The sequence below is a fragment of the Marmota flaviventris genome, chromosome 3, assembly GCF_047511675.1.
Source record: "Marmota flaviventris isolate mMarFla1 chromosome 3, mMarFla1.hap1, whole genome shotgun sequence".
NCBI classification, from domain to species: Eukaryota; Metazoa; Chordata; class Mammalia; order Rodentia; family Sciuridae; genus Marmota; species Marmota flaviventris.
In genome coordinates this window covers 127,978,842-128,123,020 of record NC_092500.1, presented here as the reverse complement: position 1 = coordinate 128,123,020, position 144,179 = coordinate 127,978,842, and the positions used below count along the sequence as shown (strand labels likewise).

Sequence of the window (144,179 nt, the reverse complement as noted above, 5' to 3'; positions counted from 1 at the left end):
ACTTTTTTTGTAGAGTTATAAAAATCACCTCTTTTATTGCCTTTTTTTTGTTTTTGTTTTTGTACTGGGGATTGAACTCAGGGTCACTCAGCCACTGAGCCACATCCATAGCCCTTTTTGTATTTTATTTAGAGACAGGGTCTCACTGAGTTGCTTAGTGCTTCACTTTTGCTGAGGCTGGCTTTGAACTTATGATCCTCTTGCTTCAGCCTCCTCAGCTACGGGGATTATAGGCAGGTGCCACTGTGTCTGGTTCTTTAATTGATTTTTTTTTTTTAAAGAGAGAGTGAGAGAGGAGAGAGAGAGAGAGAGAGAGAGAGAGAGAGAGAGAGAGAGAGAGAGAGAGAGAGAGAATTTAGAGAATTTTTTAATATTTATTTTTTAGTTATCGGCGGATACAACATGTTTGTTTTGTATGTGGTGCTGAGGATCGAACCCGGGCCGCACGCATGCCAGGCGAGCGCTCTACCGCTTGAGCCACATCCCCAGCCCCTTTAATTGCTTTTTAATTGTACATAAATATATACACATAGCTTGTGTTTAACTTATACTCAGAAGCTTTCTATCAATCACATAGTTCTCTTAAAAAGAAAGAAAGAAAGAAAGAAAAAAGGAGAACCTTATTTACTTGTGAGTCCCTATGCCTGAGGATGTTTGTGATGGTTTTCACAGAAATTTTATGATCTGGCATTTATTTCAAAATTTTTCCAGGATTGTCATTTTCAGTTACCCTTTAAAAGATATGATATGTGTATAGCATGTATTTTTTAAAAAGGTCTAGTGCACTTGTATTGCCAGCATCTGAGTCAATAGTAAAATTATTGTCTTTTATGTTCTCATAATTTGCCCCATGAATTTAGCAATAGTAGTATATCCTCAGTTAAACAAAACAGTGTATTAATATCTATTTTGCCAATCCAGCTTTATTAAAAATACTTTTTGGCTGAGCACAGTGGCACACGCCTGTAAGCCCAGTGGCTCTGAAGGCCGAGGTAGGAGGATCTCGAGTTCAAAATCAGCCTGTGCAAAAATGAGGTGCTAAGCAACTCAGTGAGACCCTGTCTCTAAATAAAATACAAAATAGGGCTGGGTTTGTGGCTTAATGGTTGAGTGCCCCTGAATATTCCTCGGTAGCACCCCCTCCAATACTGTTCATAAATAATCATGCATTTCACCCAGGACATGGGCAGACAATCATCAACAGTATACAGCAGCTTCTAAACTCCCTTTCTGAACTACCAGAGCAAAAACTACTATAAAACTCAATGGTATCTTCATTTGATGCTCTGTACAGGGTAAGTTTCACATTTAGCATGTTGTTTAACAATTTTTCATGAGCCAACCCTAACTTTAAGATTTATCAGTCAGAAAATCCAGAATTTAGGAAAGGAACTGCTGCTCCTTTGAGGGACACTGGAAAGTATGTATTAGTAAAACCAACTTCCGGGTGGGGGATCCGGTCTCAATCCATCTCTGGGTTTAGGGGAGTTAAGTCCATGCTGATTGCAGAGAGGAAGGAGGACATAAAGATGAAGGTTTTTTTGGCCAAGGTGGCTCCTGGGAGTTGAGAGTAAGTCTTTCAAAACTAGCAGGGAAAGGTGTCCCAGGCAATGCCCCAGCAATCCAGCTTCGGAGTCATTCTATTAGTGACATATTCTCCTTCCCCCCCAAATAAAAACGAAATGCTAACAACATAGCTTTAAAAAAAAAAAAAGTAAAACAAAATTCTGTATTTTTATAAACTTGACTAAAAAATAGTATTCCAAACCGTACAGTCAGCAGAAGTTCACAATTATTGAAAATGCACACACTTCACTTGGCATCTCCAGCACCTTCAGCTTTCTGTGTCGTCTGTTCTAAATGAAAATCTTCATTTTCTGCAGGGTTATTCCCATCCTTACCAGTGTCAGTTTCTCCCTCTTTCCCTTTGGATACCTTCTTTTCCTTCTTTGCAGGGGTCTTTTTAGGCTTGGGCTCTGGCTTCGGAGGAGCAGGTTTAGCAGACAACCTTGCAGATCTTCTCTCTAGTTGGTCCTTCACCTTGGCTTTACCTTCAGCGTACTCTTCAGCCTTTCTCTTGGGCTTGGTGGAAACTATGGCGGCGGGATTTAGACTCTGGGATACAACCACGAGGCTTTGCTCGGTCTGGGGATCGTTCTCGCCTCTTCATTCTGCTCAGAGATCTACTACTGACGTTTTGATTTGCTCTTCAATATTTTCTCTATTCGCATGTGGGTTCTGCCACTGCCTCTTCAGTAAGAAAGAAATGTCACTGGAACTCTAGTGGCGGTTGCATCTGGCTGCCTGATAGCATTGGACCACTAGATCGCATGCTTCCTCTAGCAACTCTTGCACAATTGTAGGAAATATTGCTCAGACTTCATGATGGAAAGGAAGCGTTTAAAAAGAAAGACTGTGTTGGAGCCATTTTATTTACGGAGTCTATTGATTTCGTTGTTTGATTTCAATATTTTCTTTGTTATCATGTATTTCCTGCCCTGGCACATTAGGAAAGAAAGATCTGTGATTATTGTACGTACATTATTATTGCATTTGACTGCAAGGTAGCGTGGAACCACTAGAGGGCATGCTCTCTCTAGTAACTCTCCATAGTAGGAAGGGAAACGTTTAAAAAGAAAGAAAGAAATGAAGACTCTCGGGGTGAATTTTGCCTATGGGGTCTGAGCGAGTATGTATTCCAGAGGTTGTTAAGAATGTAGGAAAGTAGCTGTTTGAGCAGGGAGAAAGTGAAGTACAAAATGATACTTTCTTCAGACCTTAATCTTAACTAAATATTTGAAAAGCAAAAACATTTATTAGTGACATCCCCTCTGTCCCATCTCCACCCATAATAGATTATTATGTGGACAATAAAGAGTAGTGATCAGGGCCACGGATCTGGTAGGAGACAACCTCTGGTCAAAATTTTGCTCTGTTACTTACTGGGTTTTAGACTTTAGTTTCCTCATATGCAAAACAAGGGGAACAGTACCTACTTCATAGAGTTATTGTGACAATAAAATAAGTTAAACAATTAAAATATAATTTTTTTCTTGAGGCAATCAGCTTCATGATGGGTTTCCTCATTAACTGAAAACTAAAAGTGTTTGGAATAGGACCTGGTACATGGTAAGTTCCATGTAAATATCTGCTACTACTACTTCCTTTGCTACTACTAATGCTGCTTTGTGTGACTCACTCATTCCTGCTGTCAGGGTGTTTAATGGGATGGTGTTAGGGCAAAGTGATGTTGTAGTAGAACTGAGGTATGTGTCCCAGAGTTGGGAATGAGGTAGGAGGAACCAGCTGATAGGGAGGAATGGAGTAAGGGATGATGGGAGACATGCTTTGGAGAGCTAGCTCCCTGGACCGGACTGAATGTATAAGTGAGTGCTGAAGACTTCATCCTCTCTTGTAATTCTGCACAGTCCCCTTTATAACTTTATATTATATAGCTTTTTGTAGAATTAAGAAACCCAAACCAACTGCCTCTTCACCCTGTATGTTTTGAGCAGTGGTCATTTGCTAGGCACTAGCTAAATCCTTTGTATGAATTGTCTCATTAAATCTTCATACAACCCTCCAAGGTAGGTAATATGGTTTTCTATATCTTACAGATGAGGAACACAGACATAGGGAGGGTAAATTCAACTTTATCTACTATTTATAAAGTGTCACTATGTTAGAATAAAAGATAATGACTAATGAACTCACTGTAGCCTACCTCTGCACCTTCATTACAAAAAGAGGGACTCTCCATATTCATCTTAATATTCCAGACATTCAGATATAATCATAATGCTGCATTATTTCATGCATTAGTGCCTTTGCACACTCTGATCTTTCTGCCTCAAATAACTACAAGACTTAAATATTCCTTATATGCTTTGTCAGTGTTGCAGAAAATCTCATTTCTGTGCTCCAGAATTTTTTCATAGGTCCTTCTTCCTCTACTATAGAACTTCTCCTGAGAAGCTCAAGTGGAAACAGTCTCTTCCTTCTCTTTTTTTGCCACACCTGCATAGAGTACAGTGTGATATTATGCCTCTTCCACTGTACTGAAATTATTCACATTCATGTCTATTGGACTTTATCCCTTTACAATAGGCATTGTATTGCTTTCTTCCCCCGACTCCCAATAATGTTTGAACACAATAAAGACAAATAAAAGGGAATAAGGGATAAAAGAAATGTAAGAATGACTGGTATTACAACCAAGTTTTAATAGTTAAAGCTTATATTGGGAGATAGTTATGATAAGATTCACTTAATGAATACTAAATAAATCTAGATTTCAACATTTTTGAAGGTAATTATATATTTACGTCTAATTTTAGTATTATGTTTGTGAAAACAGTGTGGAAAACCATTTTTGTGAACATATCTGAGTTTTAGGTATATACCCTAAAAATTCAAGAAATTACATTTTATTCACACAATATTATACCTTGATATTACAGAACTCACTGTTAAAAAGTTATTAAATAAGAAGTAACAAAAATTCAGACAGAATAAATAGAAAGGACTAGAAATTAAATTAATTTTTTTAAATTATATCAAATATAACTAGGGTTTCAAAAATATTTTCCTTATTGAAGTTTTGTGTCATATTGGGAACAACAGTGTCTTTCATTTAATTATTTTTCTTTGATGTATTTTTTTCTTCTTTATTTGCTACTGCCACCAAAATCTGCACCTGTGGTGACTCCACATGGGCCAGTGATGTAGGCTTCTTGGTCCACTGCAGCCTCCTACTCAATGTGGCTTAGAGTTTGTGGGTCACCCCTGTCCCAATCTGACTGCTGGCAATGACAGGTGTGGGCCAGATGCTCCAGAGCTGTCCGTTTGCAGGGCTAGTTGATTCTGTAGGTGAGTTGTTACATACTCCTTAGCAGATTCCAATTTCCATGGCCACTGTCCTGCTTTAAGTATCTTTTAATACTCTTTTCAGGAATATTTTACTAGAATGAACCACAGAGCTTGGATTGTATCATACTTATGATTACAGTTTTATTGTATTAAATGAATACAGATCAGAATTAAAGGGATGGTCACATGGGGTAAAGTCTAGAAGGGTCCCAAATATGAAAATTCCATTGACCCCATGTATTTGTCACCTTTCCAGCACTTAATATATGGAAATGCAGAGAGTATTGCCAACCAGAGGAACACTCTGAGTTTTGATGATCAGAGATTTTTTTTGGATTCATTATATCGGCATGATTGCTCAAATAGTGAGTTTGAATCCTATCTCCAGTATTTCCTCCTTGCCAGGCCTGGTATCTCATGGCTCAGAGCCCCAACACTCTAATCACATGGTTAGTCTTTGAGCATGGGCAGCCCCAACCTGAATCATCTTGTTAGCCTAAATTATCTAGGGCCCCCCATGAAGAGACATCAATAGCATACAGTATCAGGGTCCACTATGGACAGCAAAGACACTCCAATTCCTCAGGAAATTCCTAAGAGTTGAAGGTTATCTCCCAGCAACTGGAATAAAGCCCAGACAAATTTCCTTCTTTCACAGATCAGCTGCAATGTTATGCAACATTCTGAGAATAAATCAACAAGTAAAGGCATTCTATCAGCTTCTCAGGAACTTCCACTCCTCCCTCAGGATAGGTCCCATAGCATATATGACATGCAAATAATATTAAATCCATAAGATATCATTAAGGACTTTTATCCTTAAAATTATAAATAAATGGAGGAGATCCAACATGGCGGCTGGCACGGAGAGATCAAGTCTCTGACCTCTTCAGCTGCGCGGGCATAGGGAGTCGTAAACCGTCTAAATGCTGTTTGCTCAGGATCACTAGGCAATGCTGAGCTGACGTGGATCTGGGGCGAACAGTCTGGGCCTCTCAGAACACACACCGAGCCTGAATTGGCTGAATTAAAGCTCCCGTTCGCCTGCTTCTCGCAGACAAACTGCTGTGACTCAGCACTAAACAATCCCGCTGAAACAACTGGTCCGCCCTTCTGCACCTACGGAGGTAAATGCCAACCGAGCCTTCATAGGCAGTGGCCACAGGATTGAGACGGGGCTTGGGAGAGCCAGTCAGGACCCACCCGTTGCATTGGTCACCCAGCAAAGGGAAACGAACTGTCATCATTTGCATGGGATACCACCATGGCAGAGAACTGACGTCACCAGGATGCGGCGGAGGAGATAACTTCATTGAAACCAGCGGCAACAGGTGTGTAACCCCCTAGCCTTCCCTCTCCACACAGCGGGGAAACCTTAAGGGCCCCTCCCAGCTCTCCCATGAGCGCGATAGCCAGACCCAGGGAATCAGGAGTGGCGCGGGACCCACGGTGCGGAACTCCCGGCTACCGCTCTCACCAGTGCTGACAACTGAAGTCTCTTGCACCAGCTATCGGGGGCGTGGCTACTGGAGGGCAAGCAAATTTCGCTGAGCATTCTCAACCCCAAGCTCTACAAACTTAGGGTCTAAGGGAATGGCAAATAGGGAGAGTGTGTCCAGTCGTTCATGAAAACAGGGCTCCCGGGAGCAGCAGACCTGGCGTGTAGCCAGTATTTTGGTGAGTGTCACCGGTGAGCGGAGCCTGGCTTGAGGAAAAGTGGGGAAGTGACTAGACACAAGAGAAGGCCCTAGGCACTCAGGATTGGAGACCCGCCCAGTCTGGGAGGAGGAGCTGCTGCACAGTGATTGGTTCCCGCGTATTGAGAGGAGAAGCTTGGCCCGGTGGGCACAGCTCCACCTCCTGGAAGAGAAGTTAATCAAACTCTAAGACTGCATTTATTATTTTTTTTTAATTTGGGTTTTTTTTTCATTTTAATTTTTTTTCTTGTGGTTTTAAAATTTTTTTTAAATTTAAAAATTTTTTTTTAATTTTAATTTTAATTTTTTTATTTTTTTAAAATGTTTTTTCTTTTCTATTTTTTCTTTTGTTTTTTCATTTCTTTTCAATTTTCTTATTCCCCCTTCCTTGAATTATACCTGCTTACTCTCATTCTCTTTAGTGACGTCTTCCCTTCCCTTCTAATACCTTTCCTCCCAAGCATCAAATAAATTTATAAGAGTAAACAGTAACTCAGCAGTCAAACAGAACAAGAAGTAACATGAGAAGCATGAAAAAGCAAGGAAGAAAAGGAGTACAAACAATGCAGGACAGCCTAAATATTCAGGAGGACCTAGAGTCATCAGAAAAATGGTCAAATAAAGAACTCAAGGAATACCTTAGACAGATGGAATGGAACCTTAAAGAGGATATGAGACAGCAAATTCAAACAGTGAAAGAACACATTGAAAATGAATTACATAAACAGATAAAAGAAGAAGTTAAGCATCTTTATCAGGAGATAGAGATTATAAAGAACAATCAAACAATAATTCTAGAAATGAAGGAAACTATAAACCAAATTAAAAACTCAAATGAGAGTATCACTAACAGAGTGGAGAAAGTAGAAGCCAGAACATCAGATAATGAAGACAAAATACATCATCTTGAAAACAGTCTAGCCAACTCAGAAAGGCTGGTAAAAAATCACGAGAAAAACATCCAAGATATATGGGATAACATAAAAAAGCCAAACTCAAGAGTCATCGGAATAGATGAAGGTATAGAGGTTCAAACCAAGGGAATGAGCAACCTGATGAATGAAATAATTATAGAAAACTTTCCAGATATAAAAAAGGAAATGGATGTACAAATTGTAGATGCATACAGGACACCGAGCATACAAAATCACAGTAGACCAATACCAAGACACATTGTTATGAAGATATCCAATATACAGAACAAAGAGAAAATATTAAAAGCTACAAGAGAAAGGAGGCAAATTACATTCAGGGGTAAACCAATAAGGTTAACAATGGATTTTTCACCACAGAAGCTGAAAGCGAGAAGATCCTGGAACAACGTATTTCAAACACTGAAAGACAATGGATGCCAACCAAGAATTTTGTATCCAGCAAAATTAAGCTTCAGGTACGACAATGAAATAAAAATCTTTCATGATAAACAAAAGTTAAAAGAATTTGCAGCCAGAAAACCAGCATTGCAAAGCATCTTGAGCAAAACACTACATGAGGAAGAAATGAAAAACAATAACCAAAACCATCAGTGGGAAGTGCCTCAGTAAAGACAGAGGGCGGGGGGGGGGGAAGCTAATCATGGAGAAACAAACTAAATTAAAAAAAAAGATAGATAATCAAACATGGCTGGAAGTACAAACCATATATCAATAATAACTCTAAATGTTAATGGCTTAAACTCTCCAATAAAGCCACATAGGCTGGTAACATGGATTAAAAAAACAAATCCAACAATATGCTGCCTCCAGGAGACACATCTGATTGGAAAAGACATACACAGGCTGAAGGTGAAAGTATGGGAAAAAATATACCAAGCACACGGTCCTCGTAAGCAAGCAGGTGTGGCCATCCTCATATCGAATAAAATTGACTTCAAGACTAAGTTAATCAAAAGGGATAAGGGAGGACATTATATACTGTTAAAAGGAACCATTCACCAACAAGACATAACAATTATCAATATTTATGCACCAAATAATGGTGCTGCGACGTTCATAAAACAAATTCTCCTCAAGTTCAAGAATCAAATAAACACAATAATTATGGGTGACTTCAACACACCTCTCTCACCATTGGACAGATCCTCCAAACAAGAGTTGAATAAAGAAATTATAGAACTCAATATCACAATCAATAACCTAGACTTAACTGACATAAATAGAATATATCAACCATCATCAAGTGGATATACTTTTTTCTCAGCAGCACATGGATCCTTCTCAAAAATATACCATATATTATGCCATAGGGCAACCCTCAGTAAATATAAAGGGGTGGAGATAATACCATGCATTTTATCTGATCATAATGGAATGAAACTGGAAATCAATGATAAAAGAAGGAAGGAAAAATCCTACATCACATGGAAAATGAACAATATGTTACTGAATGATCAATGGGTTACAGAAGACATAAAGGAGGAAATCAAAAAATTCTTAGAGATAAATGAAAATACAGACACAACATATTGGAATCTATGGGACACAATGAAAGCAGTTTTAAGAGGGAAATTTATTGCCTGGAGGTCATTCCTCAAAAAAAGAAAAAACCAACAAATAAATGAGCTCACACTTCATCTCAAAGCCCTAGAAAAGGAAGAGCAAAACAACAGCAAATGTAGCAGAAGGCAAGAAATAATTAAAATCAGAGCGGAAATTAATGAAATTGAAACAAAAGAAACTATTGAAAAAATTAACAAAACTAAAAGTTGGTTCTTCGAAAAAATAAATAAGATCGACAGACACTTAGCCATGCTAACGAAGAGAAGAAGAGAGAGAACTCAAATTACTAACATACAGGATGAAAAAGGCAATATCACAACAGATGCTACAGAAATACAGAAGACAATTAGAAATTATTTTGAAAACCTATATTCCAATGAAATAGAAGATAGTGAAGACATCGATAAATTTCTTAAGTCATATGATTTGCCCAGACTGAGTCAGGAGGATACACACAATTTGAACAGACCAATATCAATGGATGAAATAGAAGAAGCAATCAAAAGACTACCAACCAAGAAAAGCCCAGGACAGGATGGGTACACAGCAGAGTTTTACAAAACCTTTAAAGAAGAATTAATACCAATACTTTTCAAGTTATTTCAGGAAATAGAAAGAGGGAGCTCTTCCAAATTCATTCTGAGGCCAACATCACCCTGATTCCGAAACCAGACAAAGACACCTCAAAGAAAGAAAACTATAGACCAATATCTCTAATGAACCTAGATGCAAAAATCCTCAATAAAATTCTGGCGAATCGGATACAAAAGCACATCAAAAAAATTGTGCACCATGATCGAGTAGGATTCATCCCTGGGATGCAAGGATGGTTCAATATACGGAAATCAATAAATGTTATTCACCACATCAATAGACTCAAAGATAAGAACCATATGATCATCTCAATAGACGCAGAAAAAGCATTCGACAAAGTACAGCATCCCTTTATATTCAAAACATTAGAAAAACTAGGGATAACAGGAACTTACCTCAACATTGTAAAAACTATCTATGCTAAGCCTCAGGCTAGCATCATTCTGAATGGAGAAAAATTGAAGGCATTCCCTCTAAAATCTGGAACAAGACAGGGATGCCCTCTATCACCACTTCTATTCAATATAGTTCTCAAAACACTGGCCAGAGAAATTAGACAGACAAAAGAAATTAAAGGCATAAAAATAGGAAAAGAAGAACTTAAATTATCACTATTTGCTGATGACATGATAATATATTTAACAGACCCAAAAGGGTCTACAAAGAAACTGCTAGAGTTAATAAATGAATTCAGCAAAGTGGCAGGATATAAAATCAACATGCATAAATCAAAGGCATTTCTGTATATCAGCGACAAAACTTCTGAAACGGAAATGAGGAAAAACACTCCATTCACAATATCCTCACAAAAATAAAATACTTGGGAATCAACCTAACAAAAGAGGTGAAAGATTTATACAATGAAAACTACAGAACCCTAAAGAGAGAGATAGAAGAAGATCTTAGAAGATGGAAAAATATACCCTGTTCATGGATAGGCAGAACTAACATCATTAAAATGGCGATATTACCAAAAGTTCTCTATAGGTTTAATGCAATGCCAATCAAAATCCCAACGGAATTTCTTGTAGAAATAGATAAAGCAATCATGAAATTCATATGGAAAAATAAAAGACCCAGAATAGCAAAAGCAACTCTAAGCAGGAACTGTGAATCAGGCGGTATAGCGATACCAGATTTCAAACTATATTACAGAGCAATAGTAACAAAAACAGCATGGTACTGGTACAAAAACAGGCGGGTGGACCAATGGTACAGAATAGAGGACACAGAGACTAATCCACAAAGTTACAACTATCTATATTTGATAAAGGGGCTAAAAGCATGCTACGGAGGAAGGATAGCATCTTCAACAAATGGTGTTGGGAAAACTGGAAATCCATATGCAACAAAATGAAACTGAATCCCCTCCTCTTGCCATGCACAAAAGTTAACTCAAAATGGATCAAGGAGCTTGATATCAAATCAGAGACTCTGCGTCTGATAGAAGAAAAAGTTGGCTCCAATCTACATATTGTGGGGTCGGGCTCCAAATTCCTTAATAGGACACCCATAGCACAAGAGTTAATAACAAGAATCAACAAATGGGAGTTACTTAAACTAAAAAGTTTTTTCTCAGCAAGAGAAACAATAAGAGAGGTAAATAGGGAGCCTACATCCTGGGAACAAATCTTTACTCCTCACACTTCAGATAGAGCCCTAATATCCAGAGTATACAAAGAACTCAAAAAATTAGACAATAAGTTAACAGATAACCCAATCAACAAATGGGCCAAGGACCTGAACAGACACTTCTCAGAGGAGGACATACAATCAATCAACAAGTACATGAAAAAATGCTCACCATCTCTAGCAGTCAGAGAAATGCAAATCAAAACCACCCTAAGATACCATCTCACTCCAATAAGATTGGCAGCCATTCTGAAGTCAAACAACAACAAGTGCTGGCGAGGATGTGGGGAAAAGGGTACACTTTTACATTGCTGGTGGGACTGCAAATTGGTGCGGCCAATTTGGAAAGCAGTATGGAGATTCCTGGGAAAGCTGGGAATGGAACCACCATTTGACCCAGCTATTGCCCTTCTCGGACTATTTTCTGAAGACCTTAAAAGAGCGTACTACAGAGATACTTCCACATCGATGTTCATAGCAGCACAATTCACAATTGCTAGACTGTGGAACTAACCCAGATGCCCTTCAATAGATGAATGGATAAAAAAAAATGTGGCATTTATACACCATGGAGTATTACGCAGCACTAAAAAATGACAAAATCATGGAACTTGCAGGGAAATGGATGGCACTAGAGCAGATTATGCTAAGTGAAGCTAGCCAATCCCTAAAAAACAAATGCCAAATGTCTTCTTTGATATAATGAGAGCAACTAAGAACAGAGCAGGGAGGAAGAGCAGGAGGAAAAGATTAACATTAAACAGAGACATGAGGTGGGAGGGAAAGGGAGAGAAAAGGGAAATTGCATGGAAATGGAAGGAGACCCTCATTGTTATACAAAATTACATATAAGAGGTTGTGAGGGGAATGGAAAAAAAAAACAAGGAGAGAAATGAATTACAGTAGATGGGGTAGAGAGAGAAGATGGGAGGGGAGGGGAGGGGGGATAGGAGAGAATAGGAAAGGTAGCAGAATACAACAGTCATTAATATGACATTATGTAAAAATGTGGATGTGTAACCGATGTGATTCTGAAATCTGTATTTGGGGTAAAAATGGGAGTTTATAACCCACTTGAATCTAATGTATGAAATATGATATGTCAAGAGCTCTGCAATGTTTTGAACAACCAATAAAAAAATAAAATAAAATAAATTATAAATAAATGTAAATAGAAGTTCTAGTATCTTATCTTTGTGTTCCAGTGATTCCTCTTTTATACCACCTGGGGTACTTTTGCCCCATTTTGGAGATTACTGCCTGAGATCTATTGGCTAAGTAATTTAAAGGGTTTGGGTATAGATTGTGTTATTGTTACCCAATAACTTATATAATCTTATGTGAAAGGATTAAATTTTGACCTCCTTGACATATCTTCCTGTAGGTAGAGTATATTTTCTGCCCCATTTGCAGGTTAGTCCAGGTGGTCTCTTTTGACCAATAGCATCAGAATGAATATAATGCACATTTAATCCAAATTGAGGATTCTACTGAAAGTTTCATTGTACTCTGTGATCCTGGGTTCCAGAATGAGAAAACAATTGTAGAGAAACTAAACAGAGCTACAGTCAAGTCTATCTATGTAGACTCTGAGCCAGATGTAATGTGAATGAGAAACAGCTATTAGTGTTGTAAGCTATTGTTATGGTTTAGGTATGAGGTGTCCTCCAAAACTCATGTGTTAGACAATGCAAGAAAATTTAGAGGTAAAAATGACCTAATCAGTGCATTAATCCTGTTGAATGGGTTAGGTGGGTTGTAACCATAGGCAGATAGGGTTGTGGCTGGAGGAGACAGGTCACTGGGGGCATATTTTGTCCTTGTTAAGAGGAGCTCTTGCTCTTTTGCTCTCTGTTACCTGGTGCCATGTCCTGAACTGCTTTCCTTCACCATACTTTTCTGCCATGATATTCTGCTTCATCTAGCAATGGAACTGGCTGGCTGTGGACTGAGATCTCTGAAACTATGAATACCAAATAACTGTTCCTCCTCTAAAATTGTTCTTGTTAGGACTTTTGGTCACAGCAACAAAAATGCTGACTAAAACAACCACTCAGAGTTTGATTGTTTATGACTCAATTTAATCCATTTATAATATGACTTATTCTAAGGAGAGAGAGGTAACTTTAAAAATAGATATTGCTTAAGGAGCTTAGATGGTAAAGCCTCTGAAAATCAGCAATTATTATTGGGAGGAGAGAGTATGCATGCACACATCTTCATAGGCAACTACTTGTTAAGTTCAATAATTGCAGAGAGCTTATAACTCCTTTATTCATTGTCATAATTTTTTCCTTATTACATAATTCATAAGGGACAGGAAAGGTAGGTGTTTGTGGTAGGGTGAGGTGAGTGTTACCAAAAGCCCGGTCCTTGACCCTGATGTCAATCTAATAATGAGGACATGGTTTTGAGAAAAAGGAAAAAGAAATTTTATTGCTTTGTTAGCAAAGGGGAAGCACTGGTGACTCCTGTCTCAGAGGCTGTGATTCTGCTAATCTGGGGGAGAAGGGGGGGTTTAAGGAGATAATTCAAAGGCTATGTTCCATGTGTTCTGTCTGAAGTTGTAATTCACTTGTGAAATTAGGTGAGTCATTTCTGAAAGCTTCTGGTGCCATCCACAAATCTGAATTACTTGGTTCCTGTGGTAGGTAGGTGCTCAAGGACAGTTAACTCTGCCTAGGATGGGGAAGAAAATTAATCCTGTTTCCCCTGATATAGAGATGGGAGAGATTAGGGAGGAGCAGGGACAGAGAAAGAGAAAGAAACACATTCCTTTAAAAAATAAGCTTCAGTGGCAGAGCAGCAGGGGCTATATTCAAAGCACAGAGTGGACCACTGTTAAAGGAGTTCAGCGGTGGTTTGGCACTGGGTGTCAGAGCTCATGTAGTGTTAGAAGGGTGGCTATGCAGGGGGTTTACTTAACAATAATATCAGAGCCTAAGCAGTGTAAGGAAAATATCACCGTTGGTATGGGAATGTCATGTGGCATAGAGAATCAGAGTCTGAACATGGCAAGGAGAGTGGTCACACACGATATTGGCCAAGTGTAGAGTAGCACAGATAAAGGATTGAGGAAGTGTCCAAAATAGGGGAAATCCAGTGTGGGATGATAAGAGTCTGAGAGAGAACAAGCTCACTGCAAAAACACTCTACCACTAAACTATACCCCCAGCCCCCAAAATGGTTTCCATCCATGAGATGGCAAATGAAAAGACTTAACTTTATCCTAAAAACGGGAAGTAGGCTTATAAAGATTTATCTGCTGTTGCATATTTTAATTTTCAGTTTGGGAATCCGAGTTCAAGCAGTGTGAGGAGAGCATGCATGCATGAGGTGGAGGGGCAACCTGGTGTGGGATATTGGCCTCGGGGAGAGGTGAGGGGGTATGCATGCATAGTATTGGCTCCAATGTGGGTTGAGATTCAGAGCCTAAGAGGGCTAAGGAGTATATCCTTGCAGAGGGTAGATCTGATGGGGTTTCAAAGACCAGGCCAGATAAGGAGGGTATCTATGTAGTGGAGAGATCAGTGTGGGAACTCACTGCCTAAGCAAGGTAAGGAAGGCATTTTTGTTGAGGGTGTAGGACATGATATTGGGTGTCAAATACCAAGCAGGATGAGGCAAATGTCTAGGCAGAAGGTAGACCTGGTGTGGATTTCAGAGTCTGAACAAGATGAGGAGGTTGTCCATGTGATGGCATAGCCCAGTGTGGGGGAGTCGGAGCCTTACATGGCAAGGAGGGCTTCTACATATGGAGGTAACCTTGTGTGCATTGCTAAGAGCTTCAAGGAGCAGAGCAAAGAGGGTTTTTCTATGAAGGGCTAGCTCAACACAGGATTTCAGAACCTCAGCAAGGTGAGGAGAATGTTCTCAGTGAGGGAGGCATTGACTGGTAGGATGTGAGAATATACAAGCATTATACACATGGCATCAGTTCTGGGGACAGTGGCTTAGACTGTGGAAGAAAAGCTGGAGAGTGAGAAAAGGATGTTTTAGTGGGGGAGAGCTGGCACCAAAGATGGGAGATTGGTAACATCCAGAAGGTTAACTAAATATGTGAATAAGTTAAAGAAAATGAACTTAGTTTTCTAACTGTCACAAAATAAGAAATATAGAAACCAAAATAAAAACCTATGGCATTGGATTAGATTTAGAGGTATTATTGTAACCTCATGATTTTCAGTACATTTTGATAGACATAAATATAGAAATGCAATGGAAATATAGAGGTTAATGTGTGTATATGTGTGTGTGCATTCATGCTTATGTATATGTGTGAGTTATTTAGGACAAGGAAGGGTCAGGTGATGGATGTTAAAAGAAGGCAAATAATTTGGAGAGAGCTGAGGGCACAGAATGTGGGCACAAGTTGAGATCAGTTCTGTTGAAAGGTCCTATACGAAAGATTTAATTTTTGGAGTGTTTTCCTCTTGGCCTTTGGAAAAAATAATATTTGGCATTCAGTTTAAGTTTATTCTCTTTACATATAATTCTATTTAATCATTTCAACTGTTCAAAATAGTTGTGTGTACCTTCTAGAGCTGTTTGTTGAGATGACGTGGGGAGTAAAGGGAGAGAGAAGTGTGGAATAAAAGATGGCTTCTCCTCTATCACCTAATAAAGAGAGCTGCCTTCAGGAGTTCGGGAGGTGACCAGTAACAAAATGAACAGAGATTCGTGATGGAGCTAATTATGAACAGCAGAGGATAACAGAGAGCACAGAGGAGTCTCTTCAAAATCAGTAAGTTTTGAACTTTGCCTTTCCCACCATGCTAAAGGAAGCTGATTCTTGAATGTGGGGAGGCTGTCACCTGAGCTTGGTGCAAGTATTATTAGAATGTGATACCAAGAAGCTGCCTGATTAGCCAGAAATGAGGAATGAATGCAGCATGAACAAGTGTTTGCTCAGGTTCATTGGAACTCAAGATAGGGCAGAGGGGTGGGAGGGTAAGGGTGGGGGCAGGGGATTAGCAATGATGGTGGAATGTGATGGACATCATTATCCAAAGTACATGTATGAAGACCATGAATTGGTGTGAACATACTTTATATACAAACAGATATATGAAAAATTGTGTTCTATCTGTGTAATAAGAATTGTGATGCATTCCACTGTCATGTATTTAAAAAATAAATGCAATTTAAAAAAAAGAAGTTATGCTTGCATGTGGAAGCACACAAATTTTACTTGGGTTGGCATATCTAGAGAACACAGTTTTTAGAAAAGAACAACTTGCTTGGTTCCTCTTTTCCTTTCCTTCCTATTTCTTTCCCTCACCACTTGAGTTCCTGCTTTTCTTATATATATATTTTTAGTTATGTTTAGTATGTTTAAAGGCTATTATTCACACTGTGCTGGTCTTGGGGATTGCACTTCTGTGGACCAAGTGGCTTCATATGTTTTTTAATTCTTGCATGATACCTCTCAGTGGTAAGTGCTTATTTATTGCTTCTGCTCTCATCTAGTTGAGTGATAGGACATTTGACCACCATTCTGGCAACTCATGTATAAGATTTTATTTTACTTTTTGGTACAGGGGATTGAACCCAAGGGTGCTCTGCTACTGAGCTACATCCCCAGTCATTTTTATTTTATCTTGAGACAGGGTCTTGCTAAATTGCCCAGGCTTGCCTCCATCATGTATAAGATGCTTTGAGGAAGGGATGACTCTGATTTTCTGAAGAAAGCAGAAGGTCTCTTCTGAATATGGCTTTGGAAAATACTCATATGGAAATGAGACTCAAAAATAAACCAAAGTCCTCAGTCACAAACTCAAATTCTCCTGCAGTTTCAATTTTCACAAAGAGGTGGGAGGGAAAAGGAGAGGGAATGAGGGTAAAAAAGATGGTGGAATGAGGTGGATATCATTACCCTAAGTACATGTATGAAGACACGAATTGTGTGAATATACTTTATATACAACCAGAGATATGAAAAATTGTGCTCTATATGTGTAATATGAATTGTAATACCTTCTCCTGTCATATATAACAAATTAGAATTTAAAAAAATCATTTTCCAGGGGCTGGGGGTTGTAGCTCAGTGGTAGAGCGCTTGCCTTGCATGCATGAGGCCCTGGGTTTGGTCCCCAGCACCATATAAAAATAAACAAATAAAAATAAATATATTATGTCCATCTATAACTAAAAATATTTAAAAAATCATTTAAAAATATTTAAAAAATCATTTTCCAGTGGTCAAAGTTAATGGTCAAGTTTAGGAGGAAGGGAATGTTTATAAGCAGGTGATGCTATTTGCTGGTTCTCTAGAGTGGATGTATTCGGGAAACCCAGCAGTTCTGTAGACAGGCATTAAGGGGTCATAAAGTGGGAAATAAAAGATTCATGATACTGTGTTATTTATGATACTTTCTATTTATAGAAAACCATACTTTGCATTTTATTGTGTATTCTTACACATATATAAAAAATCATATAATATGTAAAATATTTTTTCCAAAGCAGAAATCTGAAGTTTTTCTTTTTTTGCCTTGAAATTGACAATATATCCTAATATGAAGAAAATTGTTTCATTGATTTTATCTTGATGGAAGGTGTCCCCATGGATCACTCCCTCCCTTGGCAGTGACTGAACTCAGGGCTTTGCACATCCTAGGCAAACCCACTCTACCACTAAACTATCTCCCCAGCCCAGAAAATGGTTTCCAACTGTGAGATGGCTTACTGAAAAGACTTACTTTATCCTAAAAATGTGAACTAGGATTATAAAGATTTACCAGCTGTCACATATTTTAAGTTGCAATTGAAAAAAATATTTAAACATATAATGGAATAATATGAAATCATAATAAAGAATGTTACAAAAGAAAATAGGGGGGCTGAGGCTGTGGCTTAGTGGCAGGGCACTTGCCTAGCATGTGTGAGGCACTGGGTTTGATCCTTAGCACCACATAAAAGAAAAAAAAAGGCATAATAAAAAAGAAAATAAAGACAATGTGCATATATGTATATACTCTTCAAAAATCACTGAAAGGATGGCCCTTCTTCTCTCTGACAGAAATCACTCTCCCTTGAGAGTGGTCCCCATTTCCTTTTCCCTATCTTTTCTAATAAACTCATGTCTGTTATTCTGAGCAACATATCTGTTATCTTTTTGGCATGATGGCAAGAACTGGTGAGAAAAAAATTGCTGAAAGTATATATAGCAAAATATTAACAATGTTATTCTCAATGGTTGGGATTTGTGTTTTTATGTATTTTTCAAAATTTCTATAATGAGCATCATTATTTTTTCTGTTCCTATTACTATATTATTTCAACTGTCATTATACTAATAATGCTATTAGTCATTGTGTGTCATGGAAGAAAAGGGAGAATAAGAGAAGGGAAAAGAGGAAATAATGACAATTTTTTACTGATGAAATTATTTTGATTTTTTCTTCAGCTCACAAAAGTAATCCACATGTTCCAAAGTTGCTTCTTTTCTCATCACTGATAGTTTTCCTGCTAAAGACAGTCTTATTATCTGTTGCTTTTATTGATAAGTATGTTATGAACAATAAACAATGAACAATATCTGCTTTATGTGAAGAGAAGATGCCCATTCGAAATTGACATTTCACAATGAGTTTAACCACACATTTAAATTTTTTTTTCCTGAGGAGATATGATTCACAAGAATCCATTGGGAATTTTGCTCTTTAATTGAATTTAGTTACTCTTCTGCAAAAATAATGAAATCCATTCTTATTAGAAAATTTGAAAAGTGTATGTGTATGTATGTGTTGATGTTATTGAGTGAAATCTATGGGGAACATCATCTTTATATTACACTCTGTGTGAGGAAAAATCTATACTTCCTTAGTAAAATTTATAAGGCCAGCCCTCTTTGAGAGTACAAACACATTTTGGGGTCATCAGGTGGACAAGGAGATGGGAAGAAATATTCTGAGAAGAATTCTTCAATGAATTTCTTTGTAATTATTTTTTGTCCTGCACAAGACTGTATGAGATCTAAAAGCCAATTTAGGAAATAGTTGGGTTACTGCATGTCCAGATTTTTAGAATTTATCAAAAATTTAGAAGCCATAAAGCTTAGTATATTTTTGTATAGATATTTTACTCATTATTTGGCCATTCAATAAGTAGCAATGGCAATTTGTCAGGCACTGTGTTAGAGACACAGAAAAAGCCAGCCACAAAGCCCTGGTCTTACGAGATTAAGAGAATAGTCAAGTAGACCAGTGCTTACAGTATTACAACAGGAAGTGTTGTGCAGGGAAGAAGTGAGCATGGGAGTCTGGATAGACTTCCTCAGGAGGCGACATCTAGAGCTATGTGTACCAAGAATGGCATCATGTGACATCAGGGAATAATTTTGGGGAAATGTAAGTGTATATGACTGAAACCTAAAGAGCTAAATGAAGAAATTTGAAAGGAAGTTGGCAGACATGAGCAGGGCTCAGATTACCAAGAGTGTAGTGTACTATTAGAAAGAATTTGGATTTTTTTTCCTAAAGATTATTTTACAAAGAGTCTTTTGCTGCTTAATAAACCAATCTAAAATTTATAGTCTAAAACTATATATTTACCTTCCACTTCTGAGGTTTGGCAACTTAGACTGGTCTCAGCTGAAAGGTTCCTCTTCCTAGCTGACCTCACTCATGCATATGATGTCAGATACCAGTAACAGGCAACTTGGCTTCTGAGAAAGAGGATGTCAAGGAATGATAGGGACAGTTTCACCACATTTCTGGCATCATTCATCAATCTAGGCTGGGTTTGTTCACATTGCCCCTTGTAGACTTCCAGGGCTGCGTGTGGAATGAAGTCATATTGAAGTTTTAATTTGGAACAATCACAGTTTCTTTTGCACATTCTATTGGCCAAAGAAAGATTTAAAAGCAGCTCAGACTCAAGTGGTGGAGAAATAGACCTCACTTCTTGATTGGAAAAGCTGCAAAGTCACATTGCAAAGGTGTGTGAATTCATACAGGGAGGGTTAAACATTGAGGCCATTTTAACAATGTGTTAACAGTCATGGTGAGCCATTGAGGAATTTTGAGCAAGGAATTGATATGATCAAATTTGACTTATAGAAAGTTTGTTTTTACAAAGCTGTGACAATGGGTTTATGAGCACAATGTTGGTGTTAAAGAAAGGTTAGAAGGCTAATGGATAATCCTGTTGAGGCACATTGAGAACCTGATTCAAGGATACTATTACTGAAGAAAGAGAAGAGAAGGTAGCTCTGAATGACAATGAAGATATAATGAAAGAGGCTTGATGAATATTTAGATCTGGTGATTAACAGACCCAGAGAAGTTAAGTGTGACTCTAATATTCTGACCTGGTAAACTCAGCAATGATGAAGCCATTCAAAAAGATAGACAAGATAGCATGAGTAGCAGGTTTAGTTGGAAGATGATGATTTAACTTTTGGGTACATTGGATGTGCCCATGTTTAGTGGGAAGAACATTTGTCTGGGTTTTAGGAGTTAGGTCTAAGTTCTGGAAGTTATTCACATAATGGCACCAGGTGAGACCAGGGAATATATGATATTACTCAGGAAGAGGACTTAGTATGAGAAGAAATGATAAGGGTGGAATTCTGGGGAATGTTAATAGTTTAGAAGAGATGGATGGAGGGGCAAGAGCTCATAAAAAAGAACAAGAAGCAATAGCAAGAAAGGTTAGGCGAAAATAGAAAGTAGTGTCTGAAGAGTTAAGGGGGCAGAGAACTGGAGTCAAATATTGCAAGAAGTTCATTAGGAAGATGACTAGTAAGTGGTCTTAGGTGATCTCTTTGAAGGGTGGCTTAAGTGAAATGGTAGAAATCAAAGCCAGAATGAGGTGAGTCAAGAAATAAATAGAAGGTTAGGAAGAAAGAGAACAAATCTAATAGAGAGAGCGGGGTGGAGGGAGAGAGGAGAGTTAGTTTTAAATAGGGAGTGACATGAGAGTGTTGGTACCCTGAGGAATAAGAGGCAGTTGGGATGAAGAGAAAGGAAAAGAAAGAATAGGAGAAAAAGCATGCCCTCTTGATCAATGCTGTGTTCTTTTAAAAATTTCTATTCTCTAAGATATCTCAGAACTCCTCAGAATTAGCTAATTCCTCCCTCCCACAAAGTCCCAGGCTGTGTACACAATTAAATGCAAGTGTTTTCTAACTTTTACTCCCTTTCACTGAGATTTAATCTTTATATGAATTTTTGTATGTGTTTATGGATAACATGGATAAGTTCCTTTAGACCATTATGATGGAACTTTCACGTCCTCTTTTAATCTCTATATAAATATACTTTATACATTATATATGTGTAGTGTGTGTGTGTGTGTGTGTGTGTGTGTGTGAGTTTATAGTTTCAAAATCAATAGGGTTAGGATTACATTGTCTGTGGGATGATGGGAGATGTTTTCCAGTCGGGCTACATCTACTCAGGTAATCAGCCATTAGTAGGTTTTGTTTCTATAAAGAATGCAAGAAAATAATAGTAAAGAACAAAGTCATAGTACTACCTGGAAAAATGCATGTCTTTAAATTCTCTTTTCCAGTTTTATTTCAAAAATATTCTCAGATTCTTGAAGAAAAGAAGTATCCAAATTCTACAAAAGAACCAATCCACCCAGAATTAAAGTGTTCAAGACACTATTCAACCATTAAAGGTAAAATTTAATGAGTAGAATTTAGTAAGGATCCTAAATTAATATTTACAATAAGATTTCCAGGTTTATAATATTAAAAAGTGGAGTTTCATGATCATTCTAAACTACATGTATAGAATGTTATAGGACCTAAAATTCTTATATGTATGTTTTAAGTTGCTCATTGGAGGTTTGACTGTGAAAAAGGACATATTGCCTTTACTCTTTAGCTTTCGTTTCTTTCTGAAGTTTCTGTGCACACTTACTTTTTCTCTCACATTTTTATGAGTATTTTTATTAAAGAACTCATTTAGTTGAAACATTAAAATATGCAAATAAAAATGTATTTTTAATGACATTTTATTTTTTGAGTATTTCACTCACATTTTATGTTCATTTTTCAATGAACATTTTTACATTTACAGAAAAATTGAGCAGACAATATGAATAGGTCCTATTTGAACCCTACCTTGTATATACAATATTCCCTATTATTACCACCTTATATGAGTGAGGGCATTCGTTATAATTAATGAGCCAATATTGATATATTATCACTAAAGTTCATTATATATTAAGGTTTACTTAGTTTTCACCTAATGTTCTTTTTCTGTACTAGAATCTCACTCAGAACATCATGTTATATTTAGTTTTCATATCTATTTTCCTCTTGGCTGTGATAATTTTCAAACTTTTTTTGATGACTGATAATTTTTAGGAATACTAGTCTAGGCTGTCCCTCCATTAAAATTTGATGTTTTGCTGGGTGTGATGGTGCATGTCTGTAATCCCAGCAGCTTGAGAGGTTGAGGCAAGAGGAATGAGAATTCAAAGCCAGCTTTAGCATCTTAGCAAAGGCCTAGGCAACTTAGTTAGACCCTGTCTCTAAAGAAAGTATAAAAAAGTGCTGGGGATGTGGCCCAGAGATAAAGCACCCCTGGATTCAATCCCTGGTCCAAAAAACAAAAATTTTAATGTTTTTCTAATGATTAGACTAGGGTTATTAGTTTTTGGGAGGAAGGCCATAGATGTAAACTGCTATTTTCATTACATCATATCAAGGATATATATTATCAAAGTACTTTTTGGCTGCTGATTTGTTGACCTTGATCACCTAGGTAAAGTAGTGTTTCTCAGGTTTCTCCACTGTAAAGTTGCTCTTTTTCTCTCCCTATTCCACACTGTTTTCTTCCAAGGAAAGCAGCTAAGTGCTGTCCACATTTCAGGATTGAGGAGTTACGCTCCCTGTCCATTAGAGTGTTCATTAGTCCGGGTTCTCCAGAGAAACATAACCAGTAGAATACATAGAAAATATGGATATTTCCTTTCAAGAAATTAGCTCATGCAATCATGGAGGCTTGAAAAGTCCAAAATGTGGTTGGGAAAACCAGTTGGCTGGAGATCAGGAAAGAGTGGCAGTTTGAGGCCAATGACAGTCTGCTGCAGGATCAGGAAAAGTGAGTGTTGCAGATGAAGTCTAAAGGCAGTGTGCTGGAGAATTCTCTTTTGCTCTGGGGAGGGCATTCTTTTGTTTAAATCTTCAACTGATAAAACAAGGCCCATCCATATTAAGGGGGCAATCTTCTTTACTCAAAGTCCACCGATTAAAATGTAAATCTCATCCAGAAACATCTTTGAAGCAATACCCAGAGTGCTTGATCAAAATAGTATGTAAAATGAACCACCCCAAATATCTACATAATTTAATTGAAAGGCTTATGTATATGAGATTTGCCTCTTCTATCTTATTTACTAATTTATTCAGTAATTTATATCTACATGTACCCATGGATATTTATTTTATATTTTGGGCCATAATTCAATACTTTTTTATTTATTTTGTTTTTCTAGCTTAGGCATTGGGAGGCACTTCATTTACTTAATGTCTAGTGTTTGGTGATTTTCCTATTTTGTTTTTGATTTTTAGTATGTTTCCATAATGGTTAGAGGGCACTATGTGATTTTAATGATGGTAAATTTGTTGAGGTTTGTTTTACATCTCAGTATGTGGTCTATCTTGGTATATGTTCCATGGACATTTGTAAAGAATGGGTATTCAGTTGTTGAGTGAACTGTTCTAAACATGTTCATTAGAATCTCTTGGTTGATGAGGTTTTTGAGTTCTTCAATATTCTTGTTGATATTTGACATGTATAGTTGTGTCCACCCAAGCCGCTGGGATTACAGGCACGCACCACCTTGCCCAGTTCATCCATAATCTTTTAAAGAGGTTTTTGGATTTTTCAATGATAATATTTACATTTTGTTCTTTACATCTTCAGTTTCTTTGCTGAGTCTATTTTTCCTTTCATTTCAAGAATGTTTCTACATTCTTTTTAAAAAAACTCTCATTGTCAATCTTTCTTTCTTTCTTTTTTTAGTTATTGATGGACATTTATTTTATTCATTCTTCTTGAAATATATGCATTATGACAGCTTTGAAATCTTTGTCAGATAATTCTAACTTTTTGTTATCTTGATTTTTGGCATCTGTTGATATCTGTGTTTTTTTTTTTTTTTTTTTGAGAACTCCTGGTCCTTGGTATAATTGATTATTTTCTGTTGAGACTTGGACATTTTTGTATTGAGGTTTTGGAGTCTGGGTCTTATTTAAACATTATATTTTAGCTGACTTTTCCTGATAGCATTTCAGCAGAAGAATGGGACACTGACATCCAGGTTGATGCAGACTGGGCTCATTGACACCTGATAGGACAAGACTCCCTGCTACATCTGGATGGAGATAGGATTACAGTGTTCTTATGGTCTCCATTGGCCCTTAATTTTAACACTATACACTATTTTAAAAGATATTTCCTTATATTGCACCTATATCCCTCTCTTCCCAATAAAGGAAAAGTCTGGAGCTGTTGCCCAAAGAATTGGAAGTCATTTAGTTCCAGTTGCTACTTTATTTCTACTGATGCAAAATCTTGGAATAAGAGTGAGGAGAACTATTCTAGAATGAAGGCTCATTTGCTAGTGATCAACAGCAAGGAAGAGCAGGTACTTTCTAGGAGATAATGGAGTCATGAGCCAGTCTGATTATTTATACTCTTTTCCTAAAAGGCGGTAGATTTTATTGTTCTGGGTGTTGGTGCTATGGCAGAAGGCTTTCAAGAAAATAGGTAGGAAAGGCTTGCTCAGCCTTTCCATTCATTCCGCACCTTATTCCTACTTCAGTGTAACTAAATTACCCCCAAAGAAATTGTGGCATTAAAAATATGCAACGAGGGGTTTAGTGGAAAGATGAATATATTTCTACCTGAAATACCAGCTTATTATTTTAATATGTAAGTGTTTTATGAATTGTTAACTTCTTAGAGAGAGGAGTATTAATTTGAATGGGAAAATAAAGTTAATTTATGAAGAGTCACAATAAACAATCAGAAATGAATATAAAGAATCTTTGAGGGGGGCTGGAATTGTGTCTCAGTGGTAAAATACTTGCCTGGCATGTGTGTGGCCCTGGATTCGATCCTCAGCACCTCATGTAAATAAATAAATAAAATAAAAGAGATCCATTTACAACTAAAAAATATATTTAAAAAAAAAGACTCTTTGAGCGATGTGGTTGTGGCTCAGTGGTAGAGTGCTTGCCTAGCATGTGTGAGGCACTGGGTTTGATTCTCAGCACCACATATAAATAAATAAAGTAAAGATCTATTGGCAATTTTAAAAATATTTAAAAAAAGAATCTTTGAAATTATGAAAGGAAAATGATTAGATTTGAAAAAAAATTCTTGTGGACAACTTTGAACAATGCCCTCTCTTAGTGAAAAAAAGAGGGGAATTGAGTCTGAGATGAGAATTCATTATGATCATGGGTAGGAATTGCTTTCATATGTAATGAAAATCAGGATCATAAGTGATGTCTTTGACCTTGCTTTGCTCAGCTAGAGAAGACCTGCCTTTCTGGGGAACCCCCATGTGGCTATTCCTGGATGCTTTTTCTTTTTCTTCTCATTTCTGTTTGACCTTGAAGAACTCAGTTGAAATATCACACTGTACCTATAAATAGGGTATAATTTCTACATGTTAAAAAAACTTAAAAAATGTTAAAGGAGATGGAAACGTTAACGACTCTGATTTAATTATTACACACTATACAATGGATCAACTTATCACCCTGTACCCCATAAATTTCTTATATGTATTTTTTAAACACATGAAGCAAATCTTTTAATGCACTCGAACACCTTTTGCTTAAAACTTCAGTTATTATTCCAGTTGACATTCTGAAACTTCAGCCATAAATCCTAATGTTCTTGGTGTTAACACTTGACCTCAGCCTATGTAAAAAAGTAACTTCTCTGAGCCCTCAGCAGAGGAAGGTGTCCCAGCAAGTCCCTGGACAAGGATGGAGGTGGGCAGCCGCCACAGGGTGAGGCTGTACTATATCCTTCTTGGACTCTTTGGATCTTAACCGGGCTGCAGAAGCTGGTTGGTTGTCCTGGCCAAGATCACACCACAAGCAGGTTCAGTCACTTCTTCTTAAGGCCGCAGCATCTCATTGAAGGCGCTTAGCTTCTGGTAGGCAAACTTCCTGGCGCCGGCACTGCCACTGCGTCAGCCCCGCCGCTGGCAAGGTGCTCCATTGCACCTGTGTGGGAGGCCAGGCCTTGGACCTACCCAGAGCCATCAGGACACGGGGCCGTCCCGTTACCCCACCACCAAAAGTGTACCCCATAAATTTGTATAATTAAAATGCATTAAAAAAAATCCAAACTTACAAACAACAACAACAACAACAAAAGGAACTTAGTTTTGCTGAGTACTTTTCCTTTGTCTTTTTTTCCCCTGAGGATTTTATTATTGCAAATCTGCAAATAGATGCGGTTTATGATGTGGGTCTGTCAGATCCAGAGTGTCAGAGACATTGGCAATGGGTCCACGGAACACCTTACAATCCAAGTGCCATGTGAGTATTGAATTAGTTAAAGGCAGGGTCCTGGATCCGGCAGGGTATGTAGGTTGTCCAACATCAGTTATGAAACTAAAACTAAAACAGCTCACTCTCTTGTACTGACTGTAGAGCACAGGGTTAAGAAATTCTATTGTCATTTAATCATTACAAGAAACTTCTGAGACACATAGGTTATTATTTTTTCCACTATAGAGATGAGGCAAATTGTGTTTGCAGAGTATAGATAGTTCAGCTAAGGTCACCCAACAATGGTCCTCAAATCCAGGTATGTTCTGCATTGATTTTAACTATTTGTAGCTCTATAATAAAATTCTTGTTAAGATCATAATTGATGAAGCTTTAATGTTTCTCATAAAAAGCAAGACACCTAAATTCTTGTACTTTTATAATATTTCATATTTATATAATCTTAAAAAAACTCTTAAATTCTTCAGCATATTTCCACCTTTGATCTTCATATCTATTTTGTGAAACATATGGTACTCTTATTGTAGTCCCCAATTATTAGATGGGCAAACTGAGAATTGAGGAAATTAAATTATTTGTCCAAGAAGACAAGAATAAGTAGAGGATCTATATAGATTTTAACTAGTTCTTCAGACTCCAAAATCATTCCATTAAGAAGAAGAAAAAAAATACTATTTACATGGGACCATGGTGACATCTCTTCATTATATAAGAAAGCCCTATGGATTGACAGTCTCCTGGCAACAGGACCTATGGATGCACAAACTGAGGAGAAACTGGGATATTTTTTGGGAGGATTTTTTTTTGGGGTACCAGGGATTGAACTCAGGGGTACTCAACCACTAAGCCACATCCATAGCCCTATTTTTTTTGTATTTTATTTAGAGACAGGGTCTCACTGAGTTGATTAGAGCCTCGCTTTTGCTGAGGCTGGTTTTGAACTCATGATCCGACTGTCTCAGCCTCCCGGGCTGCTGGGATTACAGGTGTGCACCATTGCACTCGCTGGGAGGATGTTTAATGCATTAAGGTATAAGAATACTTAGTGATGTAGGCACAGTTTTCAAGGGGAATACTAGAGGAGATGGTGGAAGAGAAACTGCATGAGAAGTGGTGAAGGGTTGTTTGGGGTATCTGTCTCTGATTTTCACAAAATTCTACCCTGGCCTCTGGCCCTTTTACGGTCTCTAACCCTTTTAAAAATACTGTTGGAAAAAAAAAGTTCTTTCATCTTTTTTCTCTCTTTCAGATTCTGGCATCTAGGTAGGCCCAGTCAGAGCCAAGAGCTAACTTTCTATCAAAATACAGGATGGAACTTGAATGATGTGGTTTGTCAGCATGATTCTAGGTCAGTTTGTGAGATGATGAAGATCTTCTTATGAATCAAAATATTCTCAATGTACTTGTGATCGAATGGGCATCTATTATTACAGATATAGATAATAAGTTCTTTACATGTAAGAGATATATGTAAAGAACTTATTATCTTTACATATATAGAATTTTAGGTATGTGGTCAACTATTTCACTTATGAGAATATTTTCCACATATTTACTCATTGATTAATTTATTCCCTCATTCACAAAGCATTTACTGAGAATTTTGAAAGTGCCAGAAACTATCCCAGAGACCCCTTTTGTGAACACATGGAAGGCACACAGGTCTCTCTGCAAATTTCTTTCTGATTGTTAAGATTTATTTACTGATATATGGTATAGTTCCTCTATTTTCTTTCCCCATCTTTGGCTTAATTAATGTTTAATTGGCAGATAAAATTGTATGTATTTTAGAATTTTAGGCTCTGTTTAGTCAGCTTTTTTGCTGCTGTGACTAAAGGATCTGACCAGAGCAAGTATAGTGGAGGAAAATTTTAATTGATGGCTCATGGTTTCAGGGGTCTTAGTCTATAGAAGGCTGGCTCCATTTCTCAGGGCTCGAGATAAGGCTGAACATCATGGTGGAGTGTGTGGTAGAGGGAAGCAGCTCACATCATGGTGATCATGAAGCAAAGAGAGAGACTCCAGTCTCTAGATACAAAATATATCCCATAGCCACACCCCTAGTTAATCACTTCCTCCAGCCACACCTTACCTGCCTCCAGATACCTCTTAGTTAATCCCATTGGGGATTAATTCACTGATTGGGTTAAGACTCTCACAATCCAATAATTTTCTCCTCTGAACCTTCTTGCATTGTCTCACACGTGAGCTTTTGGGGGGCACCTCATATCCAAACCGTAACAGGCTCCATATTCATTTTTATAGTTGCTGTTAAAAACAAATAAAACAGTTGTATGTAATGCCTGTAATCCCAGCTGTTTATGAGGCTGAGGCAGGAGGATTTTGAGTTCAAAGCCAGCCTTAGCAACTTAGCAAGATCCTGTCTTTAAATGAAATATAAAATGGGCTGGGGATGTGGCTCAGGGATTAAGCAACCCCAGGGTTCAATCCCTGGAACAAAAACAAAAACAAAAACAAAACAAACAAAAAACAAATAAACCATAAGACAATAAATCTTCATTTTTAACTGTTTTGGCCAATCTGCCATTTAGTAAATGGAAGAGGAGGAAGAAAGTCTGGGGCATGTTCAATACTGAGAAAAATATGTTTGTACATTGGAGTTATGGGTCATCAAGTTGAATGATTTTTCTAAATGTAGAAATCTGCTGACACTTGACAACCCTTCAGGGCCCATATGATCTTCATTTTGTTCAGATAATCTTACTACTGAATGTAAATAGTTCTTTCTTTGCCTACATAGAAATCAATAGTGTATATTTACTGGGGATAAACCCAGTGACTCAAGGAGAGAAGAAATAGTAAGATGCAATCCAAATGTGTTAAACCAATGTTCATCTGAGGGTTTGAGGAAATATTATGTATACACAATTAAGTGGTTTGCAGCAGTTAAGAATGTTGCAAATGAGATTTCATGAGGAACCGATATTGAGGATTGTGGTTCATGTTTATCCATACCTTTTCCTCACAAAAGTTATTCCAACAAAAGTTCAATGTTGTTTAATGTCACTTTCCTTGGTGAAGCTCTGGTGATTTGGGCTGCTGATTTCACATTCAGCTCTGTGGGTAGATAGTGATTAACTCAAGTTATCAAAACAATCACAGTAGTGGCTGGGTAGGAACATCATGAATTGCAAATCCTGCCAACAAATTGCTTTCAGAGGAATCAGGGAATGAATCTCTCTCTCTTTTTAATTTTTTATTTGTTTTAATTAGTTATACTTGATAGTAGAATACACTTTTTTTTTTCGGGATGGGGAAGATATGGAAATTGAACTCAGGGGCACTCGATCACTGAGCCACATCCCTAGTCCTATTTTTTATTTTATTAGAGACAGGGTCTCACTGAATTGCTTAGTGCCTCCCTAAAATGCTGAGGCTGGCTTTAAACTCAAGATCCTCCTGCCTCAGCCTCCGGAGCACCTGGGATTATAGGCCTGAGCCACCATGGCTGGCCTAGTTTTAGAATGATAGAAACACTGTGAATGCCAGAGTAAAATCATGGAAAGGACCTGGTTGATTAAATGCTTTGTTCAGTCACTGAATTGACTATTCCTAAAGCACAGCTTATTCTTAATTTTTATTATGAAAACTAAGAAATATTCTAGTTATTTTGCATATAAGTTCTATGTCATGTTTGTGATTTTAAAATATTGTCTTCTAATCTGTGCCTTATAATTCCATTCTCTTGACATTGTCTTTTTAGAACAGAGGTTTTAAATTTTTCTGGATTATAACTTATTGTTTTTTTTTCAAGACTTTTGGTCTCGAACCTTAGAAGTCACTGCCAAACCCAAGACCACCTCAATTTTTTTTCTCTCTTATATCCCAGGGGTTTTCTCTTTGTGTTTCATTTAGGCCAATATTTCATTTGAGTTATTTTTTAAAAATATTATATCTGTGTCTATATTCTTTTTTTTTTTTTTTAAATTTGGCTTCCAGTTGTTTTAGCACCATTTTTGGTGTGAAAATCTATAATTTCTTCATTGGATTGCCTTTGCTCTCTTGTTGAAAATCAGTTGTGTTTGTTTCCATACCCTATTCTGTTCCCTTGATCTATTTGTCTTTTATGAATTCCACACTGTCTTGATTACTATAGTAAGACCGACAGTGTCATCCCTCCAACTTTATTCTTCTTCAAGATTATGCTGTCTGTACAATTTTTGGAATCAGTTTGTTGATATCCAAAAGAGTAGTTTGCTGGGGTTTTGGTTGAGATTGCATTGAATACAGATCAAATTGGAAAAACAAACAAACAAAAAACCTCCCCAAAACCCCAAACTGGCGCCTTAACATTATTTAGAAATCCTTTCCATGAACATGGAATATTTTCCTATTTGTTTGTTTATTTATTTATTTAGTAAATGTTTCATTAAAATTTTGTGTTTTCCCCCCATAAAACCTTGTACATATTCTGTGACATTTATATCTAATTATTCTTTTTGGTATGTGTAATGTTGTGTTTTTTTCCTTTGTTTTTTAAATTGACAGACTGTATGTACTTCTTATGTACAACATGATCTGAAATGTAATAATTGAGTCTAGATAATTACCTGTGTTAGCTTTTCATTGCTGTGGCCAAAATAATAACAAGAACAACTTAGAGGAGGAAAAATTTGTTTTAGGCTAACAATTTTAAAGGTTCAGGCTATGATTGACTGACATCCTTACTCTGGGCCCAAGGTGATAGCAGAACATTACAGTGGAGAGGTGTGTGAAGGAAATTTTCTCAGCTCCTGGCCACCAGGAATCAGAGAGAGAAAGGAGAGAGAAGAGAGGAGGGGTAGAGGAAGGAGGGAGGGAGGGAGAGGGAGAGGGTGAGAGAGAGAGAGAGAGAGAGAGAAGGGGAGGGGGGAGGGAGAGATAGACTAAGAAGATAGACAAAGAAGCCAGGGATGAAATATAATTCCCAAATTACATGCCCTCACTGACCTACTTCCTCCAGCTACACCCCACTTGCCTACAGTTCCCACTCAATAATCCATTAAAAAAAATACACTGATTAGGTTACAGCTGCCATAATATAATCATTTCACCTCTGAATATTGATCAATTGCCTAACATGAGCTTTTTTTGGGGACACCTTATATCCTAACCATAGCATTTCCCCTATCCTCCCAAACTCATCTCCATCTCAAAATTCAAAATACATTCTATCCATCTCCAAGAGTCCTTATAATCTTAACAGTTCCAGAACTGCCCAAAAGTACAGGTGCAGAATCTTCTTTGAGACTCAAGACAAACTTTTGGCTATGAGCCTCTGTAAGAATCAAAAGCAAGTTACATCCAATATTACAAAGACTCAGAATAAATATTCTTATTCCAAAAGGAAGAAATAGGGGCATAGGAAGAAGGGACGGGACCAAAGCAAGACCAAAGTCCAGTTGGGCAAAGTCCAATAGCTCTAGTAAGACTTGAAGCAACCTAGTGAGAGCCTGTCTCAAAATAAAAAAATAAAAAAGGGCTGGGGATGTGACTCAGTGGCTAAACACCCTTGGATTCAATCCCTGGTACCAGACCTGGGCAGCCTCGCACCTTTGGTTTTGCTGATCACAGGCAACATGGCTTTGCTCTTAGGCTGGCTTTGTATCCGACATCTTTCCTCAGCAGATGTTGCACGTTCATGGCATCTATTAATCCTCAGGGTCTCTTTCAGCTTTGGATTTCTTTTCACAACTGCATTGTCCTCTCATGGGCTGCCTGAAGGGATTCGAACTATGCTACACTTTGCCTGGCCTCACAGGTACTCCTCTGAAATCTCAGTGGAAGCCTCCATGAGGACTTTACTCTAGCATCTGCATTTCTGCAGAAACAGATGTCATCAAGGTCTTCTAAGTTCAAGTAGTAGCTGAGTTCCTTTGAACTATTACTGCAGTGGCCTCTGAGTGCCTGGGTAGCTAAGCATGGTGAAACAAATCCTGGAGAAACAGCTGTCTAAACACCCCTGTGTGAGCAGTGTACCTCCAAAGTCTCATTTCTACATCCTTGAGCCTGTTATGGCTCTAATCTTGCTGATTCCTGAGATATTCTCAAGTCATCTTTACCATTGTCTCAGTGCAAAGTACTTAGTTTCTCCTTAGTGACAGAAATCTCTTCAGCAACTACATCTTCCTTTGCTTGAAATTTACATACATTTTTTCTGGCCGAATTTCCAGTTTTAAAAATTCTTCTGATCTGATTTATGTTCCTGATTATCAGAGTAAACTTGGACTTGACTAAAACTGCAACAATACCCATGTTACTACCTGAATGTTATGCTGACTTGAAACTTTCTCCACCAGATTAATTGGTTCATCATTTTAAATTCAGCTCCACAGAGAGTCTCAGGACTTGGATAAATTGCAGGCAAGTCCACCCCGCCCTCCCCCCCCCCATATAGGCTTCTATTTCAATTCCCAATGGAGTATTCATTCCCCACTAAAACTTCATGGACACAATCTTTACTGCCTATCCTTTTTTTTTTTGATATCAGGGATTGAATCCAGGGGTACTTAACCACTGAGCCACCTCCCCAGCCATTTTTAATATTTTATTCAGAGACAGGGGCTCACTGATTTGCTTAGGGCCTTGCTAAATTTATGAGGCTGGCTTTGAACTCATGATCCTCCTGCCTCAGCTTCCTGAGCTGCTGGGATTACAGGCATGTGCCACTGTGCCCAGCTGTTTTTACTCTTTACATTTTAACTGGCATTCTGATCATCTGAGCTGTCACCAGAATCAACCATTAAGCTTATAACATTCTAAGGCTTCTCCAGCCTGAGTCTCCAAACTTATCCAAAATCCTCCCATAAACAAAGTCCAAAAGCTTATGAACCACATGATCAGGTATGTCACAGCAATGACCCCACTTCTTGGTACCAATTTTCTGTGTTTTCTTCATTATTTTGATCAAAATACCTAAAAGAACATCTTAGAGGGGGAAAAGTTACTTTTGGGTTTACAGTTTCAGAGATTCAATTCATGGTAGGACAATTTTATTTCTCGGAGCCTGAGGTGATGGTGGAACATCATGACCGAAGGGTGTGGCAGAGGAAGGCTGCTCAGTTTATGGTGTTCAGGAAGAGAGAGAGACAGACACAGAGAGAGGGGACTCATGAGGAGCCACAGACCAAATTCTATCCCCTAAAGCATGCCACAGTGGTTACTTCCTTCAAACCCACCCACCTGCCTAAAGTTACCACTAAAGATCCCACTTAAATTATTAATCACTAATCCATAAAATGTATTAATCCACTGATTAGGTTACAGTCTAATAATTTCACCTCTAAACATTGCTCCATTGCCTAACATAAGCTTTTTTGGGGGGAATGTCTCATATCTAAGCCATAACTTAACAATTGCATTTCTTCACATATTTCTCATTTTTGTGGGGAAAACACATATCATTCACTCTTCATATTTTTCAGGAGTACAATATTTCATCATTCACTATAGTCAACCTGATTATAACAGATCTCTTTAATTTTTTCTTCCTATCTAACTTTAATAATTAAATAATTAAATAAATTTAATTTAATAATTAAATTTAATAATTAAATTTCTATTTAGGATTTATCCCATTGAACAAAACATCCTCCAGGTTCATCCATATTGTAAAAAATTTGTTCTTTTTTAGGTAGCATAATATCCCATTGTGAATGTATACACCATATTTTCTTTTTCCATTATCAGTGAATGTATATATAGATTAATTCAATATCTTGACTATTGTGAGTAGTGCTCTCATAAAAAAGCAATGTAAATATCACTTCAATATGTTCATTTAATTTTTTTTTACCTTCATATCTAGTAGTAGGATTTCTGGGTCATGTGACAGTTCTTCTTTGAAAGAAATCTCCAGATTGGTTGCACCAATTTTTATTCCCACTGCAAGTGGGTATTTCATTTTCTCAACATCATTGTCAACACTTTTATCTTCTTTTTATTTTTTATTTATTTATTTTTACAGAGAATTTTAATACTTATTTTTTAGTTATCGGCGGACACAACATCTTTGTATGTGGTGCTGAGGATCGAACCCAGGCCGCACGCATGCCAAGCGAGCGCACTACCGCTTCAGCCACATCCCCAGCCCTCTTCTGTCTTTTTAGAACTAGCTATTCTCACCAGAGTGAGGTGAGATCCCATTATGTTCTTTTTTTAATATTTACTTTTTAGTTGTAGTTGGACACAATACCTTTATTTTATTTATTTTTATGTGGTGCTGAGGATTGAACCCAGGGCCCCACACATGCTAGGTGAATGTTCTACCACTGAGCTGCAACCCCAGTCTCCCCATTATGGTTTTGATTTTAATTGACCAATGATTAGTGTTTTAGTCAGCTTTTTCATGTAGAGGAGGAAAAGTTTATTTTGATTCATGGTTTCAGAGGTCTCAGTCTTTATACAGCTGACTCCACAGCTCTTGACCCAATGTGAGGCAGAACATTATGGCAGAATGGCATGATGGAGGAAAGCAGTTCATGCAACAAAGAAGCAGCGAGACCTCTGCTCACTAGGAGCAAAATAAAAATTCCCAAACCACACCCTCATTGACCTACTTTCTCCAGCCACACCGCACCTTCCTACATTTATTGCCTAGTTCACCCATCAGTGATTACTCCACTAGATTAGGTCATACTTCTCATAATCTAATCATTTTACTTCTGAAAATTCTTGCATCATCTCACACATGAGCTTTTGGGAGATACCTCATATTTAAGCCATAACAATTAGTGATTTGGGGAAAATTTCCAAATACCTGTTGGTAATTTGTATATCTTTGTCTTAGTTTATTTTGCTTACAATAGGAGAATATCTAATGTTGGCTAATGTATAAAACAAATTTAATGTATTTAGCTTACAGTTTGGAATCTGAAAGTCCAGGATTGGTGGCCAAATCTGGCAACTTACGGTGAGAACATACTGTCTGCATCATGAAATGGTGGCAGCATGTGCAGAGAGCTCTCATGGCAAGATAAGAGGTAAGAGAATGGAGAGGGGCCAGGCTTGCTCCTTTCTAACAACACACCTTGAGCAAATGAACCTGGTCCTTAAAGTACCACCTTCAACTCTTCTGGCTGTGATGACTCATGACATAATTACCTTCTACTAGGCCCCAACTTTTAAAGATCCACCACCTGTCAATACTTCCAAACTGTGAAATAAACTTCCAACTGAATCTCTGGGGGGACAAATATGTCTAAACCATAGCAGACTTTGTTTTTTTTTGTGAGAAATGTCTACTTAATTCTTTGGTTCGTTTTCTAATCATATCATGTTTTTCCTTGCCGTTGAGTTATGTAAGTTCCCTATTTTTTGAATGATATCCTCTTATCAGATGTATAATTTGCAAATATTTTCATCCATTTTGTATGTTTTCTCTATTATTTTCTGTGCAAAAAATTTGATGTAATCCTATTTGTCTATTGCTTTCATTGCCTAACACTTTTAAGGTCTTAACCAAAAATATTTTTCCTCCAGATTAATGTCATTAAGTTTTCCACATGTTTTCTTATAATAGCTTCATAGTTTTAGTCTTATACTTATGTATTTAATATATTTTGAGATTTTTTTTGTGTGTATACATGGGAGATATAAGTTTCAAATTTCATTCTCCTTAATGTGGATATTGCCTTTTCTTAGCAACATTTATTAAAGATTGTTTTTCTTGATTGTGGGTTATCCTGTATCTTGTCTTTCTGTTTTAAAAGTTTCTTTTTTTTATTGGTTGTTCAAAACATTACTAAGCTCATGATATATCATCTTTCATACATTTGACTCAAGTGGGTTATGAACTCCCATTTTTACCCCAAATACAAATTGCAGAATCACATCGGTTACACACTCACATTTTTACATAATGGCCTATTAGTGACTGTTGTATTCTGCTACTTTTCCTATCCCCTACTATCCCCCCTCCCCTCCCCTGCCATCTTCCCTCTCTACCTCATCTGCTGTTGTTTAATTCTCTCCCTTGGTTCCTTCCCCTTTCCCCTCACAACCTCTTATATGTAATTTTGTGTAACATTGAGGGTCTCCTACCATTTCCATATGCTTTCCCTTCTCTCTCCCTTTCTCTCCCCCCACTCGTCTCTGTTTAATGTTAATCTTTTCCTCATGCTCTTCCTCCCTGTTCTGTTCTTAGTTGCTCTCTTTATATCAAAGAAGACATTTGGCATTTGTTTTTTAAGGATTGGCTAGCTTTGCTTAGCATAATCTTCTCTAATGCCATCCATTTCCCTGCAAATTCCATGATTTTGTCATTTTTTAGTGCTGCGTAATACTCCATTGTGTATAAATGCCACATTTTTTAAATCCATTCATCTATTGAAGGAAATCTAGGTTGGTTCCACAGTCTAGCTATTGTGAATTGGGCCGCTATGATCATTGATGTGGCAGTATCCCTATAGTACGCTCTTTTAAGATCCTCAGGGAATATTCCGAGAAGGGCGATAGCTGGGTCAAATGGTGGATCCATTCCCAGCTTTCCCAGGAATCTCCATACTGCTTTCCAAATTGGCCTCACCAATTTGCAGTCCCACCAGCAATGTACAAGTGTACCCTTTTCCCCACATCCTTGCCAACACTTATTGTTGTTTGACTTCATAATGGCTGCCAATCTTACTGGAGTGAGATGGTATCTTAGGGTGGTTTTGATTTGCATTTCTCTGACTGCTAGAGATGGTGAGCATTTTTTCATGTACTTGTTGATTGATTGTATGTCCTCCTCTGAGAAGTGTCTGTTCAGGTCCTTGGCCCATTTGTTGATTGGGTTATCTGTTAACTTATTGTCTAATTTTTTGAGTTCTTTGTATACTCTGGATACTAGGGCTCTATCTGAAGTGTGAGGAGTAAAGATTTGTTCCCAGGATGTAGGCTCTCTATTTACCTCTCTTATTGTTTCTCTTGCTGAGAAAAAACTTTTTAGTTTAAGTAACTCCCATTTGTTGATTCTTGTTATTAACTCTTGTGCTATGGGTGTCCTATTAAGGAATTTGGAGACCGACCCCACAGTATGTAGATCGTAGCCAACTTTTTCTTCTATCAGACGCAGTGTCTCTGATTTGATATCTAGCTCCTTGATCCATTTTGAGTTAACTTTTGTGCATGGCAAGAGAAAGGGATTCAGTTTCATTTTGTTGCATATGGATTTCCAGTTTTCCCAACACCATTTGTTGAAGATGCTATCCTTCCTCCATTGCATGCTTTTAGCTCCTTTATCAAATATAAGAAAGTTGTAATTTTGTGGATTAGTCTCTGTGTCCTCTATTCTGTACCATTGGTCCACCTGCCTGTTTTGGTACCAGTACCACGCTGTTTTTGTTACTATTGCTCTGTGGTACAGTTTGAGATCTGGTATCGCTATACCTCCAGATTCACACTTCCTGCTTAGCATTGCTTTTGCTATTCTGGGTCTTTTGTTTTTCCATATGAATTTCATGATTGTTTTATCTATTTCTACAAGAAATGCCATTGGGATTTTGATTGGCATCGCATTAAACCTGTAGAGAACTTTTGGTAATATTGCCATTTTGATGATGTTAGTTCTGCCTATCCATGAACAGGGTACATTTTTCCATCTTCTAAGATCTTCTTCTATCTCTCTCTTTAGGGTTCTGTAGTTTTCATTGTATAAATCTTTCACCTCTTTTGTTAGGTTGATTCCCAAGTATCTTATTTTCTTTGAGGATATTGTGAATGGAGTGGTTTTCCTCATTTCCATTTCAGAAGTTTTGTTGCTGATATACAGGAATGCCTTTGATTTATGTGTGTTGATTTTATATCCTGCCACTTTGCTGAATTCATTTATTAACTCTAGCAGTTTCTTTGTAGACCCTTTTGGGTCTGTTAAATATATTATCATGTCATCAGCAAATAGTGATAATTTAAGTTCTTCTTTTCCTATTTTTATGCCTTTAATTTCTTTTGTCTGTCTAATTGCTCTGGCTAGTATTTCAGGAACTAAATTGAATAGAAGTGGTGATAGAGGGCATCCCTGTCTTGTTCCAGATTTTAGAGGGAATGCCTTCAGTTTTTCTCCATTTAAGATGATGCTAGCCTGAGGTTTAGCATAGATAGCTTTTACAATATTGAGGTAAGTTCCTGTTATCCCTAGTTTTTCTAGTGTTTTGAACATAAAGGGATGTTGTACTTTGTTGAATGCTTTTTCTGCATCTATTAAGATGATCATATGGTTCTTATCTTTAAGTCTATTGATGTGGTGAATAGCATTTATTGATTTCCGTATATTGAACCATCCTTGCATCCCAGGGATGAATCCTACTTGATCATGGTGCACAATTTTTTTGATATGCTTTTGTATTCAATTCGCCAGGATTTTATTGAGAATTTTTGCATCCAAGTTCATTAGAGATATTGGTCTGTAGTTTTCTTTCTTTGAAGTGTCTTTGTCTGGTGTCGGGATCAGGGTGATGTTGGCCTCATAGAATGAATTTGGAAGAGCTCCTTCTTTTTCTATTTCTTGAAATAGCTTGAAAAGTATTGGTATTAATTCTTCTTTGAAGGTTTTGTAAAACTCCACTGTATACCCATCTGGTCCAGGACTTTTCTTGGTTGGTAGTCTTTTGATGGCTTCTTCTATTTCTTCCTTTGTTATTGGTCTGTTTAAATTGTGTGTGTCTTCCTGACTCAATCTGGGCAGATCGTATGACTTAAGAAATTTATCGATATCTTCACTATCTTCTATTTTATTGGAATATAGGGTTTCAAAATACTTTCTATTTATCTTCTGTATTTCTGAAGTGTCTGTTGTGATATTGTCTTTTTCATCCCGTATGTTAGTAATTTGAGTTCTCTCTCTTCTTCTCTTCGTTAGCATGGCTAAGGGCCTGTCAATATTATTTATTTTTTCAAAGAACCAACTTTTAGTTTTATCAATTTTTTCAATGTTTTTTTTTTGTTTCAATTTCATTGATTTCTGCTCTGATTTTAATTATTTCTTGTCTTCTACTACATTTGCTGTTGTTTTGCTCTTCCTTTTCTAAGTTTTTGAGGTGTAGTGTGAGTTCATTTATTTGTTGTTTTTTTCTTTTTTTGAGGAAAGAACTCCAAGAAATGAATTTCCCTCTTAAAACTGCTTTCATTGTGTCCCATAGATTCCGGTATGTTGTGTCTGTATTGTCATTTGTCTCTAAGAATTTTTTTTTTTATCTCATCCTTTATGTCTTCTGTAACCCATTGATCGTTTAGTAACATATTGTTCATTTTCCATGTGATGTAGGATTTTTCCTTCCTTCTTTTATCATTGATTTCCAGTTTCATTCCATTATGATCAGATATGGTGCATGGTATTATCTCCACACCTTTATATTTACTAAGAGTTGCCCTATGGCCTAATATATGGTCTATCTTTGAGTAGGATCCATGTGCTGCTGAGAAGAACGTGTATCCACTTGATGATGTTTGATATATTCTATATATGTCTGTTAAGTCTAGGTTATTGATTGTGCTATTGAGTTCTATAGTTTCTTTATTCAGCTTTTGTCTAGAGGATCTGTCTAATGGCGAGAACGATGTGTTGAAGTCACCCATAATTATTGTGTTGTAGTCTATTTGACTCTTGAACTTGAGGAGAGTTTGTTTTATGAACGTTGCAGCACCATTGTTTGGTGCATACAAATTGATAATTGTTATGTCTTGTTGGTGGATGGTTCCTTTTAACAATATATAGTGTCCTTCTTTATCCCTTTTGATTAATTTAGGTTTGAAGTTGATTTTATTCGATATGAGTATGGCCACTCCTGCTTGCTTCTGAGGGCCATGTGAGTGGTATGATTTTTCCCAACCTTTTACCTTCATCCTGTGTATGTCTTTTCCTATCATATGAGTCTCCTGAAGGCAGAATATTGTTGGATTTGTTTTTTTGATCCAGGTTACTAGCCTATGTCTCTTGATTGGTGAATTTAGGCCATTAACATTTAAGGTTACAATTGAAATATGGTTTGTACTTCCAGTCATATGTTTATTTATTTATTTATTTTAGTTTGGCTAGTTTTTACTTTTTGGTTATTTTCCTCCCCCTTTACTGAGATACCTCCCGCTGTTAGTTTTGGGCACTATTTTTCAATTCCTCTTCTTGTAGTATTTTGCTCAAAATGCTTTGCAGTGCTGGTTTTCTGGCTGCAAATTCTTTTAGCTTTTGTTTATCGTGAAAGATTTTAATTTCATTGTCAAATCTGAAGCTTAATTTTGCTGGATACAGTATTCTTTGTTGGAATCCATTATTTTTCAGCATTTGAAATACATTGTTCCAGGATCTTCTCGCTTTCAAAGTCTGTGATGAAAAATCAGTTGTTAACCTAATTGGTTTACCCCGAATGTAATCTGCCTCCTTTCTCTTGTAGCTTTTAATATTCTCTCCTTGTTCTGTATGTTGGCTATCTTCATAATTATATGTCTTGGAGTTGGTCTTTTATGGTTTTGAATGTTTGGGGTCCTGTAGGCTTCCAGGATTTGGCAATCCATTCCATCTTTCATCTCTGGGAAGTTTTCTAGAATTATTTCATTTAGTAGGTTGTCCATTCCTTTGGTTTGCTTCTCTATGCCTTCTTCTATTCCGATGACTCTCAAATTTGGTTTTTTTATGACATCCCATATCTCTTGAATAGATTGCTCGTGAGATTTAAGCATCTTTCTGTGTTGACTATATTCTTTTCAAGTTGATAAACTTTGTCTTCATTATCTGATGTTCTGACTTCTATTTGATCTAGTCTATTTGTAATATTCTTGTTTGAGTTTTTAATTTGGTTTATAGTTTCCTGCATTTCTAGGATTACTGTTTGATTTTTTTTTAAGATCTCTATCTCCTGGTAAAGCTCGTTCTTTGCCATTTGAATTTGTTTGTTTAATTCGTTTTCAAAATATACTTTCATTGCTTGGACTTGCTGTCTCATGTCTTCTCTAATATTCCTTTCCATCTGAGTTAGGTATGCCTTGAGTTCTTTCCCTATCCATGTTTCTGATGCTTCTAGGTCCTCCTGTAGATTTCAGTTGTCCTGCATTGTTTGTATCCTTTTTCCCTTGTTTTTTCATGTTGTTCACGTTACTTTCCATTTCTATTTGATTGCTGTGTTTCTGCTCTCTTCTATAGATTTGTTTTGGTTTTGTATATCTCTGTTGTCTCTCCTTTGTGTTGGTAGACTATGCCTGCTAAAGTGGATTCCGCTGGGAAGGAATTCCGACGGCCGAGCTCCAGTGACATCACCTCTCTGCTATGGCGAGCCCCAGGCTCCTTCCCGGGGTGTCCGAATGGGGGGGTGGGACTGGACTGTCTCTGGTTGGTTTCAGCTCCCGGTCGTCGGCGGGCGGGCGATCTCTAGCCGCCCAGTCGTGAGGTTGGTTGCCAGCAGGCGGGCGGTCTCCAGCCACCCAGTTGCGCAGGCAGCGGGCGGGCGATTGGTCGCCGGCGGGCGTGGGGTCTCCAGCCGCCCAGTCGCACGGGCAGTGGGCCGGCTGTCGCCGGTGGGCGGGCGATCTTTAGCCGCCCAGTCGTGAGGGCCTGGCCTCTAGTCCCCTGGTTTCTCCTGCTAGTCCTGGTTTCTCCTGCTAGACCAGTCTTCCCCTGAGTGATGCCCCTCGGCAGTTCAAACTGTACTCTGGGCCTGCCGTTTGCTGGGTGTGGAGGGTGGCTATTGGAACCCCGGCACTCTATTGTTTTGATTTTTTTCCACTTGCCCCTCCCCAGCACTGGCAAGACAGGTTTCGTTTTTGCCGCTGATGGGAGGGGGAGTTGGAGGTCAGGTGTCTCTAGCTTTCCCCATGTCTTTATGCAGGCTCGTTCTGATAATTCCTCCTCTGGAAAGTCTAGGAGAGATTTTATGCGAATTCCCCGCTGTATGGGAGATCGACTGAGTAACACACACCTGTTTTATTGTTGCAATCTGTTGGAGACTCATGGTGGTTACGTCAGCTCTCCAAGATGGTGGCTGCTGGCTTCGTTGGTGGAGTTTCCGTTGTGGGGGATAGAACTGGACCACTTCCTTCCCCGTCTGTAATCCCGAACTCAGCCCGGGGCTCAGTGAGGGCACAGCCGGCAGGATTCCACAGAATCCTTAGCAATGTTTCTCTCTGCTTGCTGGTCGCTTCTCGGCGGCGCCCTGCCGTCTGTAGCCACGGGGCGGGCCGCGTGGATCAGTCAGCCTGGATCTCCAGTCGCACAGTTGGTTAGTGTTTGAGACTCAATTACCGGACCTCGGTGCTGGAAATCCTTCCTGTAGGTTTTGGTGTACCCCAATTTTGCTGTAAATTCCTAACAAGATAGATTTTTGTCGTTCTAACTCGTTATTCACCTGCGCAGTGACGTGGTACACAGGGTGTGATGCACTCTATTAGCGGCCATCTTGGAGTCCTCCTGTTTTAAAAGTTCCTATCTGTTAGTCCTGGTTTTAGGGATTTCCCTCTTGTTGTCTGTCTGTTTTTTGTTTTTATCTGTCACTGGCCCTTTAAGACATTGGCAATGCTACATTGATCACACTGGTAGTCTCTTGGGAAAAATCATGACTGAAAGGGTCACGTGTGTGTCTAAGACTATGATTAGATAAAAATGTAAAGATGTCTAGCCATTGAATGTTATTCTGAATTATTATAAAGCCTTGCAGTTGGAATTGGCTTGCCAGAGGAACGAGTTTAAGAGGAACGAGTTTATATTATATATGTGCAGGTATTTCTGAAGTTGCATTATAGGGAATACAAACATCTAGGAACTAAATTGATAGTGAAAGAAAGGGCACTTTTTCTGGTGTGCAAGGATAGAAAGGCACAAGAAGAAAAAGTTAAATCCATTTCAACCCAGGCTGGCAGGCCTGGCACTGCTTCTCAACCCAGCCCCAGGCAATCACAGACCATCCTGCTGTGGATCAGGAACACCATCCCTGGTGAGGAAGAAAAATTCTAGAAAAGCTCCTGGGCTATAGAGGAATGGGCAAAGGGGACTTGGCCTCTGCCCTGCCTTCCAACGTCCTTGTCCATGGTGGGTGGGGGCTGCCAGCCAAAAAGGATGTGGTAGTGGGTATCAGCACCACTATATTATGACCTGGGAGGAGGAATGGTCTCTTCTTTTAAGATGTGATAGGACACCCCATTTGGCCAAGGGAACACCCATTATGGGGGCAGAATAATTCTTGCTATGACAGTATTCTATCAACCTAAATGCATGGGGAGACTGACAGGATGAAAAACTGCACAGGAGGACTGTCAGGCTAAATGACTGCATAAGTGTGTGTGTGTGTGTGTGTGTGTGTGTGTGTGTGTGTGTGTGTTTGTGTTGGGGGACTCAGGTATGGCTCAAAAACAGAGTTAGAGTAGAGAAAAAAATCTGCAACCTCTTCAGCTCTGGAAAAATCAGATGTTACAAAAATAAGCTGAGTAACTGTAGAATCCTAAGGCCTGGCTCAACAAAAGCTGAAGGTCCAGGACTGCTTAGGCTAAGTTCAGCTATGCAACAAGCAGCAGAGGCCATGCCTGCATAGAGATAGTCACCTGTCTGGACTCAGCATCTAGGATGAAGCCCCCCTGGCCCTGAGTGTAACCAGGGGCCAGGGTAATGGTGATGTTGTGGTGTAAACTAATCTATAAAATCAGTAAGAGTGTAAGTTATAGGTTATTGATTGGTAAAACATAGATTATAGATATAAGATTTTGATAAGATAAGACAATTATAAAGCAAGAACTGTCATAGACGGGCTTAAGACTCCATTTTGCTATTCTTTCTATAAAAAACTGTTACACGATCCATTTCTGAGAAACAGAAACGAAAGCTGTCTTCTTATAAAAAATTGTTTTTCTGTACTTTGTATCCCATAGAATGTGCCCAACTCAGGATATGGTGGTGGTCGTGGTGAGCTGTGTCCTGGGTTTGAGTACTTTTATGGTTCTACACGACTTTGAAGTAGATTATTTCCCAGCTCAGCTGAAACTCAGGATACGGTGGTCTAACATTTGTTCGGACTTGAGATGTGGTTAAGCTGTTTTTTTTTTTTTTAGCTTCTGTAACTGGCTTGCTTACATGATGTTGAGAAAAGCCCCTGAATTGTTGTTTTCATCCTTAAATTACCAAGACACAGGCCAGGAAATTGCTGTTCTCCCACAAAGTATCAGTCTCTATGGGTGGGTGACAGACCCTGGCCACATAAATAAAGCTCTCTTTTGTTTGAATTCGGACTTAGAGTGTTTTCTGAGGCAGCTCCCCATGACAGTGAGAGGCAAGTCCTCCCATACTTGCTCCTCTGTCTTGTGTCTGCTCCTCTGAGCTGCTGAGTTTTTGCCTGTCAGAAAAAACTTCTGGGTGGAGCCCTGAGTGTTGTCCACAGAGTTGAGCAGTGAAAGGGCCTCCTGGAGTCCCCATTTATGCAGGCACACCTGTCTTTTTGTCCTGTTGGTTTCTGAACAGAGACTTTCCTAAGAATCTCTGTATGGTCAATGTGACCTTAACTGGACAGGGAGCCCCAGACATACAAAAAAACTTCAGTGGGCAAACGGGGCAATTGACATAAACCCCTTGCAGCTAGTTGATATTGCTTTTCAGGTGTGCAGTGCCTGGGAGGAACAAAAACTAAAGCCAACTCCAACAAACTTGGATCTTCAAGGAAGCCTAAAGAAAAGAATGGAAAGGGCTCCTTCCATTGAAAATCAATATGCCTACTGAGAAAAAAAAAGGTAAGAGAGTCTGCTGGTATAATTGAAAATGAATAACTCATGTAAAGTTGATGCATTGTGATAACGAGAAGAGTGATAAGTCAGGCTCCAAACCCTTGAATGCAAACTGGGAGAAGAAAGATGATTAACTTTATATGTCATATTGTCCAATCCCTCTCCTGGGAAGAGATTTGTTACGTATATTAGATAGTCAGATAATGTTCTCCCTGCAAAAGTGATACCAGTTTTGAAAATCAGGATAAGTTCCTTGTTCCCCAGGTGTTGAAGATTAAACATCCCAAAAAATGCCAAGGCAAGAGCAGAAAGCAAAGTTTATTTAAGAAACAGAAGAGATCTTCCTGTGGAGGTAGGCCTGGAGCTGTGGTGAGCAGGCTCAGAGGGGATGAGAGGGCCTGACTTTCTCCAGCAAGTCATACTTTAACCATTAATTCTTTAGGAAACCTCCCCAAAACTCCTTCATTGGACAAAGCCTTCAATTATACACTCTATAACACTGTCTACCTCTTTCATGTTACATACAACAATGAAGTTTTCATTTGTGTGAATATTCTGAGTACATACTCTCTACTGGTCCACAGGCTTCCTGAGAAGACAGAGTATGTGCAATTTTGATCAAAGTGTTTTTGGAATCTACTTTGTACCCACTGTATATTAAATGCATGGTAAATCCATGTTGAATAAAGTTAATAAATGAATAAAAAAAGAAAAGAAACATAAGAGAGAGGGTGGGGTGGTGAGGGCAAGAGGAGGGGAGAGAGAGAGAGAGAGAGAGAGAGAGAGAGAGAGAGAGAGAGAGAGAGAGAGTTAGTTCTGTGGAGAGAAGGGGGTCCAGAGCTGGTGCCTGAGGGAATGGGGGTGTCTTGTTCCTTTATAGATTTTAGGTTTTCTTTCTTCTCTTGCCCCCTCCTCCCATTGTGCCTGTGTGACCAAAAGGTGACCAAAAGACAGGAAGTGTGTGATTGCTACAGGGTGTGATTGCTTGTGTTGGAAAGTACCATTCTTCCCCTGGAAGCTGTTAGCATCCTGGTGAGGGGTGATGGGAGGTGCTATCTACCCATTTCTTTTTCTTTGATAATTAGCTACCTATCCTTTGCCCTATCTCAAAGGTAACAACTCTTGTTGCAAGTGCCACCAGAAAACATGCTCTGATTCCAGCTTTCACTTGCCACCCAGGAAAAGGAAGCTGAGACTGTTCTGTTAGAGGTCTGCTAAAAAGTGAGTAAGGCTGTGTGGGCTAAGGGACCCTGGAAAGAATGATCAGGTTTTCCCAGCCAGACTTTTGCTTAAGGAGGAGGTAACTTGTCCCAAGAAGAAACAATATGCCTCCCTTACCTTAAAATAGAGGCATCGCTAGTGATCCAGCGTCTTTTGGATACATTTTTAAAAAACAGATTGAGTTAGCTTTACCAGTTCCCCTACAGTATTCCAATCCTGCCTGTGTAAAATACACATGCACGTGCACACCCCCCCCACCTCCAACAACAATGACATATACCTCCAACAACAAAATAACCCCATCACATTATGCGTAATGATTTGTTCAAAGCCTGAGAGCTATACATAATGTTGTTTAGTATATTTAGCTCTGTTTTAGTCAGAATTTTTGTTACTGTGACCAAAAGACCTGACAAGAACAATTAGTGGAGGAAAAGTTTATTTCAGGGTTATGGTTTCAGAGGTCTCAGTCTATAGATAGCTGGCTCCATTCCTCAGGTCATGAGATGAACCAGCTCATCATGATGGAATAGTGTGGAGGAAGAAAGCAGGTGGGAACTGGCACCAGGAAGGAGAGAGTGAGGGGGAGAGAGTGAGAGTTCCCTGTGTTCAACAAGAACAAAATAAAAACCCCAAAGGCATGCCCCCAGGGACCCACCTCCTCTAGTCACACCCTACCTGCCTACAGTTACCAGTTAATCCCTATCACAGGACTAATTCACAGATTGGGTTAAAGCTTTCATAACCCAGTCATTTTACCTCCAAATCTTCTTGAATTGTCTCACACATTAGATTTTGGAGGACATCCCACATTTAAACCATAATAAACCCATAGTACCAAATCCTTATAACCTGCTGACTACAGTGTCAGGTAACCATGGCTCGTTTAATAATGCCAGATTTAAAGGATGTATTCTTTTGCATCCCACTGGAAAGAAATTCCCAATTACTGTTTTCTTTTGAAAGATAGGACCTCAGTACCACCAAATTAACCACCCAGTTTATTGGACAGTTTTACATCAGGGACTTAAAAACCTCACTTACTCTGTTTAATGAGAATCTAGCAAAAGACCGGTGAAGGTTACAGATAGATCCAGAAATTCTTTTGGAATATGTGGATAATCTACTTATGGCCTGCCTTGACTATGAACACTGCATTTCAATCACTATTGCTGTACTAAACCACCCTGCCTCATGTGGATATTAGGTGTCCATTAAAAAGGCTAAGTTTTGTAAATAAGTCACCTATCTGGGATTCCAGATTAGCCAACAAACCCAAAGTTTGATGTCATATCCAAAGCAGCCTATTTTTATTTATTTGTTCCAGTTTAGTTATACATGACAGCAGAATACATTTTGACTCATTGTATATAAATGGAGCAACTTTTCATTTCTCTGGTTATACATGATGTAAAGTCACACCATCCGTGTAATCATACATGTACATAGGGTAATAATGTCTATCTCATTCCACCATCTTTCCCACTCCCATCGATCTCCCTTCCCTTCATTCCCCTCTTCCCAAACCAAAGTTCCTTCATTTTTCCTTGTCCCCGCTTTCCATCCTCTCATGGATCAGCATTCACATATCAGAAAACATTTGGCCTTTGGTTTTTTGGAATTGGCTTACTTCATTTATCATGGTATCCTCTAACTCCATCCATTTACCTGAAAATGCCATAATTTCATTCTTCTTTAAGGCTGAATAATATTTCATTGTGTAACCATAGTTTCTTTATCCATTCATCTGTTGAAGGGAATCTAGATATATAGGTTGGTTCCACACTTAAGCTACTGTGAATTGAGCTGTTATAAACCTTGATGTGGCTGTGTCAGTATAGTATGCTGATTTTAAGTCCTTTGGATATAAACTGAGGAGTGGGATAGCTGGGTCAAATGGTGGTTCCATTCCAAGTTTTCTGAGGAATCTCCATACTGCTTTCCAGAGTGGTTGTACCAATTTGCAGTCCCACCAGCCATGTATGAGTGTACCTTTTCCCCTACATCCTCACCAACACTTATTATTGCTTGTATTCTTGATAATTGCCATTCTGATTGGAGTGAGATAAAATATCAGTGAGTTTTGATTGGCATTTCTCTGATTGTTAGAGATGATGAACATTTTTTTCATATATTTGTTGATTGATTCTATTTCTTCTACTGTGAAGTGTTCAGTTCCTTAGTCCATTTATTGATTTGGCTATTTGTTTTTTTTTTTTTTTTTGGTGTTAGGTTTTTTAAGTTCTTTATATATCCTGGATATCAGTGCTGTATCTGAGGCGTGTGTGTTGAAGATTTTCTCCCATTCCAAAGCAGACTATCTTGAACCTTAGAGAAGCCAGGAACCAGAGACAGTTATATGGGTTCCCGAGAATGTCAAGATTTTGCCATATTTGGGTACCTAATAGTTAACCGCCATATAAGACCTTAAAAAGAGCAGGAATTAAATCTTTCACTTGGACCCCAGAATATCAAACTACCTTTGAGAAGTTAAAACAAAGTCTCATTACAATCTCTGCCCTAGGTGCCTGATTTACAAAAGGAATTTAGATAAAGTACAGCTCACAGAACTCTTTTATGGACATTGGGAGACATACTGTGACTAACAGCCTATTTGTCAAAATAGCTTGACCATACAGCAAAAGGATGACTAATGGCTGACTGCTGGGAGGATGGAGAGCTACCAGGCCATCCTATCAGGAAATTCAAATGTCAACCAGTACAAAAACAATGCCTCCCATCTCAACACCTAGTTCCATCTTAAACCCAGCAACCCTGTTGCTAGCAAATGATAATGAACCAATACAACATGACTCAGAGATCTTGTAGATAGATGCTAGCAGGTTGGATTTGCGAGATCAAACTATCACTGAGCTAGACTGGGACCTCTTTACCAATGGGAGAAATTTCATGGGCAATGGTCAACAGGTAGCTGGATAGCTATGGTCACAGAACAATAGGTGTTAGAAACAGAAGCTTTTCTGCTGAAAACATCAGCCCAGAAAGCTAAACTAATTGCTCTGACAAGAGCCCTCAGATTGTCCAAAAGAAAGAAGGTAAACATTTATATTGACTCAACATATGCTTTAATGATGGTACATGCATATGGAACTATCTGGAAAGAAAGATGACACCTCACTGCTGAAAACAAAGACATTAAACATGCCCTTGAAATCCTGATGCTAATACAGACTATGGCTGAGCCAAAATAAGTGGCAATCAAATACACTGACCTTGACATCAGAAGGTTGATAATTATGTGGCCAAGAGAAATTAAGCCACTGATAGTGCAGCCAAAAGGGCCAGAAAGGAAAAACTGATTTTTAAACATTTTTTTTAGTGCATTACAGTTATACATAATAATGGGATTCATTTTGACATAATTATACAAGGATGAAATATAATTTGTTCTAATTCCATCCCCTGTGATTCTCCTTTTCCTCCTTTCTCCCCCTGTTCAATTTCCTCTATTTTTCTAGTCTTTGTTCTATTTATTTATAGTTTTTTAAAAAAATTAGTTCATTATAGATACACTTAAAGATGAAATTCATTGCAGCATATTTACGTATGTACATAGGATAATTTGGTTAGTTTTGTTCCATTCTTCTCTTTTCTCATTCCACCTCCCCATCCATCCCCTTCCTCTATTTCACTGATTTCTCAGTGAAGATTCATGGAATCTCCTCCCTCTTCCCCTCCTTTTGTTCTAGTTTCTGCATATGTGAGAAAACATTCAAACCTGGACTTTCTAGGTCTGGCTTATTTCATTTAGCCAGGCCCAGTTCAATCCATTTGCCAGCAAATGCCATAACTTCATTCTTCTTTGTGACTGAGTAAAACTGCATTGGGTATATATGCTACATTGTCTTTATCCATTTGTCCATTGATGGGTACCTGGGCTAGTTCCATAACTTGGTTATTGTGAATGTGTTGCTATAAATACTGATGTGGCTGTATTCCTATAAAATACTGAAGTGGAATAGCTGGGTCATATGGTGTTTCCATTCCTAGAGTTTTGAGGAATTTCCTTACTGCTTTCCAGAGTGGTTATACTAATTTGCAGTCCCACCAGCCATGTATGAGTGTACCTTTCCCCCACATCCTCGCCAACACTTATTATTGCTTGTATTCTTGATAATTGCCATTCTGACTGAAGTGAGATGAAATCTCAATGTAGTTTTGATTTGCATTTCCCTGGTTGCTAGAGATGTTGAATATTTTTTTTTCATATATTTGTTGGCCATTTGTATTTCTTCTTTTGATAAGTGTCTGTTTAGTTCTTCTGCCCATTTTTTAATTGGGTTTTATTATTTTTTTTGGTGATAAGTCTTTTGAGCTCTTTATATATTCTGAATATTAATCTCCTATTTTTAAGAGTGGGTAGAAAAGATCTCCCAAGGGGTGAAAAAAGAGAGGAGAGGGAATTTCATAAAAATAGAGGAAAGATCAGTAGAGTTTGATGAAGGGGACAGAGGAGGAAGAAGGGACTGGGAAAAGGAAGAACACTGGAGTGAATCTGACTGAAATTTTGTTTGTGCACGCATGGATGTGCACTGTGGGTCATGGCATTTGGTGTATCCACAGGAACCTAGTTAGAAAAAGCAAAAGCAAACTGTAAATGAATTGAAGATTGGTGGAGTTGAAGGAGGGGAGAGACGCAGGAGGAGCTGCTGGGGACTGAATCAGAGCAGTTCATTCCCATGTTTTTGGAATTATGTCGAGGTGTATCTTGGTGCTGTATCATAATTAAAGAGAATTTAAAAAAGTAAAAATTTGGTACCTTTTTGCTCTGTCAGTGGGAGCATAAATCTGGTCCACATTTTCTGGAGAATATTTTGGCATCATGTATACATGCCTTGACATAGGCATAACATTTCTAGGAACTTATTTTAGGTAAATAGAGCACTAAAAGTTTATGGCAAAAGACTATGAGAAACAATTAATAATCATCAAATACTCAAGCTAATCATGAAATAATGTTAGCAGATTGGCATCCCCACACATGGTATACTAAGCAAACATAGAAACATCATATGTAAAATGTTATTTCATAACATGAAAAATATTTGTGATCTGCTATAATGGGAGGGAGAAAAAAGAACTGGCAAGATCCATTATGATTGGATGGCAGACATATGAGTAATTTTTATATCCTTCTGTATATGTGGTGGCTGTTAGCCCGTGACCAGCACTGGCTTCATGAATGAAGGTTCGAGTGGTGAGAAACCTCTAGGGAGTTTTGAATTAAAGAGACAAGACTCTAATTACTTTTAAACCAGCTCTAGGATGGATCCTCCTAGCTCCAGCCTCCAGCCACCTATTGTGAAGAGGCAACACGCCAGGGAGTGGACTTTTATTGGGGAACAGTAAATTCTGGGGAAAATACCATCCAATGAAGATTAAGGGGGGCAGCATCCCCAAGGTCAGGAGTAATGATTGGGTCTTTGGGGTAGTGGCCAGACATGCCTCTGCACGGAGAAGACCTTGGACCTGAGAAGGGTGGGGAAAGCTCTGGACACAGGATGTGCCCAGCCAGGGAGGAAACTCGAATCATGTGCGAGGATGGCCTCCCACAGTGGCTACCTCACCAGATAGCCCAGTCGTTCCCACCTTCTGGCATTCATTCTTTTTTTCCATCATTGCCACACAGCATCAAGGATAGAAAGTGAGTCAAAGGAATATGGCAGAAGGGATAGGATGTCACTTCTGATGGTAGAACATAAAAGGCATTGTAGCTTATACCACATTCTCTTGGATCACTAACTCTGGAGGGAATAAGAAGCTCTGTGGAAAGCAACTTAGATCTTCTGCCAACAGTCAGTGAGGAACTGAGGCCTCCGACCAACAGCCATGTGAATGAACCATCTTTGCAGAGGGTGTTCCAGACTCATTGAAGATTTCAGATGAGCACAGCTCTGTCCCACATCTTAACCACTACTTTATGAGATCCATGGAGCCAAAACATCCCAGCTAGGCCACTCTCAGATTCCTGACTCAGAAACTGTGTTTAAGTTGTTAAATTTTAGGGTACTTATTACATAGATAGTCATATTTTCTAAATATCCATGGATTACATGTACTGTTTTTAAAATTAAAGAAATAATATGACAATTAAAGATGCCTTATTTTATTTAGAGACAGAGTCTCACTGAGTTGCTTAGCATCTCACTTTTACTGAGGCCGGCTTTGAACTCGTGATCCTCTTGCCTCAGCATTCTGAGCTGCTGGGATTACAGGCATATGCCACTGCATCTGGCTCTTCCCATTATTATTTTTTAAAATTTGCATTGTTCTTTTTAGACATACATATACATGACAATAGAGTGTATTTTGACATACATACATATATACATACATGTATACATACATAGAGTATATCTTCCCATTCTTGTGGTTGTACATGATATGGAATTACACTGGTGATGTAGTCAATATGAACATAGGAAAGTTATGTTTGATTCATTCTACCGTCTTTCGTATTCTCATCCCCCTCCCTTCCCTTCATTACCCTTTCCTTAATTGAATGACCTTCTATTTTTTCTCTTCCCGCTCTTATTGTGTGTTAGTATCCATATACAGACAGAACATTTGGCTGTTTTTTTTTTTTTTTTGGGACTAGCTTCTTTCACTTAGCATAATAGTATCCAGTTCCATCCATTTACTGCTAAATGCCATAATTTTATTCTTTTTTATGGCTGAGTAATATTCAATTGTGTATATATACCACAGTTTCTTCATTTATTAATCTGTTGAAGGACATCTAGGTTGGTTCCATAGCTTGATTATTGTGAATTGAGCTGCTGTAAACATTGATGTGCCTGTATCACTGTAGTATGCTGATTTTAAGTTCTTTGGGTATATGCCAAGGAGTGGGATAACTGGATCAAATGGTGGTTCCAATCCAAGTTTTCTGAGGAATCTCCATACTGCTTTCCAGAGTAGTTGTACCAATTTTCAGTCCTACCAGCAAAGTATGAGTGTACCTTTATCCTCACAAACTTGCCAACATTTATTGTTATTTGTATTCTTGATAATTGCCATTCTGATGGTAGTGAGATAAAATCTCAGTGTAGTTTTGATTTGCATTTCTCTAATTGCTAGAGATGTTGAACATTTTTCATATATTTGATGATTGCTTGTATTTCTTTTTCTGTGAAGTCTGTTCAGTTCCTTAGCCCACTTATTGATTTGGTTATTTGTTTTTTTTTGGTGTTAGGTTTTTTGAGTTCTTTATATATCCTGGACATTAATGCTCTGAGGTGCAGGTGGCAAAGATTTTCTCCCATTCTGTAAGCTCTCTCTTCACACTCTCGATTGTTTCCTTTGCTGTGAAGAAGCTTTCTAGTTTTATACCATCCCATTTGTTGATTTTTTTTGTCCCCTTCACCTCCTTTATAGTTCTCAAAACACCAGAGGGAGAAGGGGTTTGGGTTTCCCTGGCTCTGCTTAAAAACATCATGGCTTTCTGTTCCATATGGAAGGAGGTGGACATGGAGGACGACTTCTGTGAAGTCCCTGGGCTCTTGCGGCATGGACAAGGCTGGGGTGTGAGGGGACACCTTCACATGCTGTGAAGTCTCTGGCTGGCATTAACCCTAGAAGGACGGTGCGCTACCTCCTTCCACCAGCAGGAGGCGACTATTGCCTCTCGCTCTCCCCCCTTCCTCCCCCTCCTCCAACCCCCCTCCTCCTCCCCCCCTCCTCCCCCCTCCTACCCCCGCCCCCAGAGGTGCTGGCGGGGTAGGAAGGGGGAGCCATGTGTTGCCAGCACAAAATAGTGTGGGATTTCCGTGGCTGAGGCAAGATCGTGGAGGCCAGGAGCTGTGGACAGAGAGGATTATCTGCCTCCGCGGTGAGTCCGGTGCAGCCTTGAGGAGTTTGGGATCCTGAGCTTCATTGAGAGAAGACTGGGGGAGGGGAGGTTATGCAGCCCGAGGAATGATGTGAGACATGCTTTGGAGAGCTACCTCACCAGACCAGTTTGATATAAGTGAGGGCTGAAATCTTCATTCTGTCTTGGTAATTCTGCACAGCCCCCCCCCTTTTTTTTTATAGCTTTATATTATATAGCTTTTTGTAGAATTAAGAAATCCAGCTGGGCACAGTGGTGCATGCTTATAATTTCAGTGACTTGAGAGGCTGAGGCAGGAGGATTGCAAATTCAAAGCCACCTTCAGCAATTTAGGGAGGTGCTAATCAACTTAGCAAGACCCTGTCTCAAAAAATAAGGGCTGGGATGTGCTCAGGGGTAAAGCACCTCTGGGTTCAATCTCCAGTACAAAAACAAAAATCTCAAAATACAAAAAATCCCAATCCAACTGCCTTTTCACCCTGTATTTTTTTGAGCAGAAGTCATTTGCTAGATACTAATTAATTATTATGTATAGATTGTTTCATTTATCTTTGCACACCCTCCTCCCCAAAGTAGATAGTATGTTTTTTTTAAAATATCTTACAGATGAGGAACACAGACATAGAGAGTTTAAATAAAATTTTACCTAGTTGTATCTATGGTGACACTAGTATCAAAGATAATGATTAATGAATTGATTGTGGCCTACTTCAATACCTCATTATGAATAAAGGAAAGCTGATATGCGCACTCGCACACACACACACACACACACACACACACACACACACAATGACACAATGGAGTTTTATTCTGCCATAAAGAAAAATGAAATTATTTCATTTGGAGGAAAATGAATGGATCTAAAGACCATCATGTTAAGTGAAATAAGTCAAACTCAGGAGGTCAAGGGTCTGTTTTCTCTCATATGTGGAAGACAGAGAGGAAAAAGGAAAAAAAAGATGGGAGCCGACCTCATGAAAATCAAAGATCAATCAGTAGAGGAAAGGGATCAAGGGGTGGGGGAAAATGCTGGGGGGGTGATTGGCCAAATTTTATTGTTATATTGTGTGCATGTAAGATTATGTAATAATAAATCCCATCATTATATAAAAAAGAATTATAGTTTAATAAATGCTGTAAGTATACAAAATAATTAAGAATTATATTTTAATAAATGCTAAATGGGGAAGTAGTATATTTATCTTAATATCCCAGCCATACTGATTCAATGATATGCTGCTCTATTTTATGCATGCTCTGTCCTTTTGTCCCAAATGACTGCATGACTTCAATGTACCTTAAATGCTTTGTCATAGTTGCTGGAAATCTTATTGCTCTGCTTCTATTTAGGTTCCTATTTATCCACTGTAGAAACCTTATAATAATTTCCAGCAAAGACCAGCTCTTCCTCCTGTGTGTACCACATACATAGAATATAGTCTAGTATTGTGCCTTTCCCACTGTGTTGAACTTACCTCTTTACATGCCTGTTACTAAACCTTACACTTTCACGGTAGAAATCTTTTGTGTTTCTCCCCCTATCCCCTGATAGTGTTTGGTGCATGATAAAGCCTTAGTAAATAAAAACCAATGAGGGAAAATGGAAACACAGCAACTAGTGGTGAACAGAAAAGTGAGTATAGCTGAAACTCATATTGACAGATAATTGTGATGTTTCATTTAATATAATAGTTAATCTAGATTTTAAAAGTTTTTACTTTCAGAATATTTAGGAAATTCAACTTAGTTGCTTGTTAGAATTTTTGTTGAAGCATATTATGAAGGACATTGGGATTTATAATGAGCATAGTAAATCAGAATTTAGAATTTTTATTTAACTATGGAAGAAAGCTCTAATTTTTTATTTTTAAATTACAGAAATAATACATTCTAAAAGATTCAAGTGATAAAGAAATATGTAATGCAAAGTGTGAAACCCTCTTTGTGTGCCTTTTTCTGTTCCTGGTTTCCTTCTGCAAAGTCAATCACTGTCAATAATTTTATATGTATCTTTTTAGACACCTTTTAATTCATATTTTTGTGTAAATGTGTGTATCTGCTTATGTGTACGTTCTTTGATAAAGTAAAATGTATACCATATGTAAATTTTTACTCTTAAATATTTATAAGGTTTGAAATACTTTGTCCATATATTTGTATATACTTCTCTTTCTTATGTATAATTCATCCTTTTTATCATCTAAATAGTTGTCCAATATGTGAATATATGGCAATTTATTTAAGCACTGCCTTCATTGATAATATCATTTTTCTAATTTTGTTTTGTGTGCTGGGCATTGACCCTCAGCCTCATGTATGCTAGGTGAGGTCTCTACTCTTGAGTTGTATCCCCCCCTCCAGAATTCCTAATTTTAAAATACTTAGTAAATCATTAAACATCTTTTATGTATTGTTATACTTAAATGAAAAATTTAAAGGACATATTCCCTAGAAATAGAATTGCTAGGTAAAAAGTGACACATTTTAGTTTTTGATAGTTTCTTGCTACATTATCTTCTGCTTAATTTATATGCCAATGTAAGTCCTCAGAATGTTTGTTTCTCTATTTACTTTGCCAACACATTACTTTAAAATTATATAGTAAATATATTGGGTGAAAAATATTACTTATGCATTTCTTTTATTATATTGAAGTTGTGATCTTTTCATATTTTTTATTTACAATCTGGTTTTCCTGTGAATTAGCCTGTGTATTTTTTGGTTTCACTTTTCTTTTTTAAAAATTTTTTAATTGTTTTTTTTTAAAAAACAAATGACAGCAGAATGCATTACAATTCTTATTACACATATACAGCACAATTTTTCATATCTCTGGTTGTATATAAAGTATGTTCATACCAATTCATGTCTTCATACATGTACTTTGGATAATGATGTCCATCACACTCCACCATCCTTGCTAACCCCCTGCCCCCTCCCTTGGGTTCACTTTTCTGTTGCATTTGTAGCATCTTTTGGTGTACTTTAGATATTAATCTTTTTCCAGTTAAACACGTTGTCCTAAAGCACCACTTGTCTTTTGGCCTTGTGTTCTCATCTGTCAATAAGAAACTTAATTTTCATGTAGTCAAATTTGTCAGTTTTTCTATTGGAAGTCTGGGAATTTGTTAAACTTAGAATTGTCTTCCAACTCCATGATTATACATATATTTTATTGAATACTTCTGTAATTTCGTAAATATAATGAGGTTTCAATTCATCCAGAATTTATTTTTGTATATTATGTGAGGTCAAGATTTAAATATATTTGTTTCTTCTAAATAATTTCTCACCTTCTTTCCCTCTTTCTTTCTTTGGTACTGGGGATTAAATCCAGGGACACTCTGCTACTGAGCCACATCATCCACCCCTTTTATAAATTTTGTTCTGAGAGAGGATCTAAATTGCCCAGCAGACTGGTCTTGAATTTGAGATTCTCCTGACTCAGCCTCCCGAGTCACTGGTATTAGAGACTTTCACACTATTTCTTTTTATTTCCTTCCCTCCCCCTCTCCCTCTCTGCAGGAAAAACAGACTGTAAGTAAGTGACTCAAAGCCAGTTCTTGTTTGTCCAATGTTACTGTTCCTGCAGGGAGCTGGGGAGGAGCCCTGGGTCCTGGCTGGTCACAGCCTCTGAAAGTGCTAAAGCCCACAGAGACAGGCAGACTCACCCTACCTGCTCTCTGGGAAACCCTGCGACTAACACTATTTCTTAAACAATTCTTTTTTTTTTTATTAGTTGTTCATGACAATACAGTGATCTTGAAATATCATACATTTGAATCAAATGGGGTATAATTTCTCATTTTTCCAAGTGTCTTAAGCAATTCTTTTGAGTATATTGATATAAAATTCCCATGAGTATATTGATATATTTCTGAACTCTATTTTATTCTGCTGTTCTATTTTTGTATTTAACAATGTCATACTATTTTTCCTCATAATTTATTATGAAATCTCTTACTGTAAATTCTGTTCTTTGTTCTTTTCCTTCCCTTTTCTGCCTTTTCCAGCTCTTCTAGTTGGTGAGTTCTAGTTTCATTGACTATTTATAAAAGTTGGTTAATTCTTTTTCAAGTGTGACTTTTTTTGATTTTTTTCTGGTTTACATTTTTTGGTCTTTAATCATTTAAAACATCACTTGCTTTACAGTAATTTTCATATTCTTCTATTTTCTCTCATTTACCCATGTGGATTATCCATTTAGGACTGGTTGAATTGGCATGTGTTTTCAAAATTTTTAGTGTCCTACTGGGAAATCTTTTTCTATTTGTTTTGCATGAGTATTTCTGTGCTTTTTTTTTTTTTTTTTTTTTTTTTTGCGGGGTGTTATTATCTGATTTAGATAAATTTTTAAATTAAATTATTGGCTAGGAGAATTCTTCTCATCATAGGTCATACAAGTTTGTACTCAAACCTGTAGACAGTGGCCTGGGATTTTCTCCTCACTTTTTTTTTTAAGTTTTGACTCTTTAAAAAAATTTTTTTTGTAGTTGTAGATAGACAGAATACCTTTATTTTATTTGTTTATTTTTATGTGGTGCTGAGGGTCGAACCCAGTGATTCACATGTGTAAGGCAAGTGCTCTGCCACTGAGCTACAGCCCCAGCCCTCCCCTCAAATTTTTTTATCATGAGTATTTTCAAACAGAAGTTGAATGAATGGTATAATTAATGTTCATATAACCATCATTTATGTTTAACAATTGTGAACATTTGAATATATATATCTCTCTATATAGTACCTGCTGGATGATTTGAGAATAAGTTTTATATATAACATTTTACCTCTAAATACTTAAGTACTCATATTTTAAAACTGTCATTCCACCACAAAAATCCTAATACCATTACCACTCTTAAGCTTAACAATCATTTTCTAATATTTTGTGCTTCCTTGTCTGTACTAAAAATTGCCTCAGTTGTCCTCAACATTTTCATCATAACTGTTCTGTACAACCAGGATTTTGTCAAGTTTTACTTACTGATTTAAAAAATGTATATTTAGGGCTGGGGATATGGCTCAAGCGGCAGTGCGCTCGTCTTGCATGTGTGGGGCGCTGGGTTTGATCCTCAGCACCACATAAAAATAAAATAAAGATGTTGTGTCCACCGACAACTAAAAAATAAATATTAAAACTTTCTCTCTCTCTTAAAAATGTATATTTAATTGACAACACTTTTATGTGGAAGAATATGATGCTTCAATACACATGTACAACATGCAATAATTGGATCATTGTAATTGGCATATCTATCTCCTGAAACATTTATCATTTCCTTGTTCTGGGAACATTCAAAATTCCCTTTACTAGCTATTTGGAAGCACTTCATGAATTGTGATCAACCCTAGTCATCCTACTGTGCTATAGAACCTGAGAAGTTATTCCTTCTATCCTTGTATCCTGAACTCCTTAACCATCATCTCTCCATCCCTCTTACCTTCACATATTTCCAAGACTCTGGAAACTACTATTATACCTCTATTTCTAGGAGACCAACTTTTTAGCTACTACATATAAGCAAGAGGTTGCAGTCTATGTCTTTCTGTGTATGACTTATGTTACTCAATGCAGTGTCCTCCAGTTCCATCCATGTTGCTGAAAATTATTGATTTTCATTCTTTTATATGGCTGAATAATATTTCCTTGTGTATTTAAGCACATTTTAAAAAATCCATTCATCCATTGTTGAACACCTCAGTTGGTTCCATATCATAGCCATTGTGAATAGTGCAGCAGTAAATATGACTGGAGGTAACTCTTTGGTAAGCTGATTTCATTTTCTTTGAATATATATATATATATCCAGAAATAGGGTAGTTGTATCATATGGTGGATCCATTTTTAATTTATTGAGTAGATTTCATATTGTTAACATAATGGTTGCACTAATTCTTATTCTTACCAGCAGTGTATAAGACTTCCCTTTTCTCTGCATCCTTACAGCATTTCTTCTTCCTCTTCTTCCCACATACCTCCTCCTCTCCTCCTCCCCTCCTCATCCTTTTTTCCTTTTCCTCCTCCACATCCTTCTTCTTCTTTTTTTTGATAATAGCTTATCTAATTTTGGTGAAATTATATATCATTGTGGTGTTTATTTTCATTTCCCTGATGGTTAGTGATGTTAAGCCTATTTTCATATACCTGTCAACCATTTGTGCATTTTTTAAGAAATGTCTTTTGAGATCATTTACTAATTATTTTTGGATGATTTATGTTTTTGTTGTTGAGTTTCTTGAGTTCCTTATATTTTCATGTGTGTGTGTCTCTCTCTCTATATATATTCATTTATTTCTCCTCTTCTTCTTCCTTCTTTCTTTTTTCTTTTCTCTCCCTCCCTCCCTTTCTTTCTTCCTTGCTTCCTTTCTCTCTCTCTCTCTCTCTCTCTTTCTTTTTCTCCAGGCATTATGGTACACACCTGTAATCCCAGCTACTCAGGAGGCTGAGACAAGAGGATTGCAAGTTTGAGGCCAGCCTGGGCAACTTTGGGATACCTTTTGTCAAAATAAAAATAAAAAGGACTGAGGATATGGCTCTGTGGCAGAGCCACAGAGGATATGGCTGAGGATATGGCTCTGTGGGTTTAATACCTGGCATGGCCAAAAAAAAAAAAAAAAAAAAAAAAAAAGAAAAAATATCATTGTTCATACTGATGCCCTGAAATGTTGTTTCTTCTTTGAGTTTCATAGTTTTCTGGTCTTATATTTAAGTCTTTGATTCATTTTGTGTTAAGTTATTTGGTAATGGGAATTGAACCAAATCCCCAGCCTTTTATTTTTTTTTTTATTTTGAGACAGGATCTCACTAAGTTGCTTAGAGCCTTGCTAAATTACTGAGGTTGGCCTCTAACTTGCAATCCTTCTGCCTCAGCCTTCTGAGTGACTGGGATTACAGGCCTGTACCACCATGCCTGGCTGAGTTACTTTTTATATATGGTGAAAGAAAGGCATCCTTGCTGGTGATGGAGGACCTGTCATGGAATGTCAAATCCCAAGTAGGATGAGAGAACTCTCTATGAAGTAGGTAAGACTTGATGTGAGTTTCAGAAACTGAGCAGAATAAGGAGGTTTTCTGTATGGTAGGATACATCAGAGTGGGAGACAGAGCCTTACAGGGTAAGGAGGGCTTCTACCCATGGAGTTAACCTCGTGTGGGCTGTTGGAGCCTCAGGGAGGCTAAGTTATGGCTAGGAGATTAGCATCAAGAATCAGAGCACAAACAGAGTAAAGGAGTTTTTCCTGTGGAGTGATGGCTCAGCTCAGGGTTTTAGAACCTCAACAAGGTGAGGAGTCTGCACTGGGGAGGGTGTTAGCTGGCCCTGTTCAGGAATATCCAAGAAGAGTGAGGAGAACATCAGTGCTGGGGACAGGGTTTAGGACTGGGGAATCAGAGCTCAACCAAGAAGAGAAGGATGTTTTAGTAGAAGAGGGCTGGTACCAATAGTGGGAGATTAGTAACATCTGGAAGATTAAATGAATAAGTCAAAGTTAAAGGACAATAGGTTTCTTACTAAACTGAAACCTGGGACATTGGATTGGAATTGGAGTTATTAGTGTGAACTCATGGTTTTCAATATATTTAGATATAGAAATAAATATAAAGATCTGTATTTTGCTGAGGAGGAGAATTTAGGTAGGAGAGACTAAAAGAAGGGGAATCATTTGGGAAAAGCTAAGAGCAAAGAATGTGGGCATGAGCTGAGATCAGTTTTGTGGAAAGTTCCCACATGAAACTTTTAGTTTTTGATGTGTTTTCCTCTTGGCTTTTGGAAAAAAAATTAGCACTTGAAGTTTATCCTTCACATATAATTCCATGCCATTATCCCAACTGTTCAAAATATTCCTATGTACCTCCTAGAGCTGTTTGTTGGTGTATGTGGAGAATAAAGGGAAAGAGAAGTGTGGAATAAAATATGCCTCCTTTTCTGCCACCTAATAGAGATGCTTTCAGGAGTTCTGGTGGTGACCAGTAGCAAAATGAATAGAGATTCATGATGGAGATAATTATTAACATCAGGGGAAAGCACAGAGGAGCTTCTTCAGAAGGAATAGGATTTAAACTTGGTCTTCCCCATCGTACTAAAGGAAGCTGACTCTTGAATGTGAGGAGGCTGTCATCTGATATTTGTGTCAGTGATCATCTTAGAATGTGATATCAAGAAGCCGCCTGATCAGCCAGAAATGAGGAGGTGAATGCAATATGAACAAGTGTTTGCTTAGTTAGTTGGTTGGGTGAATGTGGAACACCAATTTTATTTTTTTGCTGATGAGTTTCAAGAGCACAGTTCTTAGGAAAGACTTCTCTAAATTGCTCATTTCCCCTTTTCCTTTCCTTCCTATTTCTTGCCCTTGCCTTTTGATTTCCTGCTTTTGTTACATCTGCTTAGCTGTATTTAGTATATTTAAAGACTAACTCTCATGGTGCTGGTCCTGGCGATTGCACCTCTCTCTGTGGAATGAGTGGTTTCATGCTGTGGTTTGAATTCTCATGAGACAGTCTCAGGGGTATGTGCCTATTTATTGCTTCTGCTCTCATCCAGTTGAGAGAAAGAACAGTCGACCACCATGTTTGGATCTCATGTATAAGATGTTTTAAGGAAGGGATGACACAGATTTTCTGAAGAAAGCTGAAGGGCTCTTCGCAGTATGGCTTCGGAAATCACTTATGCTGAAGTGAGGTTCAAAAATGAACCGAAGTCCTCAGGTACCAATTCAGATTCTCCTGCAGGTAAAAAATCGTTTTCCGGTGGTTAGAGTTAGTTATGTGGTGAAGGAGGAAGGGAAGGTTTATAAGCAAGGCATAGGTGATGTTAGTTGCTGTTCTGTGAGTGGTTGTGTCTGGGAAACCCTGGAATCCCTGATATTTTGTTGCCGGTAGATAAGCATTAAGAGGTTGAGGAGTTGTAAAGTGGCAAAGAAAAGATTTATGATACTTTCCTTACTGGTACCATTTAGGACAGTGTTTGTATTTTATTGTATATTCTTCCACATATAAATATACTGCCATGTGTGTAGGAGTATATTTGTATGTATGTATTATGTGTGTGTGTGTGTGTGTGTATGTGTATATATATATATATGTATATAAATATATATATATATATTTTTTTTTCCCACCAAACTGAAATCACCCAGTGCTGAGGCGCTCATAAATGGTGGGCAAGTGCTCTCCTACTGCGCTTCATTCCCAGACCTGAAAATGGTTTCTAACTATGAGGTGGCAACAAGAAAGACTGATCTTCTCCTAAAAATGTGAATAGTTTTTAAAGATTTATCTGCTGCAGCATATATTTTTAAAGTAAAGTTGGAAACAATCTGGAAGATCATTTAAATATACAATGAAATACTGTACAACCACAATAAATGAAGAAATATGGAGATTTGAAAAAATATTCATGATGCATTGTTAAAGAAAATGGTTGTTAACAAATCAAGATTGATGATATGTCAATTGGGCAAAAATGCACATATGAATATATATTTTAAAAACTGATTGAGAGGCTGGGGGTTGTGGCTCAGTAGTAGAGCACTTGCCTAGCACATGCTGGGCCCTGGGTTTGATCCTCAGCACCACATAAAATAAAATAAATGTATTGTGTCCAACTACAATTAAAAATATTTTAAAAAACTGGCTGAAAGAATATATATTAAAATATTAAGAACAGTTATTCTCAATGGTAGGAAATAGTGTTTTTATGTATTTTATAAAATTTCTACAGTGATCATCATTGTTTCATTCCTATTCTTATTTTTAAATTATTTACAATCTTATACTATTAGTAATTGTGTGTCACATATAGAAAAGGAGAAGAAGATGAGGAAGAGGAAACAAGGACAGAATTTATTATTGGTGAAAATTATTTGGTTTCTTCTTCAGCTCCCAAAGAGAACACTACTCCTCTCAAAAGTAATCCCGCTTTTCCTAAGCTGCTTCTTGGATCATTGCTGATACTTTTCCTGCTGTTGGCAATCTTATTCTTTGTTGCTTTTGTCAGTAAGTATAGCAATTCAATCAATAATCAATGTCTGCCTTACATGAAATGAAGATTTCTCTTAGAACTGACATTTAACAATGTGTTTATCCAGATAGCTGAACAAGAAAATTTCTCTGGGGAGATAAAATTCAGTTGTATCTATTGGAAATTTTGTTCTTTTTTTAGGATTTAGTTACTGTCCTGTAAAAATAATGGAATCCATTCTCATTAGAGAATTTGAAGAATATATGTGGGTAAACATGTTGGTGTAATACAGTAAAATCTTTGAGGCATCATCTCTGTATTAGGCTCTCTGTGAGGGCAGAATGTTTCCTTAGTAGCACTTATAAAACTAGTCCTGTTTGACTTCACAGACACTTACATTTTGGGGTATGTAATGGACAAGAAGGAGATGGGAAGAAATATTCCAGAAGAGTTCTCCAATACATTATCTTCTAATTATTTCTGTTCTGCCCAAGATTGTGTGAGATTTAAAACCCAACTTAGCAAATAGATTTTTGCATATCTTGGCTTTCAGAATTTATCAAGATTTTAAGTCATAAACTCAGCCTACTTTTGGATAGGTATTTTATTCATTAATTTGGTCATTCAATAAGTGGTAATGGCCTTGTACTATTTGCTAGGCACAATGTTAGAGAGTCTAGAAAGAGTCACAAATTCTGTCCTCAAGAAACTGAATAGTCAAATGAACCAGTTCTTGCTGGGTGCAGGGGCACATACTTATAGTAATTCCAACTACTCAAGATGCTGAGGACAGCCTGGGCAACATACTGAGACCTCCAAAAAAAGAAGAACCAGTGTTTGCAACGTTGCATGGGAAGTGTTCTGTAGGTAAGAAGTGAGCACAAGAGGTTGAGGTAAACTTCCTGCAAGAGATGCCATCTAGAACTGTATATATCAAGAATGGTATAGACATATTATATATTTGGAGAAATATAAGCATACATGACTGGAACATATAGTGCTACTTGAAGAACTTTGAAATGAAGTTATTAGGGGCAGACATGAACAGGACACAGATTATGGAGTATTGTGTATCATTATAAAGAATTTGGATTTTTTCCCCTAAATATTATTTTACAAAGTAAATTAGTCTAAAATTTAGTGGGTTAAAAGAGCTATATATTTAGCTTCCACTTCTGAGGCTTGGCAATTTAGACTGGTTTCAGTTGGGAGTTTCCTCTGTCCTAGCTGAACTCACTCATGCATACTATGTCAGATACTAGTCATAGACGGAGAAAGAGGATGTCAAGTAGAATGACAGAGGCAATTTCACCACATTTCTGTTGTCATTTATCAGACTAGCCTGGGTTTGTTCACATGACCACTTACTGACTTCCAAGACTGAGGGTGAAAGGAAGCCAATCATGTTGAAGTCTCAATTTGGAACTAGCAGTTTCTTTTGCACATTCTGTTGGCCAAATGGAGTCTTAAAGGCAGCTCATATTCAAGTGGTGGAGAAACAGACCCCATATCTTGATTGGAGAAACTGTAAATTCACAGTGCAATGGGGTGTGAATACAGGGAGCGTGGAACTTTGAGGCCATTTATTCAGTGTGTCACAGTCATGGTAAGCCATTGAAAAATTCTGAACAAGGACTTGATATGGAAAAATTATGGAAAGTTTGTTTTTACAAAACTGTGACAATGGGTGTTAGAAAAATAAGTTAGAAGGCCAATGGATAATCTTGTTGATGCACATTGAGAGCCTGATCCAAGGAAACTGTTAGTGAAGAAAGAGGAGGTAGTTTTGAATGATAAAGGAGATATAATCAAGGAAGCCAACACTTGATGCATATTTAGATCTGATGATTAAGGGACCCAGGGAAGTTAAGTGTGACTCTAATATTTTGACCTAGTAAACTCAGCAATAATGAAGTCATTCAAAAAGGTAGACAATATAGGATGAGTAGCAGGTTTGTTTGGAAGATGATGATTTAAATTTTGAACATTTGAGGTTCTCCTGAACCTCAAATGTAATTATTTAGTAGGAGGAACATTTGTCTGTATTTTAGGAGGTTTGAGTTTTGGAATTTATTCAGGCAGCTGGTAACACCAGGGAATGTATGATATCACTCTGAAAGAAAACTTAGTATGAGAAGTAGGGAAAGGGATGAAACTCTGGAGAACACTATATTTTAATAGTTGGATGAAGGAAGAGGAGCTTATAAAAGAGAAGAAGCAACAGTAAGAAATATGAGGCAGAAACGGGAAAGAACGCTGTCCTAAAAAGTTAAGGAGAGAGAGAACTGTGGTGAAGAATTGCAAGTCCATTTGAAAGATGATTAATAAGTGGTCATAGGATGTTACTGATGACCCATTTCGAGGATGGGTTTAGTGAAATTGTAAAAGCCAAAGTCAGAATGAGGTGGGTCAAGGAAAAAACAGGGGTAGGGGGAAAGAGAAAATTCAACTCCTAGGGAGTGAGGTGAGTTTTAATTTGACAGAGACATTTGCACTTAGGAGTTAGAATCCTTTGTGATGGGGAGAGTTAAAGGACAAAAGAGAAAGAGAACAACATCCTTTTGATTAATCTTGAAGTTTATAAAAAACATTTTTCTGTTCTTTAAGGTAAGCCATTTAGAAATGCTTAGAATTAGCAAATTCCTCCTTCTCCTAAAGTCCCAGGCTATGACATTTTTTTAAAAAATTGTTTTTATTTCTTGACTCAATATTTTTCCCTTGTTCTGTGTGATATGTTGCTTTTTTAAAATTTTTTATTCTAATTTTTTATATATGACAGCAGAATGCATTACAACTCATATTACATATATAGAGCACAATTTTTCATATCTCTGCTTATATACAAAGTATATTCACACCGTTCGTGTCTTCTTCATACACATACTTAGGGTAGTGTGATATCTATCTCATTCCATCATCTTTTTTTTTATCCCTTTGCCCCCTCCTTCTTCTACCCTCACCTTTGCCCTATCCACAGTTTGTCTAATTTTCTCATGCTCCTCCTCCCAACCTTCTATGTATCAGTCTCCTTATATCAGAGAAAACGTTCTGCATTTGGTTTTTTGGGATTGGCTAACTTCACTTAGCATTATATTCTCCAACTCCATCCATTTGCCTGCAAATGCCATGATTTTATTTTCTTTCATTGCTAAGTAATATTCCATTGTGTATATATACCACGTTTTCTTTATCCATTCAACTACTGATGGGCATCTAGGTTGATTCCACAGTTTAGTCATTGTGAATTGTGCTGCTATAAACATTGATGTGGCTGTGTCCCTGTAGTATGCTGTTTTTAAGTATTTTGTATAAACCCAGGAGTGGGATAGCTGGGTCAAAAGGTGGTTCCATTCCCATTTTTCTAAGGAATCTCCATACTGCTTTCCATATTGGCTATACCATTTGCAGTCCCACCAGCAATGTATGAGTGTGTCTTTTCCCCCATATCCTCGCCAATGCTTATTGTTGTTTGCATTCTTAATAGCTGCCATTCTGACTGGAGTGAGAAGAAATCTTAGGATAGTTTTGATTTGCATTTCTCTAATTGCTAGAGATGTTGAATATTTTTTCGTATATTTGTTGATTGATTATATATCCTCTTCTGAGAAATGTCTGTTCAGTTCCGTGGCTTATTTATTGATTGGGTTATTTGTTTTTTTGGTGTTTAGCTTTTTGAGTTCTCTATATACCCTAGAGATTAGTGCTCTATCTGATGTGTGAGGGGTAAAAATTTGCTCTCAAGCTGTAGGCTCTCTATTCACCTCACAGATTGTTTCTTTTGCTGAGAAGAAGCTTTTTAGTTTGAATCCATCCCATTTATTAAGTCTTGATTTTAGTTCTTGTACTATAGGAGTCTTGTTAAGAAAGTAGGGGCCTAATCTGATATGATGTAGATTTGGGCCTACTATTTCTTCTGCTAGACACAGGGTCTCTGGTTTAATTCTAGGTCCTTGATCCACTTTGAGTTGAGTTTTGTATATGGTGAGAGATAGGGGTTTAATTTCATTTTGTTGCATGTGGATTTCCAGTTTTCCCAGCACCATTTATTGAAGAGGCTATATTTTCTTCAATGTATGTTTTTGGCGCCTTTGTCTAATATAAGATAACTGTAATTATGTGGGTTAGTCTCTGTGTCCTCTGTTCTGTACCATTGGTCTACCAGTCTGTTTTAGTGTCAATACCATGCTGTTTTTGTTACTATTGCTCTGTAGTATAGTTTAAGATCTGGCATAGTGATGCTACCTGCTTCACTCTTCTTGCTAAGGATTGCTTTAGATATTCTGGGTCTCTTATTTTTCCAGATGAATTTCATGACTGCCTTTTTTTTTATTTCTGTGAGGAATGCCATTGGGATTTTGATTGGAATTGCGTTAAATACATATAGTGCTTTTGGTAGTATGGTCATTTTGACAATATTAATTCTGCCTATCCAAGAACAAGGGAGATCTTTTCATCTTCTAAGGTCTTCTTTAATTTTGATATTTAGCATTCTGTAGTTTTCATTGTAGAGGTCTTTCACTTCTTTTGTTAGGTTGATTCTCAAGTATTTTTTTTGAGGCTATTGTAAATGGGGTAGTTTTCTCATTTCCCTTTCAGAGGATTTGTCACTGATATACAGAAATGCCTTTGATTTATGGGCGTTGATTTTGTATCCTACTAATTTGCTCAATTTATTTTCTAGTTCTAGAAGTTTTCTGGTGGAATTTTTTGGGTCTTCTAGGTATAGAATCATATCATTGGTAAATAGTGCTAATTTGAGTTCTTCTTTTCTATGTGTATCCCTTTAATTTTTTTTCATCTGTCTAATTGCTCTGGCCCGTGCTTCAAGAACTATGTTAAATAGAAGTGGTTAAAGAGGGCATCTCTGTCTTGTTCCAGTTTTTAGAGGGGGTGTTTTCATTTTTCTCCATTTAGAATGATATTGGCCTGGGGCTTATGGTAGATGGCCTTTACAATGTTGAGGTATGTTCCTGTTATCCCTAGTTTTTCTAGTGTTTTGAACATGAAGGGGTGCTGTATTTTGTCAAATGCTTTTTCTGTGTCTATTGAGATGATCCTATGGTTCTTACCTTTAAGTCTATTGTGTGAAAATTCTCAAATGCATTTATTTGACCTCCACTCCCTTCCCACAGATTTGGCCTTCATTTGCATTTTATGTTAAGTATTGAAGGAGACTGTGGATAAGTTCCTTTAGATCCCATTATGATGGAACTGTCATGTCCTCTTCTAACTCCTCATCTTTTAGCTCTTCCTGGAGCTATCTAATATTTCAAAAACAGTAGGATTAGGCCTGTTGACTGTGGGGTCATGGGGAAAGTTTTCCTGTCAGGCTGTGTCCAATTAGGTAATAAGACATTTGTAGATTTTGTTTCTGTGTCAAATGCAAGAAAGCAACAGTAAAGGGCAATGACCTAGGTTGGGGCTGTGGCTCAGTGGTAGAGTGCTTGCCTTGCATGTTTGAAGTGCTGGGTTCGATCCTCAGTACCACATAAAAATAAATAAGGCAAATAGAGGTATTGTGTCCATCTACAACTAAAAAAAAAAAAAAAACTTTAATGAAAGAGCAATGACCTAATGCTACCAGGAAAATGATTGGTTTTTATTCTATTTTTCAGTTATCTTTAACAAATATTCTCAGCTACTTGAAGAAAAGACCTATAAAGTTTCTATGAAGACCTCGATTCACACAAATTTAAAGTGTGTAAGAAACAATTCAACCATGGAAGGTAAATTTAATGTGCCTAGGGTTCAGTTGCTGACTATAGTATTAAGGATCCCAAATCAGTATTTATGATTTCCAGATAGATCACACTAAAAAGAGTAGTCTCACAATCATTGTAAGCTACAAGTGTACAATACATAACACCTGAAATTCTTATACATTTAAAGTTTTCTATGCAATGCTTGATTGTAAAAAAGGATATATTGCTATTGCATTTCTTCAGCCGGTGCTTCTTTCTGAGGTTTCTGTGCAAGGCTACTCTTTTTCTCATATGTCAATTATAACAATTTGATAAAAATGATGATGAATATATTATTGTGAATGTGAATATTTTACATTAAAATAGGCTATTTTAAAACATCTTTATATTTACAGAAAAATTGAGCAGATAATATTAAAAGATTCTATTTTAATCCCCTCCTTGCACACACAGTGCCCTTTATTATTAACTTAAGTAAGGACATTTGTTATGACAAATGAACCAATATTGATGTTTTTATTACTAAATTCATGATTTTTTCCCCCTTTGGTACTAGGAATTAATCTTAGGAATTCACACATCTAGGCAAGTATTTATCACTTAGCCACCTCTCTACCCCCAAATTTTTGATTTTCTAAATTTTCAAGTATTGTACTTTTTCTGCACTGGAGTCCCATGCAGTCCCCCACATTGCATTTAGTTGTTATCTCTCTTTAGGTTCCTCTTTGGTGTGATAGTTTTTCAGACCTTCCTTGTTTTTGATGACTCTTAACAATTTTGGGAAACACTATTCTATATATTATAGGTTGTTCCTTATTAAAAGTTGAAGTTTTCCTAATGATTATATGGGGATTATTTGTTTTTGGGAGGAGGCTTACAGATGTCAAATGCTATTTTCATCACATCATTTTAATTGTTTGCATTATCAAAGTAGTTTTTGACTGTTGATGCCAAAGTTGATTACCCGAGGTAGTGTTAGATTTCTCCATTGTAAATGTATTCCCTCTCCTGTTCCCAGACTATAGAGTTTACCAGGAGGTTGCTGTGTGTAGATAATATTTTATTTAGGGTGGAGGAGTCATGCTTTCTGTTTATTAGGGTGGAGTGTTAGTTAGAGCTCTCCAGAAGAACAGAAGCAATATGAATATGGATATTTATTTTAGGAACTTGGCTCATGCAATGTTGGGGGCTTGATAAATTCAATATTTGATCTGGGTAACTTGCAGGCTAAAGATTGAGGAAGGAGTGGCAGATTGAGGCCAAAGGAAGTCTGTTATGCTTTTAAAAGGTCATTATATTTTTCAATGATACAATATCCATTTTTTACATGTTCTATTTTTTTTGTTTAGTCTATTTTTTCCTTTATTTGTTTCTTTTTTGGGGGGCGTTTACAGGGATTGAACCCAGGGGCACTAAACCACTGAGCCACATTCCAACCCTTTTTATTTTTAATTGTGAGATAGGGACTCACTGAATTACTTAGGGCTTTTTCTTTGTTTCAAGATTGTTTATATCTTCTTGTTGAAGCATTTTTTATCATGGTTGCTTTAAAATCATTGTCAGATCATGCTAACATTTTTGTTATCTGTATCTATTGATTATCATTTTTTACTAAATTTGAGAACTTCTTGGTTCTTGATATAATTAATTATTTTCTGTTGAAACCTGGATACTTTCATTTTGAGGTTTTGGAGTCTGGGTTTTATTTAAACATTATATTTTACTGTTTTTTTTCCTGATACCAGTCCACCAGGTGAAAGGGGCCCTGACACATTACTGCCTGGTGGAGGCAGATTCGGCTCCTTGGAACTTGAGGAAAGGAGTCTCCTTGTTATATCTGGGTGAACATGGGAGCTGCTGCTTTCATGCTGTTTCCTTAGGCTTGTAAATTTAATAATACACACAGTTTAAACATACATGTTCATATAACACACTTATTTGCCCTTCTTGTCAATAAAGGAAAAGTCTGGAGCTGTTGCCCAGAGCATTGGAAGTCATTTAGTTCCAGTTGCTACTTTTTTTCTACTGATGCAAACTCTTGGAATGCAAGTCAGGAGAACTGCTCTAGAATGGAGGCTCACCTGGTGGTGATCAACAGCAAGGAAGAGCAGGTACTTTCTAAGAGACAATGGAGTCATGAGCCTGTCTGACTTTTGTACTTGTCTTTGCTAAGAAGGGATATTGATGCTGTGGCAGAAGACTTTCCATAAGACAGATAGGAGAGGCTCCCTCAGCCTTCATATTACACACCTTGTACCTTCTTCAGTATAACTAACCTACCCCCAGGGAAACTATGGCATTCAACATGTAAGACCTGGGGGTTTAGTGAAAGGATGAAATGTTTCTGCCTATAACAGCAGTTGGTTATTTCAATATAAAACTGTTTTCTGAATTATCAACTGCTAAACAGAAAGGAGAATTAACTTGAATGGGCAAAGTTAAATCGAGAGACTCACAATCAGCAATCAGGAATGAAATTTTAAGAATCTGTGAAGTGCTGGGTGTTGTGGTGCATGTTTGTAATCCCATGGGGCTTGGGAGGCTCAGGCAGGAGGATCTCAAGTTCAAAGCAATCCCCTACAGTGTAGCAGGGCCCTAACCAATTTAGCAAGACCCTGTTCCTAATTGAAATATAAGAAAAGGTGGGAATGTGGCTCAGTGGTTAAGCATTCCTGGGTTCAATTTCTGGTACAAAAAAAAATCATGATGTTATGAAAGGAAAATGATTAAATTCGTAAGAATTTTCTCATGCACAACTTTGAAGAATGTTCTTCAGTGAAGAAAAGAGGGAAAGTGTGGGTGGATCTGGATCACTGAGCTTGACCTTCTGTGGCAGTCTGCTGTTCGGAAGGGGCGGCCCTGTGATGGAGGCTAGGCTCCACAATGGAATATTACTCAGCAATAAAAGAGAATAAAATCATGGCATTTGCAGGTAAATGGATGGAGTTAGATAAGATAATGCTAAGTGAAGTTAGCCAATCCCAAAAAACCAAATGCCAAATATTTTCTCTGATGTAAGGAGGCTGATTCACAGTGGTAGGGAGGGAGAGCATGGGAAGAATAGACGAACTCTAGATAGGGCAGAGGGGTGGGAGGAGAAGGGAAGGTCATGGGGTTAGAAATGATGGTGGAATGTGATGGGCATTGTTATCCAAAGTACATGTATAAAGACATGAATTGGTGTAAATATACATTGTATACAACCAGAGATATAAAAAATTGTGCTCTATCTGTGTAATAAGAATTTGTAATGCATTCTGCTGTCACATATAAATAATAAAAAAATAATTAAAAAAAAGAAAAGAGGGAAAGTGAATTTGAGATGGAAATTCATCCTGATTGTAGATAGGTATTACTTTAATATTTAATAAAATTAAGGCTCACAGATGATGTCTTTTATCCTTTTGTGCTCAGAGATCTGCAGATCCCATATGGTTATTCCTGAACCATCTCCTTTTGTTTCATTTCTTTATGACCATAAAGAGTTCAGTTGAAAAATCACACTGTACCTTTAAATATGTAAAATTATTAATTGTTAGTAAAATCTTTAAAAAAATATAAAGATGGAAATGTTAACTATGCCAATTTGATCATTATGCATTGTGTATATGTATCAAATTATCATGTCATCTGATAGATTTTACAATTAAAATAAGAAATAAATCACCAAAATTCTTTTAAAAATATTTTTATTAGTAAATCATATTTATACATGAGAATAGACTTCATTCTGTTTTATTAATATCAGTACATACTATGATTTGGCAAATAAAAACAACAACAACAACAACTCAGTTCAAGCTGAGTATCTGGAGCCTATGACTTTGCTTTTTCTTTTACTTTAGGATTTCCTCACTCAAAATATGGATAAAAAATCTGCTTATTTTATGGGGCTATCAGATCCAGAGGGTCAAGGACAATGGCAATGGGTTGATCAGACCCCATACAACCAAAGTGCCACGTGAGTACAGAATTAGATAAAGGAATCTAGGGTCCTGGATCATGTAGGAAGTTTAGAGTGTTCTATCATCAGTTCTGAAACTAAAACAGCTCACTCTTGTCCTGTTGCACACACAGTTAATCAATTTTATTACCTCATGAAATTATCACAGAACCCTAGGAGGCACACATTATTTTTCCTATTATAGCAATTGAGTTTGGAGAGTATAGATAGTTCAGCTAAGGTCATCCAGCACTAGTCTTTAGAACCAAGTCGATTCTACTTTGCTTTTAAAAACTCAATTTATTTTCTGTAATAAAAATTCATACAAGTGCTGGCGAGGATGTGGGGAAAAGGGTACACTTGTACATTGCTGGTGGGACTGCAAATTGGTGCAGCCAATTTGGAAAGCAGTATGGAGATTTCTTGGAAAGCTGGGAATGGAGCCACCATTTGACCCAGCTATTCCCCTTCTCGGTCTATTCCCTAAAGACCTAAAAAGAGCATGCTACAGGGACACTGCTACATCGATGTTCATAGCAGCACAATTCACAATAGCTAGACTGTGGAACCAACCTAGATGCCCTTCAATGGATGAATGGATAAAAAAAATGTGGCATTTATACACAATGGAGTATTACTCTGCATTAAAAAATGACAAAATCATAGAATTTACAGGGAAATGGATGGCATTAGAGCAGATTATGCTAAGTGAAGCTAGCCAATCCCTAAAAAACAAATGTCAAATGTCTTCTTTGATATAAGGAGAGTAACTAAGAACAGAGTAGGGTCGAAGAGCATGAGAAGAAGATTAACATTAAACAGGGATGAGAGGTGGGAGGGAAAGGGAGAGAGAAGGGAAAATGCATGGAAATGGAAGGAGACCCTCAGAGTTATACAAAAGTACATACAAGAGGAAGTGAGGGGAAGGGGAAAAATAATACAAGGGGGACAAACGAATGTCAGTAAAGGGGGCAGAGAGAGAAGAGGGGAGGGGAGGGGAGGGGAGGGGAGGGGAGGGGGGATAGTAGAGGATAGGAAAGACAGCAGAATACAACAGACACTAGTATGGCAATATGTAAATCAATGGATGTGTAACTGATGTGATTCTGCAATCTGTATATGGGGTAAAAATGGGAGCTCATAACCCACTTGAATCAAATTGTGAAATATGATATATCAAGAACTATGTAATGTTTTGAACAGCCAACAATAAAAAATTAAAAAAAAAAATTCATGTTTTTAAAGATCATTATGGATTATTGTGATTTAATATTTTTCATAAAGCAAAAATCCTAAATTTGTATACTATTACAATATCTCATATTTATGTAATCTTTAAAGGCATTTGAATACATTAGTATACTCCCATCTTTGATCCTTATATCTTCTTTGTGAAATATATAGTGCTGTTACTCTGGTTCTGTTTTTACATGGGCAAACTGAGAATTTAAGAAATTAAATTATTTGACCTAGGAAACAGGAATAAGTAGAAGATCTAGAGATTTAACTATTTCTTCAGACTTCAAAATCTTCCGATTAAAAAGGGAAAAAAAGCTCATATTGATTCATGGGACCATGTTGACTTCTCTTCATCATATAAGAAAGCCCCTTTTTCTGTTTCAGATTCTGGCATACAGGTGAGCCAAGTCACAGTGGAGAGCGTTGTGTTATAGTAAATCATCCTTCTCCATCATTACAATGGGGCTGGAATGATATAAATTGTGACATTCTTCAACGATCAGTTTGTGAAATGATGAAGATCTACTTATGAATCAACACTTTTCATGGTCATGTGTTTGGGTTTGCATTCATTATTCTAGAGATAGCTCATACGTTCTTTATGAAAGACATTCCATAGACTTTTAGGTATGTGGTCAACTATTCCACTTTTGAAGAAATGTTAGTGTTGCATATGGAATTTATCAGTTTACTTTCTACAGAGCTCCTAATACAATAATTGTGGGGGACTTTTACTTTATGTACAATGAGTTTACTGCATATTATTTCTGTACCATAATGATGGTACAGAATTTTCAAAAGATACATTTACTCAAAATGCCTTTGATTGCCTCAGTAAGGAGAGTAATTGAACAGGAGTGAAATATTTAATCCTGCGTCTAGCCAGTGCTGGAAGTCTTCACTCTACCTTGTGTTGTATGAGTGTGGTTGTGTGTCTTTTACTTATTTTTCTCTAGAGCATCTTTACATCAATGTGTGTGAACAGGTTTTATGTGAGGTTGTGTTTCAAGAGCGATATAGAATCAGAAACCATCATACTGAGCGCTAATCACTGAAAAGGATTGCAAGAAGTAATACAGTAGTTATGGTTTTAAGCCACTAGGTTTTGGGTAGAATGTTCAGTACTGGGGAGAATTCTTTTACTTTCATGTGACTATCATTTTGTAGAAATGATAATGTTGAAGCTGGCCGATTTCTCTGAAGGTGGAGATCTGCTGACAACTGACAACCCTCTAGAGCCCTTTGGATGTAAATTTTATTCAGATAATTTTAATTCTGAAACATGGATTATGTTAAAGATTAGATATGAGGTGTCTCCCAAAAGTTTATGTGTGACAATGAAAGAAAGTTTAGAGTTGACGTGATGGGATATGAGAGCCTTTACCCAATCAGTGCATTAATCTCCTGATAGGGATTAAATAAATGGTAAGTGTAGGCATGTAGGGTGTGGCTGAACGAGGTGAGTCACTGAGAGTGTGCCTTTGAGGTAGGTATTTTGTTGTGGTGGGAGGATTCTGTTTTTTTTTTTTCCTCTGTCTCTGCTTCCTGGTGGGTATGTCCTGAGCCATTTTCCTCTTCTACTACTTTATGCTTTGATGGTCTCTTTCACTTCAGACTCAGAGCTATGGGAACTGGCCATCTATGGACTGAGACCTTTGAAAGCATGAGCCCCAGATGAACTTTTCCTCCTCTAAAATTGTTTTTTGTCAGGTATTTTGGTCACAGTAGCAAAAAAGCTGACTAAAGCAGATTAGTTCTTTCTTTGTCTAAATGTTGGACATCAACAGTAGTGCACAGTTGCAGAGGATGAGCTTAATGATTCAAGTACAGAAGAAATCACGAGGTAGAGTTCAGCTGTATTAAAACAATTTTTCAGTGTAAAGGTTTGATGAAATATTGTATAACAAAACTTTGGATAAAGTGCTTTGGAGAATTTAAAAATGTTGTAAATGGAATTTTTAAAATAAGGAACCAGCTTTAAGGATTGTGGTTCATGTTTGCTGTCTATGCATCCCTTCTTCCTCAAAAACAATATTTCAATATTGTTTAAAGTCACACTTTCCTTCTTGAAGCTTATGTGACTTGGGATGCTGTGAGTGAGTATGGATTAATCCAAGTCAACAATCATACTAGTGGTTGGTTTAGGAATAGCATGAATTGTTAGTTCTGCTAAGAAATTGCTTCTTCCTCTTCTCAGAGGAATCAGGGAGTGAATCTCCCTCTCCTAATGAACATGAAGAATCCTGTTCACAACTGACAGTCATACTGTAACCACGAGGGGAAGTAGCCTTCAAATGATAGAAACACCATGGATGGCAGAGTAGAGCCATGGGAAGAACCTGGTTATTTAAATTCTTTGTGAGTCACTGATTCTACTATTTTTACAGCATAGCCTACTGTGAATTTTTATTGTGAAGACTAATAAATTTCTAATTATTTGTTAGATTGAGTCCTGATGGATTTAAGAAAATATATTACTTTTAGTGACTAGATTTTATTGAGCTATCATTTACATAAGTAAAAGGCACACACTTTCAGAGTATAGTTCCATGATTTTGTCAAGTGTATGCAAACCTGTAACCACCATGATTATCTACAATAAAGATTTCTAGCACTGCCCAATGTTCCCTGTCCTGACCAAATGAATGCAGTGTTCTGATTCCAGCTTTTCAAATTCCATATAAAACAGATAACAAAGTTTGCTTTTTCTTTTTACTTTCTTTATCTCAATATGTTTGTAAGATTCTCCTAAGTTTTTTGTATTTTTTCATTGGTAGATTCAATTTTTTATGGAATTGTGTTTCACTGTAGCATGATCTATAACATGATCTGTTTATCTGATTTGCTATTTCTATATCTTATCTATTCTGAATAAAGCTTCTTCTTTCACATGCCTTTTTGTGTAACTCTGCATTTATTTTTCTTAGAAATGTGTATAGGAATGGAATGTATTCACACCACAGTATTATAGAGAATAGTATTACTGCCCTAAAATTTCTCTGTCTTTTAGTTACTATCCTTTTCTTCCTGATAACTCCTGGAATTTTCTGATTTTTATGCTTTTGTCTTTTACAGATTGTCATAAGTTGGATCCTACACAGATTTTTCCAATGTCTTCTTATCATTAGTAATGTGCATTTATGATTCCTCCATTTTATTTTATGGCCTGTTGACATTTCTTTTTATTGCAGAAAATATTCTACCACAGTTTTTTAATTCATCCATTGAAGTACCTGTTGATTGCTTCTAATGTTTGACACTTAGGAATGAAGTTTTATTTGGCCTCTTGTGGGGGTTTTTGTGTGGACATGTTTTCTGTTCATGTGTTAACACCTAGGAACACTCTTATTGACTTGGGTGTTAAGACTAATAACTGTCTTCCAAAGTGGCTATCATTTTGCATTTGACCAGCCATGAATCAAAGTGTTCCTATTGTTACCTTTCCTTGCCAGCATTTTGAATTGACAGTGTTGTGGATCTTGTCCATTAATATGTGTGCTGTGGTGTCTAATTTTTAAAATGTTTTCTCCCTGTGAATTACAATGTAAACTCCTTAGTGCAGTGACTTTGATTTGTTTATTGTTGAGTCCTCAGATATAACTGATTATCTGGCCACAAGTCATCACTCAATAAGTATTGATTGAAAGAGAAAATGAGTGTGTCTGCAGGAGTGGTAAAGTGTTGTCCATCACTGTTTGGGTAAAATGTTAAAAAATTTATTGAGTTTGGAAATTTAAGCCAAATCCTACATTCTAGCTTTTGTCAATAATGAAGTTCATGCTGTGAGGTCTGTCATATGCATACATCTATTTAGGGTAGGGACAAGGGAAGAGAGGGGTATTAGTTATTGGCTCCCTAAAACCACAATCACAAGTTCCATAAAAGATGAAATAAGCAGAAATTTTCTTTTTTTATTGATTTTCAAAAAAAAATAAATGACAGCAGAATGCATTACAATACTTATTACATGTACACAGCACAATTTTTCATATCTCTGGTTGTATATAAAGTATGTTGACACCAATTCATGTCTTCATACATGTACTTTGGATGATGTTGTCTATCACATTCCACCATCAGAAATTTTTATTTTAAAAATTTAAATTCAGTTTATGTTTAACTGATACATAAATCATTAAATTGTGCATATTATGGGGTACTATGTAAAGTTTCAACAAATGTATGCATAGTGTAGTGTTGAAATCAAGTTAAACATATCTGTCTCTTCAAACATTTATCAGTTCTTTATGTAAAAGCAGTCAAAATCCTTTTTTTAATTTAAAAATTTGTTTTTAGTTGTAGATGGACACAATACCTTTATCTTATTTATTATTATGTGGTATTGAGGATTGAACCCTGTGCCTCACACATGGTAGGCAAGAGCTCTACCACTGAGCTGCAACCTCAGCCCTTAAAATTTTTTTCCTAGCTTATTTTTATAGATGCATTGTAATCAAGGGCACAGAGTAGTGTCTGCTTTCAGGATCAGAGCTGTGCTGCAGATGTCAGCAGAGGGGCAGCCTGACAAGTGGAGATGCTGCTGACTTCCCAGCAGAAACCTGAGAATGCTAGATGTATACAACCCCTATTCAGTCTCCCAGATTCATGAGTAAAGCTGTTTTTATAACAAATTTTCTAAAAATTGTTTTTCAGAAGTAGCATTACCCAATCTGTCCTAAAGGAGCATGCGTTAGTGACAGATAGTGGGACTTTACTTCATTGTAATACTAAAATCTCCATGCAGGGAAAACCCGGGTCATTTCCATAACATGGAAAGTATAAGGAAGCATGGTCAGACTTCCTTGTGCAGGAAAGTCCCCACTCATGTTGTGATGATGTCTTCTCTCGCCCAGGTCATGCATTCCCTGCCAAATAAACTGCAGCTTGCTCTGGCAGCCAACAGAGCTTTGGGAGCAATTCCCGATTTGCAAACAAATTTGGCTCCGTGTCATCACTGTTCTTGGTTTTATGTTCTGCCAGGATTCTCACCAAGAGGTGGATTCATTAAGTTGGGTCACACAGTCATTGTTCAAGAAAGTGGAAGAATTGTGATGCTGTGTGTAGAGAGGTGCTGTCACAGCCCACCGTCCCTAAGCTCTGGGTTCTTGCTGCTTATGGGGAAGGTGCAGAACTCAAAAGCTGGTCAGGTGGCAACTACAGATCCTGAGCTTCACTGAAGGGCTTCAGGCTGGCCTTGGTGCAGCAACCTCGGGGATGTGCATTCATTTCTCCTGCTCACCTTCTGAACCCAGGCCCAGCATTTACTGCTGCAGCTGCTGCAGGAACTTGGCCACCTGCAAGATGGTTTCTGTTGCAAGGATAGTACCCTGCAGCAGCATTCCCATACCTCTTCCTGGAGACCAGCCTCTTTCTCCAAGAACAGGGCCAGAACTGAGCTTTGGGGCTCTGGTTCTACATGTGGTTGCTGTTGCCACAGAACCCTCCACTCAAGGGAACCCTCTCAGGGAGGTCAGATCATTGGCAGGACTGGTCATGTTCAAAGGGCACAGGTCCTGGAACCTTCAAACTTAACAACTGTGTCTGAAAGATCTTCATTATGCCTCCATGTGTCTTGGTTTGTCTGGATTTCACAGCCTAATTAAAAAAAATCATTTATTGAATACTTACAGTTATTTTATCCTTTGATTCTAAATTTTCAACAAAAATATCAATTTTAATCAACAAGTTCATTAGGCATATTAATAGGATTCACTGTGATATTTTTTTTAAACCTATATAGCCTGCACTGATCATCTCTTCTTCCACCCCTCCACCACAGCAGACTTCCCAGTTGTTAGTAATCACAATTTACATTCAGGGTAACCTTTTCACATACTTTTTTTTAATAGGAGAGAAAATAAGATACTTTACTTTCTTCCTTTGTCTGGTGTATTTTGCTTGCCATGATTTCCTACACTTTTTTTTTTTGCTGCAAATGACATGACATCTTTCTTTTTAATGAGTGAATAATACTCCATTATGTATATATATCATATTTTCTTCATTCCATCTATTGGTTAATGTTGGTAATGATTCCATGTCTTAGTTATGAATAGTGCATGCAGTCAGTGAAACTGACTCCTTTTGTATGCTGACTTCATTTCCTTTGGATATACACCCAGGAGTAATGTTGATTGATCATATGATAGTTCCATGTGTAGTTTTTTGAGGAATCTCCATATTGTTTTTCATAGTGGCCATACCAATTTACATTTCTACCATCAGTATATAAGAGTTCCCTTTTCTCTATGGCCTCACCATCATTTGTTAATTTTTGTTGTTTGATAATAGTCATTCTAAATGGGGTGAGATTGTATCTCATTTCAGTTATGGTTTGCATTTCCCTGATGGCTAATGACATTGAGCAAAATAAAATACATTTATTGGTCATTTGCATTTTTCTTTTGAGAAGTGTGTATTCAGATAATATGCCCATTTTTATTTGGATGACTGGTTTTTTGTTTTTAAGTGTTCTTTTATTTTCTTCTATAGTTCAGATAACAACCATCTGTGAGATTAATAGTGGGCAAAGATTTTATTCCTTTGTGTAGGTAATCTCCTCACTCTGTTGATTTTTCCTTTGCTGTGTAGAAGCTTTTTAGTTTGATATAATCCAACTGTCAGGGTTGCTTTTGATTCCCATGCTTTTGGGAAATATCCAGCCTTTGGTCCTACCTGGAAAATCATTGCCTGTACCCATGTCTTGGAGAACAGCATTAGGGAAGATTAATTGGAGAGGGGTAAGGAAGTCAAGAGCTCTTTAGCTTGCTTGTCCTGAACAGAGCTCAGCAGAATGTTTCCTCTTCCTTCACAGTTGGGTGACCTGATCATTGAGTTTATTTCTTCATCTCTGAGGGGAACTGGAAAAATGGCAACATTTTATAACCACTTCCTCCATCTCGCCCTATGATTTATTTTATCTCAAAATGACCATGGGAGAAACTTTCTGGCTTTCTATCCTGTTTCTGAAAGTCTTTTCATCATGTGCCACAGCTATGACTATCCTATCTCTAACAGTGCCCTGCTGAGTTCAAGTCCACTTTTTATGGAGGTCCAATTATGGAGGTCTGTTTAATTAAATCATTGGCTATTGGTGATGGCACTTGGTTTCCAGTCCTTTTCCCTCCCTGGGTGGGATTGAATGTTTCAACTGTTCACTCATATGATTGGTTCCTCTAGCAAGCAGCTTCATTCTGGAACTATCTTGAGGACCATCAAGAGTCACATAATTGGCATAAGGTCAGACACGGCTGAAAGGGGCATGTCAGGAATAAAAAAACTGTCTACTATTATCTTTATTGTTCCAAACCTATTTTGGGAATTTGGGGAGGAAAACCCAAATACTATAAAAAAGATACTTTTGTTACCTTTATGGCTGAGAAAGTTTTAAGGTGTTAGCAACTCTGTGCCAAGAACTGAGGATGAAATCAAATGTATATTTCTTTTCATAAGCCAATATTGTGAGTTCAATGTCAATATGTCTATAATAGATTTCCAGTATTCAGACTGCTTCCTTATGTACTTGGAGATGTTTTTGATGTTAATAAAGAAAAAAATCTACATAATCTACATTCTACAATCTGCAAAATATTGAGGCAGTGTCGCGACCCCTTGCCCGCAAGGAAGACGCAACTCAGGAATCTTCTTTCAGCAGTTTATTCAGGCCCTTGATATTTCTTCTTCTCTCTCTCGGATGCCCCTCCCAACCTTAATAAAGCATCTCAAGCCCCAATGCAAAGCTGCCACGTGGAGCTTTCTCATAGGGTGATAAAGGATTACGTGCCAACTCTCCAAAAAAGGAGTTGTTTATCACAGGCCACAGTGGAAGCCGGCGCCATCTTCTAATGGCGGCCACAGTCTATAGGAACGGCTCACCACAGTTCCCCCTTCTGTTTTATAAAACAATGCAGGCGAAAGTAGAGGTCCTATCCCACTGTGCAGAAGTGGCTGCAATGTATGGTTCAGTCCTAAGGAGGCGCCTTCCCCAGACCTGATCCCATATCAGCCGACGCCTTTTTTCGTAGGGCGGGGCGTGGACGTCAAATGGACATGCTTTCCTTGAGGTCCGTTGAGGGATCACTCAAGTGCAGTGCCTTGCCTCGCATCCTGCATCGTGACGACGATGAGAAGTAGGATAACACAGGTAGCCTGGTAATGATGACAAAATTTAAGTTGGCAACACAATCCCTAAGCCCCAGAGGAAGGTAAAAAGTCTGCAGCCGAGAAGAAAGACCAGTCCTGAAACCCATCTGCGTGCAATGGTAACAAGACCTGCAGAGTGCAAGGGCTATTCAGCACTGAGAAAGCATAGGAAAGAGGGCACGCCAATCCCAGTGCAATGTGAAATTAACTTGGGGTGCAATGGCCATGCCCAGAAATCACTGTTTAAGATGTGCAAGCCAGATTTGTGGAGAAATGCCATTTTCTAAGGCCGCAAGAGCCTGTACAATCATAGCTTTCTCTTGCGCATGGCGAGCTTTAAGGCGACAGAGAAGCCACAAACAAAGTACAACACCGAAGCAACACATTGCACCAAAAATGCCTACCCCCACCCACTCTTTGAAGAAGGAAAAAGCAGAAGATATCCAATCGGTGAATTGACCCAAAGTCACGGGATCGACACGGGTACTGTTCAAGACAGCAATCTGGGTTAGTTGAGACTGGATCAAGTCTTCCGCTGCCATGGACCAAGTTCCGGATAGATACTCTCCGATGATGCGGGAGGCATTCCTGGAATCATTAAATCTGACAGAGGTTATACATAAATGTGCACGTTGGTCAACACAACCCAAAAGCACCAAGTCAGCCAATTCTTCTACCTGAGCTTGGAGTAAATCTATTCTTTGGTTGGCAGCTAAAATCCCTGACAAAATATGTTGATTAATTGAATTTTGGGATTCAAGTATGGTGGAAGTTTGTTGAACAACTTGATTAATGGTGGCAGCAGTTTGTACTTGGCTGGCCATGGCCACTCCGGCCGTAACCGCTGCAGCAGCAGACACTGCCACAGCTGTCACTATAGCTGCCGTAATACCAAAATCTCTATGGGCTCTAATCAGTTCAACAATAGGAAAAGATTCTGGATCTGCAGTAACCGGGATCGGGACAAAGGTTGGAATTTTCATAATCACTGCCATAGTCCAGGAGCCATTCCAACACTCAGACAAATAACAGGTAACATTAGAACAATTAAGCATCCCCTGTAATGTAACATTAGCCAAAAGAAACAGGAACAGAGATTGGAGACAGACTGCTGCGGAGGGTAATGTAGCATTAGATAATTGTGAATTATTTGCAAAAATTTTAAGCCTCCTACCTCGCTCCGAGTCTTGGGTAATGCCAGAAACATTAAACAGCCAACTTTGGACTCCTAATATTTCCCTGGGGAAACACAAGCGCGGACTAGACTAGCCCAATCTGAGGGAGTCATGCAAAATCTAGTAAGTCCCTCCACCTGAGTGAGAGTGAAAGCGGCATCTATGCCATAAGTGCGGACAGATTCTGCCAAGGTTTTAACTATCTTAAAGTCTAAAGGCTCATGATATCTTCCCCTGTTATTGTCCTGAAATACAGGGTATGCAAGTCCCATATCTGTATTAACTGTCCTCCAAACTTGCGCATGAAAAGATCTCCCGGAACTTTGGCTCCCCCCCACATACGGGGGTGGGGCAACAGGCATCATATCTTCTTCTAAATTTTCAACCTCCTCCTCCTCAGAATTCTGTTGACCAATATTAGATCCCTCCCCCTTCTTACAGTAGGCATGCGCGCCTTGTGTCTCCTTTTTCTTCTTTTTCATTTTTATCTTATGTAGTTGTTGTAACAATATATCAAGGTCCTCAGAACTCTCTGAGTCGCTTGTGTTCTCAGGCGTTTTTAATTCGGTCAAGTCTGGATAGAGCCTTCTCCTATTTTTATCTTCAGGCTCTTTTGCCTTCTCACTACTGTTACTTTTGATACTCTCTGCCACTTCACTATGTGACCCTTCAGATTTTTCCTCATGTAGTTGCTCAAGAACGGCCTGACCCTCACTCACAGCTTCTTGGCATTTACCATCTGTAAGGCAACTACGGACCATTTTCCAAAGGGGTATCACCCCACCCTCTAATATGCCCTGCTCAGAAGCAAAGTCAAGATCTTTGCCTAATTTATCCCAACTAGGTACAGTAAGGCTGCCCGAAAATGCAAACCACGGTGCAGAGATATCTATCTTCTGTAAAAATCTCTGTAAAGTACTATGTTTCACTTCCAGGCCCTTGGAACGTAACAGGCCATCTAGGGCCAGGAGAAGCGGACTTGAAGATGCGGCACCCATGACACAACAACAAAAGAAGCACAAAAAACAAAAGCGAAATAACACAACAAAAGAAACACAGAAAACAAAAGCGAAAGTAGAAGCGAAAGTACACAGTGCAGCTGCAATAAAATGTAATGCTCTCTCTTTCTTTACAGAGGAGCTGCCCCGCTTTGGTCGCGGATCCCACTTACCTGGGACTAACCCCGCTTTGGTCGCGGATCCCACTTACCTGGGACTAACCGGTGCACCACCCCTGACTGCTGAAAGTTCTGGTTCCCGGGTCTCGGCACCACTTGTCGCGACCCCTTGCCCGCAAGGAAGACGCAACTCAGGAATCTTCTTTCAGCAGTTTATTCAGGCCCTTGATATTTCTTCTTCTCTCTCTTGGATGCCCCTCCCAACCTTAATAAAGCATCTCAAGCCCCAATGCAAAGCTGCCACGTGGAGTTTTCTCATAGGGTGATAAAGGATTACGTGCCAACTCTCCAAAAAAGGAGTTGTTTATCACAGGCCACAGTGGAAGCCGGCGCCATCTTCTAATGGCGGCCACGGTCTATAGGAACGGCTCACCACAAGGCAGGATCTCAAAATCCTTGAGTAGTGACATGAAGTCTGCTTCTGAATTTAAACAATTTCAGGCTTCCCTTTACCTGAGGAGGGAGGATTAAAAATTTTTATTGACCTTTGCCTAATATTCATCTTGACTGATACCTGTGACAATATTGACCTCAATTACTATAGTACTGCCAAGAGGAGCAGAATTTTTATTCTGTAAGCCAGTGACAAATCTTGTGAAACAAAGATAATGTGTGGGTGGAATTAAAGCACCTTCAGTAGGTACCACTGGTCTTAGGAATGTTTTGCTTGTCAACCCCTGAATGGAACTTTAAAAGACTGTGTAGCCTCTTATGCAATTTTACATCTAAAATATTTCTTCATGTTATAGAAGCAAAGGTTTCAACTTGTGGAACTTCATAAATACTGACCTTTAAAATGATTACATTTCTTTTTAAAATATACCTCCCAGTGTCTATAAACCATAACAAAGTGTCAATCCCCATGATCCATTAAAAGAAGAATAAGTAAAAATTGTGTTATTCTGGTTATCACTAGTTCTGTGGGCGATAAAGACTTTTCCCTCTGGAACAAAAAGTGTTTTGTTTAGTGGTTAGATGTTTTACACTCTTTCCCCCCTTGGAGGAATATTTATGTCACACTTCTCTTATCCACCAAATTTATAAGTACATGTTTAAAAATTTCCTTTCCTGTTGGGTGTTAAGATCTTAAGATTGTAAAAATTCTTTACGATTGGCTTATTTTTACAAGTATGATCAGTATACAATATTGAACACATCATGAGTTTACTCTAATAAAGTGAAATTCCATTTGAAATCTTAGCAAGGTGAATGCGGATTTGAAAAACTGCAATCTGATGTATCCATCATCAAATCACATAATTGTTAGCATGAGGTAGTTTCAACATCAATGATATTCCTAATTTTCACCTTGATGACACACACTGATAAATTTTGGTTTGTTAAAGTGGTAGATAGAAATGGAATGAGGTTTGTTAGAAAGTCACTCAAGTTTTTGAAAATTTTAGTTCTCTATTCATGATCATATAGTAAACTATTATGAAAATCATTTGTAATGGTCTGCCAAATGAGAATTTGATTATGTTATTGTGCTAGCTATTTGTTGATGTGATCAGTGTGTTTCAAAAACAACTAAGAGGAGGAAACGTTCATTTTGGGGTAATGGTTTCAGAGATCTAAATTCATGAACTCCAATGCTCTGAGATGAGTGAGAACATTATGGCAGAAGGGCATGGTGGAGGAGAGATCTCAGCTTGGGGTACCTGAGACAAGATATAATCCCCAAGGGCATGCACCAGTGACCAACTTCCTCCTGCCACACTCTTATCTGCCTCTAGTTACCCCCCAGCAGTCCGTTCAAGTGATTAGTACATCAAATGAATTAATCAGCTGATGGGGTTACAGTTCTCTTAGCCCAATCTTTCCAACTTTGAACATTGCTACATCAGCTAACATGAGCATTGGGCATTCACTAGATCTGAACAATAATAGACATTCTTTGATGTTGTTCAATGTAAAAATAAAAACTGGGATAATTTGCAAAATGTTTGCTATTTCTCATTTAGTTCCTATTTGTTTTCTCAATTTCTAAGGAATATTTACACAACATTTTTCATAAGTCTTACCAGATGATCATGAATCACATTGGCTATGCTTTACATTTTCAAAGCATCTTATCAGGTCAGTATTCTCAGAACAGTTTGGGAAAATAAAACAACTAAAGCCAATATACATTTTTTTACATATGTTTTTATTTCTCACAGCTTTGAATACATGTTTTTTTTTTTTTTTGGTTAACATTTGTGCTAGAAAGTTAGCATAGTAATGTTAAGAAGATTGCACATCATGAACAAACTTTTTTCATCCCAGGGATGTTAGGATGGTTTAACATATGCAAATTAATGAATGTAATTCTTCACATAAATAAGTTTTATGACCAAAATTATATAGTCATCTAAATAGATGCAGAGAAATCCTTCAACAGAGTTCAGGACCCATTCATGATAAAAGCACTGGAGAAAGTTGAGATAGAAGGAACTAGAGATAGAAGGAACTTTTCCATTGGTGAATTTTAACTTTACATAAAAGCAGAATTTCTTTTTTTTTTTAATATTTATTTATTTTTTTAGTTATCGGCAGACACAACATCTTTGTTGGTATGTGGTGCTGAGGATCGAACCCGGGCCGCACGCATGCCAGACGAGCGCGCTACCACTTGAGCCACATCCCCAGCCCCCAGAATTTCTTTTGATATGTTCATACATGTGTATAGCATAATTTGGTAATTTTATTTCCCTGTTCTTCCCCTTTTTCTCCCTTCCTCCCTTATCCTTGGTTTGATTCTCTGACTTTATTCTAGATCTCCCTTCTATTTTTGTGAGATCTTCCATTCAACTTTTAAAATTCCCTCTTTCTCTCTCCAGCTTTCATATATCAGAAAAACATTCAACTTTTGACTAAATCTGATTCATTTCCTTAGCATGATGCCCCCCAGTCCTACCCATTTACCAGAAAATGAGACAGTTTCATTCTTTTATGGCTGAATATAGGAAGAGCAGAAAAGTAGTGGAAAGTGAACAGGGGAAGGGAGGAGGGGAGGGAAATGGGAAGCATTGGGAATGTATTGGAGAAAATTAGTAATGTGCATATCCACAGATGACACAATAAGTCCCACTAGTACCCATAATAAAAGTTTAATAAAAGAACTAATAGTCCATGTGTGGTGGCACATATCTGTAACCTCAGTTACTCAGGAGGCTGAAGCAGGTGAGTTACACATTTGAGGTTCTAAGAAACTTAGTTAGACCCTACATCAAAATGAAAGACAGCACTTGCTTGCTTGGGCTCTCTCTCGTGCAGTGAGGAAGTTCTTGGAACAGGGTAGAGGAGAGTATGGTTGCCCAGTCGCTAATCAAGACCTCTAGAGACCAAGCAGGAAGCAGGTCTGATTTTATTGCACAGTTACCATGTATATATACTCAGGCGTAGCTAAGAAGATTATAGGCAGCCACCAATGCAATGTCTGCCAAGTGTCCATGCAGTGACCATTGGACAGGGACTGCAACACATGGGTTCACGCCCAGGGCTGTGCCTACAGGGATGCTTACAGGGGTAAGCAGCCTGCAGCTCACAAGCTTAGCATGAGGCAAGTCGCCTGCCATTCAAGACGCCCTTAAGGTATGCCATGTATGCATTACTCCATGCACTTGTCCCCACACTTGCTGTCTTGTCTTTCTCCTCTCTTGCACTTTGCCTTGTGTGATGAGATGACAAAGCACAAAGGCCCTCGTCAGATGCCAACACCATATTCTTGGACTTCTCATCCTCCAGTACCATGAACCAAATAACTGTTCTTCATAAATTCCCAGTATGTGGTATTCCCTTACTGCAGCCAAACCTGTAGTAAGACATTATGGCAGAGGTGACTTCCCAGACCATGTTCTTTCTTGTCATGATGGAGATTTTGAGAAAAGTGCTTTTGATAGAAGTGTATTGTAACTCTCAGACTTTTTGTTTTTGGGAAAATGTGGATGATCACTTTTCTAGGTAAATTTCCTCAGTTGTATTTGACGTCTCCCTTCATTGTCGGAATGTGAGCCTGTAATGTGTCTCACTTGCACTATTCTATGTAGTCTGCTTTCCCATAGTTCTTTTCAATTCAACTTATGTGTTACCAGCACAATAATGTTTCTGAAAGAAAGCTCTGCTCATGTTTCTTTCTTCCTTACTCTTCCCCATATTATTCTTTGCTTGCAGACTGAAGTCCAATGTATTGTCTATCCTCAATTTTCCAGCTTTCCTTTCAGTTGCAATATGTTCCAGTAAACTGGTGTACCAGTCATTCTTCAAACACCAGGAATGTTGAATGCTGGCCAGAATTGCCTCCACCTAAAACATCTTCCTTTCTCACCTGCGTGTCAAAATCCTTCCTATTGTATAAGGCTAGCTCAAATACTACTCCAAGAAACATCCACCTATCCTTCTCATCTGAAAGGTGCCCTCCATCATTTTGTTTAGAACAATGTTGAAATCCTCCTTCTAATTTTGTTAGCTCTTTGAACACAATAATCAAATTTTTAATTTTCTTGAATTACTTTCCATATATCTTTCTTGTTGGCAGATGTTCACAAAGTATTTGTTGAATTAGTGATATCTGTGCAGAGGGACTATAAGTCATCAATATTTTTATTCATTCTTTTACTCATTTTCTTACACATGAATTCAGTTGCTCTTAGTGATACTACTTTACTATTTCTTATATGCTTTTGTCATTGTTTTGAAAATCTCATTTCATTGCTCCAGAGTTGGTCAAGATGTGCAGGCCAGGTAACCTGTGATAAAGACAGATTTTACTTTGACACGTGGACTGTTGGGCCTGGGGAAGAAGCATTAGGTATAATGTAATATACTTGTGGTAAATTTAATATTTTACAGTCTCTCTCATGTGATCTATTACTGGCTTATACTGTATCATACTTTGCTCATGATTCTTTTTCTTTTGTAAACTTCTAACAACCATGTTTTTTATTATCTTTTAATTGTGCCTGAAGAAAATATATAGGTTTTTGAATCTTTAACTTATACCCAGTAGCTCCCCATCAATCACATATTCTCTTCAGAAGGAAAAATTAAATTAGTATTATATATACTCATGGATACTTAAACGTGGAGATGTATTTGCTTGTGATGACTTTCACAGTGGTTTTTTGGTCTGGGATTTCTTTCAAAAATTATTAATTTTTTATGAAAAAGATACCATTTTATTCCTATTTTGAAGAACATAGGATGTGGAAGCAGCACACATTTTTTTATAAAGAGGTGTAATATACATGTATTATCTGCAGTAAAATAAGGGTCCATTGTGATCTCATATTTTGCCCTGTTAATCTAGTGATAGTATCATGTTATCAATTAAACAAAATAATGCACTGTTGATCTACTATTGATGTTTTTATTGGCTGTTCATTATTTTCTCTGTTCTTAGGTATGTTTTGCCTCTGCACCTAGAGTTGGGAAGAAATGTCATTGCAGCATTCTGTGTGGCTGTTGCATCTGGCTACATGATTGCTTGGGACTACTAGAGGGCATGCTCTCCCTAGCAACAATTGTAGGAATTATTGCTTAGACTTCCTGAAGAATGAAAGTGTTTAAAAGGAAAAAAGAAATAAAGACTGTGCAGACACTTTATCTGTGGAGTCTGAGACTGTACCTGTTTCAACATTTTTTGGAACAAAATTTGTTCCCTAATCCCACCATTATGAACAAGTGTAATACATATTAAACAAAAATGTGAAAAATTAAAAAAATTTGAAAACAAAATGAAACAAAACAAAAAACAAAAACAACAATAAATCTTCTACAAAAAAGAAAACAAAAACCTACTGCTTCCTCATCCTATATTTTTTTTGAGCAAGAGTTATTTGTTAGGCACTAGCTAAATGCTTTGTATGAATAGTCTCATTTAATCTTCACAGAAACCTCCAAGGCAGGTAATATGGTTTTATGTGTCTTACAGATGGGGAACATAGACATAGGGAGAGTAAATAAAGCTTCCTACTGTACCTAAAGTGCCACTATGTTAGCATAAAATATAATAACTAACAAACTATTGTGGCCTAACTCTGTGCCTTCATTACCAAAAGAGGGACTCTCCATGTTCATCCTAATATTCCAGACATTCAGATGCAATCATATGCTGCATTATTTCAGTGCCTTGCACTCTCTGGTCTTTCTGCCTTAAATAACTACATGACTTCAGTACTCCTCATATGCTTTGTCAGTGTTGCATAAAATCTCCTTTCTATGCTCCAAAATTTTCGCATAGGTCCTACTTCTTCTAATATAGAAGTTTTCTTGATAAGCTCAAGTGGAAACAGTCTCTTCCTTCTCTCTTTTTTTTGCCACAACTGCATTGACCACAGTGTGTTATTGTGCCTCTCCCACTGTACTGAAATTATTTATTCACATGCATGTCTAATAGACCTTATCCCTTTACAATAGTAATTATTTTTTCCCCTTCTTTTGGCTCCCAATAATGTTTATATAGGATAAAGACAAAAGGGAATGAGAGAGAAAAGAAACATAGGAATAACTGATATTACAACCAAGTTTTAACAGTTAAAGCCTCAATTGGGAGTAATTGTGATAAGCTTCATTTATGGTATTTGAATATTTCAATATTTTGAAGGTATTTAGATATTTATATCTAATTTTAGTGTTATGCATGTTTGAAAAAAATCTATGGAGAACCATTTTTATGAATAATGTCTGTTTTAGTCAGTTTTGTCACTGCTGTGACCAAGAGACCCAACAAGAACAGTTTTAAAGCAGGAAAGGTTTATTCAGGGCTCATAGTTTCAGAGGTCTCAATCCATTAGACTCCCAGGTAAGCTGCACTTCTTGCCCCTGAACTGTAATGAGGGGAAGGGGTTTTGGTAACCCCCTGCCAACTGTGATCCATCTACAAGGTCCTTCTATGTGGATTACTGGGACAACCCACTTCTGAGGCATTCCCTATGTTTTCATTTGTAATTGTAGATGGGGAGAAGCTCTATAGATTTAGTTTCTTCTAAGTCTAGGTGTGGTCTCCAGAAAACGTCTGTCCTTCCCAGCACCATTTTCTGCCAACAATTTAAGTTGAATTGTGCAATGTCCTTGATTGTCTTTGCTCCTTCTAACCTTTTTAAACTGTTTGCTTTTTTTTTTTTTTGGTAACTGTTGTTCAGGAAGCAAGTGCCTGTGCTTTTCTGCCTTTGTTCTTTCCCCTGGCCCTACCATAGTCAGCTTCTGGGTAAAGCAATTATTTTTAAATTTTTGATCTAATAAAATAATTCCAAGTTTCCCAAGTATTAAGTTGTTCAATGTTGAGTTTTCGAGTATTTGCTCTGCCACCCACCTCTCTGGTCAGTTGTTCTTTCCCTGCTTTGATTCCAGGCTGCAGAGGAGTGGATGGTTGCTGCTCTGGTCTGCTCTGCCATCTTCTTTCTCCTGTTTGTCTTAAATCATTTCACTTCACCAATGTTATTGTCATTTTTATTTTTTTTCCTCACTTGTTTTGTGGATTTTCTGTTGGGAGTAAGGTTTCTTTTGTTATGTTTTAAAAAATTTTTATTCATGAGTATGTTTTTAGAGGGAGTTTTCCTCCTAGGTAATCTCAATCTAGTTGGGCTGTGGGAGCAATACTTTAAAGTGGTTTTGCATTTGCCTTTTTCATATTTTCAGGGTTATTATCAGATGTAGACAGATGTTTAAATTAAACTGGTGGTTAGGAGTCTTTTCCCTATTATAGGTCATATAAATTTTCACTCAATCCAAACCTATGCAAAGAGACTGTGTTTTTACCCTCAACTTTTTATCATGAAGAGTTTCAAACAGAAGTTGAATGAATGCATAATTAACTTCCACATAACCACCATCTATATCTGAGAACTGTTAACGTTTTGACCAATTACATAAATAGTATTTGTTGCACCATCTGAGAGTATGTTTTGAATATGTCACTGTACCCTCAAATACTTCAGTACACATCTTTTAAAATTTTCACTTTCCTCCAAAATTGAAAATACTCTCTACTGGCTATTTGAAAATACTCAGTTCATTGCTGTGAACTGTTGTTTTTCCATTGTACTAAATGTCCCCTGTACCCGTTAACTACCTGTTTTCCAAACCTCTATTTCAAATAGTCACTGGTAACTAGTATATTATTTGTTTATGAGATCAACTTTTTAGCTACCAAGAGAGGGAGAATATGCAGTATTTGTCTTTCTGCACCTGACTTATTTTAGTGAATATTTTCCAGTTTCATTCATGTTGCTACATGTGACCAAATCTCATTTTTCATATTAGTGAATAATATTCAATTATGTATATATGCTACATTTTCTTTATCCATTTATCTGTTGATGGACAACTTATCTGATTTTATATTCTGCTATTGTGAGTAGTGCAGCAATAAATATAAGAGTGAATATATCTCTTTTATGACAATTGCAGTTTTTCAAATATGTACCCAAAATGAGATAATTGGGTCATATGGTGAGTATATTTTTAGTTTTTTGAGGAAATTTTTTAGTTTTTCCATATGGCTATACTAATTTATATTCCCATCAATAGTGTATAAGAGTTACATTTCCTATGCATTTTCACCAGGATTTGTTAGTTTTTGCTTTCATTGATAATAGGTATTTGAACTGGGATGCAATGATTTCTTATTCTGTTTTTTTTCAGTACTTTATTATTAACTAAGCTTCCCCTACCAGGAAAAAGAAAATAAAGCATACAAAATATATCTTAAAAAATTCTCTGACATTTATAAGCAATTGAGTATATTCTAGATCCCACTTGCAGGCTACAGTACTCTTACCTACAATGCAGGCTCAAATAAATACTACCCATATAATGTTCATCATTGTGCATAAACCTGAGTTTGTAATGGTGGAATTTTGTCACGTTCAACATTTTCAGAGTTATAGCCGCTAATGATTGACTTTGGGGCTTTATTTCAAGTGGATTTTTCTCCAAAATGTCTTGAACTTCTTTTGCAATTCCATCTGTCCAATCTATTAAGTCTTTGTCAAGTTTTGTGGCTTCATTCAGGATTCTTTCCTGTCTTTCATTCAATTGAGACAGGCGATCCAAGATCTTATTCATCTGCTTCACACCTGAGCAAGCATCAGGAGACCAACTCTTGGTTTCTTGCCTCCTTGGAGTGGTATGGCTAGACATGTAGCAATCAAAATCCTCCTGACTTGGATTCAAAGACTGAGCATCCAATTTTTCAATGAAATTCACAGCACAGCACAGGTTGGTGAAATAGCATCTGTCCTCCCTGTCATCTGACAGCTGGGGTTGCAGGCGGGTGATATAGTGGAATTAGGACTACAGGTAGGGTGGGTTTGCCCTTCAGCACAATTAGATAAGCTTGGGCAAGAAGCAGAAGAAGGCTCAAATCATCTGCAGAAGCAGGCTCATTGTTGGTGATCTTGATGGCATTGAAGCTGTACTTGCTACACCTGGTCTGGTAGGCCAACTTATCTTGGGCACAGGCTTAGAATCCATATCAGTGATATCTGGTCCTCTTCTGAATGGTGTGGTCTTTCTTTTCATCAGTGGTTTCTGAACAGAACACATATTTGGAGAGGCGAGTCATGATGTACTTTTCCATCTGATCCATTAGCTTGTCAACTGTTTTGGAGGCACTTTTTCAGGAGTCAGTATTCTTTCTGTCACATCTGGTAAAACTCCTGACGATACTCTGACTGCTCTTCAATGCTCAAATCAATGCATCCTTCCCAAAACATCTTGGTTGGCTTATAGATCTTATTTGGTTTTGTGGAAGGGCTTGAGGAACTCTATTAGTGCCTCAGACACTGTTTCAATGCTGATTTGACAGTTTATGGAAGGATTGTGAGCTTTTGCTTCCTGAATTTCTGACCTTTTTGTTCCAACTCTGGAACAAGCACTGAACAATTTCTTCGCTGTGGTTACCCTGTGGATCTTTCCACTGGTTTTCTTTTCTTCAAATTTGGAAAATGTGATGAAGGCTGCCCCCTGGCTGCTCTGACTGTCGCTGGCAAAGGCCTCTTCCTCCTCCTGCTGAAGTCCTTCAGCCAGCTCCCAGTCCTTCTGGATCTGCTTCTCCTGGGCTCTGTGGTACTCCTCTCTCCAGCACTGGGAGCAGAAGCCCTGCCGGGCAGGGTTGCCATAATAGCCACAACCCTTCTTGTACAGGAGCTCCGACATTTCTACGTGAATTCCTAGGTGCTCAGGCTTAAGGCTCATCTTCTTCTTGCCAGGTGGCCCCTGAAGTCAGCACCACCTCCCCTGGTGCAGCTCCAGGAGGTGCCTCATTGTGGTTTTGATTTGCATTTTGCTGATAGTTAGTGACACTGAAATGTTTTCCTGTACGTGTGGGGAATTTGCATTTTTTCATTTGAAGAAATGTGTGTTCAGATTGCCCATTTTTACTTGGACAATTTGTATTTTTATTGTTATGTTTCTGGAATCCTTATACATTCTTGTAGTAATTCCTGTCAGAAAATTAATTGAAAAATATTTTCTCCTCTTCTGTAGGTTGTATCTTTACTCTGTTGTTTCCTGTGCTGTTTTCTTGACATAATGTTATGTTTTTATTTGCTGTCAGTGCTTTTGGGGTGTTATCCAAAAATCTTTTCTTCTATGGATGTATTGAATTTTTCCCCCATGTGTTTTTCCTGTAGTTTTATACTTTTAGGTGTTAAATTTAGGTCTTTAATGCATTTTGAATTTAGTTTTGTACTTGGGGAGATGTGATAGTCAAATGAAATCCTCTATTTTTTGGATTTCAAAAACGAAGGAAATAACTGTATCTCCACTTTAAACAAAAAATCACAAAGTGGCAATAACATTTCTTGTGTGTTCCTTTTTCCATATTTTCCCTCCTTAGTACATGTGTCTTTTATAATGTATTTGCCTTCTCAATTGTTGTTAGAACATTTTGTTTGCCCAGAGAGCATGGTTTGTGTGTACATGTGCTTGTGTGCTTAATTAAATATGTGCTAATTAGCATACCATTGGGAAACTATTTACAACACTGAAAAGTGAGCAAAATTTGCAGCACATGACTTTTATTTACAAAAAGCTCATGAAGGAACCTGTAGCAAAAAAGTCAATATGAAAGGTACAACAAAACTTTTTAGAAACTTCCATGCCTCCCTCACGAGAGGTCACATAACATACATGACAGGCACGTGATACTAAATCCATAAAATATTAGTGAAGACTATTTTTCTGAAAATCACAAGGAAATATAAATAGAAGTTCTAGTATTTTATCTTTCTGCCCTAGTGGTTCCTCTTTTTTTTTTTTTAACAACCTGGGAAACTGTGCTCAATTTTAAAGTTCACTAAGAGATCTGTTGACTTTATAATTTAGAGGGTTTGGGGATAGATTGCATCTCCATTCCCAAGTGTTTATATCCTTCTCTGAGAAAGGATTAAACTTTGATGCTATTTACATGTCTTCCTATGTGTGGAGTGTCTTTTTTCTGCCCTTTCACAGGTTTATCCAAGTGACATCCATAGGCCAATAGATCAGAATGAATACAATATGCACTTGATCCAAATTGAGGATGCTGCTGCACAGTTCAACTTACAAGGAGCCCCTCAATGATTGTGGATACCTTCTCAATCCTCTTGTACCCTGGTACTGTGCTGTGGGACACTGCATGTGTGGACATCCTCCTTATTATGCCTCCCACCTGGGTTCCAGAATGAGAAAACATTCAGAAATGATCCAAGTCAACTTATAGTCAGTTTAGGATCTACATCCTAAGCCCACATGTAATGTGTGTGGGAAATAAATATTATAAACCACTCAGCTTTAGGGGTTGTTTCGGATACAGTGTAACCTATTTACAATATGACTTATTCTAGGGAGAGAGACATAACTTTAGAAACATATTTTCTTAAATAAGTTGGATGAGAAAGCCTTTTAGAATCAGTTATTATTATTGGGAGGAGGGTTTGTGTATGCACAACTGTCTAAATGCATGTATTTTGTGAAGTACAAAAATTAATTGCAGAGAACATAAGACTTCTTTGTGCACTGTAGCACCCTTTTCCTACTAAAAATTTCATTCCTAAATTAAGCACTAGATGGCAAAGGGCAAAGTAGGTGTTTGCTGTAGATGGGGTGAGCAGGTGGAATCAATGTAGCATAGGGCCTTAGAGCTCAAGCAGGGAAAAGTGGCAGTGAAGGGGTTTGGCATGACAGTGGTATTGGAGCCCCTGAAAAGTGAAGAAAACCTCACTGTGGTGGTGGTGGGAGTGTCTTCTGGCATGGATAATCAGAGCCTGAACATGGTGAGGAGGCTGTCCACAAGTGGCAGTGGTCCAGAGCAGAGTAGCAAAGGACAGGAGAATTGATGAGGTGTCCCCAATAGGGGAAGGTTGGTGTGAGATGTCAGCCTGTGAGAAGAGCCATCTATGTGGTCTTGTGGTCAGGTATGGGGAACATAAGCAGGATAGGGAAGTATTTATGCATGAAGTCACTTTCTGTGAGAAGTCAGAGCCCCTTTTGGGTGAGGAGTGAGTCCTTGGAGAAGTGCAGCTTGGCATGAAATCTCAGCATCTGGGAGAATCAAGTAGACAACGCTGAACAGTGTTAGTTCCAATGTTGGTTGGGATTCAGTGCCTAATTGTGGTGAGGAGGGCATCCTTGCAGAGGGTAAACCTGTGTGGATTTCAGAGACCAGGCAGGGTAAAGAGGATGTCTGTATGTAGAGAGTCCAGTGTTGGAACTCACCAAATAAACAAGGTAAAGAAGGCATTAATTTTTTTTTTTAATTTTGTTCTACATGACAGTAGAATGAAGAATGTATTTTGGCAGAACATAAATACATAAAGTATAACTTATTCTATTTTGGTTCCCACTTTTGTGGTCATATAGAATGTGGAGTTATACTGGTTATGACCAATTAATTTGACTGTCTTTCATATTCACCTCTCTCCTCCCTTCCCTTTGTCTCTCTTTGCTAGTCCAATCTATTTCTATTATTCCCCTCTCCAACCTCTCTTATTTTGGGTTAGCATCCACACATCATAGAGAACATTTGGCCTTTTTTTTTTGGGGGGGGGATTGGCTTGTTTCAGTTAGCATGATATTCTCCAGTTCTATCCAATTACTGGAAAATGCCATTATTTAAATCTTCTTTACTGTTTTCATTTTGGCTTTTGAAAAAATAAATCAGATTTGTGTGTATATGCCACATTTTATTTGCCCATTCATCCATTGAAGTTTGTCCATAGCTTGGCTATTGTGAGTTGAACTGCTATAAACATGGATGTGGCTGCATCTCTGTAGTATGCTGTCATTTGGGTATATGTTGAGGAGTGCTATAACTGGGTCAAATGGTTCCATTCCAAGTTTTCTATGGAATCTCCATACTGCTTTCCAGAGTGATTGCACCAATTTGCAGTCCCACTAGCAATGTACGAGAGTAACTTTCCCCTCACATCCTCACCAATACTTATTGTTACTTGTGTCCTTTATAAATGCCATTCTGACTGGAGTAGGAAGGAATCTTGGTGTATTCTTAATTTGCATTTCCCTACTTGGTAGAGATATTGAATATTACACACACACACACACACACACACACACACACACACACTATTTGTATTTCTTCTTCTGTGAAATTTTTTTTGCCCACTTATTGACTGGTTTATTTATATTTCTGAATTAAGTTTTTTTTTTTTTGGTACTGGGAATTGAATTTGGGGGTGATTGGCCACTGAGCCACATCTTCATCCCTATTTTGTGTATTTTTTATTTAGAGATAGGGTCTCACTGAGTTGCTTAGTGCCTTCCTTTTTGCTGAGGCTGGCTTTGAACTTGTGATCCTCCTGCCTCAGCCTCCTGAGCTGCTAGGATTACAGGTGTGTGCCACTGAGCCCAGCTGTGAGTTAAGTTTTTTGTGTTCTTTGTATATCCTTGTATATCCTGAATTTAATGCCTTATCTGATGCACTGGTGGTGAAGATTTTCTCCCAATCTGTAGGATCTCTGTACACATTCCTTTTTTTAAAAAAAATATTTTTTTTAGTTGTAGATGGACAAATACCTTTATTTTATTTATGTGGTGCTGAGGATCAAACCCAGGGCCTCATACATGCAAGACAAGCACTCTACTGCTGAGCCCCAGCCCCAGCCCCTCTGTACGCATTCTTGTTTGTTTCAAGAAGGAATTCTTGCTGGTAGTTGAGGACCTGGTATGGGACATCAAAGCCCCAAAAGGATGAACAAAATATCTACACAGAAGACAGACATGGTGTGGGTTTCATAAACTGAGCTGGATAAGAGAGCTCTCCACATGGTGGCAAACCCCAGAAGGGAAATTGATCCTTACATGGTGAGGACTTCTATCCATGGGAGTAACCTTGTGTGGGCTGTGAGAGCTCAGGCAGGCCAGGATGGCTACAGATAAACTTTAAGAATCTGATCTGATTCATCCTTAAAGAAAAGTAGAGCAGTAATACACCATGTTCCTAAAATACTCCTCTGTATTCCCAAGAAACCAGGCAAATTAAGAGAACAATATGAATTGTTCATATTGGTCTTGGACTAGAATGTTCAGGTGAATACTATCTTGTAGGACACTGACTCTCTTTCATACGTGTTGTAAATTTGAGGGGTGTCTTAGCACAGGATCAGAACTTCAGCAAAGTGAGCAGAATGTTCATTTTGTGGGGTATAGTTGGCTGGCCCTGTGTGAGAACATCAATAAGAGCTAAGAGGGCTTTAGGCTAGGGTCAGAAGATTAGATTAAGGAGTAAGAAATGTATTAGGAAGAACAGTGTCTTAGGGAATGATGGCACAAGATGAGAGATTTGTAACATCCAGAGTATAATCAAATGAGTTAACAAATAAGTAAAAAGTTACAGATAACGAACACAGATTTCCTTATGTCACTGAAGTGTGGAAGAAATGTGGAAATTAAAAAAATGAAAATGAAATCTGAGGCATTGAATTAGAATTAGGGGTATTACTGTGAATTTAGTGATTTCAGTATATTTTGATATAAAATAAATGTGGAAATCAGTGGAAACAAATATAGAGGTGAGAGAGAGGGGAAGATATGAGAGGAGATATAAGAGAAAAAAGACAGATATAAGAGAAAAAAAGAGTTAGGTAGGGTTATTAAAAGAAGGGAAGTCATTTGGTGAGAACTGAGGCAAAGAACCTGGGCATGAGTTGGTTGAGAGCAGCTCTGTGGAATGGTCCCACATGAAAGATTTAGTTTTTGGATTGTTTTCATTTTGGCCTTTGAAAAAATAAATCAGATTTGGCACTCAGTTTAAGTTCTTCCTCTTCTACTCGTGATTTCATTTAATTTTCCCAACTGCTAATTACATTCATATATACCTTCAGAGAATGTTGTTAAGGTGTTTTGGGGGTAAAAGGAGAGATAAGGGAAGAATAAAAGGTGGCGTCCTCTTTTATTATGGCTTTCAGGAGTTCTGGAGGTGACCAATAGCAAAATGAATGAAGGTTGATGATGGTGCTGATTGTGAGCAGCAGGGAAAGCAGAGAGCACAGAGGACACCTTCAGACTTTTCATTCCCCACCATGCTAAAGGAAGGTGGCTCTGAACACGGGGAGGCTGTCATCTGAGATTCGTGTAATGATCACCTTAGAATGTGGCACAAAAAATCTGCCTGATTAGTCAAACCTGATAACATGAAGGCAATATAAGGAAGTGTTGCTCAGGTTGTTTGGGTAATAAGTTACATTTGCATGTGGAACCACAAATTTCAGTTTTCCTGGTTAGTTTACGGAATGAAGTTCTTGGGAAAGACTTCTCTAATTGCTTGATTCCTCTTTTCCTTTCCTTCCTATTTCTTTTGAGTTCCCATTTTTGTTACACTTATCTATATCTACTGTTTGGAGGCTGAAATTCTCATTCAGGTTGTCCTGAGGATGAGACCTCAGTGATTTCACTCTCAGGTATGTGTCTAATTATTACATCTAGTTAAGTGGTAGAGTAATTTGCTTTCAGGCTGGAATCTCATTTTTAATATGTTTTAAGGAAAAGATGGCATGGGATTTCTGAAAAAAGCAGAAGGTTTCTTCTCAAGATGGCTTTGGGAACAAATTATGCTGAAGTGAGTTTGAAAAATGAACTGAGGTCCTCAGGCGTCAACTCAAATTCTCCTGCAGGTAAAAGATCATTTTCCAGTGGTCAATGTTAATTAATTGAGGTGAAGAATGAAGAAACAGTTAATAAGCAGGGCCAAGGTAATGTTACTTGCTGTTTCTCTGAAGTATTCATGTCTGGGACACCCAGGAATGTCTGAGGATTGTGCTGCCTGTACATAGGAATAAAGGTGTTTTAGAGCTGCAAAGTGGGGGAAAAATCCATAATACTTTCTTTACTATTATCAATTACAGAAAATCAGATTTTGAATTTTATTGTATACCATTCCATATAGGAATATATAAAAATGTGTGTACCTGTATTTCCAAAACTGAAAGAATATAATACTGAGTTTTTCCTCCTCATCATTGACAATATACATAATTAAAAAAATTCTTTCTATTTATTTAGTGCTTTTATCTTTTTTTTTTTTCAGTGCTGAGGATTTAACCCAGGGTGTTTCCAACTGACTTATATCCCCAGCCCCCTTAGTGCTTTCATCTTAATGGAAGTGACTGCAAGACCCCCAACACCTTTTGTAGTGATCATTTTCAGGTTTTGTATATCCTAGGCAAAATCGCTGTAGCATGAAGCTATACCCCCAGTTGAGAAAAGGCTTTCTGACCATAAAATAGTGACCTAAAAGGTTGATTGTATAGTAAAAACATGAAAGTTGGTCATAATGATTTATCTTGTATAGCATATTTTAAGTTGGACATAGTATTATTTAAATATGTAATGAAGTAATGAGCAACCATAACAAAAATATTAATAAGAGATTATGTTGAAAAAGCATTTATGATACAGTATAAAAGAAAATAGTGAATCAGAAATCAGTAAATATGCATGTTAATCAAATGGAAAAATGTTCATATATGTTGTACACACTTCAAAAATTTCTGAAAAGACATGTGCCAAAATATTAACAATAGTTAATCTCAATGGTAGAAATCTGTGCTTTTGGGTGTTTTATAAAGTTTTTAAAACATAATAAACATAATTGACTTTTTCTAATTTTAATTTTCATATTATTTCAAATATTCACAGTAGTAGTTGTTGTGCTTTATGGGAGAAAATTAAAGAGTAGAAGAGAAAGATGTTAGCTTTTTATAACTGTGACCAAAATACCTGATAAGAACAATTTACAGGAAAAAGCTTTAGTTGGGATCAACATTTCAGAGGTCAGTCTATGGTGAGTCAGCTCCATCACTCTGGCTCTGAGGTGAACATCATGGGGGGAGGGCATGGCAGAGTAGAGCTGTTCAGCTGATGGCAGCCAGAGGATCATGGAAGTTTCCACAGAGATTTCAAAGGAAGACCTGAGGGTTCAAAGTGAAGCTGTGTTGGAATCCCTGTAGGATTCCCTCGAAAGGGCACGCATGAAGCTGTGAAGGGGAAGCTGAAGCTGGAATGGAGATCCCAGGGTATAAGATATACCAGTGGGCTGGGGATTTGGCTCAAGCGGTAGCACGCTCGCCTGGCATGCCTGCGGCCCGAGTTCCATCCTCAGCACCACATACAAATAAAGATGTTGTGTCCTCTGAATACTAAAAAATAAATATTAAAATTCTCTCTCTCTCTCTAAAAAAAAAAAAAAAAAAAAGATATGCCAGTATTGTGGAATGTCTGCTGAGGAAAGCTGTTGGCTGTAGATGGAGTCAGCCTAAGAAAGAGACCACGTGGATGACAACCACAAGGTCATTTAGGTGGTGCTGCAGAAGCCCTTTGAAGATTACATCTCACCACAATATTACCAAGATGCTGGACATGGAGTTACAGAAACTAATATCTGCCTGAGTTTTGGTTCTGTCCTTTCCTTCTATATCCTTATCCCTCCTTTTTGGATTGGGAACATTTACTTTATGCCATTGTATATTGGAAGTATGCAACTTGTAAGGACAGGCACCCGTGATCAAAAGGAGGCAGATTAAAAGCAGCTGAATAAGGCTTTATTGAGATTCATTCCTGGGAGAAACCCTTGAGTCCAACAGAGTGGGTCTGGGAGAAATGCGCCTAGGCTCAGGATTGGAATTTTATTGGGCTCAGGGCAGGTAGGGAGGGCTTGGGACAGGAAAGGGAGGTTTTTAGAAACCCTTGTCTTCCTGGGGTTGGTCAGGGGATCTTGCCTGAGATCCATGTCCTTCCAGGATTGGTCAGGAGAGCCTGCTGATTGGCAGGTGGTTTTGAGGCACCATGACTGCTTGTCTGTTGGCACCTGTTCGATTGTCCTTTCATGCACTTGGGTTGCCTGGTGCTTTGTTTCCTTAGCCACCTGAAATCAACCTAACATCCCAGCCTTTTTTATGATATAGGATGATGAATTCCATCTGGCTACTTCCTCTTTGCTAGGGGTATTGGAGAGAAGGGAATGGCTTGGGTTTTGGTTTGGTAGGGAGGCAACTGTAGGCATGAAGGAGCATCTGGTTGTAGGTCACTCTGGCAATTTCACCCCTGCGCTTACAGGTGAACCTGAGGAGGGATGGAGCAATCATTCATAGATGTTCAATTACTAATATAGTAGTGAGAATGGGAGTCAGCCACATAATGAGGGTTGAGTTTAGCCAGCCTGGTCATTTGATTGTTGCTGTTTAAGCTTTTCACCCCCAAAATGGAGGATGTTGACATTATTTTTGACCAATCTAGTTTCATTGATGTAGTAGCAACATTCTTCTTTCAGGAATAGACAGGTTCCTCCTTTGTCTGCTGTCAGGAGATCTAGGGCTTGATGGTTCTCTAGTGAAACTAGGGCAATCAATGCTATTTGCCTTTTCAGGGAAGTGAGAGAGGCAATCAATGCCTCTACCACTTCCCAAAGTTGTTGTTCAAGCTTCTAAGTAGTGGTTGCTGCATAACCAAGTCCTCTTGCCCCCAGTCTGGAGGCAGCAAGTGAGAAGGCCAGGGAGAGTTCAACTACTACTATTAGAAAGACAGGCTCATCTTGCTCTGGAAAGGAAGGTGGTAATAAGTCATGTTAATTCAGCCTCATTGTACAGAGTTAATTGAGGAACCAAGGTGGAAGGAACACAAAAAGTGAAGGGCATGCTGAGGCTTAGATTTTTTGTTAGGGTACCATTGCACCTGAAAAAGAACCTCCAGAGGAGAAAAAGTGGGGGAAGAGATTCAAATGATCTGGTCACAGGGTACTGAACCAGAGGAAATGTAGCAGCAAGAGAAATTCCCTGATGAGTTATGAAAAAGGGGTACTTCCTGAAAGGCTAGAGAGGGGGATTCTTGGGTGTTGGTTGAGGTATTGAGAGGAAGATCAATGGGAATCACAGGTAAAGGAGTATGATCCAAACCTGTGCAGAGGAAACAGTCTGAAATGTTATTAACTTTGGATAAATTGAGAAGCTGAAGGCCCTGATGTACTAGGGCCATCCATGAAAAAGGGTCATCTTTAGGATGGGCAACTGCGTCCATCCACCTTTCTCTTGTTCCTGGATGGTTATGTGAATTTGAGGGGACACTTGCACATAAGTTCTCCAGATTACAATAAAGGCTGAGGGGAGCTTGGCAAAACCCGAAGAATAAAATTTACCATGAACATCAGATGCTCATTTCATGTCCCATGGGTCCCAAATAGTTAATTTTGTGTATGCTCATTTTTCATAACAAGGCTTATCTAGAAAGTGTGTCTTGCATGAATTATAAGGGCACCCACCACAGGTGTTAGGCCAGTGTTTATAAGATTCCTAGTTTGGTCTGATATGAAGTATAGCATTGCTGCACGAATGTGGGACGAGGTGGCTTGGTTGAATCCAGTAATGATAAGGGTGACCGCCTGATTGCAGCCAGTGGAAAGGCGATTACATTGACCCATAAACCGAGAGTGGGTGGTGCCATCCTGGTGCCATGTCGCTTGGATGTAGAAGCACCATCTGTGGTTTGGGATAGAAACTTGTTAGGGATTAATGATTAGTAAAAGAAGAAGAGGGTTGATGAGAAATCTTGAGTTTGGTGGGCCCCAGCATGGTGGAAGTCTAGGACTAGACATTTGGAACATGTGTCTTTTTAAGGCAGGAGACATGGTATCAGGGGGAATGGCCCAAAAGCTTGGCTACCATTGGCATAATAAGTATGACTGTATGGGGTTTTGTCTAGCAAGATTAAAATGATTGAGGATGCAGTCCACAAAGTAAGAGTGCATCACCTGCTTGAAGAGGGTCCAATTTGGTTTGTGGTTGTGCTGGGATTGAGGCAATGGATGGTGCAGGAAGACATCAGTCTGCACATTCTCTTAGGAGTTTGTGTAGAAGTGTGAGATATGGCAGGTAGAACTGCCGCAGTCCGGCTGCAGCAAAATAACCGGGGGGTGATGAACAACTTGTGTAGATTGATACAGCAGGAGTGGAAGCCGTTTATTGCAGGACAGGAGCAGTATTTATACATTCCACACAGCTTATCTAATTAGCATAAACTAGATACATCAGTCAACCAATAAGAAATCTCCACACTTAATGGCTCGCTTTTGTTACTTCTCAAACCACTCCTTCTGGCATTTTGCCAGGCACCATCCAGACTTGTTTACGAACTCTAACATTCCCCTGGCAAAATGCCAGGTGTTATTTTGACTTGTTTACAGACTCTAACATAGAACAAAAGGGGAGGGAGAGTGAATGGAAAGCTTTGGTTGATTAAGAAAGGGTTCCCATAGAGTATCTCAAAGGGGCTAAAGCCTGAGGGGGCTCTAGGGACTGCCTGAATTTGGGTGAGGGATAATGGCAGGAAATTGGGCCAGGAAAGCCTGAGTTCAATAGCATGTTTAGTGAGATGTTTAGTGAGATGATCCTTAGAATGCCATTAGCCCTCTCAACCTTACCTGAGGGTTGGGGATGGTAGGGAATGTGGATCCTCCAAGTGATGTGGAGGTCTTTGGAGACTAGTTGAACAACCTGAGAAGTGAAGGCTGGGCCATTGTCTGACTGAATGGAGTTAGGAAGTCTGAACCTGGGAATGATCTGCTCAATGAGGATGGAGGTGATGGTGTCAGCAGTTTCCCTGGAGGTAGGAAGTCTTCTATCCAACCTGAAGAAGTATCAAGCAAAGCAAATAGGTAGCGAAGCTTTTAGTGCCTAGGTATGTGAGTGAAGTCAATCTGCCAGTCTTTGCCTGGCTGGTGACCCCTCATCTGATGTGTGGGGAGTTTAGGTTTGATGCCCCCTTGTGGGATACTGTAGAGCAGACAGAACAAGTGGAGTGGACCTGCTGGAGAGTAGTTCTCATTCCTAGGGAGTAAAAGAGGGGTTGTAAAAACTGGAAAAGGGATTTGGGGCCAATTTGAAGAGAGTTATGAATGTCCATCAATAAACTGTAAGCTTGCTGTTTAGGGAGGGCAATTTGATCCCCCAGGAAGATCTGGCCATCCTCCCCGAAATGGCCACCTTGGGTTATTAGGTCCTGTCATTCCTGTGGGGAATAGTTAGGTTTAATTGTGGTGGATAGAAATAGGATAGGGGCTGCTGAGAATTTTTCCGTTAGTTCTCGTGCTATGGAGTCTGCTTCGTTGTTGCCTATAGCTATAGGATCAGAGGAAATTTGATGTCTTCTGCAGTGTATGATGGCCACTCATGATGGCAGTTGTAGTGCCTCTACAAGTTTGGAAATCAGATTGGCATTGACCACTGGTTATCCCTTTGTGGTCAAGAATCCACGTTCCTTCCAAATAGCCGAATATGAATGAGCAATTAGGAAAGCATGTTTGGAGTCCGTGTATATGTTAACCTGTTTGTCTTTGGATAGAGCGAGAGCTCTGATAAGTGCAAAAAATTCAGCCTTTTGGAATGTGGTCCCTTCAGAGAGGCAGTTGGCTTCTAGAACTAAGGCAGTGGTGACATACTGCATATGCATCTTTACATTGTTTGTCACAACCCATTACAGAACTGCTGTCCACAAAAATGGTTAAGTCAGATGAGGAAATTGGGTAACCAAAGAAGTCCTCATGGGGGTGATCGCAGGTCCTCTAGCACCTTAGGACAGGAATGGTTAGCATTTAAAGAGGGTGGGGATGGGGGGAGAGTGTGGCAGGATTGAGGGAAGATGAAGAACAGAGGGTAATGGTGGAGTTTTCTATAAAGAGAAGGTGGAATTCTTGAATTCATGAAGGGCTCAGAGGGGAAGAGATTTTGATTTAAGAGGTCCTGTAGTCAATGGGTGGAGAATACAGTTATTGGTTGGAGCAAGGTAAGTTTTAGGGCTTTCTTAGTTCCGCAGCTGCTGCCCATGCTCAAAGGCATGATAGCCATCCACAAACCGTAGAATCAAGCTGCTTGGAGAGGTATGCCACTGGCTTATAGGAGGGTCCAGTTGGTTGAGCGAGGAGGCCTGTGTTGATACCCTGTCTTTCATCTGTATAGAGGAAAGGATGGTTAGGGTTAGGAAGAGATAAAGTGGGAGAAGATGTGAGAGCATCCCTAAGCTTGTAAAAGGAGTTGGCTACTAGGTTAGGGGAGGTGAGGGGCTCATGAGGGGGTGTCCTTAGCTGCCTTGTATAAGGGCTTGACAGGACATGCAACATTGGGGACCAATGCCTGAAAAAGCCAGCCAGTCCCAGGAAGGACATGATGTAGTCTGCTGTTTTGGGTGGCTGTAGGTCATGGAGAGCTTGAATTTTGTCTGTTGTCAGGCTTCTAGAGGTTGGAGTGAAGAGTATACCTAATTGGTGACTGAAGAGGTAGTAAGCTGGGCTTTGGCTGGAGAGACCCAATATCCCTGGGACCCAAGGAAATTGAGGAGCTGAGCAGTGTGAGTTTGGGAAGTCTTGAGGGATGAACTGCATGGGAGAAGGTCATCCACATACTGTAAGAGAGTACTATCCCCCAAGTCACAATTGGTTAGATCCTGTGCCAAGGCTTGCCCAAAGAGGTGGGGATATTCCTGAAGCCTTGGGTAGAACTGTCCATGTCAGCTGTTGAGACCTAAAGGATACATGTGGAATCTTCCCATGAGAAGCCTGACAAGAGATAATAAGAGTCAAGATGACAGGCACTGTAAAGAAGGTGTCTTTAAGATCCAGGACAGTAAAATGAGAAAGGGTGGGAACCACTGGGTTAATGGGAATCACTGCCTCATTAATTAGGTAAAGGTCCTGGTCTAAGTGATAGGCTCCTGAGGGATTGTGTACTGGCAATATGGGAGTGTTGCAGGGGGAGTCAGTGAGGATGAGGAGTCCCTGAGCAAGAAACCAGTATGATAGGTTTAAGCCCCTCCCTGTGGGTTTTTGAGATTGGAAACTTGGGACACAAAGGAAATTTAGTTTGAGGTTTCAGTTGGATATGGACTGGCTTCCAGTGGGAAGCTATGACCAGCTTGGAGGTGTCCCAGATCAATGAGGTCAGGAGGCAACAGCATGGTAGGTACTGTTGGGTTATTAGAGAGAGTAAGAGTTAGAGATAGAAGAAGATGGGTGGTAGTATTCTTGGGTTGTTGTTGGAGGGTGGCTCCTAATAATTGGAGAACATCTCTGCCTAGGAGAGGATCTGGATAGAATGAAATGACCATAAAATAGTGTGTGAAAGGGTGTCCCTCCAGGGTGCCGCAGTCCGGCTGCAGCAAAATAAATGGGGTTGACGAACAACTTGTGTACATTGATACAGCAGGAGTGGAAGCCGTTTTTTGTAGGACAGGAGCAGTATTTATACATTCCACACAGCTTATCTTAATTAGCATAAACTAGATACATCAGTCAACCAATAAGGAATCTCCACACTTAATGGCTCCATGGCATTACTTCACAAACCACTCCCTCTGGCATTTTGCCAGGCGCCATCCAGACTTGTTTACAGACTCTAACACCAGGGCACAGGACAGCTTAGCAGTTTGGTTTGGGAAGGAGGGTTTTCTATCAATCCCCATAACTGAGACCTGGGAAGGAAACAGAGGCCCAGAATGGGCAAGTAAGATAGAATGTGTAGCCGCTGTGTCCACAGGGAAGGTTATAAACTTACTGGCTATCTGGAGTGTTACCTTGGGCTCCATGAGGATGATGGGAGTCCTCAAGTCTGGGCTTCTTTAGACTTTTACAAACCCCAGTATCAAAGAGATGGGACCTTCTGGCTGGTCATACCCTCATGTGGAGGTGCAGACGAAGGGCCAGCCATGGGGCAGTCACTCTTCCAATGTCCTGTCTGCTTACAGGTGGGGCACAGTCTGGAGGGGTGCCATGGGTTTGGGCATTGGTGAGCCCAGTGACCTTTGCATCCACATTTGCAGCAAGCCCCTGGCGGAGAGGAATGTTGTTTTCCCTGTGAAGCTTTTGCTGGAGGCCTAGGCTGAAGGGCAGCTGCCAAGGCCTGGGTTTGGAGTGTTACTTTTTTGTGCAATTGAGCCAGCCTGGCTATTTCAGTTGATTCCTCCTGGGTATTATTGACTTTAAAGGCCATTTCACCAGATCTCAGATAATGGTCTGAGGGCCCTCCTCAGCTCATTTTAGCCTTTTTTTTTCTAATATCAGGGGCCGATTGAGTAATGAAATGGGTTGCTAACACTGTAGCCCCAGCAGGAGACTCAGGATCCAGCTTAGTATATTTGATGAGGGGGTTAAGAAATAAGGCTGGATTCTCATCTGATTTCTCTTAGCTTATCAAAGTTAACCACCTTATTGGAAACCGCCTGCATGCCTGCTGTAAGATATTGAACCATGTGAGTTCAGTTACGGTGACCTTGTAGGATATCTTGGTAGTCCCAGTTGGGTTTGGTTTGGGAAATGGCTGCTTCACCTGAGGGGAGAGTTATATGTGTTAGTTGAATTTGATTAGCATGATCTCGTACAGACTGCTGGATGCGGGTCCTGCATAAGGGTGGAGGAGAGAATGACATAGACAACATGCCAGGTAAGATTGTAATCCTGAGAGTGGTATCAAAATTCCTTAATATAAGTAGAAGAGTCAGCAGAGAAGGATCCAATGTGCTTTTCAATCTGGTAAAGATCCTGAAGTGGTAAACTATACTACAGAGCAATAGTAACAAAAACAGCATGGTACTGGCATCAAAACAGGCTGGTTGACCAATGGTACAGAATAGAGGACACAGAGACTAACCCACAAAATTACAACTACCTTATATTAGATAAAGGTGCTAAAGGCATGCACTGGAGAAAGGATAGCTTCTTCAACAAATGGTGCTGGGAAAACTGGAAATCCATATGCAACAAAATGAAATTGAATCCCTATCTCTCACCTTGCACAAAAGTTAACTCAAAATGGATCAAGGATCTAGGAATTAAACCAGAGACTAATAGAAGAAAATGTAGGCCCTAATCTCCATCACATGGGGCTGGGCCCCAACTTCCTTAATAAGATGCCTATAGCATAAAAATTAAAACCAAGAATTAACAAATTGGATGGATTCAAACGAAAAAGTGTTTTCTCAGCAAAAGAAATAATATGTGAGGTGAATAGGGAGCCTACATCCTGTGAACAAATTTTTACCCCTCACACATCAGATAGAGCTCAAATCTCTAGGGTATATAAAGAACTCAACAAGATAAGCACCAAAAAAACAAATAACCCAATCAATAAATGGGCCAAGGACCTGAACAGACACTTCTCAGAAGAGGATATACAATCAATCAAGAAATACATGAAAAAATGCTCATCATCTCTAGCAATCAGAGAAATGCAAATTAAAACTACTCTAAGATACCATCTCACTCCAGTAAGAATGGCAGCCATTATGAAGACAAACAACAAGTGCTGGCAAGGATGTGGGGGCAAAAGGTACACTCATACACTGCTGGTGGGACTGGAAATTGGTGCAGCCAATTTGGAAAGCAGTATGGAGATTCCTTGGAAAGCTGGGAATGGAACCACCATTTGACCCAGCTATTCCTCTTCTCAGACTATACCCAAAGGACCTAAAAACAGCATACTACAGGGACAGAGCCACATCAATGTTTATAGCAGCACAATTCACAATAGCTAAACTGTGGAGCCAACCAAGATGTCCTTCAGTGGATGAATGGATAAAAAAATGTGGCATTTATACACAATGGAATATTACTCAGCACTAAAAAGGAATAAGGTCATGGCATTTGCAGGGAAATGGATGGCAGTAGAGCAGATTATGTTAAGTGAAGTTAGCCAATACTGCAAAAACAAATGCCGAATGTCTTCTCTAATGTAAGGGGGTGGGGTGACTCAAAATGGGGTAGGGAGGGAGAGCATGGGAGGAAGATTAACTCTAGATAGGGAATAGGGGTGGGAGGGAAAAGGAGGGAGAATGGGAATAGCATGGATGGTGGAAGGAGACCCTCATCATTATACAAAATACATGTATGAAGATGTGAATTTGGTGTCAACATACCTTATGTACAGAGATATGATAAATTGTGGTATAAAAGTGTATTAAGAATTGTAATGCAAAAAAAAATAAGAGAGCTCATGTAAAATGGCATAATTTGGTGTTAACATACTTTATGTACAGAGTTATGAAAAATTGTGCTGTGAATGGATAATTATGATTGTAATGCATTCCACTATTGTCATGTATGTAAGAAATAAAAATAAATTAAAAAAAGATCCTGAAGTGAGAATGGGACGTGTACTTGGACAATCCTTTGGTGTCTGACACTTCCTGAGAGGACAAAGGAGCTTTGGGTTAGCTGGTAAGAAGGCCTGGTGGGATCCTGTGTGGGCACTGACAGGAGAAGAGAGGAGTGAGTGGGTGGAGGGATCCTGAGGGGCAAGGGGGAAGGGTTGTATCAGTAGAAGAGGGGGCAGAGGAATCATGACTGTAGGAGAGAAGGAGGGAGAGGAGGGGGAGAAGAATAGAGGGGGAGGGTTCTGGAGCAGGGGAGGAGGAGCTGTGGTAGCTGGAGGAGGGGAGGGTGCCATTGTGAGAGGGGAGGAGGGAGAGGATTGACCTGGGTTGGGAGGGGGAAGACGGGAAGGTGGGGCTGAGAGCAGATTTTCCCTAGCAAGGAAGACTTGAGCAGTAGAACAGGTAGAGCAGAGGGTAGGATGGGAGCAAATCTTAAAAAGCCTGAACTAAGGGACTTCCCTGCTGGTGACAGAAATTGACCAAATCAGTGAGGATTTGAAAATCAAAAGTTCCTTCTGGGGGCCATTTTGACCCATTGTCTAACTCACACTGGGCCAGGCCATAGTGGAGTGAAGGACCAGGTGCTTATGGCATATGTCTTGAGTGAGTCCTAATTTGGCAAAACTGGAATACAGACCACCCAAAGGAGTTTTGGGATCTAAGGAGTACTCGGTGTTTTCTGTGACCTGCTGGCACCCTTGGGGGTGGGTGGGAGCAAAAAAGGGCATCCCAAATTCTTATTGCACTCACCTGAGTTACAGATAAGGGCTGAGTAGGGGTTGAGGTGTTCCTGCAATCCACGGGGGGCCCAAATGGATCAGAATGACTCACACAAGGACTGGGGACATCTCCACAGTTCCCAGAGCTTTCAGCAGAACAGGTGGGGGTCTATGGCATGTGCATGCCTTACAGATAGACCCCCCAAGACCAAGAGGCGCTGGAAGGCCAGGAGAAATGAGGGATTTTACCCCACTCCTGTTGGCCTAGATGAAAGGAGAGGAAATAAATAGCAGCTTAGAAATTTCCTGGTTCATTTGAAGTAGAGGTGGACCTCAAACCCTGTGGGTTGAGAAGGGTTCTCCCTATGGGGAGGGCTGAAAAGCCCTCTCAGGTTTTGGCACCAGATGTGAGGTCAGGCACCTGTGACCAAAAGGAGGCAGATTAAAAGCAGCTTAACCAGGTTTTATTGAGATTTGATCCTGGGAGAGACCCTCCAGTCCAACAGAGTGGGTCCAGGAGGATAGCGCCCATGCTCAGTCGGATTGGAATTTTATTGGGCTTAGGTCAAGAAGGGAGGGCTTGGGACAGGAAAGGGAGGGTTTTAGTGTCCCTTGTTCTACTGGGGTTGGTCAGGGGATCTTGCTGAGATCCATGTCCTTCCAGGATTGGTCAGGAGATCCCACTGATTAACAGGTGGTTATGAGGCACCATCATTGCTTGTCTTCAGCACCTGATTGTTCTTTCTTGCACTTGGGTTGACTGGTGCTCTGTTCCCTTAGCCACCTCAAACCACTCACAACACAGAGTTTGTCCTGAGTCTCAGAGGAGACTTTGGACTTGGTCTATTGGGAAATGATAGAACTTTGAAAACTATGGAGACTCTTGGAGATGGACTAAATGGTTTTTCCGTTGTGAGATAGACATGAAGTTTTGGGGACTAGGGGAAGAATGTTATGTTGTGAATAAGAGATGTGCCCTGAAAAGCTTATGTGGCAATTCGGGAACAGTTGGAGACAAAATAGTTATGAGAACCATAAACAAATCAGTGGATTAATTAACATATTGATGGATTAATAATTAGAATGAATTACTGTTTGGTAATCAGGTGTGGCTGAAGAAATTAGGTCACTGGGGCATGCCCTTTGATTATACACTTTTTATTTATATATGTTAATGGGTGCATTATAATCATATACACTAGTGGGATTCACTGTTCCATATTCATACATGTACATGATATGACAATATAATTTGATCAACATCATTCCTCAGTGGATTATATTTTTTTTCTGTGGCTCCTTGCTTGCTTTTTCTGCTTCCTGGTTGTCTTGAGCTGAACAGCATTCCTCCACTACACCCTTCTTCCATGATGTTCTGCCTCACCTCAGACCCAGAGCAATGGAGAAGGCTGACCATGGACTGAAACCATGAACCCAAAATAACTTCTGAAGCCATGAACCCAGAGTAACCTTTTTCTGCTCTAAGTTGTTCTTTTTAAATATTTTGATCACAGTGAGAAAAAGCCATCTCATAGAGGAGGAACTGGAAATAAAAATAGAATTCATTACTGATGAATCTAATTTGGTTTATCCTTCAGATCCCAGGGAAAAAACCATTCCTCACCAGAGTCATTTTGTTTTTTCCAAGCTTCTTCTTGCCTTGTTGCTGATACTTTTCCTGCTGAAGGAAATCTTATTGTCTGTCTCTTTTATCAGTAAGTATGCCAACTGAGTCAGTTAGCAATGTCTGCTTTTCATGAATAGAAGCCATTAATTAGATGGGCTGGGAGGTAGCTCAGTAGCAAAGCATCTGCCTTGCAATCACAAAGCCCTGGGTTTGACCCCCAGTTCCAAAAAAGACAAAACAACAACAACAAAACAACCCCCCCAAAACCAAAAAGATTAAAAAAAAGAGAAGCCAATCATTAGAAACTCACATTTCACAATAATCCAGGCATTTGAAAAATAAATTTTCTATTGGGGGACATGGGTTAGAGTTCCTGAGAATTCATTGGGAATTTTGCTTTTGCAAAAATGATGGAATTTATTATGTTCACTGAGAGAATTTGAAGAGTAGATAAGTGTGTATGGGTTGGTGTTACAGAATAAAATCTATGGGTCATCAGTTCTATATTAGATTCTGTGTGACGACACATGTATTTCCTTAATAGCACTTATTTTTTTTTAATTTTTTATTGTGGGTTGTTCAAAACATTACAAATTTCTTGACATATCATATTCCACACTTTGATTCAAGTGGGTTATGAACTCCCACCTTCACCCCATACACAGATTGCAGAATCACATCAGTTACACATCCATTGATTTACATATTGCCATACTAGTGTCTGTTGTGCTCCGCTGCCTTTCCCATCCTCCACCCTCCCCCCTCCCCACCTCTCCCCTCCCCTCCCCTCCTCTCTCTCTACCCCCTCCACTGTATAACCCTGAGGGTCTCCTTCCATTACCATGCAATTTCCCTTCTCTCTCCCTTTCCCTCCCACCTCTCATCCCTGTTAAATGTTAATCTTCTTCTCCTGCTCTTCGTCCCTACTCTGATCTTAGTTACTCTCCTTATATCAAAGAAGACATTTGGCATTTGTTTTTTAGGGATTGGCTAGCTTCACTTAGCATAATCTGCTCTAATGCCATCCATTTCCCTGTAAATTCTATGATTTTGTCATTTTTTAATGCAGAGTAATACTCCATTGTGTATAAATGCCACATGTTTTTTATCCATTCGTCTATTGAAGGGCATCTAGGTTGGTTCCACAGTCTTGCTATTGTGAACTGTGCTGCTATGAACATCGATGTAGCAGTGTCCCTGTAGCATGCTCTTTTTAGGTCTTTAGGGAATAGACCAAGAAGGGGAATAGCTGGGTCAAATGGTGGCTCCATTCCCAGCTTTCCAAGAAATCTCCATACTGCTTTCCAAATTGGCTGCACCCATCTGCAGTCCCACCAGCAATGTACAAGTGTACCCTTTTCCCCACATCCTCGCCAGCACTTGTTGTTGTTTGACTTCATAATGGTTGCCAATCTTACTGGAGTGAGATGGTATCTTAGGGTGGTTTTGATTTGCATTTCTCTGACAGCTAGAGATGTTGAGCATTTTTTCATGTACTTGTTGATTGACTGTATGTCCTCCTCTGAGAAGTGTCTGTTCAGGTCCTTGGCCCATTTGTTGATTGGGTTGTTTGTTCTCTTATTGTCTAATTTTTTGAGTTCTTTGTATACTCTGGATATTAGGGCTCTATCTGAAGTGTGAGGAGTAAAGATTTGTTCCCAGGGTGTAGGCTCCCTATTTACCTCTCTTATTGTTTCTTTTGCTGAGAAAAAACTTTTTAGTTTGAGTAAGTCCCATTTGTTGATTCTAGTTATTAACTTTTGTGCTATGGGTGTCCTATTGAGGAATTTGGAGCCCGACCCCACAGTATGTAGATCGTAGCCAACTTTTTCTTCTATCAGACGGCGTGTCTCTGATTTGATATCAAGCTCCTTGATCCATTTTGAATTAACTTTTGTGCATGGCGAGAGAAAGGGATTCAGTTTCATTTTGTTGCATATGGATTTCCAGTTTTCCCAGCACCATTTGTTGAAGATGCTATCCTTCCTCCATTGCATGCTTTTAGACCCTTTATCAAATATAAGATAGTTGTAGTTTTGTGAATTGGTTTCTGTGTCCTCTATTCTGTACCATTGGTCCACCCGCATGTTTTGGTACCAGTACCATGCTGTTTTTGTTACTATTACTATTTGTTACTATTTGTTACTATTACTATTTTTGTTACTATTGCTCTGTAGCATAGTTTGAAGTCTGATTCACATTTCCTGCTTAGCATTGTTTTTGCTATTCTGGGTCTTTTATTTTTCCATATGAATTTCATGATTGCTTTCTCTATTTCTACAAGAAATGCCGTTGGGATTTTGATTGGCATTGCATTAAACCTATAGAGAACTTTTGGTAATATCGCCATTTTGATGATGTTAGTTCTGCCTATCCATGAACAGGGTATATTTTTCCATCTTCTAAGATCTTCTTCTATTTCTCTCTTTAGGGTTCTGTAGTTTTTATTGTATAAGTCTTTCACCTCTTTTGTTAGGTTGATTCCCAAGTATTTTATTTTTTTTGAAGATATTGTGAATGGAGTGGTTGTCCTCATTTCCATTTCAGAGGATTTGTCGCTGATATACAGGAATGCCTTTGATTTATGCGTGTTGATTTTATATCCTGCCACTTTGCTGAATTCATTTATTAGCTCTAGTAGTTTCTTTGTAGAGCCTTTTGGGTCTGCTAGGTATAGAATCATATCATCTGCAAATAGTGATAATTTAAGTTCTTCTTTTCCTATTTTGATGCCTTTAATTTCTTTCGTCTGTCTAATTGCTCTGGCCAGTGTTTCTAGAACTATGTTGAACAGAAGTGGAGAGAGAGGGCATCCCTGTCTAGTTCCAGATTTTAGAGGGAATGCCTTCAGTTTTTCTCCATTCAGAATGATGCTAGCCTGAGGCTTAGCATAGATTGCTTTTACAATATTGAGGTATGTTCCTGTTATCCCTAGTTTTTCTAGAGTTTTGAACATAAAGGGATGCTGTACTTTGTCGAATGCTTTTTCTGCATCTATCGAGATGATCATATGGTTCTTATTTTTAAGTCTATTGATGTGGTGAATAACATTTATTGATTTCCGTATATTGAACCATCCTTGCATCCCAGGGATGAATCCTACTTGATCATGGTGTACAATTTTTTTGATATGTTTTTGTATCCGATTCGCCAGAATTTTATTGAGGATTTTTGCATCTAGGTTCATTAGAGATATTGGTCTGTAGTTTTCTTTCTTTAAACTGTCTTTGTCTGGTTTAGGTATCAGGGTGATGTTGGCCTCATAGAATGAATTTGGAAGTTCTCCCTCTTTTTCTATTTCCCGAAGTAGCTTGAAAAGTATTGGTATTAGTTCTTCTTTAAAGGTTTTGTAAAATTCTGCTGTATACCCATCCGGTCCTGGGCTTTTCTTAGTTGGTAGTCTTTTTATGGTTTCTTCTATTTCCTCAATTGATATTGGTCTGTTTAGGTTTTCTATATCCTCCTGACTCAATCTGGGCAGATCATATGACTTAAGAAATTTATCTATGCCTTCACTATCTTCTAATTTATTGGAGTATAAGGATTCAAAATAGTTTTTGATTATCTTCTGTATTTCTGAAGTGTCTGTTGTGATATTGCCTTTTTCATCTCGTATGCTAGTAATTTGAGTTCTCTCTCTTCTTCTCTTCGCTAGCATCACTAAGGGTCTGTCGATTTTGTTTATTTTTTCAAAGAACCAACTTTTAGTTTTGTCAATTTTTTTCAATTGTTTCTTTTGTTTTGATTTCATTAATTTCAGCTCTGATTTTCATTATTTCTTGCCTTCTACTTCTTTTGCTGTTGTTTTGCTCTTCTTTTTCAAGGATTTTGAGATGAAGTATGAGATCATTTATTTGTTGGTTTTTTCTTTTTTAAAGGAATGAACTCCAAGCAATGAGTTTTCCTCTTAGAACTGCTTTCAATGTGTCCCATAGATTCCGATATGTTGTGTCTGTGTTTTCATTTATCTCTAAGAATTTTTTAATTTCCTCCTTGATGTCTTCTATAACCCATTGATCATTCAGTAACCTATTGTTCATTCTCCAAGTGATGTATGCTTTTTCCTTCCTTCTTTTATCATTGATTTTCAGTTTCATTCCATTATGATCAGATAAGATGCATGGTATTATCTCTACTCCTTTATATTGTCTAAGAGTTGCCCTGTGACATAATATATGATCTATTTTAGAGAAGGATCCATGTGCTGCTGAGAAAAAAGTGTAACTGCTTGATGTTGGGTGGTATACTCTATATATGTCAATTAGGTCTAGGTTATTAATAGTGTTATTGAGTTCTATAGTTTCCTTATTCAACTTTTGTTTGGAAGATCTGTCCAGTGGCGAGAGAGGTGTGTTGAATTCTCCCATGATTATGGTATGGTGGTCTATTAGACTCTTGAACTTGAGAAGAGTTTGTTTGACGAACATAGCTGCACCATTGTTTGGGGCATAAATATTTATGATTGTTATGTCTTGTTGGTGTATGGTTCCCTTAAGCAGTATGTAGTGTCCCTCTTTATCCCTTTTGATTAACTTTGGCTTGAAATCTATTTTATTTGATATGAGTATGGACACTCCTGCTTGTTTCCGAAGTCCATATGAGTGATATGATTTTTCCCAACCTTTCACCTTCAGCCTATGTATGTCTTTTCCTATCAAATGCGTCTCCTGTAGGCAGCATATTGTTGGGTCTTGTTTTGTGATCCATTCTACTAGCCTGTGTCTCTTAATTGGTGAGTTTAAGCCATTAACATTTAGGGTTATTATTGAGATATGGGTTGTTCTTCCATCCATATTTGTTTATTTCTGTTACTAAACATGGTTTGTTTTCCACTTTGATTATTTTTCCCCCCTTTACTGTCCTACCTCCCACTGTTGGTTTTCATTGTTATTTTCCATTTCCTCTTCCTGTAATGCTTTGGCGAGGATGTTTTGAACTGAGAGTGCATGGTACCATCCTGGTGCCATGTCGCTTGGATGTAGAAGCACCATCTCTGGGTTGGGATAGAAATTTGAGAGAGAGTAATGATTAGTAAAAGAAGAAGAGGGTTGATGAGAAATCTTGAGCTTGGTGGGCCCCGGCATGGTGGAAGTCTAGGACTGGACATTTGGAACATGTGTCTTTTTAAGGCAGGAGACATGATATCAGGGGGAATGGCCCAAAAGCTTGGCTGCCATTGGCATAGTAAGTATGACTGTATGGGGTTTTGTCTAGCAAGATTCCAATGATTAAGGACACAGTTCCCAAAGTAAGACTGCATCACCTGGTTGAAGAGGGTCCAATTTAGTTTGTGGTTGCGCTGGGATTGAGGCAATGGATGGTGCAGGAAGATATCAATCTGCACATTCCTTTAGGAGTTTGTGTAGAAGTGTGAGATATGGCAGGTAGAACACAAGGGGACTAAGAGTGATTGGAAAGCTTTGGTTGATTAAGAAAGGGTGCCCATAGAGTATCTCAAAGGGGCTAAAGCCTGAGGGGGCTCTAGGGGCTGCCTGAATTTGGGTGAGGGATAATGGCAGGAAATTGGGCCAGGAAAGCCTGAGTTCAATAGCAAGTTTAGTGAGATGTTTAGTGAGATGATCCTTGAGAATGCCATTAGCCCTCTCAAATTTACCTGAGGATTGGGGATGGTAGGGGATGTGGATCCTCCAAATGATGTTGAGGCCTTTGGAGACTAGTTGAACAACCTGAGAAGTGAAGGCTGGACCATTGTCTGACTGAATGGAGTTAGGAAGTCTGAACCTGGGAATGATCTGCTCAATGAGGATGGAGGTGATGGTGTCAGTTGTTTCCCTGGAGATAGGAAGTCTTCTATCCAACCTGAAGAAGTATCAAGAAAAGTAAGTAGGTAGTGAAGCTTTTAGTGCCTAGATATGTGAGTGAAGTCAATCTGCCAGTCTTCGCCTGGCTGGTGACCCCTCATCTGATGTGTGGGTAGTTTAGGTTTGATGCCCCCTTGTGGGATACTGTAGAGCAGACAGAACAAGTGGAGTGGACCTGCTGGAGAGTAGTTGTCATTCCTAGGGAGTAAAAGAGGGGTTGTAAAAACTGGAAAAGGGATTTGGGGCCAATTTGAAGAGAGTTATGAATGTCCATCAATAAACGGTAAGCTTGCTGTTTAGGGAGGGCAATTTGGTCCCCCAGGAAGATCTGGCCATCCTCCCCGAAATGGCCACCTTGGGTTATTAGGTCCTGTCATTCTTATGGGGAATAGTTAAGTTTAATTGTGGGGGATAGAAATAGGATAGGGGCTGCTGAGAATTTTTCCGTTAGTTCTCGTGCTATGGAGTCTGCTTTGTTGTTGCCTATAGCTATAGGATCAGAGGAAATTTGATGTCCTCTGCAGTGTATGATGGCCACTTATGATGGCAGTTGTAGTGCCTCTACAAGTTTGGAAATCAGATTGGCATTGACCACTGGTGATCCCTTTGTGGTCAAGAATCCACGTTCCTTCCAAATAGCCGAATATGAATGAGCAATTAGGAAAGCATGTTTGGAGTCCGTGTATATGTTAACCTGTTTGTCTTTGGATAGAGTGAGAGCTCTGATAAGTGCAAAAAATTCAGCCTTTTGGAATGTGGTCCCTTCAGAGAGGCAGTCGGCTTCTAGAACTAAGGCAGTGGTGACATACTGCATATGCATCTTTACATTGTTTGTCACAACCCATTACAGAACTGCTGTTCACAAAAATGGTTAAGTCAGATGAGGAAATTGGGTAACCAAAGAAGTCTTCATGGGGTGATCGCAGGTCCTCTAGCACCTTAGGACACGAATGGTTAGCATTTAAAGAGGGTGGGGATGGGGGGAAGTGTGGCAGGATTGAGGGAAGATGAAGAACAGAGGGTAATGGTGGAGTTTTCTATAAAGAGAAGGTGGAATTCTTGAATTCATGAAGGGCTCAGAGGGGAAGAGATTTTGATTTAAGAGGTCCTGTAGTCAATGGGTGGAGAATACAGTTATTGGTTGGAGCAAGGTAAGTTTTAGGACTTTCTTAGTTAGTTCCGCAGCTGCTGCCCATGCTCGAAGGCATGGTAGCCATCCACGAACCGTAGCATCAAGCTGCTTGGACAGGTATGCCACTGGCTTATAGGAAGGTCCAGTTGGTTGAGTGAGGAGGCCTGTGTTGATACCCTGTCTTTTATGTGTATGGAGGAAAGGATGGTTAGGGTTAGGAAGAGATAAAGTGGGGAAGATGTGAGAGCATCCCTGAGTTGTAAAAGGAGTTGGCTACTGGGTTAGGGGAGGTGAGGGACTCATGAGGGGGTGTCCTTAACTGTCTGGTATAACGGCTTGACAGGACATGCAGAGTTGTGGAGCACTGCCTGAAAAAGCTAGCCAGACCCAGGAAGGAGAGAATGTAGTTTGCTGTTTTGGGTGGCTGTAGGTCATGGAGCACTTGAATTTTGTCTGTTGTCAGGCTTCTAGAGGTTGGAGTGAGGAGTATACCTAATTGGTGACTGAAGAGGTAGTAAGCTGGGCTTTGGCTGGAGAGTTCCAATATCCCTGGGACCCTAGGAAATTGAGGAGCTGAGCAGTGTGAGTTTGGGTAGTCTTGAGGGATGAACTGCATGGGAGAAGGTCATCCACATACTGTAAGAGAGTGCTATCCTGCAAGTCACAAGTGGTTAGATCCTGTGCCAAGCCTTGCCCAAAGAGGTGGGGACTGTCCCTGAAGCCTTGGGGTAGAACTGTCCATGTCAGCTGTTGAGACCTAAAGGATACATGTGGAATCTTCCCATGAAAAGGCAAAGAGATAATAAGAGTCAAGATGACAGGCACTGTAAAGAAGGTGTCTTTAGATCCAGGACCGTAAAATGAGAAAGGGTTGGGAACCACTGGGTTAATGGGAATAACTGCCTCATTATTAGGTAAAGGTCCTGGTCTAAGTGATAGGCTCCTGAGGGATTGTGTACTGGCAATATGGGAGTGTTGCAGGGCGAGTCAGTAAGGATGAGGAGTCCCTGGGCAAGTAATCAGTATGATAGTTTTAATCCCCTCCCTATGGGTTTTGGAGATGGGAAACTTGGGATTCAAAGGAAATTTAGTTTGAGGTTTCAGTTGGATATGGACTGGCTTCCAGTGGGAAGCTATGACCAGCTTGGAGGTGTCCCAGATCAATGAGGTCAGGAGGTAACAGCATGGTAGGTACTGTTGGGTTATTAGAGAGAGAAAGAGTTAGAGATAGAAGAAGATGGGTGGTAGTATTTTTGGGTTGTTGTTGGAGGGTGGCTTCTAATAATTGGAGAACATCTCTGCCTAGGAGAGGATCTGGATAGAATGGAATGACCATAAAATAGTGTGTGAAAGGATGTCCCTCCAGGGCACAGGCCAGCTTAGCAGTTTGGTTTGGGAAGGAGGGTTTTCTACCAATCCCCATAACTGAAACCTGGGATGGAAACAGAGGCCCAGAGTGGGCAAGTAAGACAGAATGTGTAGCTCCTGTGTCCACAGGGAAAGTTATAAACTTACTGGCTATCTGGAGTGTTACCTTGGGCTCCCTGAGGGTGATGAGGGTCCTCGAGTCTGGGCTTCTTTAGACTTCTGCAAACCCCAGTAGTTAAAGAGATGGGACCTCCTGGCTGGTTATACACTCGTGTGGAGGTTTGGTTTGAGAGATGATTATTTACGTTTTGGGCACAATGTGTTAACCCAGAATGTACATGTCCTGTGGGAGGCATATTTTCCTGGATTTTAGGAGAGAGAGGTCTGGAATTTTGGAAGTCATTTACATAATGATAGCAAGTCCTACATGAGAATATATGCTATCACTCCAGAAGAGGATTTTAAACAAGAATTAGGGATTAGGAAAGAACTCTTGGACATGCTACATTTTTTTAAGGTGAATGGAGGAAGAGAGCGGAAGGAAGAAGATAAGAAGCAGCAGTAAGAAAGGTGAGGCAGGAACAGGAGAGAACAGTGTACTAAGAGCTAAGGTGGAAGACCTGGGTTAAAGATTGCAAGAAGGCCATTAGAAAATGACTAATAAATGGTCCTAGAAAATTACTGATGATCCATTTCAAGGATGATTTTAATGAAATGATGGAAGCCAAACCTGAATGAAGTGGGTCAAGGAATAAATAGGGGATTATAGGAAAACAGGAAATTTAATTTCTTGCAGTAGTGTTTATTAACCCAGGGCCTTGTATTTTCTAGGCAAGTGCTGTGATACTGAGATACTACTGCATTTTAGAAAATCCAATTTCTAGAGGTGGGGATGAGTGAGTTCTAAATTGGGAGAGACACACAAAAGAGATGAAGAGCAATGTTCTCTTGATCAATATTTAAGATCACCCAGAATTGGTTAAAATTAGCAATTTCTTCCTTCCCTCAAAGTCCCAGGTTGTGTATTTCCTTAAATAACTTCCACTCCCATCCCACAAAATTTAGCCTTTGTTTGCATCTTGGGTTACCTCTGGAAGGAGACTATGGATAACATCCTTCAGATCCCATTATGATGGAACTTTCACATCTTCTTCCAACTCCTCCTCTTTCAGCTATTCCTGGGGGTACCTAATATTTCCAAAGCAGTAGAATTAGGATTCCATTGACTGAGGGGTCATGGGGAAACTTTTTCTGTCAGGCTCTGTCCAATTGGGTAATTGGACATGTGTAGATTTTGTCCATAGAATGCAAGAAAGCAATGTAAACAGCAATGATCTAATGCTACCAAAAATTGATCGGTTTTATTCTATTTTCCAGGTTTCTTTCAAAAAAATTCTCAGCTGCTTGAAGACAAAAATTATAAAAGATTTATAAAAGAAATGATTCACACAAATTTGAAGTGTGTAAGAATCAATTCAACCATGGAAGGTAAAATTTCATGTGCCTAGAATTCAGTTGCTGATTGTAGTATGTAAGAGTCCCAAATCAGTCTTTATGATTTCCAGGTAGAACACACTAAGTAGTGGAGTCTCCTGGTCATTCTAAGCTACAAGCGTAGAATCGTAGAATCTAACATTCTTTATTTATTATTCATTTATTTATTTCTATGTGGTGCTGGATGATCAAACCCCGTGCCTCACATATATGAGGCAGGTGTTGTACCACTGAGCTATAGCCCCAGCCCAGAATCTCACATTCTTATATGGATATTTAAAGTTGTTCATGTGAAGCTGGATTTGGAAAAAGGATATATTGTTACTGTATTTCTTTAGACTGTTCTTCTTTCTGAGGTTTCTGCAAGGCTAGTGTTTTTCTCACATGTCAAAAAAATTGATAAAAATGAAGATGAATATATTATTGTGAATGTGAATTTTTTAACCTTTAAATAGGGTGTTTTAAAACATTTTTAAATTGACAAAAATTGAGCAGATAACGTTAAAAGATTGTATTTTAGGCCTACCTTGTGCACACAGTGCCCATTATTATTATCCTATTCCTAAGTAAGGACATTTGTTACAACAAATGAACCAATATTCATGATTTTCTTCCCTTTGGTACTAGGAATTGAAATCAGTTTTTCACACAGGCTAGGCACATCTCTATCACTGAGCCATTTCCTTAGCCCAACATTCTTGATTTTCCCAATTTTTAACTCATTGTTTTTCTATACTGTAATCCTGTGCAGTCCTCCACATTCCATTTGTTTGTCATATCTCTTTAGTTTCCTCTTTGCCTTGATATTTCTTCAGATCTTTCTTGTTAGATGACTCTGACAATTTAGGGGAATACCATTCTGTATATTATTAGTTGTCTCTGTGTTAAAATTTGAAGTTTTTCTTCTGATTATAGGTGGATTATTTGTTTTTGGAAGGAAGGTCACAGATATAAAATGCTATTCATCACATTAGTTCCAGAGTATATATTATCAAAGTGAATGTTGACTATTGATGCTGAACTTGATCACCTGAGGTGGTGTTTGTCAGGTTTCTCATTGTGAAGCTACTTTTCCCTCTCCTATTCCCACACTATACAGTTCATAAGGAGGTTGCTACGTGCAGCTAATGTTTTATGATGGAGGAGTCATGCTCCCATTTATTAGGGTGGTGTATTATGTTAGCACTCTCCAGAGGAACAAAAGAAATATGAACATGGATATTTATTTTAAGAACTTGACTCATGGAAATGTGGGGGCTTGATAAGTCCAAAATTTGATCTGGGTAACTTCCTGAAGACTCAGGAAGGAGTGGCAGATGGAGGCCGAAGAATGTCTGCTAACCTTTTAAAATGTTATTATATTTTTCAGTGATAAAATTTCCATTTTTTACATCTTCTGTTTTTTGTTGAGTCTACTTTTTTGTTTTTTTTCTTTTTTAATTAAATTATTTATTCATCATAGTTTGTTATGCATGATGGCAGAATGCAATTCGTTTCATACTACACCGAGAGAGCACAATTTTTCAAGTCACTGATTGCATATAAAGTATTTTCTCACCATTTTTGTATTTAGGGTAATGATGTCTAACTCATTCCACCATCATTCCTACCCCGCTGCCCCTTTCCTCCCCCCCCCCCTTTGTCCTAACTAAAGTTCCTTCATTACTCCTATGCTCTCCCCCACCCACTCATTGCCAGTATGAGTCAGCATTCCTTTGGTGGAATGTGGTTTGTGTTGGGTACCAGAGGTTGAACTTTGGGCTGCCAAACCCCTGAGCCACATTCCATCTCCCCTGCTTCTTTTGTTTTATTTTTTTAAAATTTGACACAGGGCTTCTCTAAGTTACTTAGGGCTTTTCCTTTGTTTCAAGATTGTTTGTATCTTCTTGTTGAAGCATTTTTTATCATTGTTGCTTTAAAATCTTTGTCAGATAATTGTAACATTTTTTTTTTTAATTTTTTATTGTTGGCTGTTCAAAACATTACATAGTTCTTGATATATCATATTTCACAATTTGATTCAAGTGGGTTATGAGCTCCCATTTTTACCCCATATACAGATTGCAGAATCACATCAGTTACACATCCATTGATTTACATATTGCCATACTAGTGTCTGTTGTATTCTGCTGTCTTTCCTATCCTCTACTATCCCCCCTCCCCTCCCCTCCCCTCCCCTCCCCTCCCCTCCCCTCCCCTCCCCTCTTCTCTCTCTGCCCCCTTTACTGACATTCGTTTGTCCCCCTTGTATTATTTTTCCCCTTCCCCTCACTTCCTCTTGTATGTACTTTTGTATACCTCTGAGGGTCTCCTTCCATTTCCATGCATTTTCCCTTCTCTCTCCCTTTCCCTCCCACCTCTCATCCCTGTTTAATGTTAATCTTCTTCTCATGCTCTTCGACCCTACTCTGTTCTTAGCTACTCTCCTTATATCAAAGAAGACATTTGACATTTGTTTTTTAGGGATTGGCTAGCTTCACTTAGCATAATCTGCTCTAATGCCATCCATTTCCCTGTAAATTCTATGATTTTGTCATTTTTTAATGCAGAGTAATACTCCATTGTGTATAAATGCCACATTTTTTTTATCCATTCATCCATTGAAGGGAATCTAGGTTGGTTCCACAGTCTAGCTATTGTGAATTGTGCTGCTATGAACATCGATGTAGCAGTGTCCCTGTAGCATGCTCTTTTTAGGTCTTTAGGGAATAGACCGAGAAGGGGAATAGCTGGGTCAAATGGTGGCTCCATTCCCAGCTTTCCAAGAAATGTCCATACTGCTTTCCAAATTGGCTGCACCAATTTGCAGTCCCACCAGCAATGTACAAGTGTACCCTTTTCCCCACATCCTCGCCAGCACTTGTTGTTGTTTGACTTCATAATGGCTGCCAATCTAACTGGAGTGAGATGGTATCTTAGGGTGGTTTTGATTTGCATTTCTCTGACTGCTAGAGATGGTGAGCATTTTTTCATGTACTTGTTGATTGACTGTATGTCCTCCTCTGAGAAGTGTCTGTTCAGGTCCTTGGCCCATTTGTTGATTGGGTTGTTTGTTCTCTTATTGTCTAATTTTTTGAGCTCTTTGTATACTCTGGATATTAGGGCTCTATCTGAAGTGTGAGGAGTAAAGATTTGTTCCCAGGTTGTAGGCTCTCTATTTACCTCTCTTATTGTATCTTTTGCTGAGAAAAAACTTTTTAGTTTGAGTAAGTCCCATTTGTTGATTCTAGTTATTAACTTTTGTGCTATGGGTGTCCTATTGAGGAATTTGGAGCCCGACCCCACCGACTGTAGATCGTAGCCAACTTTTTCTTCTATCAGACGGCGCATCTCTGATTTGATATCAAGCTCCTTGATCCATTTTGAATTAACTTTTGTGCATGGCGAGAGAAAGGGATTCAGTTTCATTTTGTTGCATATGGATTTCCAGTTTTCCCAGCACCATTTGTTGAAGATGCTATCCTTCCTCCATTGCATGCTTTTAGACCCTTTATCAAATATAAGATAGTTGTAGTTTTGTGGATTGGTTTCTGTGTCCTCTATTCTGTACCATTGGTCCACCCGCCTGTTTTGGTACCAGTACCATGCTGTTTTTGTTACTATTGCTCTGTAATATAGTTTGAAGTCTGGTATCGCTATACCGCCTGATTCACACTTCCTGCTTAGCATTGTTTTTGCTATTCTGGGTCTTTTATTTTTCCATATGAATTTCATGATTGCTTTCTCTATTTCTACAAGAAATGCCGTTGGGATTTTGATTGGCATTGCATTAAACCTATAGAGAACTTTTGGTAATATCGCCATTTTGATGATGTTAGTTCTGCCTATCCATGAACAGGGTATATTTTTCCATCTTCTAAGATCTTCTTCTATTTCTCTCTTTAGGGTTCTGTAGTTTTCATTGTATAAGTCTTTCACCTCTTTTGTTAGGTTGATTCCTAAGTATTTTATTTTTTTTGAAGATATTGTGAATGGAGTGGTTGTCCTCATTTCCATTTCAGAGGATTTGTCGCTGATATACAGGAATGCCTTTGATTTATGCGTGTTGATTTTATATCCTGCCACTTTGCTGAATTCATTTATTAGCTCTAATAGTTTCTTTGTAGACCCTTTTGGGTCTGCTAGGTATAGAATCATGTCATCTGCAAATAGTGATAATTTAAGTTCTTCTTTTCCTATTTTGATGCCTTTAATTTCTTTCGTCTGTCTAATTGCTCTGGCCAGTGTTTCTAGAACTATGTTGAACAGAAGTGGTGAGAGAGGGCATCCCTGTCTTGTTCCAGATTTTAGAGGGAATGCCTTCAATTTTTCTCCATTCAGAATGATGCTAGCCTGAGGCTTAGCATAGATTGCTTTTACAATATTGAGGTATGTTCCTGTTATCCCTAGTTTTTCTAGAGTTTTGAACATAAAGGGATGCTGTACTTTGTCGAATGCTTTTTCCGCATCTATCGAGATGATCATATGGTTCTTATTTTTAAGTCTATTGATGTGGTGAATAACATTTATTGATTTCCTTATATTGAACCATCCTTGCATCCCAGGGATGAATCCTACTTGATCATGGTGCACAATTTTTTTGATGTGCCTTTGTATCCGAGTGGCCAGAATTTTATTGAGGATTTTTGCATCTAGGTTCATTAGAGATATTGGTCTGTAGTTTTCTTTCTTTGAAGTGTCTTTGTCTGGTTTAGGTATCAGGGTGATGTTGGCCTCGTAGAATGAATTTGGAAGTTCTCCCTCTTTTTCTATTTCCCGAAGTAGCTTGAAAAGTATTGGTATTAGTTCCTCTTTAAAGGTTTTGTAAAACCCTGCTGTATACCCATCCGGTCCTGGGCTTTTCTTAGTTGGTAGTCTTTTGATGGTTTCTTCTATTTCCTCAATTGATATTGGTCTGTTTAGGTTGTCTATATCCTCCTGACTCAATCTGGGCAGATCATATGACTTAAGAAATTTATCTATGCCTTCACTATCTTCTAATTTATTGGAGTATAAGGATTCAAAATAATTTTTGATTATCTTCTGTATTTCTGAAGTGTCTGTTGTGATATTGCCTCTTTCATCCCGTATGTTAGTGATTTGAGTTCTCTCTCTTCTTCTCTTCGCTAGCATGGCTAAGGGTCTGTCGATTTTGTTTATTTTTTCAAAGAACCAACTTTTAGTTTTGTCAATTTTTTCAATTGTTTCTTTTGTTTCGATTTCATTGATTTCAGCTCTGATTTTAATTATTTCTTGCCTTCTACTTCTTTTGCTGTTGTTTTGCTCTTCTTTTTCTAGGATTTTGAGATGAAGTATGAGATCATTTATTTGTTGGTTTTTTCTTTTTTTAAGGAATGAACTCCAAGCAATGAATTTTCCTCTTAGAACTGACTGCTTTCAATGTGTCCCATAGATTCCGATATGTTGTGTCTGTGTTTTCATTAATCTCTAAGAATTTTTTAATTTCCTCCTTGATGTCTTCTATAACCCATTGATCATTCAGTAACCTATTGTTCATTCTCCAAGTGATATATTCTTTTTCCTTCCTTCTTTTAGCGTTGATTTTCAGTTCCATTCCATTATGATCAGATAGGATGCATGGTATTATCTCTACTCCTTTGTATTGTCTAAGAGTTTCCCTGTGACATAATATATGATCTATTTTTGAGAAGGATCCATGTGCTGCTGAGAAAAAAGTGTAACTGTTTGATGTTGGGTGGTATATTCTATATATGTCAATTAAGTCTAGGTCATTAATTGTGTTATTGAGTTCTATAGTTTCCTTATTCAACTTTTGTTTGGAAGATCTGTCCAGTGGTGAGAGAGGTGTGTTGAAGTCTCCCATGATTATTGTATGGTGGTCTATTAGACTCTTGAACTTGAGAAGAGTTTGTTTGATGAACATAGCTGCACCATTGTTTGGGGCATATATATTTATGATTGTTATGTCTTGTTGGTGTATGGTTCCCTTGAGCAGTATGTAGTGTCCCTCTTTATCCCTTTTGATTAACTTTGGCTTAAAATCTATTTTATTTGATATGAGTATGGATACTCCTGCTTGTTTCCGAAGTCCATATGAGTGATATGATTTTTCCCAACCTTTCACCTTCAGCCTATGTATGTCTTTTCCTATCAAATGCATCTCCTGTAGGCAGCATATTGTTGGGTCTTGTTTTGTGATCCATTCTACTAGCCTGTGTGTCTTGATTGGTGAGTTTAAGCCATTAACATTTAGGGTTATTATTGAGATATGGGTTGTTCTTCCAGCCATATTTGTTTATTTATGTTACTAAACATGGTTTGTTTTCCACTTTGATTATTTTCCCCCCTTTAGTGTCCTACCTCCCACTGTTGGTTTTCATTGTTATTTTCCATTTCCTCTTCCTGTAATGTTTTGCCAAGGATGTTTTGAAGAGATGGTTTTCTAGCTGCAAATTCTTTTAACTTTTGTTTATCGTGGAAGGTTTTAATTTCATCTTCCATCCTGAAGCTTAATTTCGCTGGAAACACAATTCTTGGTTGGAACCCATTTTCTTTCAGTGTTTGAAATATGTTATTCCAGGATCTTCTAGCTTTCAGAGTCTGTGTTGAAAGATCAGCTGTTATCCTGATTGGCTTACCCCTAAATGTGATCTGCTTCCTTTCTCTTGTAGCTTTTAAAATTCTCTCCTTGTTCTGTATGTTGGGCATCTTCATTATAATGTGTCTAGGTGTGGGTCTCTTATGATTTTGCACATTCGGCGTCCTGTAGGCTTCTAGGATTTGGGGTTCTGTCTCATTCTTCAAGTCTGGGAAGTTTTCTCGAATTATTTCATTGAATAGATTGCTCATTCCTTTGGTTTGAAACTCTGTTCCTTCCTGTATCCCAATGACTCTTAAATTTGGTCTCTTGATGTTATCCCATATTTCTTGGATGTTCTGCTCATGGTTTCTTAACAGTCTTGCTGAGCTGTCTATGTTCTTTTCAAGTTGAAATACTTTATCTTCATTGTCTGATGTTCTGTCTTCTAAGTGTTCTACTCTGCTGGTAGTATTCTCAATTGAGTTTTTAAGTTGGCTTATTGCTTCCTGCATTTCTAGGATTTCTGTTTGTTTGTTTTTTATAACCTCTATTTCCCTGTATAGTTGATCTTTTGCTTCTTGGATTTGTTTATGTAATTCATTGTTGAAGTGATCTTTCATTGTCTGATTTTGCTGTCTGATGTCTTCCTTGAGACTCCAGATCATCTGAAGCATGTATATCCTGAATTCTTTATCTGACATTCCATCAGCTGCAGCTATTACCTCTTCTAAAGTTGAGTTGACCTGCAATGCTTGTGGTCCTTTCTTTCCTTGTCTCTTCATACTGTTCGCGTTCCTTTCTTCTTGGTGAAACTGTTGTGCTATTGAATTTTCCCCCTATATATTTATATTGGTCTTGTATAGTTGCAAAGTCTCCCTCGCAGGCACGGGCGGCGGCTCTGCCCCTCCGCCAATTGGGGCAATGTGCCTACCACGCCGGCAGGCCGCTGGGCCTGCTCTGCCAGTCGGTAGCAGGTCCGCCGTCCTTGCAGGCGCGGGCGGCGGCTCTGTCCCTCTGCAGGCCTCTGGGGCTGTACTGCCAGTGGGTCGCAGGTTCGCCTACTTTGCAGGCGTGGGGGGGGGCGGCTCTACCCTTCCTCAGGCCACTGGGCCTGTTCTGTCTCTCGGTTGCAGGTCTGACCTGTTCTGATGGTGGTCTCAGTTCCGATTACCTTGCAGGCGCGGGGGGGAGGGGGCGGCTCTGCCTCTCAGCAGGCCGCTGCTCCTCTTCTGCCGGTGGGTCGCAGGCCCGCCTACCTTGCAGGAGTGATTGGAAGCTCTGTCCCGCCGCGGGCCACTGGGCCTTTTCTGTCGGTGGTCACCCTTCCCCTACCTGGCAGGCGAGGGGGGTGGGGGGCGGCTCTGCCCCTCAGCAGGCCGCTGGGCCCGCTCTGTGTTTGGTCCCAGTTCCCTCTACTATGCCGGCGCAGGGGGAGGGGGCGGCTCAGCCTCTCAGCAGGCGGCTGCTCCTCTTCTGCCAGTGGGTCGCAGGCCCGCCTACCTTGCAGGAGTGATTGGAAGCTCTGTCCCGCCGCGGGCCACTGGGCCTTTTCTGTCAGTGGTCACCCTTCCCCTACCTGGCAGGCGAGGGGGGTGGGGGGCGGCTCTGCCCCTCAGCAGGCCGCTGGGCCTGCTCTGTGATTGGTCCCAGTTCCGTCTACTATGCCAGCGCAGGGGGAGGGGGCGGCTCAGCCTCTCAGCAGGCGGCTGCTCCTCTTCTGCCAGTGGGTCGCAGGCCCGCCTACCTTGCAGGAGTGATTGGAAGCTCTGTCCCGCCCTGGGCCACTGGGCCTTTTCTGTCGGTGGTCACCCTTCCCCTACCTGGCAGGCGAGGGGGGTGGGGGGCGGCTCTGCCCCTCAGCAGGCTGCTGGGCCTGCTCTGTGTTTGGTCCCAGTTCTCTCTACTATGCCGGCGCAGGGGGAGGGGGCGGCTCAGTAATTGTAACATTTTTGTTTCTTGTTTTTTTTTTTTGTAGCTATTGATTATAATTTTTTTACTAAAATTGAGAACGTCCTGGTCCTTGGTATGATTATTATTTTTTTTTGTTGAAACCTGGATATTTCTATTTTGAGATTTTGGGGTTTAGGTTTTATTTAAACATTAATATTTTAGCTGCTTTTTTGTTTGTTTGTTTTTTTGTTTTCCTGATACCAGTTCAGCAGGTGAAGGGGTCTTGACACATTATTGCCTGCTTGAAGCAACTTGGCTCCTTGGCACCTGAGGAAAGAGGTCTCCTTATTATCTGAGTGAATATGGGATCTGCAGCTTTCATGCTGTTTCTCTTCGTATGTAAATTTAATAATAGAAGCATTTAAAAAGCACTTTCATATAACACACATACTTGCCCTTCTTGCCTACAAAGGAAAAGTCTGGAGCTGTTGCCCGCAGAATTGGAAGTCATTTAGTTCCAGTTGCTACTTTTTTCCTACTGATGCAAAATCTTGGAAGGAGAGACAGGAGAACTGCTCTAGAATGGAGGCTCACCTGGTGGTGATCAACAGCAAGGAAAAGCAGGTACTTTCTAAGGCACAATGGAGTCATGAACCTGTCTGACTTTTGTACTTGTCTTTGCTAAGAAGGGATATTGATGCTGTGGCAGAAGACTTTCCAGAAGAAAGATAGGAAAGGCTCCCTCAACCTTCCCATTCCACACCTTGTATCTTCTTCAGTGTAACTAACCTACCCCCAGGGATATTGTGGCATTCAACACTTAAGACCTGGGGGTTTAGTGAAAGGATGAAAATGTTTCTGCCTAAAATAGAAGTTGGTTATTTCAATATATAACTGTTTTCTGAATGATCAACTTCTTAACAGAAAGGAGAATTAACTTCAATGGGCAAAGTTAAATCAAGAGACTCACAATCAGCAATCAGAATGAAATTTTAAGAATTTATGAAATGCTGGTTGTTGTGGTACATGCTTGTAATCCCATGGGCTTGGGAGGCTGAGGCAGGAGGATCTCACGTTCAAAGCAATCCTCCACAATGTAGCTTGCTAGGCAATTTATCAAGACCCTGTCCCTAATTGAAATATAGGGAATTGTGCTTGGGGACTGGGGTTCTGGCTCAATGGTAGAGTGCTCGCTTAGCATGTGTGAGGCCCTGGGTTCAATCTTGAGAACCATATAAAAATAAAATAAAGATATCATGTCCATCTAAAACTAAAAAATAAATATTAAAAAAAAGAAATGGTAGGGATGTGGCTCATTGGTTAAGCACTCCTGGGTTCAATTTTGGGTACCAAAAGGAAAAAAAAAATCCATGATATAATGAAAGTAAATTGATTAATTTCTTAAGAATTTTCTCATGTGCAACCTTGAAGAATATTTTCTCAGTGAAGAAAAGAGGGAAGTTGAATTTGAGATGAGAGTTCATTATGATTGTAGGTAAGAATTGCTTCCATATTTAATAAAATTAAGATAAAAATAAAATCACAGATGATATCTTTTATCCTGTTGTGCTCAAAGATCTACAGTTCTGAGGTCCCCTCCCCATCTGGTCATTCCTGAACCATCTCCTTTTGTTTTCATTTCTGTATGACCATAAAGAGTTCAGTTGAAAAATCACACTGTACCTTTAAATAAGTATAATTATTAGTTGTTAGTAAAATCTTTAAAAATATGTAAAGAAGATGGAAATGTTAACTCTACCAATTTTATCATTATACACTGTGTATATGTATCAAATTATCATGTTACCTGATAGATTTTACAATTCAAACAAGAAAGAAGAAATAAATCACCAAAATTCTTTAAAAATATTTTTATTGGTGAATTTTATTTACACATGAGAGTGGAGTTCATTCTGTTTTATTAACACCTGTACCTAGCATGATTTGGCAAATTAAAAAAAAAAAAAAAACAAAAACCTCAGTTCAAGCTGAGTATCTAAAGTCTATGACTTCTTTTCTTTTCCTTTTCTTTTAGGATTTCCTGACTCAGAATATGGATAAAAACGCTGCTTATTTTATGGGGCTATCAGATCCAGAGGGTCAAGGACACTGGCAATGGGTTGATCAGACCCCATACAACCAAAGTGCCACGTGAGTACAGAATTAGATAAAGGAATCCTGGGTCCTGGGTCATGCAGGAAGTTTAGAGTGTTCCAGCATCAGTTCTGAAATTTAAAAAGTTCACTCTTGTCCTGTTGCACACATAGTTAATCAATTTTATTACCTCATTAAATTATCACAGAACCCTAGGAGGCACACATTATTTTTCCTATTATAGAACTGAGGAAATTGAGTTTGGAGAGTATAGATAGTTCAGCTAAGGTCACTCAACAATATTCTTTAGAACCAGGTGGATTCTACTTTGCTTTTAAAAACTCTATTGATTCTCTGTAATAAAAATTCATGTTTTTAAAGATCATTATGGATTATCATGATTTAATATTTCTCATAAAGCAAAAATTCTTTCTTTGATACGATTACAATATCTCATATTTATGTAATCTTTAAAGACATTTAAATACATTAGTATACTTCCACCTTTGATCCTTATATCTTCTTTGTGAAATATATAGTGCTGTTACTATGGTCCAGTTTTTAGATGGGCAAACTGAGAATCTAAAAAATTAAATTATTTGACCTAGAAAATAGGAATAAGTAGAAGATCTAGAGATTTTACGAGTTCTTCGGATTTCAAAATCATCCCATTAAAATGTGGAAAAAAGGATATATTGACACATGGGACCATGGTGACTTCTCTTCATCATATAAGAAAGGCCCATGGATTGACAGTCTCCTGGCAACAGGTCCTATGTTTAGAGTAGAGCCCATGGCCCAGTGTTTAGTGCAATAAGGTATGAGAAAATGTGAGTGATGAGGGCACCATTTTCAAAATAAATGCCAGAGGTGTGGGTGGAGGAGAAACTGCATGAGAATTGGGAAGGGTTGGTGTGGGCATATCTGACCCTGAATTCCACAAAATTCCACCACAGCTTCTGACCCCATAACTAACTTTATCCCCTTTAAAAGCAGTCTTGGAAGAATCACTTCATCCTTTTTCTCTGTTTCAGATTCTGGCATCTAGGTGAGCCAAGTCATAGTGAAGAGCATTGTGTTATAGTAAATCATCGTCTTCCATCATTGCAATGGGGCTGGAGTGATATACTTTGTAAAGATCGTCAATGATCAGTTTGTGAAATGATGAAGATCTACATATGAATCAACACTTTTAATGGACATGTGTTTGGATTAGCATTCACTATTCTAGAGCTAGCTCATAAGTTCTTCTTTATGAAAGACATTCCATAGACTTTTAGGTATGTGGTCAACTATTCCACTTTTGAGGAAATGTTAGTGTTGCATATGGAATTCATCAGTTTGCTTCCTACAGAGCTCCTAATACAATAATTGTGGGGGACTTTTACTTAATGTACAATGAATTTACTCCATATTATTTCTGTACCATAATGATGGTACAGAATTTTCAAAAGATACATTTTACTCAAAATGCCTTTGACTGTCTCAATAAAGAGAGTAATAGAAAAGGAGTGAAATATCTTATCCTGTGTGTAGCCAATGCTGGAACTCTTCTCTTCACTCTACCTTGTGTTGTATGAGTGTGTTTCTGTGTCTTTTATTTATTTTTCTCTAGAGCATCTTTACATCAATGTGTGTGAACAGGTTTTATGTGAGGTTTGTGTTTAAAGAGTGATATAGAATCAGAAACCATCCTACTAAGTGCTAATTACTGAAAAGGATTGTAAGAAGTAATACAGCAGTTATGGTTTTAAGCCACTAAGATTTTGGGTAGAATGTTCAGTACTGGGGAGAATACTTTTACTTTCAAGCATCTATCAGTTTGTAGAAATGATAATGTTGAAGCTGGCTGAATTTTCTTAAGGCGGAGATTTGCTACAACTGACAACCCTGTAGATCCCTTTGGATGTAAATTTTATTCAGATGATTTTAATAATGAAACATGGATTATGTTAAAGATTAGATATGAGGTATCTCCCAAAAGTTTATGTGTGTGACAATGAAAGAAAGTTTGGAGTTGACATGATGGGATATGAGAGCCTTCACCCAATCAGTGCATTAATCCCCTGATAGGGACTAAATAAATTTTAAGTATAGGCATGTAGGGTGTGGCTGAAAGAGGTGAGTCACTGAGAGTGTACCTTTGAGGTGGGTATTTGGTTATGGTGGGAGGATTCTGTTTTTTTTTCTCCCTCTCTGCTTCCTGGTGGGCATGTCCTGAGCCACTGTTCTCCTCTACACCTTTCTGCTCTGATGGTCTATTTCACTTCAGGCCCAGAGCAATGGGAGCTGGCCATCTATGGACTGAGACCTTTGAAAGCATGAGCCCCAGATGAAAATTTTCTCTTCTAAAATACTTTTTTCATGTATTTTGGTCACAGTTGCAAAAAAGGTGACTAAAACAGATTAGAAGTCCTTTCTTTTCCTACATGGAAATCATCAGTAGTGCACACTTGTTGGGAATGAGTTCAATGATTCAAGGACAGAAGAAATAATGAGGCACAGTTCAGCTGTATTAAAGCAATTGTTCAGTGTAAACTTTTGATGAAATATTGTGTAATAAAATTTTGGATGAAATGCTTTGGAGTAGTTAAAAATGTTGTAAATGGAATTTTTAAAATGAGGAACCAGCTTTGAGGATTGTGGTTCATGTTTGCTGTCTATTCATCCCTTCTCTCCCTCAAAAATAATATCTCAATATTATTTAAAGTCACACTTTCCTTCTTGAAGCTCATGTGACTTGGGATGCTGTGAGTCAATATGGACTAATCCAAGTCAACAACACAATCAAACTAGTGATTGGTTTAGGAATAGCATGAATTGTTAGTCCTGCTAAGAAATTGCTTCTTCCTCTTCTCAGAGGAATCAGGGAGTGAATCTCCCTCTCTTAATGAACATGAAAGGTCCTGTTCACAACTGACAGTCATACTGTTACCATGAGGGGAAGTAGTCTTCAAATGATAGAAACACCATGGATGGCAGAGTCAAGCCATGGGAAGAATTTGGTTATTTAAGTTCTTTGTGGGTCACTAAATGGACTATTTTCACAGCATAGCCTACTATGAGGTTTTATTGTGAAGGCTAATAAATTTCTAATTATTTGTCAGATTGAATCCTGATGGATTAAGAAAATACATTACTTTTAGTGACTAGATTTTATTGAGGTATAGTTTTCATAAGTACAAGGCACACACTTTCTGAGTATAGTTCCATGATTTTGTCAAGTGTATGCAAACCTGTAACCACCATGATTATCTACAATAAAGATTTCTAGCATTTCCCAATGCTCCCTGTCCTAACAGTATGAATGCAATGTTCTGATTACTGCTTTTCAAATTCCATATAAAGCAGATAACAAAGTTTGTTTTTTCTTTTTACTTTCCTTATCTCAATATGTTTGTAGGATTCTCCTAAGTTTTTTGTATTTTTTCATTGGTAGATTCAATTTTTTTATGGAGTTGTGTTTCATTGTAACATGTTCTCTAGCATGATCTATTTATCTGAATTGCTGTTGGGTAAGCTTTGAATTATTTTTAATATCTTATCTATTATGAATAAAGCTTCTTCTTTTACATGGCTTTCTGTGTAACTCTGCATTTTTTTTCTTAGAAATGTGCTCAGGAATGGAATGTATTCACACCACAGTATTATAAAGAATAGTATTAGTGCCCTAAAATTTCTCTGTTTCAGTTACTATCCTTTTCTTCCTGACAACTCCTTGTATTTACTGTTATGCTTTTGTCTTTTACAGATTGTCATAATTTGGATTCTACACTGATTTTTTTCTGAAGTCCTCTTACTGTTAGTAATGTGCATTTAAGATTCCTCCATTTTATTTTATGGCCTGTTGATATTTCTTTTTATTGCAGAAAATATTCTACCACAGTTTATTCATCCATTGAAGTACATGTTTGTGGGAGTCCATCCTCGCACGTGATTTGAGTTACCTCTCTGGCTGGGCCAGAGGCGCTTAGGCACAGCTGTGTCAGAGCTTTCCCCACCCTTCTCCAGGTCTGAGGGTTTGTGCGTGAAGAGGTGTGTTTGGCCACTACCCTGAAGACCCAATCGTCGCCCCTGACCTTGGGATGCTGCCCCCCTTAATCTTCATTGGATGGGATTTTCCCTAGAATTTTTTGTTCCCCAATAAAAGTCCACTCTCTGGCATGTTCTCTCTCTCTCCCTAGCCTCTTCAGTAAATCTTGCTACCACAATAGGTGGCTGGAGGCTGGAGCTAGGAGGAGTTTTCCTGGAGCTGGTTTAAAGGTAATTAGAGTCATGTCTCTAATTGAAAACTCCCTAGTGGTTTCTCACATCTGGAACCTTCTTTCATGAAGGCGGCGCGGGTCGCGGGCTAAACATGTTGATTTCAAAAATGTTTGACACTTATGAATGAAGTTTTATTTGGCCTCTTGTGGGGGGTTTTGTGTGGACATGTTTTCTGTTCATTTTTGTTAACACCTAGGAACACTCTTGTTGACTTGGGTGTTAAGACTATACTGAGAACTCTCTTCCAAAGTGGCTATCATTTTGCATTTGACCAGCCATGAATCAAAGTGTTCCTATTGTTACATTTCCTTGCCAGCATTTGGAATTGACAGGTTGTGAATCTTGTCCGTTAATATGTGTGCTGTGGTGTCTAATTTTTAAAATGTTTTCTCCCTATCAATTACAATGTAAACTCCTTGAGTGCAGTGACTTTGATTTGTTCACTGTTGAATCCTCAGACATAACAGTATCTGGCCCCAAGTATTCACTTAATAAGTACTGATTGAAATAGAAACTGAGTGTCTCTGCAGGAGTGGCAAAGAGTTGTCCAACACTGTCTGGGTAAATTTCATACAGGGTAAAATGTTTGAAAATTTATCAAGTTTGGAAATTTAAGCCAATCCTACATTCTAGCTTTTGTCAATAATAGACGCATGTCATATACATGTATCTATTTGGGTAGGGACAAGGGAAGAGAGGGGTATTATTTATTGGCTCCCTAAAGCCACAATCACAAGTTCCATAAAAGATGAAATAAGTAGAAATTTTCTGTTTTTTTTAATTTTGATTTTTTTAAATAAATGATGGGAATGCATTACAATCCTTATTACATGTATGTGGTACAGTTTTTCCTATCTCTGGTTGTATGTTGACACCAATTCAGGTCTTCATACATGTACTTTGGATGATTATGTCTATCACATTCCACCATCAGAAATTTTCACTTTAAAAATTTAAATTCAATTTATGTTTAAATGATACATAAATCATTAAATTGTGCATATTATGGAGTACTATGTAATGTTTAAACATGTGTATGCATAGTGTAGTGTTTAAATCAAGTTAAACATATCTGACTCCTAAAACATTTATTAGTTCTTCATGTAATAGCAGACAAAATCCTTTTTTTAATTAAAAATATTTTTTTTTAGTTGTAGATGGACACAATACTTTTATCTTATTTACCGTTATGTGGTACTGAGGATTGAACCCTGTGCCTCACACATACTAGGCAAGAGATCTACCATTGAGCTAAAACCTCAGTCATTAAAAAAATTTTTTTCTAGCATATTTTTATTGATGCATTGTAATCAAGGGCACAGAGTAGTGTCTGCTTTCCAGATCTGAGCTCTGCTGCAGATGTTAGCTGAGGGGCAGCCTGACAAGTGAAGATGTTGCTGTCTTCCCAGTAGAAACCTGAGAACACTAGATGTATACAATCTCCCAAATTCATAAAGCTGTTTTTATAACAAATCCTCTAAAAATTGTTTTTCAGAAGTAGCATTACCCAATCTGTCTTAAAGTAGCATGCATTAGTGACAGATAGTGGGACTTCAGTTCATTGTAATATTAAAATCTCCATGCAGGGAAAAACTGAAGGCTCATTTCCATAACATGCAAAGTATAAAGTAGCATGTTGTCAGACTTCCTTGTGCAGGAAAGTCCCCACTCATGTTGTGATGATGTCTTCTCTCAACCAGGTCATGCATTCCCTGCCAAATAAACTGCAACTTGCTCTGGCAGGCAGCAGGGCTTTGGGAGCAATTCCCCATTTGCAAACAAATTTGGCTCCGGATCATCATTCTTGGTTTTATGTTCTGCCTGGATTCTCACCAAGAGGTGGATCCATTAAGTTGGGTCACACAGTCATTGTTCAAGGAAGTGGAAGAATTGTGATGCTGTGTGTAGAGAGGTGCTGTCACAGCCCTCCGTCTCTAAGCTCTGGGTTCTTGCTGCTTATGGGGAAGGTGCAGAATGCAAAAGCTGGGCATGTGGCAAGTACAGATCCTCAGCTTCACTGAAGTGCTTCAGGCTGGCCTTGGTGCAGCAACCTCGGGGATATGCATTCATTTCTCCTGTTCACACCTTCTGAACCCAGGCCCAGGGTTTACTGCTGCAGCTGCTGCAGGAACTTGGCCACCTGCAAGATGGTTTCTGTTGCAAGGATGTACCCTGCAGCAGTATTCCCATACCTCTTCCTAGAGACCAGCCTCTTTCTCCAAGAACAGGTCCAGAATGTGCTTTGGGGCTCTGGCTCTACATTGGGCTGCTGTTGCCCTCACAATCCTCTGCTTGAGAGAACCCTCTAAGGGAGGTCAGGTCAATGTCAGGACTGGTTATATTCAAAGGGCACAGGGCCTGGAACCTTCAAACTTAGCAACTGTGTCTGCAAGGTCTTCATTATGCTTTCAGGTATCTTGGTTTATCTGGGTTTCATAGCCTATTTTTTTTTTTAAATCAGCTATTGAATACTTCCAGTTATTTTATCCTTTAATTCTAAATTTTCTTCAAAAATATCAATTTTAATGAACACTTTAATTAGGCCTATTAATAAGATTCACTGTGATATTTTCTTAAACCCATATGATCAGCTTGCACTGATCATATCCATCCCTCCTCTTCCACCCTCTCCACCCCAGCAGACTTTCCAGTTGCTAGTAATCACAATTTTATGTTCAAGCTAACCTTTTCACATACTTTTTTTTTTTTTAATAGGAGAGAAAATAAGATACTTTCTTCCTTGTCTGGTGTATTTTGCTTGTCATGATTTCCTCTAGTTCCATTTTTTTTGGCTGCAAATGACAGAACATCTTTCTTTTTTTAATATTTATTTTTTAGTTATAGGTGTACACAATATCTTTATTTTATTTTTATGTGGTGCTGAGGATCGAACCCAGTGTTTCATGCATGCTAGGCAAGCGCTTTACCACTGAGCCACAACCCCAGCCCAGACATCTTTCTTTTTAATGAGTGAATAATATTCTATTGTGTATATACCATATTTTCTTCATTCCATCTGTTGGTTAATGGGTAACCTAGGCTGATTCCATGTCTTAGATATGCATGCAGTCAGTGTAACTGGCTCTTTTGTATGCTGACTTCCTTTCCTTTGGATATATACTTGGAGTAATGTTGATTGATCCTATGATAGTTCCATGTGTAGTTTTCTGAGGAATATCCATATTGTTTTTCACAGTGGCCATACCAATTTACATTTCAACCATCAGCATATAAGACTTCCCTTTCTCTATGGTCTCACCAGCATTTGTTAATTTTTGTTGCTTTAATAATAGTCATTCTAAATGGGGTGAGATTGTATCTCCTTTCAGTTTTGGTTTGCATTTCCTTGATGGCTAATAATATTGAGCATTTTAAAATACATTTATTGGTCATTTGCATTTTTCTTTTGAAAAAGTGTGTACTTAGATCATGTACCCATTTTTATTTGGATGACTGGTTTTTTGTTGTTAAGTGTTCTTTTATTTTCTTCTATAGTTCAGATAACAAGCATCTGTGAGATGAATAGGTGGCAAAGATTTTCTCCCTTTGTGTAGGTCATCTCCTAACTCTGTTGTTTTTTCCTTTGCTGTGTAGAAGCTTTTTAGCTTGATATAATCCAACTGTCAGGGTTGCTTTTGTTTCCCATGCTTTTGGGAAATATCCAGCTTTTGGTCCTACCTGGAAAATCATTGCCTGTACCCATGTCTTGGAGAACAGCATTAGGGAAGGTTAATTGGGGAGGGGTAAGGAAGTCAAGAGCTCTTTAGCTTGCTTGTCCTAAACAGAGCTGAGCAGAATGTTTTCGCTTCCTTCACAGTCAGGTGACCTGATCATCAAGTTTATTTCTTCATCTCTAAGGGGAACTGGAAAAAATGGCAACATTTATAACCACTTCCTCCATCTCACCCTATGATTTATTTTATCTCAAGGTGACTGTGGGAGAAAGTTTCTGGGTTTCTATCCTGTTTCTCAAAGTCTGTTTCATCATGTGCTACAGCTATGACTATCCCATCATTACAAGTGCTCTGCTGAGTTCAAGTCCACTTTTTATGCAGGTCCAGTTATGGAACTCTGTTTAATTAAGTCATTGGCTATTGGTGAGGCACTTGGTTTCCAGTCCTTTTCCCTCCCTGGGTGGGATTGAATGTTTCACTGTTTACTCACATGACTGGTTCCTCTAGCAAGTACCTCCCATTCTGGAACTATCCTTAGGACCATCAAGAATCACATAATTGGCATAAGGTCAGGCATGGCTGAAAGGGGCATGTTATGAATAAAAAAACTGTCTACTCTTATCTGTATTGTTCCAAACCTATTTTGGGAATTTGGGGAGAAAAACCCAAATATTATAAAAATGATGCTTTTATTACCCTTATGGCTGAGAAAGTTTTAAGGTGTAAGAAACTCTGTGCCAAGACCTGAGGATGGAAACAAATGTATATTTCTTTTTATAACACAATATTGTGAGTTCAATGTCCATATGTCCATAATAGATTTGCGTATTATATCCATAATAGATTTCCATATATTCAGGCTGCTTTCTTAAGTATGTGGTAATTATTATTTTTTTTTTCAGAGAGAGAGAGAGAGAGAGAGAGAATTTTTTTAATATTTATTTTTTAGTTTTCGGCGGACACAACATCTTTGTTTGTATGTGGTGCTGAGGATCGAACCCGGGCCGCACACATGCCAGGCGAGCGCGCTACTGCTTGAGCCACATACCCAGCCCCTGTGGTAATGTTTTTGAT

General features: G+C 38.6%; 2 protein-coding genes, 1 long non-coding RNA gene and 2 pseudogenes across 9 annotated transcripts; 3 read left to right on the top strand and 2 right to left on the bottom strand.

Moving 5' to 3' along the window:
• Window positions 1–1,812: 1,812 nt before the first annotated feature.
• Window positions 1,813–6,424, bottom strand: LOC114104434 (non-histone chromosomal protein HMG-17 pseudogene; annotated as a pseudogene).
• Window positions 6,425–16,628: 10,204 nt separating this feature from the next.
• LOC139705243 (uncharacterized) lies at window positions 16,629–26,777 on the top strand. The gene is made up of 3 exons (XR_011707149.1): window positions 16,629–16,724; window positions 21,809–21,919; window positions 26,704–26,777. It is a non-coding gene; the product is annotated as an uncharacterized lncRNA (long non-coding RNA).
• Window positions 26,778–62,888: 36,111 nt separating this feature from the next.
• Window positions 62,889–91,457, top strand: Clec4a (C-type lectin domain family 4 member A). Of its 7 annotated transcripts, XM_071610381.1 has the most exons (7): window positions 62,902–63,262; window positions 64,412–64,528; window positions 70,109–70,219; window positions 72,155–72,306; window positions 74,041–74,156; window positions 75,762–75,775; window positions 91,255–91,457. In XM_071610381.1, the coding sequence occupies exons 1-7, from the start codon at window positions 63,181–63,183 to the stop codon at window positions 91,275–91,277; spliced, it is 615 nt and encodes a 204-aa protein (XP_071466482.1). In that variant the 5' UTR covers window positions 62,902–63,180; the 3' UTR covers window positions 91,278–91,457. The 7 variants fall into 7 exon arrangements, with proteins under 7 accessions (XP_071466481.1, XP_071466484.1, XP_071466483.1 ...); XM_071610378.1 differs by lacking the exon at window positions 91,255–91,457 and having other exon boundaries at window positions 62,895–63,238; window positions 75,762–78,271; XM_071610377.1 differs by lacking the exon at window positions 91,255–91,457 and having other exon boundaries at window positions 62,899–63,262; window positions 75,762–78,271.
• A 3,217-nt stretch (window positions 91,458–94,674) lies between these two features.
• LOC114082179 (rab5 GDP/GTP exchange factor pseudogene) lies at window positions 94,675–96,050 on the bottom strand (annotated as a pseudogene).
• A 5,635-nt stretch (window positions 96,051–101,685) lies between these two features.
• LOC114082178 (C-type lectin domain family 4 member A-like) lies at window positions 101,686–138,743 on the top strand. The gene is made up of 7 exons (XM_071610375.1): window positions 101,686–101,752; window positions 101,835–101,965; window positions 114,796–114,912; window positions 124,524–124,634; window positions 133,544–133,695; window positions 135,107–135,222; window positions 136,200–138,743. The coding sequence occupies exons 2-7, from the start codon at window positions 101,884–101,886 to the stop codon at window positions 136,312–136,314; spliced, it is 693 nt and encodes a 230-aa protein (XP_071466476.1). The 5' UTR covers window positions 101,686–101,752; window positions 101,835–101,883; the 3' UTR covers window positions 136,315–138,743.
• Window positions 138,744–144,179: the final 5,436 nt, after the last annotated feature.

Coding starts and splice junctions, on each gene's coding strand:
- Clec4a (XM_071610377.1), top strand. CDS start 63,181: ATGGCTTCGGAAATCACTTATGCTGAAGTGAGGTTCAAAAATGAACCG. Junction 64,529..70,108: donor ATTCTTTGTTGCTTTTGTCA/GTAAGTATAGCA, acceptor TCTATTTTTCAG/TTATCTTTAACAAATATTCT. Junction 74,157..75,761: donor CCATACAACCAAAGTGCCAC/GTGAGTACAGAA, acceptor TTTCTGTTTCAG/ATTCTGGCATACAGGTGAGC.
- LOC114082178 (XM_071610375.1), top strand. CDS start 101,884: ATGGCTTTGGGAACAAATTATGCTGAAGTGAGTTTGAAAAATGAACTG. Junction 114,913..124,523: donor ATTGTCTGTCTCTTTTATCA/GTAAGTATGCCA, acceptor TCTATTTTCCAG/GTTTCTTTCAAAAAAATTCT. Junction 124,635..133,543: donor AATCAATTCAACCATGGAAG/GTAAAATTTCAT, acceptor TTGCCTACAAAG/GAAAAGTCTGGAGCTGTTGC.